General features: G+C 48.6%; 1 long non-coding RNA gene across 2 annotated transcripts; it reads left to right on the top strand.

The window, feature by feature from the left end:
• The first annotated feature begins 81,877 nt into the window (after positions 1-81,877).
• On the top strand, positions 81,878-136,634 carry LOC125945991 (uncharacterized). Of its 2 annotated transcripts, none has more exons than XR_007467298.1 (3): positions 81,878-81,939; positions 128,794-128,889; positions 136,351-136,634. It is a non-coding gene; the product is annotated as an uncharacterized LOC125945991 (long non-coding RNA). The 2 variants fall into 2 exon arrangements; XR_007467297.1 differs by lacking the exon at positions 81,878-81,939 and adding an exon at positions 110,051-110,112.
• The last annotated feature ends 7,545 nt before the right edge of the window (positions 136,635-144,179 follow it).

Below are 144,179 nucleotides of genomic sequence, written 5' to 3'. Positions count from 1 at the left end.
TGATCTTAGGGCGGGGTTTGAGGACCTTGGCTCGCTCAAGCTTGGTTGCAGCGGTGTAGGCTTTCTGAAGGGCAGTGTTCGGGTAGTTCCTGCTTGATAGGGTTTCCTTAAGGTGATCGAGTCTGTCTATGTAGTCATGGTTTTCAACGCAAATGCGACGAAGTCGTGTGGCTTGGCCTTTAACGATACCTTGTTTGCAATGGCTGGGATGGTGGCTTGTATAATCTAGGTACTGTTGTTTATCAAAAGGTTTTATATACAGCGTTGTCTTTAGTGTCCCATTATCAATATATATTGTTGTGTCTAGAAAGTTTATGCGCTCATTTGAAGATTCCGATGTGAATTTTATTGTTATGTGAAAAGAATTTAGGAAAGTTACAAATTTATCTAAACTTTCCTGACCATGTTCCCATATTATGAATATATCGTCTATGTATCGTAGGTATGTGTGGGGCTTGTGGGTGCAACGAGATAGGAAATCCGTTTCTAGAGTACCCATAAATATGTTGGCGTAGGTTGGTGCAAAAGGTGTGCCCATACTTGTCCCATGTATTTGTAGATAGTAATTTTTCTCAAATTCGAAGTAATTATATGTCAGAACTAGTTCAAGAAGAGACAAGTATACTTCAATAGAGTGTTGTGCATTGTGTTTGGACAGCGTTTCTTTTATCGAGTTTAAACCATCAGGGATTGGAATGTTGGTGTACAGGGCCGTGACGTCTAGTGTTGCGAGAATTATGTTTTGCGGTAGTGTGCCTTTTGTAGTAATGTCCTCTATAATTCTGAGTAGATGGGGGGTATCTTGTACAAATGACGCAAGTGTTTTCGGAAAGTCACCAAGGAAGTGGTTAAGAAATGTGGAGAGGCTTTCAGGGTGTTTTTTCGGGGTGTTGTTGTTCCATACTATCGGACGCCCTGGGATATTAGCGGTGTGAAGTTCAGTGGGTGGAATTTTATGAATTTTCGGAAGGAGGTAGAAGCGTCCTGCAGCTTTGTTGCTTGGTCTAAGAAATTTGAATTCTGACGGTGTTATCAATTCATCATCCAAAAGTGATTTCAGCCTGTTGGTAATTTTCAGTGTATATGATAACGTCGGATCATTGTCTAGCTTACGGTAATGTTCAGGGTTGTTTAGCTGTCTGTAAGCCTCGTGCTTGTACTTATCTATCGGCCAAATAACTATACTTCCACCCTTATCTGCTTCCTTAATGACAATGTCGTTCCGGCAACTAAGATTTGAAATGATACGATTCTCTGATGAAGTTATGTTTTTAGGTCACTTAGCTGTCTTGGATTGGCTTATAATTTCTTTAGTGACAGTTTTGAGGTATAGGTCGAGTTCTATGGCTTGTTCTGGTTCAGGAGTCCAAGTAGATTGGGCTCTAAGTGGGGTCGTCCCGGTGTCTGGTGCGTTGTTGTCGGCGAAAAAGTGTCTTATCCGCATTCGTCGGGAAAATTCCGAAAGATCCTTGTGAAGCTCAAATTCATTTATTGTGTTGTTCGTGGGACAAAAGTTAAGGCCCTTGCTAAGTACGTCTATTTCTTCCCTACTTAATGTTTTTGAAATATCTACAACATTAGACTGATTTAATTTTGGGGAGCCTTCAGCCACGTCTGCTATTTGTAGATTCGAGCTCCCTTTTGTTGGCGTGAGGTAGCCGTTTGCCTGGAAGGTTGTTTTCTGATTGAAGTTCGCTTTCTTCCTCTGTTTTTGAACCAGTTTTCGAGACTGTGCTTCGTGGTACTGTTCTAAATCTTTCGTCTCATCCGGTGTCAGAGCTATGTTCTGAAGTCTATGGCTAAAACTTTCCAGTTGTTCTTCGCAGTGTTCCGTGAGTATATTCAAAAGTGAGAAGGAGGCATTGTTTAATGTTGTCTGCCAGTTTGCACGATGATGGGGTGGGAGTGTTCCTAGAGCTGGTATAGCCTTCAGGGTTAGTCCCTTGGGGATTATATTGTTCTGTGTGCAGTCTGTGTACGTTTTCAGATGAAAAGTGCAACTCACACGTTTCTTGGTAAGTTTTCTGGCCTGCAGAAATTCTGTACTGCGTGGCTGAGAGTGGTTACTAACTTGCAATGACTGTCATTTATTTGCCTTTTGGCGGGTAGATCTGCGTGTCGTTTGCTTCTGTTTGGCAGGTTTGTTTCCGCATGCCTCATTTAGTTCCACCTCTGTTTCTGTTTGAGTCTTTGCGTGTGCAGGCGAGCGTGTGGGTGTCTGTGTGAATGTTTCGGTTATGGATTTTGTGTTGTCTGTGACAGTTGTGTCTGTTTGTACTGCCATTGCGTGTGCAGGTGAGCGTGTCAGTGTCTGTGTGAATGCTTCGGTTATGGATTTTGTGTTGTCTGTAACAGTTGTGTCTGTTTGTACTGCCGTTGCGTGTGCAGGCGAGCGTGTGTGTGTCTGTGTGAATGCGTCGGCTATGGATTTCGTGTTGTCTGTAGCAGTTGTGTCTGTTTGCACTGCCGTTGATTTCGTCTTTGGAATAACATGTGCGCGGTGGCTCGTTTCACAATGAGTTGTCTGTGTGCCCGAAGTGACTGTTGCAGTTGTGTTGTGCGGGGTGGCACTGTCGGTAGGGTTAGATTTACAGAGTGTTTTTCTGTACTTGTCTTTAATAAAGGATTTAATGTGTTCGGAAGCTAGATGTATTCCTCTGCGGTTTAGATGGAAGCCATCCCAAGCTAGGTGTTCATGCGGTGCTTCGTGTATTTCTGCGTGGTGCATTGTGTCGACGTTCTTGTGGACGTGTTCTAAGTTAAAGATTAACGAGTAGAGTTTGTTGATTTTCTCATTGTGTTTCATGAGCTTGTTAGTTTGGTGGATTAGTGGTCGGTGTTTGTTTTGTAGGCGGGGAGCAACCGTTGTCACGGTTATGTGTGCGTTTGGTCGAGCTGTTTGTATGGTGGGTAGAAGTCATAGTCAGGAGCATGACTCACAAAAATGACAATGACTGCGAAAAAATATTAACACTCAAACATCACTTAAATGCGTTCGGACGTAGGTACTAAGTGAAGGAAACAACAAATGATGGCGATATGTCATAGTCATGACTATTACTGAGCAAAAATGACAATGACTCAGCGATTAACAATCAAAAAACCAATGGAATTGGTTCGCATGTGGTACTAAGCGAAGGAAAAGGCTAAAGGTTGGTGATCGAAGTCATGCGATTAACTAAGGCTTTCGCCTTAAGGTCTCTTGGGCGTAGCTAAAAGGACTCCTGAGGACTCATGACATGAATGTCATTATATGAGTCTCATGTAGGTCACGAAACAACCGCCTACATCTTGGTGCTCTCATGGTCGTTTCGTTAACTTGGTAGGCATCCCGCACACGGCTTCGCATAACATCGATTTCCATAGGGCGTGGGATCTGCCGGCTTTATTTTTTTTTTTCTTTCAACAGATTCCTGCTTTGTGCTTTTGGTATAGCCGTCAATTTCCCTGCCTAGAAATACCATTTTTCCTTAGAAGAATGCATTTTTCTTAAAGTTTACTATGACATTTGCGACGCTGAGGGCATGCAGAACTAGAGAAATGTGACTTGGTGATCTTTTTATGTCTTCGAGAAAACGATTGTCTTCTATATGTATAAACATCGCAAAAGCTGCCGAAGTATGGTTTCAGGATGTCATTCATGATCGTTTGAAAGCGCGCTGGGGAATTCTTCCATCCGAAAGGTAGCGGATTATATTCGAGCAAGTCGAACAGCATAACAGATGTGGTGTACGTTTTGGTCTTCACGGTAAAAGGAACCAACCAAAAGCCTTTGCAGATGTCGTTCCGTGAAAACCAGTGGCAACCACCGCTTTATCATCAAGAGTATCAATTTTTGGCATCGGAATAGAAATTCAATCTGTTTGGCAGTTTACAATCCGAGTCTAATCCGTACGACCACGAAAAGTCCCATCGTCTTTACGAGCGATAGTTATAGGCGAAGCAAACAGTGAAACTGATGGTCGGATGATGTCGGCGACCAATATTGCTTGCAGCTCCTTTTTCAAGCAAGTTTTCTTGTCTCTTGGCATATTGTATGCGGCGTTCGGAACCACTGTTGTGTCTGCGAGTTCGAAGAGAACTGCATGTGACTTCATAGCCAGAGAATGGTTTCTTATGCATACGAGCTCTGAAAATTTCAGTTGAATGTATTCTTCTCAGTGAACTAACCTTCAAGGGCTTAGTGTCTCTCCGCTTTTCGTAAGCTTAATATTTTCTTCAGGCAAAATTTTGTCATCCCAATAAAGGTTGATCTAATTTTTCATGTCATTGCGAGGTAAAAAGAAGTCATAGGTGACGCCGGGTATTGCCTACACGTCACTCTACTCAAAGTCCTTGAAATTAAATCACCACAGAAGCCCACTCACTGTGGAAGCTTCCTGCCCCATCTTAACCCGGTAGACGAAAGGTCCTCCCACTTCGCAGAAGACTGCTGTCTATTACTTTTTGATGATGGACACAGACACGCCCCTGTATACGACTAGGTTCATCTCAATACCATCAATATTGACAAGGGACATGAATGAAGTAGACTAGAAGAAGCGAAGTGCACAGTTTCCTGGCCGTCTTTCATGAGAGGTCGGTCGTCTTTGCCCAGTTCTGTGCGGGGTTCGCAGACTATCGAAACGCGTAGAGTGCTATGAGGACTATTCGAGCAGCGATTCGAGGATGTCAAAAGGTTCCTAATTAACACAGCACGCTGGACGTGTTGGTAACTGAACATGTTTCTTGGGGGTGGGCAGCGCTACCCGTAGGATGGGCAGAGGAAGAGACGATACGAGCGCTGCCTGACAACTGATTTATTATGTTCGAACAAGTGAATTTATATATATATATATATATATATATATATATATATATATATACAAAATATGAACGTGTGAGGCGTGCAAACGGTGACAGGTTCCCAGCCTATCTTGCCATCAAAAAGTTTAGTTTCTTTATCATGCAAAGAGATAGAGGTCTCGCTGACACATGCGCCTGATCCGCCAATCTCGCCGTTGATTTGGTTTCTGTTTTTATACAGTATTTCAACTTTTTCAAACACGGGTATGCATGGGCAATTTCTACAATGGGTGGCCAGATTTGAACTCGTTGAATTTCTGATAGCGGCTTGGTGCTCCCTGGGGCGAATGTTGATGCAGCACCCAGTCTGCCCATAATATTTTTGCCGCATAAGAGTGGAATGACGTATACAACTCCCGCTCAACATGTCATGGGCTGTTCTGCGTGCTTGATACAGCAAATGGCCTTGGACACCTGCTTAGGTCTTCTACAGGCTCCCTGCAAATTTGGTTAATCGTATATGTGGCTAAGCTTCTACGAGCTCAATGATCTCGTTGCTGTGCACGAGAAATTGTTCTCCGCAAGGACGACTTTTCTGCGCTGGTTCCACTGGCAACTTTTTGGACACCGCATAAAATCGTCGATTGTATCTGGGGCTTTTAGCTAGACCTGCTTGGAATACGAACAGTGTCCCATTGTAACCAAGGCTATAATTGCGATCGATGAGAGTTCAATCTCTGCCATGTGCAATGGACGACGTTTCTCAAGGATGTATTCTATAGGGAGCCACACGTGCGTCTCAAGCGTAGCGCCAGCCCCCATTTCTCCTATGGATTGCATTGGAAAGCCACCAGGAAGCTGTGTTTCCACTTCTGCCATTGCTTTGGCCTTTGATCCAGAATCTGGAGTTCGTACCATTTTGTGGCCCAGACACCAAGGTAACCTCGCATGTTCTGTACTTTCTCTTCGTCGAATAGCCACCCGTTATTGTCGGAAGCTTAGGCATAATACCATAACCAATGTCAAAGGTCTTCGGAGCTTCCTTCAAAAACATGACGTTCAGCCATATCCGGCGCTCGTTCTCCTTTCCTCAGAGACTCAGCTAGTGCTGCCATAAGCTGACTTTGCTGCATCATCTGTCACTGTTGCGCTTCAGAAACTTGCAAAACGTGGCTCACCTTATCCGCTGACATATCCTCCGTCGGAGAACCACGGTGCATGTGTGTCAAGACAAGATCATTTATTTCCATAGCTGCAGGTTCACCTGGACTGACCCTGTCTGCAAAAGTTTCTCACGGCTTGTGGGTTTTTCCTTGAGCACTGCGTCGATGAGACCAGAGGAGCAGACGTGGCGCGGAAGCCTTGTTGACGGCTCATGTTGCACTTGCTAGCCAGTGAAGGTAATGAGCCGCGACGAACTCTGGTAGCCGAAGAATATAACGCGCATCCTGTCAGCTGTGCCAAATTTTCTTCATTTACTAAAGGACACACATAGCTTAATACCGACAAATGTTTTCCGCCATTTCATTCTAACTGAGCGGCCCTTCTTTCTCTTCCTTCATCCTCTTGGTCCATCCTCTTCTATCGTGGCTTAAATGCAGCACGCGTCATACTTTATTACCGATGCTGCACAGTCTTCCTACTTTACCAGGCACAAGTTATGTTCTAGTTAACTAGTTATACATTGCATCTGAAGCAAGACAAATAAAAAAGGACTCTGAAAGAGGTGGCTGGTAATAAAAACAAAGCACCAGTTGATGCCAGCATGAAAGTAAGTTACCTCTTATCTCAAATATACTGGAAGCCCCGGTACCTTAAGATAGAAGACGGGTAGCGCTCTAATCAAATAAAGAAGGCAAATCGACCGAAAAAATAACGAACAGGTGTAATTGTATGGTGTTAAACTACTGTGAACCAATGAATACTAATATCTCTGATTGGCAAGCGATCCTCGAGTATGCATTTGGAACGATGTGTAATGTTTCTAGCAATAAGCTGGAACCATTTAATACCAGTAGTATGAACGCCCTACATACTACCTGCAATGAAAGCATGAACAAGCATTTCATTCTGAAATACAGATCAGTCACGTTTGCATCAGCAGAAATGGTGCTGACTTAAACTAGTATGTTAAATAATAGAGAAGGCAAAAAGTAAATGGCTCATTGCACAAAACAAGTTTGCTGGCAATGTTGCATAAAAAATTGGTGTTTCACGTGAAAGTCGAAGCCGCGATCGCGATAACAAAATAGTAGGCAGTTATACGAAGTAAGGATACCAATTTTATATACCATATAAACTTTTAAACATAGGCATTAACTAAATAAGCATGGTGTCACGCGTGCACAAGCAAACATGAATGCATCTCACTTGATCACAGCGGAAACTCGCTTTCAAAGCGCTGGAGTGAGTAAACGAGGCAGCAGCAGCAAGCGAATGGACCTTCATGCTGCCCCACGCATCAACGCGACCTAAACCGCGAGCACACAGTGCATTGCTATCTTATAAAAATGCAGCAGATCCAACGTGCCCTGTTGCATTTTTTATACAACGAAGTTTAAGAGGCAGTGTTCACGCACACCTTCTTATCTGGCTTACGGATGCTCCGAACGATGAGCTCTGCCATGAATGTACCTTAGAATGCAAGCAACGTTATAGGGGTTGAAAAGGGAAAGCTGGCTTTCTGCGTCATTTGTTTGGCTTATCCTACCTCCCCTTGGAGGCGCAGATGTGACCATCCACGTGGATTCTAGGTGGCGCAACGTATGTGCAACACGAGGTCATGTTCTCCAGTGCCCTATCTCCCATCTCATCGCAGGTCTCCGCGTAGTTGAATGCAGTTGAATTGGATAGTAAATACCAACCTAACCTCCATAACCAACAGTGGTGTTATCCAGCGCCGGCATCAGCCAGCGTGCCGGCTCCGAATCCCACGAAGCCAAAGTGCTGCGCGTTTAAGTAGGTTTGGCTGATGTCACGTGGTCTTCGATGCTTCGTAGGTCGTCGTCGACGAGCGCCTCATCGAAACAGTGATGTATGCCGGTGATAATTGGCAATGCACTTTTGAACTTGGTTGTCGCCGTTGCCCATCCGATTTCGCTTGATGAATACGGTTTCGGCGGTAGCGGGAGCAGTGCCCGCTCGTCATCATGCCTAGCAGGATCGCTGATCCGATTGCAATGGGACTTGCATAACCAACAGTGATGTTAGCTGCATGTAAGCCAGCGTGCTGGCTCCGAACCTGATCAAGTCTTCGACGTCTTCGCTAGCTCTTGCCAATGGTCGAAGTATCCCAAGACGAACGCTGCGAACTGTCGTCCTGTCTCAGCATTTTCGGGCCGGGCGTCTCGAAACTTCACGTGGTATCCCTCTTCTGTGAAACGGAACCGCTGTAGCAGCGTCTGCTTCAGCTTTACGTAGTACGTAGAGTCTTCAGCAGACTTGCGTCCTACCACCGTTAACGCTTCTCCCGTGAGACACAAACTTAGCGACAAGGCCGACTTGTCTGTTGGCCTACCTTGGCTTGTGGCCACCCTCTCCATCCTCTGTATGTACGCATCCAATTCATCTCTACCCTCGTTATAGGGCGAAATCATCTTGTGCGAAATCATCTTGTGCGGGCTGCAAAAACTCTCACCACCACCTGTTCCGTCGCCTATAGAACTCATATTCGAACGCTGCGCCTCTGGAGCACAATGTCGCTCCTCAAGGAAGGCTCGTTCAGCCTCCATGCGAGCTAGCTCCCACTCATGATCTGCCTGTGCTGCTATGCGCGCGTCTTCTCGTTCTTTCGCTCTTTGGTCCCTCATTTCCTTCTGTTCAGCGATCACCCATGCCTGCAACGCCTCTCCACTCAGCCCCATCTTCTTCCCTAGCTCCACTAGCGTTCTCTTTTCGTACATTCTCGTCTACTGCACACAAACAACGTGAGGCTCTAAGATAGAAACAGGGTTTCGTCCTGCTCGCGAACGCCCGAAATTGTGACGATTATAGACGTTCGTCACTAGTTTGTGTGTCTTAGGATGAGAAAGGATGTGGAAGAAATGATAGTAGGCAAAGAAATGTTTATTTTTCACACAACCGATGGGCAAATGAAACGAAAGCAAAAGAAGCAAAACAGCATCACAGATCAAACTTCACGCACAGACAGATGTACGCGACGCTCAGTCCAGAGAAGGACAGGGAGCTTGGACCACCAATCCTACACCAACGTTCGGCGCGTCAAGAGTTCAAAAGACCATCTCACAGTTTGGGTCGTGACAGCTCGCTTGTAGTTGCTCAGTACGGTCGCCGAGGCAGAGGTGGCACGATTGCTGTGGCTGGAACCGTCGCCGCCAAACGGCTGTGCTAGCGTATGCGGCGCCTGCCTACGTTGAGGATCCCACTGCGATCTCCGGCCGCAACTCACGAGGACCGCGACCCAGGGTCGACCCACGCGAACAGCACCTCGGTAGGCCTCGACCAAGAACGGCCCTCAGCTACTGCGCCCTGGCAGGAGCCGCTCAGCAGGCCTCGTCCTTGGTCCCGAAACAGACCTCCGCATCTGGCCCGGGTAGGCACGCCTTGGTCACTCGGCCGCAGAAGGAGCAACGGCAGGAGCTCTTCTTCCCGAGCGTCGCCCTCGATCCGCTGCCACCGTGACTTCGCCGCTCGAGCTCCTCCGCACGTTCTCTATGTAGCACTTCTTTTCTTTCGTTTTTTTTTTTTCATTTTTCCTTCCAGCTCCCGTGCCACCTGCCCTCAGCTCCACTTCTTCACTTCGGTTTCCGATTTCTTCAAACTTGCAATTCTATTGAAGGCACAAGTCGCGGCGTACACGTGAAAAAAATTATAAAAAGGAATATTGTGTCCTTTCCCCACACTCATGTACTGTACATTAGAACACACAAGAACGTCGTACAGATGATATCATTAAATATTGTTCTGCGTTGACGAGGAAAAATATATTCATTTATAAACTTCTATTGTTTTGTCCATTTTGATTGAAACCTATATAAATTTCTAGTTGCTTTACACGCATTATCTCTTCGTAGGAACCTTGTATACCGTTTCATTGAAAGGCACAGCATAATTCATTTTGGTATGTTGAACAATTTTGCCGGAAACGCAGTAAAACGGAGGCTAGTACAGCATGAACGCCACAAAAACGCCAACAAAAAAGTCGGAGGCCTGCGCGGCACACGCAGCGCAGTCGCAGCGTAAGCTGGTGGAGCGGCTCAAGAGCAGCTCCAATGTGGTCACCACGCACACCAGGGTCTTCGCGGCAAAGTCTCTTCGCCTCGGTTTGACTAGAATGATCTGAACTGCCAGCGCGGCGTCGACGGCGAGCTGCGGCTTGTAATGCTCTCTGCACAGCTGTCTGCTGAGCCCGATGATGCCTGGCCGCGCAGGCCTGTGACGTTTGCAGGCTCATTAACTAGATGGCGCCACCATAATGGTGGAAGCTGGCGATTGCGTTTTTCTTTTTTTAATTGAGCGCCTCGTCTGAATGGCAACTCGTCGTCTACGCCTGCGCACGCTGCGTTTGCAGGCGCATAAACTAGATAGCGCCACCGTCCTGGTGGAGGCTCGGATCCTCTGCGCCTGCGTTTAAAGCGCCTTTTTCCGGTGCCCGATAGCAAGCACTTGCGTGGCTCAGTGGTAGAGTATCCAAGGTAAATATACCTGGTAGCGAAGCTTTCATAGAAGCCCATACGTTCAAAACATGGCGCCTTATCGACGGTTCATGGGGCTGAGCGCCATCTGTGTGAGGAGGGAACAATTCCGGCGGAAGAAAAACTAATTTGACGTCATATCCGTTAAAAACAGAAGTGATGTCGTTTGTTCTCATAGGCGCGAAATTTGTTTTCGGAGGCCTGCCATTAGAGCTGTATATTCAAATGCCCCGCCATTCGACTTCATGGGCGTTCCGAGCTTTCAGCGCAGAAAGCGATGAAGGAAAAGGTCAGCCGTACGGGTGTCGACATCGCATCGCTGCACAGAACATACTTTCTTTGGAGGCCGACGAACGCTTTGGGCGTAGGTTACGTAGAGTGCTCGTCCTTTCGTCGGACGCCAAGCCCGTCGGCCAGCGCTGTCGCACGAAAACAACTGAAGAAGTATCTGACGGCCGCAACTCACTACTTTTGACTGCACAGGTTGGGAAAAATAAAACTACCCGCGTCACCTAATTCAGACAAACGTCGACATGCAAAACAACACAAGATGTGAGGGGGGCGTATTGTAACGGGTGAACTTTACGAGCGCCTTTCCACGTACTCCAAGAGCTGCATTGCACTGCAAGTGATAGCGGCGTCAACGCCTGCCGCTATCGATGGGTGCTCACACGGTGGGCGCTGAAGAAAGGTATTTATTGATAATGATCAAGTAAAATAGAGCTGTATTTTCCTTTCTCGCCATGCGTATATAAAATGAATTAGGCATTTTATTTTCATTCAATGAATCTAACTGCGTCTCGCTTTAATTAAAAAACTCTTTTTCCCAGTGTTTATTCCCTTCAAACATAGTCGCGCTTCAATCGCTGCTCCCATAACCCCCCTCCTGATGTCGGTGACGATTGGTTCTGAACCACTTTTCGCCCGAAGCTTCGCGACCTATGTGGATCGACCTTGGAGTATCTGGTATAGTATCCCGGCGGGAACCGGGTACTTTTTTCGCATTTCCAGTGATAGCGGTTACGATCGCCGGACGCCGTCGGCGGAGGCGGCGGAGGCGGACATTATCGCAACCTGAAACGGCTATTGTAATGATACCATAACCGCTTACGCTGTAAAAAGCAGGAATCTGCTTGTAGTCCAAAACTGTATCTGACATTAGGTGCCAAAGAAAAGATGCGTATTTAATATGTCAGGCTTCAAATATGCGCACGAAAGAAAATAATAGCCCTTCGCTTGTAAGAACGCCGATTTGTTTCTATTTTTATTACTGCTTTATTTTACTGCCACACATCGTTATAGAGATATGAAATTCATGTATTTTTGCTTTAAGTTGAAGCACATTGGTTTATAGTGTGTAAACACTCCTTGCTCAAACGTTCACACCTGAGACACCTTTTTTCTGAACACTGTTTATTAGTGCAGATAACTTAGGATGTGTCGTCATATAAATGAATGCTCTGCAGTCTTCTCTGTCTGCTTATCGTCCTGTCACAGTGTCAAAGTTCTCTGTCAGCATCAGAGAAATGCCCTTGTAACAACAGAACGCCACGCTAACGCAACGAAAACATATACTTTGCTCAGGCTACCGGACGACAAAAGCAATAAGAGTTGAGAGAGTTGCCATGATTTCAGGAAGGCTGCACAGCGCAAGGGAATATGGGCGACAAGCACAAGACAAGGTGGCGATTTTTGACTGAAGTTTAATGCCACTTGCAACAACCATATACGTATATTGTGGCACTTGACATTAAATTTCAGTGGAGAGTCAGCGCCTTGACCTTCCTTTCTTTTTTTCCTCGTGTAGTGTTTCCTTCCGGTGTGCAGCCGTCATGGACAGCACGCCAAGTGCATTGTGGACATTTCTCGGCATATAAAAAAAATTTCAACCGTTAGGGCAGCTGTTAGTCATAAAATGTTATATTTCTGTCTGTTTTACAGAAGGGCCTCCATTACAGCTGAAAATACGCCTGGCCTCTTGTATGCGAATATTTATAGTCGGCTGCTACAAGGAATACACTACAGAAAAATGACGATTTTGCAGGGTGCGCTTCTGATTTTGGCGGCAAGCAGTGTATCGCCTATTTGCGACGGCAAGTATTTTTTACCATATAGCTGTAGGTTAGATATGTTTGATTACACAAAGCGTTCGTGTAAAGCTCTTCAGAAGTGGGTCTTGAAAAAGAATAAGGTAGAAAGATGGGCGAGTTGGAAAGAATTCATACTAATTCGTCAGCGCGAGAACAGCTCAGGACCCAGAGGTAGAGGGACACAGGACGAGCGCTAACTGAAATTTATTGAACAATACACTTGAAATGGACAACAAGAAAAAAAAACAGCCTGCGTGCGCAGGAGTTCTAAATCACGCGCCCAGAGTTATTAAGCAACTTCGTTTCGCAATCTAACAAAACGACAGATGACTCAGACCTAGACGTACGCTTGTTTTTTCAACGAGACCACGTTTGCTGGTCTTTCAACCCACGTTCCAGAAAATCGCTTCTTAGTCATTCATCTGGTCATTCAAAGATCATCAAGAACTCTATCGCTCAATATTTATTTACAGTCCGCCTTCAAAAAGTCTTACCCACATAAATATTACGATAGTTTTTCAGCAGCAGGTTCGTCTAAAGAAGCCAGGGTATACCTGCGCATGTGCTTGCGTGTTGGCGTCCGAGAGACTTATCAAGAAGTGTCAATCTCATCCTGCTGAAACTGACGACATGGTCGCTAAGAAAAGTAGTAAATCTGCTGTCATGCCATATGTTCATGAACGTCTCCATCGTGTCATCAAGATAGCAAAACGTTTTCACGTGAATGTTTTTTTTTTTCTTTTTGACTAACCTAAAAGTAGGTAAGGCTTGTGCGGCGATTGAGAGGAAGGTAGGTGGATCAGCTGTGAATCATCGCAACCCCCCTATTTCCTGCGCCGTTGGCGTAGCAATCGAATTTCTCTGTCTTGCGGAAAAGCCTACATCGGGAAGACGGACAACTGCGTCAGTGTGCACCTTCGCCAGCATAAGAACACCGCAAAAGGAACGCCGACCTCTCATCTTTCCGCTCATTGTAGGTCACGTGGGTGCAGTCCCTATTACAAAAGAACTGATATCACCAAGCACAAAGACAGAAGGGCTCGTGAACTTGCTGAAGCCTTCCATATAAAAATGTTACGAGACGATTGTGTATCTGAGCCACCTATTAATCTGTTAGATTGCGAAACGACACTTGCTTAATAACTATTCCCACGCGATTTAGAACTCTTGTGCACGTAGGTTCTTGGTTGTTTTCGTGTGTTTTCTTTTTCAAACGTTTTGTTCGATAAATTTCAGTTCTCAGACAGCGCTCATCCTGAGTATATCTACCTTTGTGTCTTCTGTTGTTCTCGCGCTGACCAATGAGTATGCGTCTTGAAAAGCATAGGAATCCGAAACAATTGACCTGTCTCCTGTTGTTTGTGTACAGCATGTCTGTTAAATAGAGGGCTCAATGAGAATACAACCCATAGTATGGGCACTTCTTATTTGTGTGTCCGGGACGTCACTGAACATTTAATTGTCTCCATATTTTGTTAGTGTAATATTTGACGGCAACTCATAGGCGCCCGTTCCTGGGTTGAGCGTCGCCGTCCCTCGGCGTAACCGCGCGAACGCGCTCGTGCTACTGCTCGCGCGTTCGTCGTCGTCGGCTTCCACAGCTGGCTCCGATGCCGCTCACCATGCCAGTGTTCCTATACTGCCCATGGTGCTCGTGCCACTACTTGTGCCTTCGTTGTCATTTTCTTCCAAAGCTGGCTCCAATGCCCCTCAACATGTCAGCGTTACCATACTGCCCCTCGCACTCATGCCACTGCTCGCGGCTTCATCGTCGGCTTCTTGCACAGTCGGCTCCCATGCCGCTCATCATGCCTGCGTTCCCATACTACCCTCTCTCTGAGAATACGCTGGTGGCACTGACCCACTGCCAGTCGGTGCGGTGAATTTGGTCTCAAATTATTTGCCTCAATATATCGCGAAATGAAAACACGTATACAGTTGCGCTCAAATTTCGGATTAGGGAGTATGCTAATCGTCCAACTTTTCTTGGCTACAATTTATATTGATGTTTTTGGGGACTCATTCCTGATAACGAATTTTGACATTTAAATTGACATTTGACATCATGAGCAGACGTAGTCTATCACTAAATAATCAACAGTTCCATAAACATTAAAGCCAAAATGAAAGTATAGAATGGTCACAAGTTCATGTGAATACTTGCTTCCATAACACTTTAACTGGCAGCTCATATATATTGTCGGCCTAATAAAAACTTCCGCAAAAACAATAGAAATATAAGTATCTGAATGTGCTTTATTTTTACTTATGTTTGGTTACATACTCAACAGTGGTCATCAAAAGTGTGTTCACAGTGGGCACTACCAGATGTTATCGTGACAAACCCACAGGCATTGTGGTTCTCTTAGCACATGTAGTGGCCATATTGTTGCCCGTGGGAAAATTGGCCACTTTTTTAGTCAAGCTCTTATTAGTGCTGTGTATCCATCTCAAGAATACTAATTAGGCTTGTCAAATCATTTTTGCATATATATAACCTCTAAGTGGGGCAAGATGACCTTCAACAGAATCGTTGAGCAGTCATTTAAAGATTGAGGAACGGTTTTCGTGCTCTGTACCAGACGGATTGCCTTTAGAAATTCCGGGCAAACATAATTTAGTTCACTTTGCATTTGCATGAAATAGAGTATGTCAATGGCACACTTTAAATTATTTGTGCGATATAAAGAAATGCTTTGTACAGCTGACGCAGACAATGCCATGAAAATGTCAGTTTCTGAGATTCTGAAAACTCCAACAATGTTGCCTCTACCTGGCCGTGGACAAAGTTCTATTCTGCGCCGTATTGAAAAGACAGCAATGCGCAGCACAAGAATTCCACTTCTTTCAAGCCACTCAGAGCTTTATATAAATGGCGATCATGCCGCTGAAATAAATTTACATCGTAGCAAGCCAAAGCAGTAAAGAGACAGCAAAACTGTCCTTAAGTAGACTTTGTTGGCTGCTATACTCTACAGTATAATAATCATTCCTGTGGAATAAAAAATACGTTTGCTCGAAGAAACAGAAGAGTTGAGAATTTATATAGATCTCTGGTACTGCCAAGACACCGAGTACGACAAAAGGGAAAATCGCTACTATATGACAAGATCCAGAAAATGGAAGAGAGCTAAATCTTCTGACTAAAATGCACGAAATGGCCTAAAATAAATGCTTGAAAAGGTTCTGACAGGTTGCCTAGCTGCGGAAAGAAAATGATCATTTATGTCCGCTCTAGCCAGTATGTAGCAAAGAGATCACTCATGTCTTTGGCACAGAGGTGCTTCTGACTTGAGATGTTCATGATGCAATGAGGTGTTTCTGTGTTCGAAGAGTACAAACAATATTGTCGTTTATTTTCATTATTAGTAAAATTTCAAAAACCGTATGCTGCTGGTTTTCATAATCAAGTACAAAATACGAGTCTTGGACAAACGTTTACATTTCTTTGCCACCTCAATAATATTGTTCACCTACTGCATCTCGCTTAGCCTTGTGAGAAACATTTTTATACCTAATTAAGTATGTATGTCTGCATCGTGAAGAAGAAATTGAGCAATAAAATGTTATACGCAAAGCCTTCGGTATCTTGCCAGTTAAAGCCTTAATGCTGTTTTATTTGTATCGCTTGGAGCGATAAAGATCTGGTAGTTCGAGCGCTACGCTTGTAATATTCGAGTGCCTTTCAAACGGTACTGGTTCCTTTGATGTGACACCCATGTTTGCTTCTTGGCAGTGCGGCATGTTGAATGAGTTTTATTGGGATAGCAATTCTATGGACACCCCAAGCGCATTTCTGCCATCGCCATTGGTGCCATGTTCCTTGTAAAGTCCAAACACGATAACATCGTCCCCTCGCGCCTTACGCTGTATGCGCGAGTGAAAGCTTGCGAGGGTCAGCCGACGTTCGCGACTCAATCTCGCGCGCGCAAGGGAGGAAGGCGGGGCGGCTACTGTCGCGAGCGAAGCACTAGGGGCAGGCGACGGAGCAGGGGGGCGGGGGCGTTACAGCGAGTTTCCACGGTCATCGAGTGAAATGCGTGCATGTTTACCTGTGCGCGCGTGATACCGTGCTCCTTCATTCAGTTAGGAGGAGGAGGAATAAACCTTTATTTGTGTAGCAGATTTGTGAGACCTAGGCGTCTCTACCTAGATGACGGCCTCGAGCCCTTGGGCTCTGGCGGCATCTTCGGCCTGCTGGATTGCCTTAATTTGGTCTTCCGGTGCAGAGCTGAGCAGCGCGGTCTCCCACTGCTCTCTGGTCTTGTGCGTTTTATTCTGTATGGGTGTCCCAGGACAAGCCCAAACCATATGTTGCAAGTCCACCCTTTCTTGACAGAATCTGCATTTATCGGTGTAAAGCTCTGGATAGTAACGGTGGTAGCGGTGGTAGGCCACCGGGTTCAGATATGGTTCTGTTTGCAACAAGCGCCATGCTGTCGCTTGCCGTCTACTTAGCGAGGAGTGTGCCTGGGGGAAACGGGCCCGGCCCAATTTATAGTGCTTAGTTATCTCTGTAAAGCTGGTCATCCGGTCTCTCTTCGTTCCCAGTATTTGCGTGTAATTACCTGCTCGGTCCGTCAGTTCTCGAGCCAGGTTGTGCGCAATTTCGTTCCCGGGAAGGGAGGATTGTGCGGGTGCCCATATAATGTAAACATTTCGATCTTCACGATAATTGGCTAAAATTCGTCCGGCGAGATTCTTCCTATGGCATAGTTTTTGATGGCGGTCTTGGAGTCGCTGACTATGATGTTGGCCTCCGTGGAGGCTATTGCCAGTGCTAAGGCAACCTCCTCCGCCACCTCAGCCTTTCCTCTTTTTACACTGCCACTAACTCTGGAGTCACCCTCTAGACTGGTAGCAACTATCGACATACTCTATTTGTGTATTCCGCCGCGTCCAAATAGACCACGTCCCTAGCACTACTGAATTTTTTGTGGAGAGCTCTCGCTCTTGCGATTCTTCTATCTTTGTGAAACTCCGGGTGCATGTTTCTGAGGATTGGGAGTATTGAGAGATTTTCCCTTATTTTCCTTGGGATGTCTCCCCGCAGTCCGTGCTGTGCTTCGTAGGATATTCCGATGTCGTTTAATATGTGTCTTCCCGTCAAACTATGCGTAAGTCTTTCATACTGCGCCGCTCTCTGGGCCTCAATAAGTTCGTCTATTGTGTTGTGCACGCCGAGTGCTAGCAACTTATCGTTTGACGTACTTGCTGGAAGTCCCAAGGCTTGCTTATACGCCCTTCTAATGATACATTCTATCTTGGCTTTCTCCGCAGCGTAGAGCTTAAGGTAAGGGACCACATATAGAATACGACTGATTACGAATGCTTCTATTAATCGAATAAGATTGATCTTTCATGCCATAGTTCCTGTTGGATATCCGCTTTATTGGTCTAATTGTTTGGTGGACGCTATTATCCAGTAGTCTAATGGTTTCCCCATTATGATCGTTTTCGGATATGCGGAGTCCCAGTATTCTTAGGCTCTCCACTATCGGTATCCTGGTGCCTTCTACTGTGACCACAATGTCCGGCGTTTCCTTAATGCTTTTTCGACCTCTGCATGTGGGTCTATAGAGCAGTAGTTCTGATTTTTTAACGGAACATCGCAGTCCCTTGTCTCTGATGTAGTTTTCGACCGTGTTTACTGCTGTTTGGAGGATCTCTTCCACGTGCCCATCGCTTCCAGCCGTCACCCAGAGGGTAATGTCGTCCGCGTATAGGCTGTGTCCGAGTGCTTCTATTTTTTCGAGTCTCGCAGGAAGACCAATCATTGCCACGTTGAATAGAAATGGGGATAGGACCGACCCCTGCGGAGTACCCCTATTACCTAGTTTGAACTCCTCCGATTTGGTTCCCCCAATTGTAATATTTGCCGTACGATCCGTCAAGAAGTCTTTGATATACGCGCATGTTTTACGTCCTACATCCAGCTCTTGGAGATTTTGCAGTGCTGCCTTGTGCGTGACAGTGTCAAAGGCCTTTGTTAGATCGAGCCCTAGTATCGCCTTGGTGTCTAGAGTTTTCGCGCCCGCATCTAATATGTGATGTTTAAGTTGGAGCATAATATCCTGCGTCGATAACTTTGGTCGCAATGCAACCATGCTATGTGGGTAAAGTCCTCCATCATCCATGTATCTCGTGAGGCGTGTGAGAACCACATGTTCCATGAGTTTACCCACGCAGGATGTTAGCGATATGGGCCTTAAGTTTGTCAGGTGTAGTTTCTTTCCAGGCTTTGGTATAAAGATGATTTGGGCTGCTTTCCATTGACTTGGAATGTCACCTTGCTCCGAACACTTATTCATGTAGTCTGTGAGAGCTCGGATGGATTCATCGTCGAGGTTTCTGAGCATTTTATTGGTTATACCATCAGGCCCTGGTGCAGATTTCGGGTTCAGTCTGGTAAGTTCATACCTGACTTCTGCCTCCGTAATTGGGGCATCGAGATCAGGATTCTCATTGCCGCTGTAATCCGGAAGTCGTTCTCTATTCGCATCTCAAACGTAAATCTTTTGGAGCTCTCGAAAGAGCTCTTCTTCTGTACCTGCGTAGCTGTGTATAACCTTCTGTACATTGTGTCTTTGTACAGTTTTTGTACTCTCGGCATCCAAGAGGCATCGGAGAATGTTCCAGGTCTTGGACATACCCATTTGCCTCTCCATCGAATTGCACGTGGCTTCCCAATTTTGTTGGGTTACACTGTTCGCATAAACTTCGATTTGCTTGTCTAGTTCCGCAATTCTCTTCCTTAATTTCCGATTATGTTTTTTGCTTTTTCCATCTTTTCAGCATACTACCTTTCGCTTCCCACATATGCAATAACCTGCAATCCATCTCCTCAATCCCTGCCTCTTTTGGAACAGTTTTGGTAGCTCGTTTAACACTTTGTTGTAGTTTCTCTGCCCATTTCTCGATGTCCGTTATATTCGCTTCCGCATCTTCCTTTCGGATTTTGCGGAAAGAGTCCCATTCTACAAGTTTCAGTTCTCTACCCCTCTTTTTCTTTGGGGCTGCTTTTCCGTTGTGACAACGATGTAATGGTCACTACCTAAGCTTTCCTGCATGTTTTTCGATCTAGAATCCACTGTTTTTTGTAAACGTGAGATCTGGTGTCGTGTCGTTGCTTACGCTGTTGCCTATTCTGGTGGGTGCTTGAGGATCAGTTATGAGCGTTAGTCTTTCCTGCTGAGCATCTGCCCATAGGCTTCGGCCCTTAATGTTACCTAAGCTGTATCCCCAAGCCGCGTGTGGCGCGTTAAAATCGCCGACCATGACTAGCGCCTGTTTGTCTGCTATGCTCAACGCTTTGCGGAAGAGTGGACCGAATTTCGGCTTGTGCCGGGGTGGACTGTATATGTTCAGAATAAATAGACTTCCCGCTTCTTTGCGGGAGGGAATTATTTCAATAAGAACGTGGTGTATGCCTCGCATTCCGGTATCGTGCTCGACAGCCACGAGGTTTCTGCGTACCAGTGTCGTGACGGTTGCCTGCTCGCCGGAAGCACTGTAAGATTTATAACCGGATAATTTTGCCATCCCCCCGGTCTCGTGCAGGGCGATGACATCTGGCGGCTCCTTGCTTGTTATGAACTGCTGCAGGTTTCCTCGCTTGCGACGATACCCGCGGCAGTTGCATTGCCAAATCGCGTATTGGTTACGCGGCGCCATGTTGATTTATCTGATCTTCCCCGGTGGCCTTGCTATTGTCCACCGCAGTTGGTCTGCTATACGGTTTGCTTTTAACGGGTCCCGCGCCTGCCGGCCGAGTATCCTTTGGTATGCTTTCTAGTGCCGCTACTCTATTCTCTAATCCATCGAATCGTTGTTTAATATCTACATACATGTTTCTAATTTGTTGCTGTATCCCATCAAACATTCTTTAAATGTTCCCATAACCTCGCTGATTGTAAAGTCATTCTTTTCCTCAACCGTTTCTTGCGCCTTCCTTTTGTGTGGTGGTGCTTCCCCGTTCGCTTGTGCGGGAACTGGTGTTGGAGCTCGACTAGGCGTCAGCGTCCTACTTACTGGCGGAGGGTGTGTTGCTATTCTTTTATTGTTGCTGTAGCTTCGTGTTTTCTGCCCCAAGCTGCTTGATCTCTTCTTTAAGCGTTGCATTCTCTCGAGTAATATGTTCCAACATCTTTCTAATCTCTCTCATTTCCTGTTCTAGGGCGGACCCCTTAGCTTTAGGAGATTGAGTAGCAGTGCCGGAGACCACGCTTGCCCAGCTCACCTGTGCTTTGGTTCCGTCTCCCCCTCGAGAAGTGCTCGAACCAGACCTCGGCCTCGACCTTGATCTGGTCCGGGATCTGGTGCTGGACCTGGACCTGGAGCGTCCGCGGCCGGCTTCCCCGGACAGTCCCGGGAAGGAACCGGACCGGTCTCTCCCAGGGTCACGCTCGTAGTTTTTCCTGCTTGTTTCTGCTTTGTCAGCTGATGGATGCTTGCTCGATATCGTCGTATGGTTACTGTTGTTGTTGTTGCTCCCTCTGGCTTCGTTGTTGTTGTGGTTGTAGTACTCTTCGGCATATTGTTTTTCCCTCCTCCGTCGCTCCCAGCGACGTCTCCTGACCAGGTACGGTATCTTGTATCTTGCGTCGCAATTGTTGTCTCCCGTGAGCTGGTCTCTGCCGCCGAGTTGGCACTCCGCTTGGCAGTTGTGGTCGTGTTGTGGATTCTTGCACCCGCACCCTCGGCAAATCTTCTCTTCCGGGTTGGGGCACACGTCAGCCCTGTGCCCTGTTCTTCCACATCCATAGCATATGTCAATCTGCTTTTTATACAAGGAGCATCGAATAAGCATCGCTCCATATCTCACGTAGCTTGGGACGTAAAAACCTTCAAATAAAACGATCACGTTGTCTGTGTTACCCATTCTCTTGGCGTGCAAGACCCCAGGATTGCGCGGCGTGACCAGACTGGTCACTATGACCTCCGGACTCTCTTCTTTCGATATTCCTCTGATGAGACCCTTGGATGTATTATCAGGAGCTGCTCTGTAGGCGCTTGCTTCAAATTCTTGTTCTCCAAAGCGGAGCTTATTGATAGCTCCATATTTCCTGGCCCGGTCCTCGGATGGCGTTCTGAGCACCACTACGTTTTGCTTGCTGTTTATACATATGCTGTCTTCCTCCGCTGTCTCTCGACCGACCCCGGCAGCATTGCGCAAGCAGCAGTAAATGCTATCCAGCTTGTAGTCCGAGAGGTTAAGTCCGCCACGTGGACGCACTATCACTCTGTAATCTTCTTTCGGTAGGCTAGGCATCCTACTTGCTCTGATGATTTGACGCACCTTGCGTTCATTCTTCCATTTGTGTCTTGCTGCTTCCTCGAAGAAGGTTCTTCCAGGGTGCTTGTTTCCGACCAATCCGGCCTCATTGTTGCATCGCTTCTTCGCGCCTCTTCTAACTTCACACCAGCCTGATTCCTTTCCAAACTCATCCCGTTGCATTTATTTGTCTTCCACGTTCATGAGCTCCTCCCGTTGCACTTCTTTGTCTTCCACGTTCATGAACTCCTCCCGTTGCATTTCTTTGTCTTCCACGTTCATAAGCTCCATTACGGCACGAGGAAAAACTCTCGGAGGGGAACGGGGGGCCCCGGACAACTCCGTCGGCGCGCTAGGCCGAGCTCTCTCAGACGCCGCCACGGTGGAGACACTGGCGTCGAGGCGTTCGCGTTAGGCTTAGCGCTCCCGCCACACGTAGCGGGAGAAAAAAGAACGATTGACGGCCGAAAATGGGCCCACCTGGTAGAAAATGGTATCCTTGGGGTCCTTGGAACTTCTTCTTTTGATTATCACTGGATATTCTCCACGAGATTGTGATTTTCCACCGAGAATCATATGAAAACTGCGGAGTCCACCCGACGGGCATCCGCACTCCGTGACTTCTTCTTCTTCCTTCCATTCAGTTAGTAAATGAATGTTTACAACCGGTTCTATCGGCCCGCATAGAGTTGTAAACATTCGTTTACTAACTGAGTTGTAAACATTCAGTTAGTAAACGAATGTTTACAACTCTATGCGGGCCGATAGAACCGGCCGATCCTTACTTCGTATAGCTGTCTACGAATTTGCTATCGCAATCGATGCTTCGCCTTTCGGGCTAAACTACGACGTATTTAAAGCCAACACACTAACCTACATGCTACATGTCTGAACATTATTCACTAAAAGCAAATAACCAGTGTGTTTTAGAAGTCAACGACGCCATCATACAGGGGCGGATCCAGGTTTTTTGCTGAGGGAAGGGGGGGGGGGGGGTCAGCTTATGTGAATGATGTTGATGATGATGCTAGTAGCCTGTGTTATTTATCGAAATTCACCGTTTCTGCTCATGATAAACCCGTCTCTTATGCGGCTAGTGTAGCACCTGTAGCGCAGCCAGGTATCGGTTTCTCCGAACCTCTAGGAAAAGGACGTTGCCCAACACGGCCATATGCTTGGCGCCTGTGCCTCATAATATATCTGTCTGTATTGTTTCTGATAATAAAATTTGGAATGATGTGTTGCAGATTCGTTATAGGTGCAGAAGCACAGGTCCATCTTTGGAGTTCTTTTGGGACACCTTGATTTCCTTAAGAAGCTTCTTTGTGTTCTGCTGAGACACCTTCGCTTGGTTTGGAGGACTAACGCTTCCACTCCAACCACTACGCTGTTGTTTACGATATGTGAATCACCGCGTATGAACCCTCATGGCACCACCTAGAAGAAGCACGATGTGGTGTAGTAGCCGAAAGCGCAAGCCAGCGTCTTTTTCTGCGTGTTTTGTTTCCCACGCGACGTCATCCTTTTAGACAAGACGCGCATCTGCTCCGTTTCCTTGAAGTTTCGTTTACCAGGCGACACCATCCTATGCCCGCGCGCTGGCGTTGGCCGCGGACGTCACGCTTTCCCACTGCGCAGCCGCGGCTCGATGCTTCCCCCACTCTGCGAGAAAGCCCACTCAGACAAACAGATCTGACGGGTTTGAGCCTCCTATGCTTAATGTACGACAATAAACCAGTGCGAAGCTTTAATGTAAAACTTGCAGCGTACGAACGCTACTGTGCTTGTACAGGATAGTGTCAACGTGTAACTGTGATCACGAGCACAATGAGCGTTACAGTTACAGATGTTGCCTATGCTTAGTTCTTCGTTTAATTGTTAGTTGTTATTATTTATATATGAACACTTCACCAAGATATATTTTTCATTAACCAGGTTTGTCGCCGAACCACCTTATTTATTGTGAAACTCAAAGCTGCATACTCCTCCAGAAGAACAGATCAGTTGTAAAAAGAGTGCGGGGAGAATTATTCCTTTGCATAAGTGGGACACAACGCTCAACTCTTAAAAATAAGCAGCGCGCAGCTTAACAGTTTAATATTTTATTACTGTTTATCACGGAGAATGAAATAAACAGGGGACTAAAACAACCTATAACAACAAATTACTGCTGCATTTGTGCACTGCTTGCTCCCTGACGATCCCTGAGTTCCCGACAATCCACGCAGGGTGACAGCGAGAGGTGATGAGTGGACCTCGCTTCGTCTATATTTAATTGACAAAGGCTTGTCATACATTTGAGGCACGGGCTGGCTTTCATTTTTGTAGAAACGCACAATACACTTAATATGTCACATACAGATTGGGTAACAACATGGTATGAAGTTTTGGTGTAAAACTGCCTAGAACTGGCGTGAAGCAAAAAAGAAAAGTCATGAGCCATTCCACTGTGAATGTGGATGACGAGTGAAACTGTTTATCACACGGTGGCCTCCCCATTACTACGACAGAAGTGAAATTCAAAATGGTGAACGGCAACCTGTTTTTCTGGTTTTCTTTATACATTTGCTGGAACTTACATTAAGCAATAGAAAACCTCTAAAGCAGAGAGCGTAGTTATACGGTTTTTTGGTACGCATATTTACGTTCGCTAGCTTCAGTGTTATGAAACGAACGCTTGGACACAGGAGAAAAAAAAGATTACGAGGGATGCCAGAACTTCCTAAGACTGTAAAGGCGAAAGCCTAGTTGGACCCATAGCGATGTGGAATGAAGCTGTGAGCCCACGCGGCGACGTATACAAGGCGCTCGAGCGCGCTGCGAGCGTGCTTCCGCCGTTTCCGGAACGTTCTACTGGCGCCGCCGCTGACATTTCCATCCTCATTCCATCCTCCTCCACAGCCCCGCCACCGTGCTTGACCTCAACGCCCCTACTGCACTGCTGCTGACAGTTCCCTCCTCCCTAGCGCCACCGTTGCCCTTTCCGTCAATGCCATCCAGCGCCACCGCGGACATTTCCCTGCTCCTCCCTGACGCCGCTGTTGCCATTTCCCTCAACGCCGTTCAGCGTTGGGCGCTAGCCTCGGAGCCTGCTGTGGAAGAAGACGAACGCGCGAGCTGTGGCATGAGCGCAAGGCAAGCGCGAGACGCGAGGCGAGCTCGCTCACTTTGTCTGTACCTCAGAGCGACCTTGAAACCCAGATTAAAAGTGTCGACGTTCTTTTCTGTGACTTTCTAGACCCAAATTCCGCGCAGTCGCTACGCGGCATTGAAGGGCATACAGACGAACTCCGAACAGCGCTTGCATGTAGGCTCCCTATTGCTCCTGAAGTTACTCTGGCGTGAGCGACGGCCAAAGGTTAACGTGCTTCCACTGACTCATGCTCCTTCGACGCATTCTCCACATTCACACGGTCCCGCTTACGCTGTCTGTGTTCACGTTGTCTGTATTCACGTTGCTGCTGTCGACGCGTAACCGCTTTGTTAGCGTTTTATTGCGATAGCAATTATATGGACACTCAAAAGCAGATTTCTGCCGTCGGCGTCGCCGTCGCCGTGAGGTTCCGTATGACGTCAATGGAGATGAAATCGTCGCCGCCGAACGCTGCATGTGCGAGTGAAAGGGCGCGAGGGACGCGTTCTTTCACGGGGAGTGAACCCACGGCGGAGAACAAATGCGCGTTCTGCGCCGTGCTCCCTTAAGGGCTGCAGAAGTAGGCGTCTCTTTCCTCCTCTACAATCACCATATATGTAGAGCAAACGCGCCTTCTTCCGACTCGCGAAAGGCCGTGGGGGGGGGGGAGAGAAGGGAGGCGACGTTTAGCTGCGGCACGAAGTGCCTATTTATATCAGGGAGTGAACGCTGGACTGTCGAAGAGAGAGGTTGTGTTGCGTCTCCCTCCGACGACCTCGCCTCGCCAGTCGCGCCTAGCTCTTCTCCCGTGCGGTCGTGCCTGCACTTCGCCCCGGCGTGTGCTTCGCCCCGGCGTGAGCGGCATGGCTCACCATCGTCGGCGACGTCACCTGCAGCCGCGCACGATTTGCGCGTCCCAACGCGCAACCTCGTGTGTTCCCTGCGGGCTTGCATCGTGCGACGAGTGGATTTGCTTCAGTGTTGTGCTCCGCGAGTGGCGTGCCCAACCCGACATCTGTGCCGCGTCCCCGGCTGTGCCGCCTCGTGCGCGCATCGCGTGGTCGGTGCTGTGCGCGCGACATGCGTGTAGTGTGTTTGCCCCCTGTGACGCGCGGTTCGCGTGTTGACTGGGGAGCCGAGCGGCATGGAGGGCTTCCGCAGGCCAGGAGAGCGCCCGCCGCGCGCGGGCCATCGTCGAAGTGCGAGCGCGTCTCTCGCGACCCTTGTGCCCGTGACGCTACAAGCGCTACAAGCGTCGCGTGAGCGAGGCGAACTAGAGGTGCGCGCCGCCGAGATCGTGGACGCATGGATAAAGAAACAGGCCACCACCACCCAAGCAGCTGCCGCCGTGGCCGCGCCCGCCGTCACCGAGACACACGTGGCGCCGGCTATACCTTCCCCGCAGGCGAGCCTTCCCCCCTCGGAGCAGGACGCCGCCATTGCTGCCATGGCGAGCACCCCGCTGCCCCCATCCGACGACGAGGAGGCCATGGACTCCTCCTCCTCGCGCAAACGCACGCGCGAAGCAGAGAGCGAGGAGGAGGAGCAAACCGGTCGCCGCAAGCTGCCGCCGCCGACCGCCCCACCTTACCCCACCTTGCCCGGAGAGCAGGGACGACGGCGACGCCATCTCCCGGCGCCCGGGGGACTCAGCCGCCTCCTCGTCACCGCCCGCGGCACGAGATGGCGCCCCCGCCGATCCGCCGGCTGCGCCGGCTGTCCTGCTCCCCTCGAGCACCAGCGCCGCCCCTCGGACGCCCGGCGAGTCGTCCGCTGCCTCCTTCGCGCTCTCCCCGAGGGAGGGCGCGCGCATCAACACGGTCGCTCCTCCGGCTGCCGGTGAGGCTGGCGCGAGCCCTGCTGCGTCGTCTGCTACGGCGGATGCTCGTGACGCGCCCGAATCTGTGCCGTTGGGGCTCGCGCACGATCCCCGAGCAGACACAGCCCCAGCCGGTCCGACGCAGCACGGCCTCGCCCACCCAGCGGCGAGGTTCCTGAAGGATCCCCCCCACCCCACTCTACCGAGGCAGGAGGGGAAAAACAAGAAGAAGCAGAAGAAGGCGGGGAAAAGCTCTGCACCCAAACAGGCTTCCCCCCCTGCTGCCCCTCCGGCCCCGAGGCCCACTCTGGCGGGCTCCGGCACACCCACAGCAAAGGCTGCTGCACAGGAGGCCCCATCCACCCATGCACCACCAGCTGAGGGCTTCCAGCTGGTGCTGCCCAAGGCCGATCGCCGCCGCGCAAGGGCACCAGTGAGTGCTGCCATCCCGGTGGACCCCGCGGTCATTGGCACGGCCCTCTTCCGCCCATCTGTGGTGGGTGGCACTTTCAGAGGAGCACCACGCCTCTCTCTTGCGGCGGTGCTCTCAGCGCGGCCAGGTGTTGCCGCTGTGAGAGTCAATCACAGGCGCAACATCGTGGCCGCCGACGCCACCACCCAGAGGTGCTTGGAGGAGCTGCTGGCCACCACGGAGCTCCGGGGAATACCGGTGACTGCCCGGCAGCCTGCCGAGCGAGGCAGGAGCACTGGTTTTGTCCACGGCGCCGACGGCATCCCCGCAGACGCGGACCTGCTGGGGGCCATCGAGTCGGGAGTCCCAGTGCTGGCTGCTACCAGGGAGGCCGACACCATCACCATCCGGTTCGCGGGGCCGGTCCCCCCTGAGCATGTGAGCCTCTACAAGCTCCGGTTCAGGGTGCGGCCGTCCAGACCGCGTCCACTGCAGTGCCAGCAGTGTGGCCGCTTTGGGCACGTGGCTGCCTCCTGCGACTCGCCATCCAGCTGCCGTCATTGTGGGAGGTCTCACGAGCAGGGTGACAGCTGCCCCAACGCGGCCCACTGCCGCAACTGCGGTGGCCACCACCCCGCAAATACTCCTGCCTGCCCCAGGTGGCAGGAGGAACGCAGGGTGGCCACCATCTTGGCAACTGCCCCTGCACCCCTCTCCCGCCGGGCAGTCCGCGCTGGTGTCCGGGAGGAGAACCTGCAGGCCAAGGCCACCTCAACGCCTGTGCAGGGCCTGTCTTATGCACAGGCACTGGCCGGCCTCCCACAGGCGCCCCAGCAGAAGGCAGCCCCCCCCCCCTGACGGCCCCCCACACCGGCCCCACGGAAGCAGCGACGCCAGCCGCCTGCCACCCCTGGGAGCGAGCCCACCACAGCCCCAGCATCACTGGCAATGCCTGGCCCGGACCCTCGGGACCAGATCATTGCCAGCCTGCAGCTCGCCCTGAAGGCCATCGGGGAGATGCTGCCTGCCGAGAGCCCCCTCCGAGCCATCTGCCTGCAGGCAGTGGCAGTCCCGACCACAGTCAACCAGCATGGCTGATCCCTCACCAGCCACAGCTGGGAAATGCCGTCGCCGCCCGAGTGTTCTCCAATGGAACACCAACTCACTGCGGCGGCGGCATACAGAGCTGTGCGCGCACCTCCTGCGGTGTGATTTCGACGTCCTCGCACTGCAGGAGGTGTACACTGTGGCCGAGGACCTGCGGCTGCCGGGATACACGGGCTACTCTGGCGCCACCACCTGCTCGACGCAGAGCTGCACGGACGCTCCCTGCCTGGAGGGTGCCCACAAGAAGGGGAAGCCGAGGACTGCCATCTACGTCCGCAGCAGCCTGGCCCACTCGGTGACCCCAGTCTCGGACGTCGTAGGCGGCGCCATGGAGTGCTGTGCTGTCACGGTACGCCTTGACAGACAGGACACGACCGTGGCGAGCGTCTACGTTCGTCCTGGACAACAGTGGGACCCCTCCAGCCTGGTGCGGCTTGCAGCACGCCTCGGCGGACATGCAGTCCTGTGCGGTGACTTCAACGCCCACCACACCGACTGGGGCAGCCGCAGGTGCACCCGCCGAGGCAGGGACCTCTGCAACGCCATCAGCCGAGCAGGCCTGGTGGTACTCAATAAAGGAGGATCCACGTACGTCCGCCGTGGGGTGAGCACAGCCATCGACCTCTCCCTTACCACCGAGCAGCGCTCCTATGACTGGGCTACAACTCCCTACACTTGGGGATCTGATCACTTCCCCATCTTGATCACCCCCGGGTGTGGGAGAAGGCCGAGGTCACGAACATACCACGTCACAGACTGGTCCCTGTTCAGGAAGCGCTGCAGTGAGTTGGAAGATGGCTGTGACCTCCTGAGTGCCATCATGGAGTGCGCCCAGGCAGCCACAGTCCAGTGCTCTGCTCTGCCCGATACTCCTGCCCCGGATCTGCTCCTGCTCAACCTCCGTGCGTCCAGGCGACGCGTGGAGCGCCGAGCAATCCGGACGGGCAATGCAGAGCACTGGACCGAATACAGGAGAGCGGATGCCCGCTGCAGACGACAGGCCAGGCGCAAAAGGAGCCAGAGCTGGGGGAGCCTCTGCGCCACCATCGAGAACCGCTCCAAGGGCCCCCTGGCCTGGCGCCTCCTAAAGTCCCTGACCGGCAGCAAGGTCAACCGCCACCCCATCCTCGCGGTGGCTATCTCGCTGGGCATCAGCGAGGCGGCCCTGGCGGAGTTGCTAGCGGACCACTTCGCCCCCTGCTGCCCTCGCTGCGGCCATCCTGCCGGTCGGACTTCCCCCTGCCAACCCGCCTACCTGCCTGCTGGAGCTGCATCCGGAGTGGGCGACCAGCCAGATCGCGGCCATCTGCCAGGACCCACTGACTCTCCACGAGCTGCAGACGGCCCTGAGGAGGGGCAAGCGTCGCAGTGCACCAGGAGCAGACGGAGTGACACTCCAGATGCTCCGCAACCTGGCCACCAGTGAGCAACGACGCCTGCTCGACTGCTACAACAACATCTGGTGGTCAAGACAGGTGCCGGAGGCCTGGCGCACAGCCATCGTGGCCCCCATTCTGAAGAGCAATAAGCTGGCCAACGAGCTGTCCTCATACCGACCGGTCTCTCTCACCTCCGCTGCCTGCAAGGTGATGGAGGCCATTGCTCTGGCACGGCTCGAATGGGTGGCCCGCGCCTGCGGGTTCCTCGCGGACCAGCAGACAGGCTTCCGGCGCCGAAGGTGCACTGCGGACTCCATCGCAGACGTCGTCTCCACCCTGGAGGACGCCAGGGCCAGCGGAGACCTCGCCATGCTCCTCCTCATCGACGTCAAGGGGGCGTTCGATGGCCTCCCACATGCGGTCGTCCAGCAGGCTCTGGACCTCCTGGGCATTGGCGGCAACCTGCGGCGGTTCCTGTCATCGTTCCTGAACGACCGCACCCTCAGGGTCCGCGTGGGCCATGCAAGGAGCACTCCCCGTCCGGTCGCAGCAGGCGTACCACAAGGGTCAGTGGTGAGCCCGTTTCTCTTCAACCTCGCCCTGGCCCGGTTGCCTGCTGCACTGCCGACCGACCCTCACTACAAGGTGGAGTGCTCCATCTACGCGGATGGCATCGCCCTGTTGGTGCGGGGACCGCCGCAGTCAAGCCGCCACGTGTGCCTGGCCCTCCAGAGAGCCCTGGACACCACGGCCGCCTACCTGGGAAGCATCGGACTCTCGGTTTCGACGGGGAAGACGGTGGCCCTCCTCGTCCACCCGAGAGCAGCGGCACGGCGCTCAGCTCCCCGGCTGCAGCTGGAAGGCGTGCGCATCCCATGGAGTACGACTGTGTCGTACCTTGGGCTGCGCATCGACCACCGGCTAACCTGGCTACCGGCAGTCGGGGCCATGCAGACCCAGACCATCAGGGTCCGCAAGGCCGTGTCGCAGCTCCTTGCCCGTGGAGAGGGCTGCTCGGTTAAGTGGGCCCTGCGGCTCTACGAGGCGGCGGCCACATCACGCCTGCGGTACGCCCTCCCGCTGGTTGCGCTGCCGCCACGCCGCCTCGAAAAGTTGGAGCTGCAGCACCGGGCGGCCATCCGACTCTGCCTGGGCGTCCCCCGGAGCTCCCAGGTTGCCGCTACCCTTGCGGAGGCTGGAGCATGGCCCCTGTCGCTCCTCTTCCTGCAGCAGGGGCTGAGGCACGTCGACCGCCTCCACCATGCTCCTAATGGCAGAGGCCTGCTGCGTCGCCTCCAGTCCCGGCCTTCCTCAAGGATGGGTCAGCTGTGCCGCCTCTACGAGGAGGTGGTTGGCAACCCACCGCCGAATGCGGTACAGCTGCCCCCACCGCAGAGGCCTCCTGTCCCCATCGCCACGGAACTGCCCGGGATTTCGAAGAGGCGCTCGCCCGCTTGCGCCCTGCAGCAGACGGCCGCCTGCCTCCTGGACGAGACCCTCGGAGACCACCTCCTGGTGTACGTCGACGGTTCGGTGGTACCGGACACCGGCTCTGCCACGGCGGCCTGCACGGCACCAGCCCTGCAGAAGAGCAGGCAGTGTCGACTGCCCAGACACGCCAGCTCGACTGCAGCGGAGGTGGCAGGCCTCCACCTGGCCATCGACCTACTCTCCGAGGAGCTTCCTGGGGTACCAGCGGCCATCCTCTGCGACTCCAAGGCAGCCCTCCTCGGCCTGCAGAGGCCAGAAAGCGCCAGCCTTGGAGTCGCACTGCTGTCTACCCGGCTGACAGCGCTGCAGGACGCAGGCCACCCGGTGTCCCTGCACTGGATCCCCGCCCACGTAGGGATCCCGGGCAACAAGGCAGCCGACACCCTGGCGAAGGACGCCGACCACACCACTGTGCCCCTCAGTCGGGCCGTGACGGAGGGCGACATCACAGGACTGAGGCTGCGGCGACACCTGGCGACCCACCACCCAGACAAACGGGTGGCACTGGGATGCCCCCCACGACCACTCCCCCAGCGAGGCCTGGCTCGCAGGGAGACCTCGCTCCTTCTCCGGTTCCGCATCGGCTGCAGCTGGACGGCAGCACGCAGCTACCGACTGGGACGAGCGACGTCCCCGGCCTGCAGCTCCTGCGGGGAGCCGGAGACGATCGAACATCTCCTGCTGGCCTGCCCGGCGTACCTCCAGCAGCGGGGCCCACTCCTGCAGGAGTTCCGCCGCCTGGGCCTCCCCTCTGGCAAGGAGGAAGATCTCCTCTTCCCCGGCCGACACCACCTTTCTGCACTTCGAGGCGTCGTGGAGTTCCTTGACTCGTCAGGGCTCTCCGCACGCCTCTAAGGACATTTCTACAAGCGGGAAGGCCTCACGGCTTCCCACCCCACCCCGGGCCTGACCGGCCTGGCACAACACCCCTGCAGACTCTGCAGCACACCAAGGCCTTCCATCTCGGCCTGATACGTGCCGCCTATGCCTGCCGGTTTTGCTTCGCCCAGCCATGGCGACTCCACTCTATCCCTTCTTTCGCTCCCACTTACCCCTACCCGTTGGCGCTGAGCCGTGCTCCCTCAAGGGCTGCAGAAGATAGCGTCAACCTTTCCCTTTCCCTCAAGAACCACTTATCCTATTTATATCAGAGGCTGCGGCAACGCCGCACGCATTTTGTGCGAACGCGGGCAAAACGCCGACGGCGTCGACAACAGTTCTGCGTGTTGCCGGTGCTGCTTGATGTCCAAGTTTATACAGCTGATAAAGCTACTATCATTACTCCGTATAGCTCTCTACAAATTTGCTATCGCAATTGATGCTTCGCCTTTCAGGTGCAACTGCGACAACTTTTTTTTCTCTGGCGTGGACGCACTACACCTCATACCCTGGCTTTTCCAGGTAACGGTATGAGCCAACCGACGCCACCCCCGAGGGGGAACTAAGTTAATCAGGCGCGAAGGTGCTCTCGCGGAGATTGGCGTGCTTGACAAAAGAACGTCCCCTCGTTCGCTCGACGCCGCCGACGGGACGAGCAAGGCACGGCCGGCGCCAGGATGTCCAAGGTGTTCATGAGAAAAAATAACCATGGTAACTTCGCGACACCATACCCGTACGGAAGACAACTAAGCTAGTAAGCGAGGTAGCTTTACTTCTACATGGCTGTTACCACTGGTACTAGCGAAAAATACTTTGCGGAATGATGGTGGCCATATTTTTTGCGACAGGGCCACCACGCTATCAGTAAGGGCGATGCAGAAATCTTAGAACGGAGTGGGGGGGGGGGGGGTCAGGACATCCGGACACCCCCCCTGGATCCGCGCCTGCCTTCATATTGTGGGAACGCTGACGTGAATAGTGGCATAAGAACCAACTGTGGACGAGGAAGATGACGGACACGCGAGCAGTGGTGCGAGGAACGCGCGAGCTGAGCCTGGGCGCCCTTGGGAGCGGCCGGCCGAGACTGGAGCTGTGGGCGTGGACCGCGGGACCGAGGCGTTTTCCCACATTAGCGCCCATAACTTGGGGCCCCGGCTGCGTTCCGGGTCGGACCATGGTCGTGGGAAAGGCTGGAGGTACCCGGTCCACGGCTGTTAGCGACTCCAACCCGGCCATGGCGCGAGACCATTTCCGCGGTGCGAGCTGCACCTGATGACTTGTGATTCCGCCCGTTCCTCCTCCGTCATCGAGCCTGGCATGGATCCTGGTGGTGGCGTGGTCTTCTACGCCCTGGTGCAGCTCCCGGCGCCGCCGTTCGTGAAGGGCATCGCCAGCGCAGGTGACATCACGCGCGCGATCGCGCCAACACCACCTCAAGAGCGGATGCGTCCGTCAGTGCGTGGTTCTCTGGTTCTCTGCTGCGGTGCGGTGTGGTCTCTGGTGGCAAGGCATTGAGCGGGCTGCGGCTCCTTCCGACGACCAGCTGTGCGCACTCCCCAGAACGAGGTCGGAGAACCAAATCAGACCAGGTGTGCGCTAGGGGACGGTTTAGGGCCTTTGGTTTCTGCAAGACGTCAACTCCGAGGCTGCGCCACCTGGTTCTGCTCAATCTTCTCGAGGAGTCCGTCTTGGAAGCCAGTCAGGTTTAGGGCCTGCGGGTTCCTGGAAGACCTAGGTGACTCGGACATTGACGGCTCCGCCGATTCTCGTTCGGTGCATCAGTCCCCAAGGTTCGCCCGGCGGTAGGAGTGTCATGCCATCCCTGCCAGCCACTGTGGACCAGTGCTGTCAATACCTTCGCAGCGCAGCTGCGGGAAAAGCGCTGACCATGGAGGAAGGAATGTCGCTAGCGAATGCTTGCACCCGTTGTGCCGACGACCAACTGCACCATCCGCCGCCGACTCATCGCTTCTCCCCGTTTTGTGCCTTGTGGTGCGCTTGCTGTGACGACGTGGCGGAGTGAGCAAGTGATTTTGCAACGCGGAGCAGCGGTGTGTGTCTGTCTTTTGTTGTTGTGACCGTGCTCAGCGAGCGCGTAGCTTCGTCGCCCATGGCAACTCGGCATCTCTCGTCGTCCGCGCCGCCGGGTTCGAACGCCGTGTTGCCAGCCAATGCCGTCAATGCCCTCACAGAGGGAGGGGCAGTGTGGGAACGCTGACGTGAATAGCGGCATAAGAACCAACTGTGGACGAGGAAGATGACGGACGCGCGAGCAGTGGTGCGAGGAACGCGCGAGCTGTGTCTGGGCGCCCTTGGGAGCGGCCGGCCGAGACTGGAGCTGTGGCCGTGGACCGCGGGACCGAGGCGTTTTCCCACAATATTTTAGATAGCTCGCGTCCACATGAACGGTTTCTTATATTCACTACCAGGAGGCCTAAAGAATATACAGAGCTGTTCGAAAGAAGTCGCTCGGGAGACGTGTCGATAGAGAGAACGGTTAGATCTTCCAGACAGAAATCTCCGCAAAAAGCTCCAAGAATGAGTACCGTGTAGACCGGTGTAAGGGCCGCATCCCCAACTTGGCATCCCAAAATTTGGGAAAGCTGTTCCCAACGGAGAAAAAATCTTGTCCTGTATTCCCATGGCGCGCCCGCATCGGCGAATTTTCTCGCACTGCGTAATTCCGCGTGCTGCTACTAGATGGCGAGAGCTCCGGCCTCTGATACAGTGCTGCATCTGGAGATCCGGGGTGTGCGCAATTTTTACCAAAATGTTTGGTCCCGTTTAAGGGACTATACGAGTCTAGCTGTACGGCAATATGTGTGCGCGGGTGTGTGTGTGTCTGCGGGGGGGGGGGGGGGGGGGGGGGGGGTGCGTGCGTACGTGTGTACGGAATTGTTAACATCTGATAACTTCAGCAACACTCCTAGCCAGTCCGCACAATTTGTAGCGTGTAGGTAGGTGCGATCTCCACATCGCTTATGTCATGATAAATGCGCCGGCGATATTGGAATCACCGAAGCTAAGCAGTGTGGTGTTATGCCGACGCTTCCATCCGACACCAGTAAGTTATGACGAATGCTGATGGCACTCCTACGCGGAATAGTTCAGGCCAGAGGCGTACCAACTATTTCTCGAGTGGGGGGGGGGGGGGGGGGGGGGCAAACCGCAGATCTTACTCTCTCTCTCTCTCTCTCTATATATATATATATATATAGTAATGAACGGAGACAGAGACACAGCACCCGTTCACTGGGCCGGCTGTTCAATTCCCCTCCGCGTCCTCTTTTTCTTCCAGCGCCCGCCTTGCGAGCGCTCGCGGGCAAGTTCCTTTATTTACAATATATATATATATATATATATATATATATATATATATATAATTACTATTTTATTAAGTGAAAAAGCGTGTAAATGCATCTGTCAGGTATTTTTATGTGTAACATGGACCTATTTCTCAATAACACATGGTGAACCATCGAGGCCTGAAAAGTTATTTGAATTTGCATTTATTTCTTGTCGCTGTAAAATCTATATGTGAAACAGGGACGAATGGCATTGAGTGCCCAGAGGTCCCTGATTCAACCCAGTAGGAGCCGTGCAGCTCACAAAAAATTTCGCATTTGTTGCAGTCAGTTTTACTAATTAAACAAAGGATTTTACTTGGTGTTTAAGTCTACAACATAAATGTATCACTAGTTAAGGTAATAGTACTGTCAAGGTTATACAGAACGAAGTACAATCAACATAAATTACTCTCAATACTAAAAAGAAAAAGACGGCAGAGGTGTGCGAACTTGGTGAATTACAACCCGATTTTTAGCGAAGCTGTTTTTTTTTTTTTCCAACAGTTGCACTACATGTTTCAGTTTCCTGTAATTACATTGCATAATTTGAAAAGTTACCCGTATGTTAGTGTTCCGTTTTAAACCTTGTCCCCGTGTAATGCTTTGAAGCACTTCTTGCTGGAAATTTAAAAAAGCAGAAATTCATCAATACACATCTTGCTTCGTCAGGAAATTTCAGTATCCCCAGATATAAAGAAGATGCCTTGTGTAGCTCGCAGAGGACACCGGAGAAGCAGCCTATACACATCCCGTATGGTGCACGGGAACAAATGGGAAAACAAGGTTTTAGTAATTATCTGCAACACTTGCATATAAAGCAGGAAAGTGAGATTTTCGCAACGCATTGCGTTTAAAATTCTCCCTATTTTCATCGACTTTCAAGTCCATTATCTCATGAAATTGTTTTAGGAGTCGGAGAAAGCGGTGGTGTGGCACCCTGGAACACTTCAATATGTAACTTTCTACAAAGGCTTGCAATGAATCTACACAGAAAAACACATTTATTGCTCATCACTCGGGATATTGTTTCGTACTTCGAATAAATATTAACACCGTGCCCCGCATAGTTTACTGAGGATATCGGGATGAACAACTAAATGCCTTGTATAAAGCATAAAAACTGCGGGAAAGCGAGTATTCAGTAGTGGTTTTTCGAGTACGTAAGCAACCACCGCAGTTCAAGTTTTCGGAACACGCCACAATAAGGTGGTCTTCATTTCTTCAAAATATAACATATCTGCTGTTCTTGCTCCTGCCGGCGAACAAGTAGTAGGGTAGCCCTTATTCAGAAATGGCCTGAAAATGAAACTGATAAAAGCAGAAGGGACACAGGCCTCTAGAAAAAATCAGTTAAGTGTTCTGTTGGCACTGAAATGGCTGTGCACGTTCGACCGAGGTCAATTTCACGAACATATAACCTCGCAGACCTTCATGCAATGTCCCGTTCTGAGACCTTTGAGATATCATGAATAAACGAACGTGCATATAAAACCCTAATCCGTTCTAAACTAGAATATACCAGTGCTATCTATAACAACCAACCACGTTATTAGGATTAATTCCCTTGAATCGGTTCAGAACCGTGCTGCCAGTATCATTCTTTCTGACTACTCCTATAATACAAGTGTCTCAGCCTTAAAATCCCGGTTGTGTCTTCCCCGCTCACCTCCCGCCGCAAAAGTGCTCGTATTTTTTTTATTTTTTAGGTTCTTTCATTCGCTGCCCACGGGTAACCAAATCATCATTCCAGCGCATCGTTTCTCCTGCCATACGCATCCCAATGCTGTATCTCTACCACGCGCCCATTCCACTATGTATCAGCGTTCTTGTATCAGCGTTCTAACACAGCCCGAAAATGGAATACCCTTCCTTCTGACATCGCCCTCATCACCGACATATCCCGTTTCAGAACTGATATTGAAGACCATCTTTCAAGTCACGCCACCTAACCTGTCCCGCCATTTTTTTTACGTGCCCACACCTGATGTAATGTCCCATTCTGGGACCTTTGAGGTATCATGAATAAATGAATAAATAAATAAATAAATAAATAAATAAATAAATATACGATAAGTCGTGATTACACGTAAAAATTCGGCAGTTAGACCTTTAATTGGTTTGATTAGATTTTTGATGGTGATAAGATATATATTTGTACTGCAACGCTACGTAGACTATCTGTGGACGGAGATTCAGTAGTTCCAGCATTTAATAATCCAATCATTTCCTGCAGTATGGCACACCCATCGTTGGGAGCGGCTGATTAAAATAAATTATCCAGACCTCTCTCCTCGCCCGAAGGTTAAATATATCAAGCCGATTGTTTTGTTTTTTCAAGTATGGTTAGGCGGCAATTTGTAACTGCGGGAACTTTCCAGCGCCAGGACTTCTGCGCAATACAAGCGTGTATATATGGCGAATCTCGCGTGTCGCCCGCTACAGCGCGTCACGAGGAGGCACAATACTCGCTGCCCAAACCGGGGATACGTAGTAAAGAAAAGCATTATTAACGTGGTGACTCTATTAAGAAATCAAATTTAGCTTCAGCAGTAGTTTTGTCGGACTTTCCAGTGTGTAGCCGAAAGTGGCCGCTTTCGAAAGGGGGGGGGGGGGCAAATGGCACATTTTGCCCCCCCCCCCCTCTTCTGACAGTGGGGGGGGGGGCGAGTGCCCCCCCTGCCCCCCCCCCCCCGGTAGATACGCCTATGGTTCAGGCGTCTATCCAAAGCAGAACAGTGGCTGTACGCTCGGCAAATGGCATAATTCGCCGGCCGTTAACGACTCTTTTTAAAGCAAATAGGTTTCCTTGGTTATTTCGCCCGTTTGCATGCCCGGTGGGGTTTGGTCATTTTTCTAGCTTTCGTTGTCGATAGGAAGGCACCGGTCTAAAGCGCTTTTTCACGTACAACCGAGTCGCGGGATGCGTTCATCACTGAAAGCCAACAGTAATACAAACGGAAGAAAAAAATCTTAGTTGCGAAGGCAATTCTCTCAGCCTTACCAGTTCTAGATAATATATTTTCAATGGTTAAAAAAATACATTTTGTCAAATTTTGCTAAACAGCCAGGAATATTGCTCACTTTGCGAAAATACGCAATGGGCGACAGTGCGAAGGCATAACTCTGCCTCGTTGCAAATATGGACGAAATGCGAAACACGAAAATCCTTGCAAAATACATTGCTAAAAAATCGCGGCAGTCGCCTCGTAACGTTGTCTGTTAAGCGCAACATGTATTTTGCGGTTGGGTGAAAAGCCGGACCAGCCTGCAGGTACTGTCGTGTGAGAGCTTTTGGGGAGTCTTAAGGTTCAGAGTATGGGATGCGGCACTCGTGAAAGACAGCCCCCTGCTCCCTGGCCCTCTGGTGGTTGCTGGAGTAAAACGCCAGCGCCGATGCACATGTGCTGACTCTGTTCTCTATAAAGCACATGTGCTGCGTTCTCTATGGTATTGGGCAGTAAAATGACGACCGCATCAAAATGTCCTCTCTGCAACAATAGACGACTTCAAGCGTATCATTTTTTATTAATTAAAGCGAATGTCTTTCAAGAAGCGATCAGGTATCTACTGATGCTGACGAAATTGGCGATGTTTTCTGGGCAGTTCTTTTTTTTTTAAGGGCGAAAATTTCTTTGCCTACTTAGGCCGGTTTGACACGGCTACATGGCTGTTTGGTGCGTTTGGGTCGGTCGGTATATGAGTGCATATATTTCTGGATTTTAAAGGAAGCTTATATCTCCGCGTGTGAAAGTACCAGCGAACGGGCTCGTATTACATGTGTATGCTGACCAAGTATGCGCCCCTATGTCGTGCGTAACAATAGAAAAAATGCCTTCCTACATAAAACGAAAAGATATAATTTCTGCTCACAAGAATGTATAACGCACACCTATGTGTTGTTGGAATGGTGAAATAGATTTAACGGGTTGTTGCCTTTGATTTAGACGCTCAGTATGTGCCACTGCGCGTGCGCCAGTTTTTGTCCAATCTTCCAGAATGGGCATGTGTAACTATGATTTCTACGTAAAACTTGAACGTGTAATTTCGCCTCACAGATATCCCCAAAACGTACCAATATGTTAATAGAATGGTGACTTATATACGACGCAATTTTGTATTTACTTCATAGTCTTTGGTTTAGCTATGCGGCATGTGCGACTGAGAGTGTACCCATTCATGTCCTTATAAATTGAGCGCACAATTTAACCACACCATTCGCCTGACCATGGCAGCAAACGTTCAACAACTACACGCCCCCTTGTTTTCGTGCAAATGGAAACACGTTTGACGCCCCAATTGTGCTCCTGCTGCGTGCAATCTAAACGCAAGAGCGTCATTACATACTAAAGCTCAGTGAGCAGGCTTTTCCTTGGTAAATAACAAACTGGATGCATGCACTGATACCTGCCATCGCAGACATAACTGCTATCAGAGAAGAAAATTACCACCCAGTTTCGGAAGCCGCTAATTAATGCTATGAAACCAAAACTCAATGGCTGAGAGGCAAAATAATTTCCCGCATTTAAGTGCACTATAAATGAAACGGGATGAAAAGCAGCGTTTCTGACGTGCGCTCTTATTTCGTCCCACCGACCGCGGTAGATTAGTGGCTATGGCAATATGCTGGTAAGCTCGAGGTCGCGGATTTGATCCCGGCCACGGTGGCCGTATTTTGTACGATAATGCAAAAAAAAACTGAAAACAATAACTTTGTTTGCTTAGATTTAGGTGCTTGTTAAAGAACCCGAGGTGGTGAAAACTTATGCACAGCTCTCCACTATACGTCGTGCCTCATAATTGGATCACGACCTTTTCCCGATAATTTATTTATTTATTTATTTATTTGCTTCGTCCCGTTCCTGCTTGCGCATAGCGTCACTAAATATAATACTGCAACGTCAAGGCTTCTAATGCCAAGATAAGGTTGAAATATTCTAGTACTAATGAGCAGTCTGCAAAGTATCTTATAGGGAACCATAAACTGTGAATATTTTCCAGAAACACCACCCATCAAGAGAAAAATACATCAACAACAAACCAAACCACCCAATGCACAGTGCATCTTTGCGTAGCAACTATTCAATATTCTCAGTCCGTCCTGTCTTTGTCTAGCTTTCCTGCGCGAAACTTTTAGCGCTATGGAAACAACACACCGCACCTAACAGAATTAGAATTTTTTCATAAAATTACATATTTGTTATGCCTTTTTTTTTCTTTTTTTGCTGCTGCTGCTGATCAGAATGCTTTCGCCCGAATGAAGAAAAAGTGATATGCTACGACTATGACGTGCCAGAAGAACTGTGCCCAGGAGTGCCTGCGACATATTGCAGAAAAAAAAGGCAGCGATGCGTTTGCGGTTGCAAATATGGATACTTTAGGAGACTGGACTGGCAGTGCTTACCGTATAGAGAATGCGGTGAGTACACTCATAAGGTATCCTCAGGGATATTGTTGCATAAGCACAACGGGAATAGTTGCTGGACTCTACGTATACTGCATGATATCTCAGTAAATTGCTCCAACATCTCCACGAAGTACAAGGAAAGTATGAACTGAAAAACTTATTTACCCTGCATGATTCTTTAGGTTTATTTTTTTTCTCTTTCATTTCATGTGTTACGAATATCTGTATGTAAAGGTAAAATCAAAAAAGGTGGCCGACTAATGGAGTAGCACACGAGGAATAAGGATTATAAACAGGGATAAGGTGCCTCAGAAAGGCTGGCCAACGTTTCGATAGGAGGACCTCCTATCCTCCTATCGAAACGTTGGTCAGCCTTTCTGAGGCACCTTAACCCTGTTTATAATCCTTATTTCTTGTATGTAAAGGTGTTACCTTTACATTATTATACATGCATAATATCGGCGCGCATTTGCTGTTCTGTTATCTGGGCTTTCCGTCCTGTTGGTATTTTTTTCTGGAATCTTAAGGAATTGTTGTTTGTTCTGTATCTGAACGAGTAAGACAATTTGTACAATGAATATTTACTGTTCCTTGAGTTTGTTAGGTCTTCATACACTATTTACCTGTTCTATCGTTAGAGCTTCTTGCTGAACGCTGCGATCAAGCATTATAAAAAATTGACAGGTTTGTTTTCTCTAATGGCGTAGTATGGATGAATATAGTGATAATAATCAGCAATCATAATAATAAACGAAACATTCAATCAATCAATCAATATTTTAATTAACATGCCAAGGAACTACACTGAGGTATGAGTGATGGCGCACAGAGAGGCGAGAAGAATAGGTAGAAATGTAAAACAACTACAACCAGAGGTTAAAGGAAAAAAGGAACTCGAAGAAGAAAAACAGAAGTGATCTTGATAAATAGTTACATATTGGGCCACAGTTCAACAAATAATAACACAACATTCAGAGACGCAGTACATACAGGCTGTCCCAGCTATCACACAGCACGATTTTAAAAAAAGAGGAAAGGCGTTACGCAAAGCAGACCTAGTGTGTATTGTTTCCAGTGCAGTGGAGTAGACGCCAGTAATTTTTTCGTTACTGAGATTTAATTAGGTAATTGTAATTAATTATCTAACTCGAGAAATAATGTCCTAATTATCAAAGTGTGAATGAAAATATTGTAGAGCAACATGACAAAACTCCCAATACAGCTTTCTGTTGCTCAATACGTGCTACATAAACGTGATTTTCCGAGCGTGAAAGAAGACCGCTAATACACGCAGAATTACCGCGCGACTGGCCACTCGAGGTGCTTTGCGTGTATTCGCGGGCATCTTTCACGTTCGAAAAAACACATTTATGTAGCACGTATTGAGCAACAGAAAGCTGTAACGGGAGTTTCTCATTTTGCTCTACAACTTTCTCATTGACACTTCTATAATTAGGACATTACTTCTCGAGTTAGATAATTACTTACAATTAACTAATGAAATTTCAGTAACGAAAAAATTACTAGCGGCTACTACACTGCACTGGAAACGCCGTTCCTCTTTTTTTAAATCGTGCTGCGTGATAGCTGGGACACCCTGTATACGGAAGGAGAGGAAAACTACAAGAAGACAAGAGAGGAGAGAAGCTAAAAAGAAGGCTCATGAGAAAGTACGAAGCTCGAAACAGAAAGAAGACCATACTGCTAAAAGATATCAACGTGGAGAAAATGACAATTGTATAGACTTTGCATTGACTGACAGTTGCATAGATATCTCCCAAAAAGCCAGGCTTGTGGAAGAGTTTCTGTTCCAAAGCAGTGTTCTGAGGAACCCACAGTTTTACAGAAGCTACACGATCCGAATATATATTCATTCCATTAATGATTTAGTATAAAAAGAGGACGTCCGTATCACTACGTCCGCCGCGAAGCGATGGAACTGTAGGATTGCTTTTCAAATTCGAAATGTTCTTGGGGCGCGAGGTAAGAAAATGATGTGTATATATACTCTTGAACCGTTTCTGGAGATGCTAAAACAGTACGCTATTTAAATCGCTTGTGCCATTCCACACAACTGAGACGTATTCAATTATTGGCATGTATATGGATGTGGTCAATTTCAGGAAGGCAAATTTGATACAGAATTCTCTTGCAAGTCAGCAGACAGAACCAACCGTGCGCGAGCCTCGCGATGCTACGCTCTTAGAGTGAGCAAAAAACCTGAACGCCGAAAAAAAAATGAAAAAGCACGCCAAAATCACTTGTTTCCGAAATCCCCTGATCATCGCTGCACAATTCACAAAGCAAGGGAAGCCCATAATATAGGTATTGACGTGAATTTGACAAAGTTGTGGTTTTATACGAATTTACAGTCAGCCCGTTTAATTCGCGCCATTCGGAGAATGAGGATAGGGCAGACTGCAGAGTGACGCAGCCCTCAGTACTGTGCATCTACTGAAATATTTTCTAGTCGTCAGCGCTAAGAGCAAATGAAAGCTTTTGGATCGCTGGAAGAGGTCATTGAAGAAAATTAGGCAGCAAAGTGTATCTAACCTGAAGCCTTGAGTCACGCCACTAGATTCCGTATGGACAAAAAAAAGATTGATCATTCAAGCTCACAAAACAGGGTCTGTCGAGGAGATAGCTGCCTAGAAGAGCTACAATAGCAGCTTGAAGACTGTAGTGTTCTTTTTAGCTTCTCGAGCAGTAGAGGATGATCCGCTACGTCAAATGCTTTGCGGAGGTTGCAGTAAACCAAATCAACCGTTCCTTCCCTGATGGGTGAGGAAATCTACATCTTAATGCTGATAACGTTGGTGGTCGTGGAGCTGCCTGCAAGACATTCATGCACGTTTGGTGGAGTGCATATGAAGTATCGCCAAGAGTCTTCTGACCGGTTAAAGGTGCTGCCCAATCACTTAAATGGACACTAAAGAGAAACCGGAAGTTCAGGTGGAATAAAAGAGGAACCTTCAGGAATGCAGGCAGTTTTTGTTGGCTGCAAAAATATGAGTTATTAGCGGAGAAATTCGTAAACAAAGACCAAATATCTCTTCCTCAATTTCTCTCACCCCAGACTTGCCGCTGAAGCAGTGTCGTCACAGATTTCGTTGCTCTCAGCGAATCAGAATGCGCCATGATACGTCACCGCTTGCGTAAACGGCCGAGGCGCTGGCTGCATCATGGCTGCATGGCCGCTGCGTTTGCGTTCGCCGCGATGGATACCGTTGCTGCCGCTGAACCTTGCAGCGAAGAGCTCGCCAGGGAAGCAGGACTGCATTTCACCAATATTCAGTGAAACGGAGCGCGAAATCATCCTCCGTGCTCGAGCGGTAGGTGTTTCCCGCGTGCGATGGCGGTGAGCCGCCGGCCGCGCCAGCGGAAAGCAGAGCTTTGTTTTCGTCGACGGGAAGCGTGTGTCCGGTCCGCCAGGCGACGATGTTCTTGACAGAACAAGCGTAGAAAGTTGCGCACGTACTTGGTATGCTTATTTCGTGGCTTTATTTAATGACATTCAGTACTCACCGAGCCGCCAGTTTGCTGCTGCAGGGGCTCCGGTAGGGGGTTTAATGAAGGCCGCATTGAGGGAACATCTGCTCGAGAAAGTACTGGCCTCTGGGGCACGCCAAGATACTTTCCGAGGGCAGGATTATACACATAATCCGAGGGCGAGAAATTCAGAGAGGACACCATCGGTTTCTCTGGCTCTTTTGCCGTTTTATCATCGGCAGAGCCATTACGCACGCCGGGGAGCCGGGGCTCACCGCGCGGCACCACATGAAAGGACACAATCGAGTCAACACTGCCGCTGCCCTTGAGCAAGTGCCTTGGGCCATTTATACAGCCCTCAACACTACACACACGAGGCATTTCCAGGCTGTTTCCGGCGAAGTCAAAGTTTTTCGAGCTATGCAACACGCAACCAAACACTGTAGAGCGGAACATGCGCGCGCGACGATGCATGGACCAAAAACGAAACTACGAAACTATCACGACCGGATGTATCGCCATGCCATTTTTTCTTATTTAATTTTGCGCTAAACTTGTACTTCCTCGCTTGAAACGGTAAATGCTGTTTATGTACGTTGAAGGTGTATTTCATTTTGCGTTTTTTTAACAGCGATAAATCGCTCTCGACTAATCTCGACCGGCCTGCGTTTGTAATCTTCGACGTCACGAACGTGTAGTGCGGGAAATTCGAAGGGGCGTCAGCACCTATACTTCAGTTTTTCGCAATTTTCTCGTTTATTAAACATATGTTCACCGTAAGAATGGTATGACTGTGATTGTGATAGGATCATCTACCATTAAAGCTGAACTTCCGGTTTCTCTTTAGTGTCCCTTTAATGTGAGGCTTGTGATCGCGCTTCTACAAGTGATTACGGAGGGATCGCAAGAAGCGCAATTGATTTATTCATATTTTTGCGCTCAGGAGCTTGGCTTTTCTGTGGGCACTTCATTCAATCTTTAGAGCAGTTGTAAGTTCCGCACAGAACCAATAGAGAAATATACATCATTTTATAATGATATTCATATCAAACAAAATAAAATATTTATTATAGTGACCAGGAACAGCTAAGAAGCTTTCGTACTGGTGCACTTCAAAAGTAATCAGGGAGACAAAACGTCCAGAGAAGAGAAGTGTCGCAGACATGACAATGCGAGTTAGGGAAACAGAAACAAATAGGGAAACGGAAAACGATGAGGCGGGCGTATAAGGGACGTAATTCGCTTTATCATCCGTCTTTATCGTGCATATTGCTTGCTTACGGGGGCATGATTGCGTACGGTGGTACAGCCATTGATGGTGATAGTTTTTGTGCCTTTCGTGTCGTCCACGCGTCTTCGCTTAAGGACTTTGAAGGTAAGCTGAACAATGAGACGTATAAGGCTTTCGCCTTAATAAAAAGTGTGCGTGGCATTTCCCTCCATGGTGCAGGAGAAATCCGCAGTCAAGGAACGCTTCCATGACCGCAGCAAGATTCTCGAAGTTGTGCGATGTGCGGACATAATTCTAATCGCACTCGTCCGCCCTAAGGAGCTCATACGCGGTGAAACGAAATCCTATAAAGCCGAAGCCTACATCGGAAGAATCTCCTTGATTGTTAATCGTATGGTACACCACCTAGTGCCTAAACAAGAGAACAACTCTAATAACATTATAACACCAGTGGCTGCCTGCGTCGCAAGCTCACATTTATTACTGTAAATTAAGCGTTCAATTGTTCTTCAACAGAAACGAATATTTTTTATCAAATTAGCAATGTCCTTCAAATAATATATCGTCCCCAACAAAGATGATGATGTTACCTTCTGTCCGACCGCCGCTTGTTGATTAGTCTCCCTCGCGGCGCCCCGTTCCACTCTTTCTCCGAGTTACGTAATCCTGACGTAACAGCCAAAGCGAACCGTTACAGATTACGGCCCCAGGTTGCACAAGCGCACCAAGCGCGCTGCCGAAACGGATAAACAGCTAGAAGACCGAAAGAGGTATGTATTTATTATGAGAGAAAAGCTGAGAGGTCGGTCTGAATCAATGTTCTGACCTGCTACTCGGCTTTGGAGGAAGGGGAATGGGTGTAGAAAGAAAGAATAGAGAAGACGTTGATTATGAGGATGAAGATGGTGGTGAAAAACTTGAACGGTCCAAGGCTCTTTGAAGTCTCTTGTCCAGTCCGCTCACATGCAAAAATTTGTTGAGAGCCTTCAGACTGCCAGGCTTATGACGAGTTTCAGGCGAAGGTGGCATAGAACTTTTTCAGTCAGTGTTGCAACGACCAAGCCCGACAAAATGTCTGTCAGCGATTTTATCTGCACATCAAATCGAGGGCCGATGCACATGAGGTGTTCTACCATCTCAGAAATACCGCATTCCTCACGCTTTGGGCTGTCCGCCCAGCCGATGAGATGCAGGTAGCACCGGGTGAAGGCCCCACCTAATCGTAATCTGTGCAACAAGCTTGCATGCCACTTTTTCATGGTGAATGGTATCCATATTTTCATCTCTGGGTAGAGCTCGTGAAGCCGGCGGTGACGATGACCTGGTGAAGCCCAATATACTGCGGTATTATCACGCACAAGTGTATACATTAGGGCATTAGTACCTGGTGGTGAAAATTGGATGGACACTGGTGTGGCATTAATGCGGACCATCTTTGCCTCCACGTCGGCAAGCTCGTTTTCATGTAAACCACAGTGTCCCGGAACCCGCTCAAACCTTATGCAATGGCCAGCTCTTAGGGTGACATTATGTGATTCGATCACCTTTGAGCAAGGACATAGTAAAGTCCTCGTCTAAGTGCAGAATCGATCACTTGAAGTGTCGGCTTGGAATCGCAAAACATAGTCCAGGTTTGATGCGGCTCCGTCGATATACAGGTATAGCCAATTGCCTCCCGAATGGAAACAATTTCTGCGGCCGTTGATGTAGTTTGGTGACCGAGATGAAAGCGCTTACTGATATTCTTATTTGGTATTACGAATGCCGTGGTTGAAGTGGTTCTTGATACCAACCCGTCAGTAAATATATTGTTGCAAGAAGAAAGCAGGCCTACGAGTGTAGAAGAATGTATATTTACAAGCGATGTATATGGCGTTCAGGCGACGGCCAGAGTCTTTGTCTTCCTCTCTTCCTTTCCGACAAGCCGACGCGACGTGAAGGCGTCCAGAGAAGGACAAGGGAACCGGGGGAAAAATGGTGGTATCGGCGCCGAAGGTCGTAGCGTTGCTTTTGAGAAGCTCGCGAGACGGTGAGGCGATGACGGGCAACCTCTCGGGCATGGGCGGCTAAGGCAATAGTATCGGGAGCGTAACCAGTGCTGGGTGATTGTACTGCGGAAGGTAGCAACTTGTCGAGGGGCAACGTGGAGTTGCGACCATACAAAAGGTAAAATGGTGAAAATCCGGCACTGTCGTACGGGACGAGTTGTATGCGAAAGTGATGTATGGTAAAGCGACGTCCCAGTCGCGGGGATCGTCGGAAACCTACATGGCCAGCATTTCAAATAGTGTGCGGTTGCGTCGTTCGGTGAGGTCATTCGTTTCACGGTGGTATGCGGTAGCAAGCTGGTGTTCTGTAGAAGAGGAGCGGAGCAGATCATCAACGACCTTCGATAGAAAGTAGCGGCCGCGATCCATAAGTAACTGGCGAGGGGCGCCGTGGTGTAGGATGACGTCGTATAGTGCAGCTGGTTGGCATCGCTCGTGCGATGGCATATCTCGTGGCATAATCTGTTGCAACAGCAATCCATTTGTTGCCTTTCATGGAAATTGGAAAGGGGCCAAGGAGGTCGAGGCCCACACGGAAGAAAGGCTCTATAGGGATATCAACTGGTTGAAGCATACCAGCAGGAGGCATAGCAGGCATCTTCTGACACAGGTCACAAGAAGCGACATAACGGCACACAGAGCGATAGATGGCGGGCCAGAAGAAGCGCGCCGCAGGCGGTCGTAAGTACGAGTGATGCCCAGATGTCCAGCAGTAGGATCGTCGTGAAGTTGCTGGAGCACGGCCAGTCGAGGGTGCTTTGGAACGACTAGGAGGAGCTCCGGGCCATCAGGACGAACGCTACGATGGTATAAAATTCCATCGCGCAAGGTGAACATCCGGAGGGACGGGTCATTAGGCGAGGAGCTTAGGCGTTCCATAACTGTTCGAAGAACAGGATCTTGGCGTTACTCGTCACCAATATGGAGAAAGCCGGAGAGCGACGGAATACTGATGTCCGAGTCTGCATCGGTATCGTCCCGCTGATCCACGGTATTGCCGGACAGGCAGTCAGCGTCTTTTTGCAGACGCCCTGACTTATACATGGTAGAAAATGTATATTCTTGTAGACGCAATGCCCAACGTGCAGGTCGTCCAGTTGGGTCCTTCAAAGAGGAGAGCGAGCAGAGGGCGTGGTGATCGGTTACGACGCAGAAGCTCCGACCGAAGAGGTACGGCCTAAATTTCGCGACCACCCATACGAGCGCGAGACATTCCCTCTCAGTGATGGAGTAATTTCGCTCGGGCGTGGAAAGAAAGCGGCTGGCGTAAGCGATGACACGGTCTTGGCCCAGTTGACGTTGAGCGAGGATAGCGCCGGTGCCATAACCACTCGCGTCAGTTCGTACTTCAGTGGGCGCAGAAGGGTCAAAGTGTGACAGAATCGGAGTTGTAAGCCGCTCCATCAGAGTAGAGAAGGCTTTCTCCTGCAGTGGTCCCCAAGAGAAAGATACATCTTTCTTAAGGTCATGTGAGGGCGAGCGATGTCGGCAAATTTTTTCAAAAATCACCGGAAATAAGGGCATAATCCCAGAAAACTACGGACATCGTTTGTTGAACAAGGTACAGGAAAATTTCTCACGGCGTGAACTTTCTGTGGATCAGGTTGGATTCCGGCGGCGTTTGCGAGATGGCCAAGCATGGTAATTTCACGGCGACCAAAATGGCACTTGGAGGAGTTTAGCTGTAGTCGCCTGTCGAGACAGCCCTGCAAACTCAGCAGAACATAAGCGGGGTGAAGCACAAGTTGTTGCGTCGGCAGGAAGCGGCAGATCCAGCTGTACAACACCTGCGGAGCAGTGTTGAAAGGAGGACGTCGAGGCCGAAAATTAGGTCGTGTGGACAGCGCTCAAGGACGATACATAAAACAACGCTATAATGGGCCGCAGCGGTCAGACATTCTGTGCACATTCCAAGAACAGGGGACGTACTCCCATCGGCGACTCTCACAGTGCATGGGACGGCGGGCGTCAGAGCCTTTTTGAGCCTTGGGCGGAGAGCAGCGCTCATAACTGAAAGCTGCACTCCTCTGTCAACGAGAGATGTAACCGGAACGCCATAAACTTCAATGTCCAGTAGGTTCCACGTGTAAGCAGGGTCAACAGAGAATTTGCAGGCCGGGTCGGAGTTGTAGCTTCACCTCCCGGAGCTGCACCGCCTAGTTTCCCGAAGGGAAGCGACCGGTTGCAAACGGGGACGAAGACCGGTGAACGAGAGGTGAACGGGACCGATGGCCTTGTGGAGACGGGGAGCGGCTGGATCTTGGTGGATCACTGTCGGCGTTGATGTTCCTAGGCGGCGTGTAGGGCACGAAAGTGCGATTGTCTGGTACTTGGCGGTAGTGACTCGGAGACGACCACCGAAGACGCGACGAGCAGTGTTTACGGGAATGACGGGCGATTTCTCCAATACCGGAACAATTAAAACAGATGGGTCTGTCATCCGCTGTGCGCCAGTCAGCTGAGTTGCGACGGAGTGACGGAAAGCTTTGCGCCTGGCAGCGAGCGGCCGGAGAAATCTGGTAGGTGTTCGTATGACGGACCGAGCAGAGAGATGGAATGCCCAAACTCGCCGTTTCTTCCTGAACGACCACTTGTATAAGCGAGATAGCGGGCACGCTTTCCCGACAGTCGGAACGAACTGGAGCCGGAGCCATGGCCTCAAGCTCACGGCGAACGATACGCGGTATATCTTCCGGCCCTGTCGGCTGAACAAACCGCGGCGGGTCTTCGCACGAAGATGTCGCGGCGGTATTGGGCAATCTGTGGAAATTTTGAGGGACGCGGCGGCCTTTCACTTGTTCGAAGCGCCGGCACTCCTTCATAATTGAATCCACAGTGGCGCAATCCTTAAACAACAGGAGATTGAAGGCATCGTCTGCAATACCTTTTAGTATGTGATCAATCTTGTCTGCCTTGATCATGTTGTTATCAGCCGTGCGACAGAGGGCCAGAACATCCTGTATGTACACGACATCAGATTCTGTGGACGTCTGAGCGCGGCATGCAAGTTCGTTTTTTGCTGCCAACTGACGACCGACAGGTCTGCCAAACAGGTCTCGCATTTTTGCAGATATTCCAGCTTGTTAGGTCAGCTTCATGCGTATCGTACTATTGCTTCGGAGTTCTTCTCAGATAAAACATCAGGTTTGCTAGCATCATTGTTGGATCCCACCTGTTGTTGTCGCACACTCGCTTGTACATCGCAAGCCAGACCTCGACGTCGGCGTTGTCCGTGCCACAAAATGTCCCCGGGTCCCGCGGATGAGTGAGGATGACCGTTGGCGTGGACTGCTGAGGTGTTGTCGGTTGTGTCGGTTGATCTGCCATTATGGCGGCAGGTAGACGATGTCCGCTGTGAAGTTCCGTGATTGTACCCAGCACCTCCACCAAAATGTTGCAGGAAGAAAGCAGGCCTACAGGTGTAGAAGAATGTATATTTACAAGCGATGTATAAGGCGTTCAGGCAACGGCCAGAGTCTTTGTCTTCCTCTCGTTAGTGTCTCTTCTTCTTTCTCTTCGCCGTAACAATATGTATGGAAGTGGCGTATTCTTCAGATATATGGGATTTGGTATGTTAAGTTTACATGAGCGTAATCTGAGCACAATATTCATCCTTCATCTTCTTCACCTGTACATAATCATCATCATTGTGCGCGTCTTCGTCGTTCAGCGCTTGACTCAGCCGAATAAAGGCATCGAGACAACAGCCGTGCTGTTGTCTTACAAAGTGGTGGAGGCTGCTTTCGATCCCCTAGACCTCTACGACGTTGATTTCCACTGTAGCTTCGTTCGGGTCGCCGTTTGCTCCGCCTCTCCACTGCCATGTCCCAAGTACCGCTACCCGGAGCCTCCGGCATCACCCCCTCTGCCCCCCAACCAGCCGCCTCCTCAAGGACCGTTACCGCCCAGCAGCGTGACCCCACTGTATTCTCTAGTCTCCCGCGCGATGACGTCGAGGACTAGCTGGAGAACTATGACCGAGTGAGTGGGTACAACCACTGGGACGACCTTCAAAAACTTCGCCACGTCTCCTTCTACCTGTCTGATGTCGCGAAGACGTGGTTTTTTAACCATGAGAGCGCCTTGCCCGATTGGACCACCTTCCAACTCCAAGTCCAGAAGATTTCCGGAACACCAACAATCCGTTCTGAAGTTTCAAAGCGGCACCTCGATGCGCACATGCAACAACCAGGGGAGACGTACACTTCGTACATTGAAGACGTCCTTTCCCTTTGCCGCCGCGTCGACGTGGCAATGAGCGAACCAGATCGTGTTCGACAAATTTTAAACGGAATTGGACACGTTGCGTTTAACGCACTGGCAGTTAAAAACCCCACAGCCATGGACGATGTCATCGTGACCTGCCAGCATCTGGATGCACTACAAGCCATCCGGTTACAACCAGACGTCTGTGACACGCGACCTTCTTCGGTTGCTGATTTTCGCACGTTGATTCGGGCTCTGATCCACGAAGAGCTTCAAGCACAAGACCTGTCGTGCTCTGCTGTGCCTCAAGCTCACTCTTTGCCCACTGGGCTACGATACATCATCAAAGACGAGCTGGCTTCCTTGGTTTACGCTGTGCGCCCTGACCCTCCGACGCCGCCAAATCTGCCAGTCACGTAATCCCAAGTGGATGCCATGCAACCCTCCGTTGCTCAGCGTGCCCCTCCAGTTCCTTAAAACTACGTAGCAGCCTTTACACGCCGTGCACCTGTACCTGCATTTTACGCCCCTGGCGATCGTGCAGCCCAATCTGTTATTATTGTGGCATTCGAGGCCACATCACCACTGTGCGCATCTTCTTCGTTCATCGCGTGGCTGAGACGAATAAAGGCGTCGAGACAACAGCTGTGCTGCTGCCTTACAGTATATGTGATTTTTTTTCCTGACTCCAGGAATGAATAGGTTCACCACAGGTCTTGACAAAGTCCATGATGGTACGACCGCTGCTTTTGCCGTAGTAAAACCTGAGTGAAGCACGCTCTCATGACACGAAAGAGTTTCCGAGAAAGTGCGTTCTGGATGTAGACTGCGAATCGCCGATAGAGTGTGACGTCCATGGTGGGTCACTAGTCGAAGATATACCCTTAAATATTTGCATGAAAGATAAGCGTCGATAGGAGGTACACGTGCTTCCGCAATCACGCACTTTGTCGAAGTGCAGCGTGGCAGACCAAGACATGTTCTCAGTGCTTGAACTTGTAAGCTTTCCAGTGTACGTAGGCAGTAGGGGCGAATGTTTGTAATAATTGGTAAACTGTATCGTAGGTAGCCTACAAAAAGTTATTCATACAGCTAAAGTAATCTCTCTGACGGGCCCCACTTCATGCCTGCCATATATTTAACCATGTGAATGAAGCTGTTTAATTTAGACTTGAGCATCGATGCTTGCTTAGACCAAGACAAGTTTCGGTCGATCATCACTCCTAGGAATCTGTGGTGTGTAACGTACGGTATGGCTGTACCATTAATCTTAATCTGGTAGCGGTGCATCGCCTTGCGTGTAAATACAAGGGACGCACACTTCTCAGGTGCCAATTGGAGACCTCGCTGCTGCAAGTACTTCGCGGTGGCCGACACTGCACGTTGCAGTCTTTCACGAAGTTGTGGCCGCGAAACATCAGAAGCCCATATGCAGATAGCGTCAGCGTATAGGCTCATAATGCCGGTCTCTGGCACTATATCGGTGAGTCCAATAAGGGTTATATTGAACAGCATAGGGCAGAGTACGCCTCCTTGAAAAACGCCACGGCAGATCTGATGACGACTGGTCTCCCCATCTGTCATCGTCATCAATATGGTCCGGCCTGTAAGGTAGTTCATTAACCAGCGAAACATCACATTTCCAATTCCTAACTCCTCAAGTGCGTCAAGAATGACGTCATGCAACAGATTGTCATATGCACCTTTGACGTCCAAAAATAGTGCTCCTGAAAAGCGTCGACGCTTTTTTTCTTGTTCGACGCTTGACACCAAATCAATCACGCTGTCAATGAAGGATCTTCCTTTGCGAAAACCCGTCATCATGTCTGGGTAAAGGTTGTACTTCTTGAGAAACCACTCTAGCCTCGCCAGAACAATTCTCTCCATGATCTTGCCCACGCAGCTTCCCACTGCAATGGTTCTGTATGAAGATGTGGCATGAGGTGTTTTGCCAAGCTTCAGAAGCGCTACAATAGGGTGGTTTTCCATTTCTTCGGCACAGTGCCTGAGCACCAGGCTGCATTGAAGAGGGAGAGGAGAAAAGTTCGTGCGTCTTTCCGCAGAGAACGCAGCGCAACGTATGTGATGCCACCTTGTCCAGCCGCTGAAGATTTCGAGATGAAGCGTTCATCCTGTGTTCTTCCTTCTCTCCGTGTTTTGGCGCGGTTTTGCACCATCATTCATTAATCATGTTGTTTGACGGTTTTTTTTATTTGTGCGTTTCGTACAGAAACGAAAGCTGTGCTGTATGTTCGCTTCACGCCTCAAAAGTGATGTCTGGGCCGCTCCCATGGCGGCCATTTCCCATGCGGCGCCCCAAGCACCTATTGAGGTGGGGACGCCTTCGGGTTGAGGTCAAACACCCCTTTCCAAGCGTTGAGGTCCCATAATGGCCGAGCACCAGGCCGGGAGCGCGCTCGTACCTATTTTACCGGTAGGTACCCGGCGGCAGCACTTGCCTCCCACAGCCGCGGCGGACACTCGTCCACAAGGCCGTCTGTGGTTGGAGTCATCGAGGGAGACATGTTCATGTTTACCTGTGCGCGCGTGACACATTGCCTGCTGATTTAGTTAGTAAGCGGATGGTTGCAAGTTTATGCGGCCGATAAAACTATTATCCTTACTTTGTATAGCTGTTTACTAATTTGCTATCGCAATCGATGCTTCGGCTTTCGGGAGAAACAGGGACGTTTTCTTCATGTTGCTTTACAATTTTCTCATTGATACTTTTCATCCAAATATATTATTTGAGAAGTTCATTAATTAACTAAGACTAATGATGTAATTAGGCGAAATGCAAAAAAATAACCTTAGTATCTCCAAGCAACGCAAACAATATTACTTTCGTTAGGTCCAGCTACGTGGGATTTGCATATTGGTGCGTGATAGTTGGGACACCCTGTATATAGATAATTTGCTCCACTATGTATGTGATGGCTACTATCCTGCGAAGTCACCAAGTTGAGCAACTGGGCATGTGCCCCAAAAGGCCATTTGGTGCTGGCTGCTGTGGCTGTACATCACCCCTGACCGAAGTTGTATTCGGTCAGGGGGTATGTACCATGAGTATGTGCCTATTCTTGGCAAATGATCTGTATCGGATTTGCCACTGTGCCAAAGATAAAAAGATAAGACATAACGATGTGCCAAAGATAACAAGTCCAATGTGTGTAGCACTTCTCTGTATGTACACCTCGCACCAAATTATTCCACGGACAAGCACGTACACCGCCTTAGTCATCGTGACGCTGACAGCTCACAGCTACAGGCAATGACGCTGTGCTCCTGTCATCCGCTACAGCTCCATAACTCAAACAAGCTTCGCGTCATTTAGCTTCCAACATTACGTCGGCTCTGCATGTTTTTGTAGGGTGCCGCTGTCCACAGACAGGACCACATATAAAGGACAAAATTAAAATAGGCCCGTACAGTCGCCCACATACTGATTTCGATCTACGCACTGCCTAAACCAACAGCAGTCCTTGTACTGGTCGCGTCAGTAGTGATTGCCGCGGAATTTGAATTCATTTGAAGCTGTCACTCAATTTACAAAGTTCCGAAAACCAAATGCTGCCGTAAAAGGCTATGTGGTGTGTGTGTGTGTGTGTGTGTGTGTGTTTACTTTCTAACTGTTTAATTTGATAAATTGGCTATTTGAAGCGCACCACCTCATTACTATTCCGATGCTCATAGTAGCTTCTGCGTGGAACAAAACTGCGCATAAAATTTACTTCCTGACTAAGCATCTCCGTTACACGCCCTAACGACAGTCTATTTTCCCTAGATACACGAGAAAATTTGAAAGTTGTATCACATCGAATACCAACGCTGTTGTTGACTAGCTTGATACGCTGTAGACGTAATTTTTCTGGTCTAACAGCAAAGCTGCATTAGCTTGAGAATTAAAAGTGCGTACACGACCAGCGCACGTTTTCAGTGTCACTGACGCACATCTATAAGTGTGCCCGTTTGTTTTTCTGCTATCTTTGAGGGAGCAAAACAAGGGGTGCAGACATAATTGTGCATAGCCTTGCACCCCAGAATTTTGCCCGTAGCCTACGTGTATAATTGTGTTATGTTGCAAACTCAGCGTAAGTTTTTCCTGCTGATGTCGCCTCATTTTCTGTTCTATGACCATGCACTTCGAACTAAATAATTATGAAGAAGACAGAAAGGTACAACCCATGGAGGTAAGCAATCGCTCACGTGTCATTTCTCCTATGACTTGTTTCTCTCTTTCTCTCTCTCACGTGTGCATTTTGCAAATCTTGAAGCCTCCTAATTTTTACACGTGAGGACTAACATTAACTGAACATGCTTCCGGTTCAAGTGAATTACCAAGCGTAAGCGTTAAAACTTGAAACCGTATTGCATTTGTGTCACCGCCCATTAGTGACAGGCCTTACTTTAGCATCGACATTAGCAGGCCGATAAAGGTAATCTATAGTCTCAAGTACAAAGGACCAGAAGATAACGTCCCTTTCGGCAATTGATTACTTCGACGTAAAGGTGAAAACCTGGAATCTGAGGCCTTCCGCTGGCATTTTCGACACCAATGAGTTATGGGAAAGCACCAGTTAGGAATTCGAGAACGCGCTCCCGCACCCTTCGGGGAGCCATTTCACCGATTCTTACGTTGTCGGTTGAAAGCATGTCAGTGCATGACACATCACAAGCTTAAAACTGAAGTGGGCTTGGCGGTGCGTCTCGAAAAATAGGAGTGCATCTTTCTGCAAACACGTTGTAAAGGACTGCAACACCCGCCGTGGTTGCGTAGTGGCTTCGACGTTGCATCGCTAATTAAGCCTGAGGTTGTGGGATCGAATCACTGCCGCTGCGGCCGCATTTCAATGAAAAACAAAATGCAAAAACACCCCTGCGCCGCCACAGGGTATGCATGTTAAAAAGCCCGAGAGGGTCAAAATTAATCCGGAGTCTTCCACTACGGCGTGGCTGATAATCAGATCTGGGTTATGACAAATAACTGCACTGAAAGTGAAGTTCGCAGTGTTGAGTATTTACGTAGCCTCTCAAGACGAATATAAGGCAAGTCACCTTAGACCTTAAGACTAATTAATAAACGCAATGAAGTCGATATAGCGATAGATGCCAATGATGCCGCGCAACAAAAGTGCTGACCTTTCTTCTGCCATCCGCTGGCCATGTGCGTCCATCATCCAGCACAATGTAAATTGTGGAACCATCAGTTGCGTGTCTATGCGAAGGAAGGTCCGATAAGTTAAGAAATGATCGTAAGGTATATACTTCATAAGAAAGACACTAACTTTGGGAACATATACACATGTCATCGCAATATAGAAGTGTTATGTTAGCTATACCTTGCCCGGCGTTCAGACAAGTGAACAGTCTCATTATTTAAAATCCGCTTTTCTCGCGCAACTATGCGGCGATACTCCCCATAAATTGTGCCTTAGAGAACTATTAGCGTCAACAAAAGCTTTCTGTGCAGCTGCTTCAAAGTCACGAAGACCTCATCATGGTTGGCATTTCCGGAGATATGTACCGATGGTATACCGTCAGATGCTTCAAATCTCAATTCGTCGAAATTACAAATGGCAAGCTCCTGCGCACCATACAATTTGATACAGACGATTGCGTGAGTACAATCACATTTTCTGTTAACTACTTGCCGAAATAGTCTAGTTTTTGATTTTGTCATGCCGCTGAGGTAAAAGTGGAATTAACATTGTCATTCTTCAAATGATAGAAGAATGCTGTCCCTCATTAACTCGGACTCAACTCAAATTATCACTCTTCTACCGTTGATATGGCGTACACTGTATCTGCCTTGGTGCAACATAAGAGTGCGTACTCTCTATGTGGGTAGACGAAATACTCTCAATGATGGAGATAACTATCACACAAGCAGCTCGTGTCATAAAAGATGTTACTTTCATAGTTCTGAGTGATTTTTTATATTCTAACTGCAATTAAAAGTTCCGCCACACCATTAAATTGGAATAGCGTTCATTATATTTTTACGCAATAGCATAGCAATGGGAAGACCACCGCTGTGAGACACGTACGCATTAATAATAATGGAAATTATCTTGAGCATGCAGCAACTGTCTTTGCTTTTTCTAAATCGTCAGGCAATATACTAGAATGCCAGTCCATATTTTATAAGTCTCCTTCCGAGCATTTTTGCAGTTCCTGAAGGTGTTACATTTAGAAAAAGTGTTACATCGACAGCAGTTGCTATTCTGAATCACATAAAGTAGGTGGCCAGTTGGAGAAATTCATTACTTCAACAGGTTTAAAATCTTACCCATCAATTCAGTGGCCATTGCGCCCTCTTTTTTCTAGCATTGTAGGACAAGTACAGTCAAGCGCAATTGTTTAATGATGACGGAGTAAGAGGAAAAGCTGAATATCTTCGCAAACTCGCCACGTACGCCAGTATTTTGATGCCCACCACTTACTATTAGTATTTGCCGAATATGGTAACATACAGAAAGAAAATTTCACGTTTATTTAAATCACATGGTCCGCAAACACTTGTAGTTGACAACGAAGTAATTTTGACAACATGAGAATTTGGGCACATTTTGATTTTAACAGCACCAGAAGAGTGATGGCACGATAACTAAGGCGGGCAGGTCGCGCGCATAGAAAACGGAACAATCTGTTATCATGCCAAGTTTATCCCGCCCTTACCACCTGTAGGCATCAAATTTTTTTCTACGTGCCGATGGCGTAATGCTTGGGAATCGTGACACTGGCACTTTGCAGAAAAAGTTCCATCTACTGTATTGGTATGAATGCCGGTAGTGACATGGTATGATAAAAGATTGCATCTTTATTTCTATTTCTCCTTCATTTCCTGTTATTACATCTAATCGCATCTGTGGAGAATAGCCTAATGGCCGTCTTTTTCTTTTAGTCTCCGTCCTGTATATGGTATTTTTCAATTCAGAAAGTCACCGCGCCGTCTCCTGTGAAGCGCACGTACCAAAATCGCACAGCCATTCGTGCGCGTTTCGTTCACTGAGGTTTAGAAGGTGATGCCTTTATGACCGAAACAACACCGAGCCTCAAGTGGCAAGTTTGTGCAATCACAGAAGAAAGCCTTGCGCATCAACATTTATTCTACCTGTAACAACACAAACTCCGTCAGCGGCACGGTTTGCAGACTAAATGACACTTGACGAAGGGTTGAACCATACCACACAAAAAAATAATGGGCAGATTCCACGCACTTTGGGAACAGATATAAGCGAAGCATTCATAGGGGCGACAATTGCAAAATGGCACCGCACAATGAGAAACACTCAGCGATTTTCGCCGATGGGCACATGCCGTAACTAAGTCGCAATGCTCATCAACCGCGATGGTGTACAATGAGCAAATGTAAGCGGTACTCAGCATTCTCGAGTGATCCGTTCCGGTGGTACGTGCACGAGTTTCAGACTCATAAGGCCTCGAAGTAGACGATCGAGAACGACATGCTGCGTTTGTTGCAAGCGAGAGCACGACATGGTGGATGCGGTATAAGCAAACGCACGTGCCACCACCGACGCGTATGCAGAGGATCCAAGGTTCCCAACGCGCAGGAAGCCACCGGCAAACGTCCGCGCCATGCGCTGCCACGCCCGAGCTAGAGAGAGAGAAGCGCTTTCACCTGCAACAGTCATGATCCCGATACCCATACCGCTCGCTTGATCACATTGCAAACTGAGAAGGGAAAAAGGCAAGAACTTAAGCCAAGAACACACAAATGCTATGCCTGTCACGCCTCGCGAAGAACGGCGTTGAGCATGCACAAAGAACGCACGCTACTGCGCTTCACTCCGGGCTGTTCCTGGCAAGATGATCTTTTTTATTGAGCGCTCAATCTGGATTTACCTACTCTTCGTGCACGAAAAGCTCTCAAGTGCGGATAACCCCAAACTTCAAGCTGGCAGACCCGCACGTTTAACTAGGCCCACCCCTAAATTTCAATTTGGCCCACCCCATAAGTTGACCAACCCTGAAATTTCCAGTTTTCCCACCACCAAATATCACATGGCCCACCCCCAAGCTTATGTTGGGCCACCCTCAAATTTTGAGTTGGCTCACCCCTAATTGGCCCAAGTTCGAATTTAAAGTTGACCCACCCTAAATTATTTAGCCCATGTTCAAATTTCAAGTTGGCCCACCCCCAAATTTTAAGTTGACCCAACCACAAATTTCAAGTTGGCCACGCTTACTGTGTGTCTCCCCATGTATTTTCTGAGAAGCTCTATCTATCGTTATCGGAATTCCCTTTGAACAGCGGAGCTGTTTAGGGCCGAGGTTGAACCGTGCCGTTGCGTTGATCAGTTTTGCAAAGCGAGGCGAGTGAAGGAGTGAAGAGAGAGAGAGAGAGAAGAGCAGAGGCGCAGTTGCTGGTGGCGGAGCCAAGGAGAGGGAGAGCCAATGAGGAGCGCGCGCCAACCACAGGTGGTCGGAGACTGGCGAGGATGAGTGACGCTAGCTGGGCCGGTATTTTGTAGCGATGCGTTTCAGGTAATAATGCCTTCTTGCGCTTGTCGCGCTTTGTCAGTGGTCAGAGTGACGGTGCGCTCGCGTTATCAACAACGGGATCAGCCGGTCGTGAGCGGTGGATGATAAGACACGGCCGGGCTCGACTGGCGCGCGCGCTCGCTTCTTACGGCCTTCTCACCCGTCGGGGAAACAATGGGAGAGTTTCTCAGCACGTTTCGCCACCCGTCGGCGGTAGGGGTGCTGCGACCCTGACCCTTCTAAAATCCCTATATAAGAAAAGTACCGCCATCCTTTGATAAACGCCGCTTCCCTCTCTCCCGTATCTCCGATTGGACGATGATAGCGCGCGCTTTTCACTTCTTTATATTTTCTTTTTTTCCGCTTCAGAGCCATGTTGAAAGTCCTCTGCGCAGCCGCAGTCGCCGCCGGCGGCGGCGGCGGCGCGCGCCCGGCCTGAAAGCTTCAACGTGGACTTTCTAGGTGCGCCACCGTCGACTTGGCTTTCGCAAGCAAAAAGCAAAGAAAAAAGCAAGCGCTTTAGGAGAGGAGGCGGCGGAGGAAAGAGTAGATGGCGGTACTTTTCTTATATAGGGACTTTAGACCCTTCCTCCCCTGCTCCGCGTACATGCGCTTGCCTTCGCGCTCGCACGATCGTTTTCCCGCGCATTTTATTCGGTGCTCTGTCAGTGTTGTTCAGTATGCAGTCTCCTGAAGACGGTCGTACAGCCTTTAGTACGCGCTGCCACAGCCAAGACTTGGCGCCGTTCATTGCACATTGGTATATAACTGCTGTGTGATGGTGTATGGCTGTCTTCCGTATTGCAAGTCCCGTTTCGGGAAAACATCCGGTGTTTTTTTTTTTTTCACCAGTTCCCAAGCACTGAGGTTCTAGCCCGAGTTTCCAGTGCTTTTGGACAAGATAGCATCAACTAATAAAGGGTAATTATAAGATGCACATAACAAAGATCATAGCCTTCTCCTCCGGATGCGTTACTCGGCAAATACATAATTTCACTATATCTCCCTTTTCCTCACGCAGCAACTCTTTTAAGTATTCTTTTTTTTCCGCGCACAATAGCGGACTGGAACCAGCTAAAAAATGACGTCGTCTCTGCGCCAACATTAACTTCTTTTTTATCATGTTTACAGTGACATTATTTTGTTTGTGCCATGTTTGCAGTGACAGTGTTTTACTTCTTTAGTGTAACGTTGCGTGTGTCCAACCTGTAGGCTTTGTATTTATTCAAATAACAGTTTTCTTTATTAACCTGTGCATTTTCTGCACATACCAATGTATTCGATCGTTATGCTTGTGCCACCCTGCTAAAATCACCGCATGGTGACTGCAGTATTTATAAAATAAAAATAAATAAATAATAGCGGCTTTTTTTCGATAAAGCGTCCGAACACCTGCCACGCAGGAATGTACTAGGAGTACTCTAAAGAGCAGTCCAGCCCTATTTACAACGCGCTTCCATCTTGAGCTGCCATGAAGGTGTTGACGACAGTCATGCGATACGATCCGCAAATGTAATTTCCGAGACGTTTCTGAGAATACTCCTTGTAAATCAGTCAAACCAACTGACTGACGAAAACGACAAGCCTTCGGCCTATATTACACAAGCCGCCAAGAAAACAATTTAGATTGTAATTGTGAACAAGACACATTTGTGAGATACTGTGTCCGCAAGAGTTTTCGACTGAAAGTATGACAACCATTGTAAGTGCATACGAGCAATCAATATTTATTTTCATTCCTCAAAATGCATTTGAAGGCGGAGAGCTGTTCTCCCGGCGCATGCATCTCCAGTGAATTTAAAGAAGCTCGATGTATTATTACAGTTACACTGCATCCATTTATAAGAAGCCTAGATGAACCATTTACGTGTCCTCTACAATTAGGCGACTTGTTCTTGAATGCACAGTGAGGTAAGAAGCGCGCCCCACCCAATCTTCCAGCGTTGCGCGCGCTGCACAGATCGGCTGGGAGCAGCTGAGCAGGGTTAAGGTCCCTCCATAGCAAGGTGGCGTCGTAGCGCCCCCCTCCAAGCAGCGGCGATAGGCATGAACTAGCCCCGATGCGAAGGCCGTAAGAAGCGAGCGCGCGCGCCAGTCGAGCCCAGCCGTGGATAAGACTAGTGAGAATAAGTCATAAGGCATCGCTAAAAAATCGGGGCCTGATGCGCATGCTGTGTCCGACTATAATGTGGCCTGAAAAGCGTGCACTGTTGGTGCAGAGCATTCCGACAATCGGCGAGAAGTAGTGAAGACGCTTCTCTGCAAGAAGCTGCTCGGACATGGGCGCTACGACAAATAAAAGAAATATACACAACGTAATGTCTCGTAAATATTTTATTCTTGTTAAACGACACTTACACATAAATCTGCCAAAATATCATTGCAGCATCACTGACTTAACGTCTCCAAGACTGATGAAACAGGGCAGTGGGTGGCTTCAACTACCGCCACCCCATACTGTAAAGCTAAAGACAAGTTCAAGCTAAGTAAAAGCCCAGTTAAAAGCTAGCAAAACAGTGGAGTTAAAGCTAAGTAAAAGGCAAGTTCAAGCCACCTGCTCCGCTGTTTCATCAGTCTTCGCGTCGTAAAGTCAATGAAGCTGTGGTGATTTTTTTACAGCGGAACTGCTTAAAGGGACACTAAAGAGAAACAGGAAGTTCAGCTGGAATAAAAGAGGGACCTTCAGGAATGCATGCAGTTTTTGTTGTGTGCAAAAATTTGAGTTATTAGCGGAGAAATTCGTAAACAAAGACCAAATATCTCTTCCTCAATTTCTCTCACCCCAGATTTGGCGCTGAAGCAGTGTCGTCACAGATTGCATTGCTCTCAGCGAATCAGAATGCGCCATGATACGTCACCGCTTGCGTAAACGGCCGAGGCGCTGGATGCATCATGGCTGCATGCATGGTCGCTGCGTTTGCGTTCGCCGCGATGTATACCGTTGCTGCCGCTGAACCTTGCAACGAAGAGCTTGCCAGGGAAGCAGGACTGCATTTCAGCGATATTCCGTGAAACGGAGCGCGAAATGATCAGCCGTGCTCGAGCGGTAGGTGTTTCCTCGTGCGATGGCGGTGAGCCGCCGGCCGCGCCGGCGGAAAGCAGAGCTTCGTTTTCGTCGAGGCGAAGCGTGCGGTCCACCAGGCGACGATGTTCCCGACAGAACAAGCGTAGAACGTTGCGCACGTACTCGGTATGGTTATTTCTTGGCTTTATTTAATGAGATTCAGCACTCACCGAGCCGCCAGTTTGCTGCTGCAGGGGCACCGGTAGGGGGTTTGATGAAGGCCGCATTGAGGGAACAGCTGTCGAGAAAGAACTGGCCTCTGGGGCACGCCAAGATGCTTTCCGAGGGCAAGATTATACACATAATGCAAGGGCGAGAAATGCAGAGAGCACACCATGGGTTTCTCTGGCTCTCTTGCCGTTTTATTATCGGCAGAACACTGAGCCATTGCGAACGCCGGGGAGCGGGGGCTCTCCGCGCGACACCACATGAAAGGACACAATCGAGTCAACACTGCGTGCCACTGCCCCTGAACAAGCGCCTTCGGCCATTTATACAACCCTAAACACTACACACGAGGCATTTTCTGGCTGTTTCCTGCGAAGTCGACGTTTTTCGAGCCACGCAACACGCAACAAAACACCGTAGAGCGGAACAGGTGCGCGCGACGATGCATTGACCAAAAACGAAACTACGAAACTATCACGGCCGCATTACGTAGCCGCATGCATCGCCATGCCATTTTTTCTTATTTATTTAATTTTCTGCTAAACTTGTACTTCCTCGCTTGAAACGGTTTAAAAAGTTGGCAAATGCTGTTTATGTACGTTTAAGGTGTATTTTATTTTGCGTTTTATTAACAGCGATAAATCGCTCTCGACCAATCGCGACCGGCCTGCATTTGTAATCTCCGACGTCACGAACGTGTAGTGCGGGAATTTCGAAGGGGCGTCAGCACCTATCCTTCAGTTTTTCGCTATTTTCTCGCTTATTAAACATCTGTTTGCAGTAAGTATGGTATGGCTGTGATCGTGAAAGCATAATCTACCATTTAAGCTCAACTTCCGCTTTCTCTTTAGTGTCCCTTTAAGGTCGACGTTGAGCCGCGCCGAGCGTACGCGAAGAATCGGCACAGCTGGTTGAGGAGCATGCGCCGGGGCGCAGGTGTTCGGAGAGCGGCGAGTGCGAGAGAGGAGGAAGGCGGGCGCTGAGCAGCAGGTGGGTGGAGCTAAAGAGAGGGTAGCGATGACGTAGCGGTGGAGAGATCGAGGCAGAGTGTGCACAAAGCAGTAGTTAAGGCGGAGCTTGAGCGAGAGAGAGAAGTGATGACGTAACCATGACATGCAGGGTTCTCCTGAGCTGAAGAGAGCGTGCGCTGGCTAGGGTTGCCAGATTGGGCTATTAATAGCTAAATTGGGCTACTTTTTACGCGGCTTGGCATCGAAAATTCCGAGTTGGCTACATGGCTATATTTGGGCTATTTTTGTATTAAGGACTTCCGGGTCCCAGGGACCACGTCAGCACTAACAAAATTTGGCAACGCCGGTTTATGAAAACCCAAAGCTTATTGCTGCGAAAAAGTTATGTAGGCAATCTCGAAGGCTGTGTTTTTAGGCAATATTGGCGCTGAGTGGATCGCGTTAAGCCATCGCTGCCGTGTTTACACGTCATTCCAGGCTAAGCTCTCTTTTTGTCATGGTTTCGGCGCAATCTGCTGCCGCTTGACGCGTGTTTCAGTAAGAAAACTGTTCTCAAAACTGAGCATGGGCAAGTGGGCGAAATACAGCCGCGCATATAAGAAGGAATGGGAGAAGGACCCCTCTTTCAAAGGTAAATTTTACTTTATGCGCATATTTGGTATTAAAAGCGTCTGGTGGTGCGTTGTTTCGGAATGGAGTAAGAAACTCGGCAAATTTCTTACTCTATTACAAAATTTCCGAAATTCATTCCGCATTCGAAGGTAGCTATTGCATCTGCAAAGCATAAAGCCATTCAAAATTTCAATTATTGCAGTTGAGAATGAGGATGTTTTTAGGTAGGGTCAAGGTCTTGCGTGAGGCTCCCACATGATCACGAACTTCGGCACAGGCACGAGCGCACTGTCGCACTTCGTACTTGCGGTGGACGCACTTTGTACTCGCTCGTCGTCTGCCGTTATCTCAAGATCGGTAGCCACGGCAGGGTGTGCGTGGAGGACCGCTGCCGTTCCGTCCTCTCTTGCCCTTCTAGTCTTTGGAAACACATAGATATTGCCGGCCCACCGGCTTTATTAAAGAAAGGATAATCGAATGCGCTATAAGATATCTGTGCGTTTCCTTTTTGCAGGAACAAGAGCACACGTGCGCCATTTTCAGTTAGTGTGACGTAGTGACGGTAACGGAGGGCACGCCAGCCTGGTCGAGCCGAGTGTGCTCGCGAAGAAGGAAGGGGTTATCAGAGAGCGCGGGCTCGTTCCCTTTGCTGTTGTCTGCCCCGGCTGGCTGACCACCCGTAAAATAAGTATTTTTGCAACGTGAGAATGCCTTCACTAGGTTTAACTAAAGTGGTTGTCTATGATAAAATAACAGGTAAATGAGCAAGACGTATTTTCTTTTATTGCGATAGCAATTATGTGGGCACTCGAAGCGCATTTCTACCGTGGTTGTGGTCGCGGTCGTCGCTGTGAGGTTGCGTCTAAAGTCCAAACACGGTAACATCGTCGCCGCACGCGTAGGTGTTCCCTAGTGGAATTACATTTCTTTATTTTTTCAAGTCACACTGAAGCTAAAGTACACAGCCCCCCTCGGAAATTTGGCAACGTAGGCATTCGTGTCTGCATTCACAGAAACTTACGCACACGTTTTCAGATTGCACGAATCTTGCCAGGGATCCCTGTTTAAAAATTGCACAGTTCAACGCTTCGATACTAATACCACCTGGGTTATTGCCAGCGCCGTAATCGAGGTGGCAATTGAAACTGTAAACTTTAATTCACCTTTTTTTGCTACGGGCCAGCAGGTCATTCCGTTTTTGCACTCAAACGCGAATCGCAGTCACAACTGTCCCTTCTTCGCACCAGGAAAATGCGAGGTTTCAAATTTTCTCCAGAGCCAAGTGCGCCTCTAAGCGGCAGCATTTGTTAACTCAGCGTCAAGCTGTTTTCGCGTAAAAAATACAAAATTGAGAGAGAGAGAGAGAGAGAGAGAGAGAGATAGAGGGATAGAATTAACATATTTATTTTATGAATCAAGCTTAGGAAAGGCATCACTATTCTAAAACGCATAGACCTCGGGCCGCCTCTTGGGCACTCGATCGTGACCAGCCGAAGCTGATCCTAGAGGCTGGAGCTGGCAGTATTTTGCCCGACACTATTAGAAAAATGCCTCGAGTAAAGCGAGGCGTGAACTAAAGTTAGCTGACAACGTGGCTCAGTAAATACTGATAACGTCATGAATCATTCGGAAACGAAATCCTTCGGTTTAGACGAGAGTTCCACAATGTTCAATTTGGGCAGAGTTGTAAAGTTCGCGACAGGCTTTAGTTTAATACGAATAAGCCACCATATCCGCTGTTTCATCAGTCTTCGCGACGTTATACGTCTGTGAAGCTAGGTGATTTTTTTATTTTAGTTTTGCAATAAGTTGTTCATTATCCTTTAAAAGCTACCAATGATCGATATTTATGCTAACATAACGGTTGAATGGCGTAACTTTTCAAATTACGCATTTCGTACAGACACAAGGCATTAATTTTTCGCGTAACCAAGCTGGGGAGCTCGCCAAAGAATGCTTACGCATCAAAAGCCGTTCCGCACAAAGTGTCAGGGTCTAACTGAAGCATGCAAGTGCGCGCTCCAGCCATGCTGAACACTTATGGTAGCGCTTAGCTGCGTCTGCTGCGATGCGTAAATACCGCGGCCGCCGCAGGCTAACGTAACGCCGTAGGCGGCATATCGCCACTCTACCGTAGCCGGCGCTCCTCCGCTCCTTCGAAACAGAGGACGTTGAGGGCGAATGTGAGATGTAAATATGCCATTCAAAGTATGTAGGCTCGTACTAGGTCATTAAAAAATTATTTCTTTAATATACTCTTGGGAAGTACCATGCTCATTCCAAGGCGTTTTTGAGGCTTCAAAGAGTTGTACTCACGGCCTCTTTAAGCACTATTCAAGTTTTACAGTTAATCAATGCATGCATGATATTGTCGCGTGGTTGTGACATGATGAGGCAGGCAAATAGAACGTAGGGCTAAACTGACAACAGCTTACATGGTGAAATGCCCTCCCAGAAAAGGCACAACTTCGCAAGGACAACAGAAGTAAGCAAACAGAGTTACCGCGCTTGCGTCTGCCCAATTTTCATGTAATGACGTCAAATATCTCATATGCGTTGCCGGTGACCACGTAAATTGCAGATCTAGCCACAAATACTAGTGTGTGTAGCAACCGTAAGCAATCACCGGTCGATTATCCTAGAAAATACTACGATGATCGAAATCTACGTGCCAGATAATATTGAAAGCTCTATTTAGGCGACGTTAGCACTCTGCGATATTGCGAAAGAGAAAAAAGCATGCCGCGGTATGAATGCTCTTTTCATAAGCAGTGGCAGTTTTGATGAAACAAAATTAACCGATGACCTAAGTTATACAGTGGTTCTTTTACAAGCATATACACTTCACTTTACCTTACCAAAGTCACCAGTCTTGTTGATGTGTTTAGTAGAGCCAGAACGAGCACGGGGATGTGGGGCGCTAGACTCGTGACAGGGTCCTAGAAGGGTCAGGGTGCCATTGGTGTGATGCGCGACAACTTATCCGCACATCCCGCAGTTGCCCAGGTGGGCGGTCCCCACCGCAGTAACGGTGTCATGTGCTAACGGAACTAAGCTGATGGAGGCTGGAACCGCAGAACGTTCAGCAAGCTAAGGGTGCACTGAGTAGTTCATGGACCAATGGCTAGTGCATGGGGCGGTTGTGCAGAGGGAACAGCGTTAGAAACCAACCGTCGTACCAACTTGGGTCAATGATTATGGGGCTATGCGCCGCTCTTCAACTAACCTGTTTGAAGATGCCAGCTGTAGATGCGCAATTAGATAGGTACCTCGGTTCGATCAAACTCTTTGACGCCGACTGAGCACTGGGCATGTGTCACACGGTCTGTGCACGTCTTCAATGAACTTTTTTGATGCAAAGTTGTGTCACTGGGTACTTGAAAATAGTATGTGCCGCTCTTCAATGAACCTGTGGAGACGGCGGGGTCGATTAGACCGTCTCCGTTTTATTGAAGGGTTCTGTGGGAGGGCATGGCGTCCGATGAGAAACAGGAGAGAGAAGCCGGGATCTGGATTGCGCTCCCAGCGTTGTTGTTGTTGCTGTTTCCTATCAACTATGTGGCTCCTAACTTCTGTGGGGTAATCCGGAGCTGGCTTCGTTCCCTGCTGCGTGCCTCGCGTTACGACTCAAGTTTGTGGCAGTGGGGCTGCCACATAAGTCCCCTCCCGAGCGCGAACTGGCGAACTCCATAAAACATTATGGAGAAAAACGAAAATAAAGGACGACAGAAAAAAATTGCCAACACGAATACAAGTAAATGCGATGCGAAAAATGCTGTCCTGAGAAGAGTTTCTGTATACAAACTTCTTGTCGTAAAGTTTAGTCACAAAGCCACAAGGCGAAAGCCTGCGCGCTCATATATATTTTAGTAAATTACTTGACATTCTCATTCCAATGCGTTGTTACTTCCTATTACTTGTTTTCTCCCACTAAACGTCATCGGTTCGATTGCTTAAATCAACTTTATCTCAATTATCTGTACCTTGATTAACATTTCCTTAAGTGACACCAAAGATTGTGGGTTAGAATCTTGCTGTGATGGAATAGTTGTTCGGTACCGATATCTGTGTGCAGTGAAGCGGTAATGATAACTGCGGGCAGCCCAGATAACTGCGGGCAGCCCAGATAACTGCGGGCAGCCCAGATAACTGCGGGCAGCCCAGATAACTGCGGGCAGCCCAGACACGTGTGCTTCCTTCCGAGCAGTCGCTTATGCTTTTGTCTTCACTGTTGCAGGTGCGTATCACGTATCTTCTGCTTTGATAACATAGTGTCTGGGCTGCCCTGCAGAGTTCGTGTTCTGTGCAAATGGAAAAAACACCGACAACAATCAAGGAAGTCGCTAAAATGCTGGCTGACTTCGGTAGTAAATTCGATGCCTTTAGCTCGAAAGTGTGCGCAGAAATGCAAGAAGTGCGTAATTCGCTGTCATTCATGAACGCCCACTTTGAGGAATTCAAAGTCGCGCTCGAGAAAGTAAAGCAGGAACAAGTACTTTTAAAGAAGGAAAATAAACAGCTGCACGATCAACTAAAAAAGACCCAGAAAGCTTACAGAACTGAAACACTACAGTCGTCAACAAAATCTCGAGATCAAGGGCCTGCCTAAGAAGCCAAACGAAAACCTAGCCGATGCAATGGTAGAAGCCGGAAAAAAAACTGGGAATTCCTCTGACATGCGCAGACATTGATGTGATTCATCGTGTCCCAAGCAAAAACAAAGAAAAGCCTAATGTAATCATCAAGTTCGCATCTCGCACAGCTCGTGATACGGTGCTGCAAGCGGCCAAAAAGAAAAAACTTGGTCCAACAGACTTTGGCTTTGAAGGCACTGAGGCAGTTTACATCAACGAGCATCTATGCATAGAAAACAAATTCTGCTTGGTAAGGCTACGGCGCGTAAAAGGGAAAAAAACTGGAAGTTTACCTGGGTGGCAAATGGTAAAATTCTTGCTAGGAAAGCAGAGAATTCAAGTGTCGTACATGTTGAAACTGAGGAAGATCTTTCGAAGATCTGCTAAGAATTCTTAACATGGCTTTGCATCAGTTGCCACTCAGTAAACAGACTTACTCACTCTTACAGTGCAATGTACGGAGTTTGCACAAAAATATTGATAACCTCCGCTCCTTCCTAGCCACTAATTCATCTCAATTCGATTTTGTGGCTGTATCCGAGACATGGCTAAATCCTGGTGAAGTAGAAAATATACCAGGCTACTCATTCTTTTCAAGGCCAAGGCTATCTCGCACGCGAGGTGGTGGTGTTGGTCTGTTCACAAAACGGGATATTGAGTGTTCTGTTGACCCACCGTTTTCATACCCTTTTTCGTATGAATTTGACTTTCTTGTTGTAAAAACTACCACTCTAACTATTGTTGTTGTCTATCGTGCCCCTAACCAAAATACTGATAATTTTTTGAATCACTTGGAAGCTTTACTCCTTCACTTGACCAGCTCCAATAGAAAAATAGCAATATGTGGGGATTTCAACATTTGCTCCATAAACAATCCAAACCATGAATATTTTACCCTTATCAGTTCCTATGGCTTTCATAATGTTATTACGACACCTACCAGGGTCACTTCCTCATCATCAACGTCAATTGACCACATACTTTGCAATTTCGATACATCAACCAGCACTTCTCTTGTTTGTGACACAGTAATTTCTGATCACTGTCCGATTATAATCTTATTTCCGCGTGAGCACAACACCTGCCAACAAACTGCGAGTTACCATAAAAAAATTGATATTGAAGTTTTAAAACAACGCGTTTTAGAAATTAGCGATATAAGTCTGCACCTGACTGACACAAACCAGCAATATAGCTTATTAAGTAACAACTTGAGAGAGGCCATTGTGCAATCTACTGTCATCCGCGTGAAGGGGTACCACAAAATTTTGTCCATGGATGACCTGTGCTATTTTGGAACTCATAAAAAGGAAAGACTATTGGCATACAAAAATCAAGCAAAACAGAGGTAACCCTTACTACGAAGAAAAGCTCAGGATAGCCCGAAATAAGGTGACACAAATCACGCGCGCTCGTAAAAAGGAATACTATTCTCAACTCATTGCTAGAAATTCAAGAGACTCGAACATTACGTGGCAGATTATAAACTCCGTAATAAAACCAACTCCTAACCAACACAGTATGTCCTACGCTCAGGTGTCAGGAATATCGGCAGAATTAGTCGTGGCATCTTTCAATAATTACTTTTGTAGCATCGGCAAGGAAATTACGAATACATGCCGTGACGTTGCGCTTGATAGTCTGCCTGATAGAGGGATCAACTACTTTGGTTACGTCGAAATCACAGCAGCTGAGATCGTCACAGTAGTCAATACGATGCCATGTAAACATAGCAATGGATGTGATGAGGTTTCTTCGTTTATATTAAAACAATGTATAGAGATACTTTGCGTTCCATTGGAAATTATTTTTAATCGTGCATTTTACACAGCTACGTACCCAGACCTCTTAAAGCTTGCTAAAGTTGTTCCTATACACAAAAATGGAGACCGAAACCTGCCTGAAAATTACCGCCCAATATCTGTCCTGAGTGCCATTAATACAGCTTTTGAAAAACTCATCGCGAAACGGGTCATGAATTTTGTCGAAAAAGAATCATTGCTAACACCGAGTCAGCATGGTTTCAGGAGCAAGAGGTCAACCGCCACCGCTATATTATCTTTATCTGATATTGTAAACACCTACTTAAACAATAATATGATCGTATTAGGTTTGTTCATTGACATTAAAAAAGCTTTCGATACTGTACATCATGGGATATTACTTCAGAAACTAGAACGTTACGGCTTCCGTGGTGTCTCTAGAATTTTTCAGAAGCTATCTCACCAATAGACAACAAAAGGTACGATTTCTCGATGTCGAATCAGATTTTTCTGAGGTCTCAACGGGAGTCCCTCAAGGATCTGTGTTGGGACCCATATTATTTTCATTATACGTGAACGATCTGCCGTTGATATTGCGTAATTTCACTCCTGTTATGTACGCAGATGACACCGCACTCATTTGCGCACTTGAGTCTATGCCTGATGCTTGTAATATAGCTAACGAAGAAATGAACCTTATCAGTAATTGGTTTCACGCTAATAAGCTGCTACTAAACGTAAAGAAGACAAAATATATGTTAATTCATTCTTCACACAAAGCTATAACTTTCGACTCATGCGTGCTTCAGGTAGAGGGAGAGCCCATTGAACGTGTGAACAGCATAACATATTTAGGTGTTGTAATAGACCATCATTTAAACTGGAAAATGCATATTGATTCGATATGTAAAAAGCTCAGCACTGTTTGCTTTGTGATATTTAAATGTCGCCAGTTTTTCGATGTACCAACTTTGAGAACCATCTATTTTGCTCTTTTTCATAGTCAGATATTATACTGTATAGAGTCGTGGGGCCATACGTATGAATCCTACCTAAGGCCACTTGTAGTGCTGCAGAAGCGAGCAATTCGGTTTCTGTCAAGTTCAAGTTATGCAGCCCCAACAAAGCCGCTTTTTAACAACTATCAAATCATGCCCCTTAAACTGCTAATAAACTATAAAACCACAATTATGGTGTATAACTGTATAACTAACAATTGTCCAGTTCACCACTCATCATTCATGTCTTCCCGGTTCCCAACAAGAGGCTACGAAGCCGGGAACTTCCTACAGCCTCTTGTAAAAAATGTATATGGCAAAAGGCGGCTTCCTAGCATTGGTTGTACTTTGTGGAACAGTCTTCCTGTGCACGTAAAACAAAGTAAATACTTTTTTCTTATGCTGAAACGCCATTACAAAGACCTGTTTTAACGTTGAATTATAATTACAATACAAGATGTCTGCTACCTGCATGAACACACAACTGTTGAAATCGATATCGTATAAATATAAACCTCTGTTATTATTCATGTAAGGATCCAAACTAGCTTGATGCTAAGGATCCAGACGCTTCTCATGTATTTTCGTCATTTTTGTATCCTTCTGGCAAATAAATTCAATTCAATTCAATCGTCAGAGACGCGCGAACGAATGTAAACCAAAATTTATCTACTACGATAGGACTGAAACAAAACAATCAATAAACACAGAATACACAGCGGCGGTTCCTAAAAGAAACACGTCTTCACGAAGTCCTACGCACAGCGTTCAAGAGCAAGTACGACTCACAGGTTCAGTCCTGATAGTGCCGTAGATGGGCGGTAGAGCATCTGATCCTCGTGGGAGGCGAGCCAAGGCACGATGACGGCACTGGTTATCATATGAGGCAGGCGACGGCCCACGGCTGCATTACCGTGACCAGAGCAATCGAACGGGTGTCGGGCGGGTGGCTTCCATTGCCACAACTTCACGTGCCACCTCGAGCAAGAGGCGGTCTGAAAGAAAAGGCCTCGGTTAGGCCTCGCCCCGGACACGGCCTGAAGCTGCTCCAACAAGCGGCTACGACCAGGCAACAGGCAGGCCTGCTCCAAACGGCGTCACACCAGGCGCCATACCGCGTCTGCACGGACAGGCTGGCGCGTGTTAGCTGAGGGACTAGCCGCACCTGTCGGCAAGCGAGAGAAGTACTTCGAGCGACTGGCGCGCGAGGCGGGAGAAAGGACATCACGTGACGACGAGCGTTTGGGGCGTGGAGACGCGCCTGCCGAAATGCTGGTCATGTAATATGTATCCATCGCTAATAAATCAAGTTGTTTTAAACGCGAAGCATTTGCCGAACATTTGCTACATTGACAGTATCTATCTATCTATCTATCTATCTACCTATATTATCTATCTATCTATCTAGCCGCCTACGTCTTTGTGCTCTTATAGTCGTTTAGTTAACTTGGTATGTACCAAAATTGGCATAGTATGACAGGAGTGTATGACAAACATAATTGATAGGTCAAGACATAAATGCTGGGTGGACATAAATGTCGCGTTCCTCGCCCTCGCGTGTGAAAGCGCGCGAGGGCGAGGGACGCGCGCTTTCACGGGGAGCGAGCTCACGGCAGAGAGCAAACGCGACTTGCCAGTGGAAGGGAAGTGGTGGGCGAGGAGGGCAGAGAGGCACCCTAGACTGTGCGTCTGCGTGCCCGCTCTCCCCCTGCGGCGCATGCGCGCAGCCCTGCCGGCCTCTGCCGCCGACTCTCTCTGGGCTAGAGCACTGCACGGGCCTGATTTTTCGGCCCGAGCCCGGCCCGGCTACGCTTTACGAGGCCCGAGCCCAGCCCGGGCCCGTAATACAAAGCCCGAGCCCGGTCCGGGCCCGGGCGTACATAACCGGGACCAGCCCGGGCCCGGCCCGGGCCCGACCCGGGCCCGTGGTTCCAAGCCCGGGCCCGACCTGGGCCCGTGTTACTGAGCCCGGGCACGGCCCGGGCCCGGGCGTTCATTACTAAGCTTAGCTAGGGCCCGCGTGTGCATGACCATGCCCGGCCTGTAAGAAAAAAAATCTTTTTTTTTTACTTGCAGATTGTACCGCATCTGTCAGCCTCACCTTCTCGAGGTTTAATCAGCTGCGGTATATACGCAATAAAAGGCCGCAATCTTTGTTTCTCCCACGGGAACATCAGTAATCCGGCCCATTGCCTGTGCTACTATTTTTCTGGTGGTGCGCATGCACTTACCTTGATTTGTACGATATCGTTCTATGATGTCATTTAGCATGCAAATATACAGGGCGTTTCATTTTAGCTGAACCAAACTTTAAAAGATTGCCTGCGGCAGATAGCACAGTTATAATCCTTGATCTAAACTACTCGATGAGGCGGCCATTACTTCCACGAGAAATCAAAACGCCTAATTGAAGAATTACCATAATTACGCTACTTAACGTTTTAAATAATTATTTTATGGCACATCTTTCAATCTAGGAATTATAGCCGCCGCCGAGTTCGCAAGGCGTATCCACTTGGAACGAATTCTCAGGACTAAACCAGTTTCGAGATAATAATTTTCTATGTGTCCGACCAAATTCATCAAACCAAATCAATTTATTGTCCAGTTTACATGCTGCACGGTCATTTTGAACTAAAATCTGCATATGTAGCTTGATGTGACCCATAAGACCAGGCAAGGCAATAGTACAGCAAACAGTGTGCACACATGCACAATAATTCACATATATTTCCAGCTGTCGCTGGAATTCCTCATAGACGAAATAGCTTTGAACGGAAAGACAAAGAATATTTGCGTCACGGCGAGCTAACAGAATTGGAAAAAGCCTTAACAGAATGCATTTTAAACAACACTTCAAAACAATACTAGCTATACAAAACAACGCAAGACCAGCTATACAACATAGCATGAGACTGAATTTTTTAAGATCAACATTTGCTAAGAAAACGAAACAGGATTTACATTATATACTCAGAACCATACACAAAGGCAGAATAATAATCTCATCAGATACATTACAAGCGACCAAAGTGTCAGCTGAGTTCTTTCATACTCTAATTACCGCCATTTTTGTGTCTGTACAAAGTGAATGGTAGGCAATGTATTAACGACTGATGCTTATAGAGTGTTCTGAAGTATGGAATTGACCATATCTCAGAATTTCTTGTGTTGGCAATAATGCGACGACGCTCTAAAGAGGCTAACTGTTTTATGTAGTTTCAAGCTAATTTTGACATGGATGGCCTAATGGATGGTCAAAACGCCTAATTGAATATTTAACATAATTACGCGAATTATCTTTTAATTAATTATTTTACGGCACATCTTTCAATCTACGAATTATAGCCGCTGAGTTCGCAAGGTGTATCCACTTGGAACAAATTCTCAGGACTGAACCAGTTTCGAGATATTAATTTTCAAAGTGTCCGACGAAATGCATGGGCGTTCCAGTTAACTTTTTGAGGAAAACACTGTCTTATGCATTGAAGCACAAAAGTAACTGGCCTTAGCGCTAAAATAATGCCATAGTATCGACACTGGTAATAGTGCGATCGCAAACGCGGTAACATGGAAATGATTTGAGGAGTGGTTCTTTGTATAATTTATTTTTCCTTACGCGGAAACAATGTTCATTTTTGCGGAGAAGGAAAAAAAATTAGCGTAGCTTGCACTGGCGGCGCAATGCTAAAGAGACAGCGGAGATGATGGGCACTTAACTAGTCCTGGCTTTTGGGCTAGACTAAGCACTACCAAGTCATCCCCAGAATTTCCCGGAATTTATTTATTATTGATTGATTATCGATTAGCTGTTGATTGGCTATCGATTGTCTATTGCAAGATATTGGCCACGTATTTGGGATAGGCTAAGCACTACCAAGTTATCGGAATTTATTGATTATTGATCCATTATCGATTAGCTATTGATTGGCTGTCGATTCGCTAACGTAAGGTATTGGCTACGTATTTGGGCTAGGCTAAGCACTACCAAGTCATCCCCAGCATTTTCGGGAATTTATTGAATATTGATCGATTATAGACTAGCTATTGATTGCCTATCATTCGCCTATCGATAGGCGATTAGTCCCCACCATTCTTAGCTAGAATTATCCAGGCTCAGCTTCGCTAGTTCACAGGTGTATGTGGCATTGCGCTTGCAGCCTTTCTGCACTGCTGCCAGGATTGGCCACATTTTTGGATTCAGCGGACACATTAGGCCCGGCTGAAACAGCTCCGCTGTTAAAAATGAGAACTTCATCTGTTTTACTATTTTCTTTGATAAGATATAGTCATGTGATAAGATATACAGTCAAGAGAAGCGGTGTGGATCTGAGAACAAACGGGGATAACCGATATTCTAGTTAACATTAAGCGGAAAAAATGGAGCTGGGCCGGCCATGTAATGCATAGGATGGATAACCGATGGACCATTAGAGCTACAGAATGGATACCAAGAGAAGGGAAGCGCAGTCGAGGACGGCAGAAAACTAGGTGGGGTGATGAAGTTAGGAAATTTGCAGGTGCAAGTTGGAATCAGCTAGCGTAAGACAGGGTTATTTGGAGATCGCAGGGAGAGGCCTTCGTCCTGCAGTGAGCATAAATATAGGCTGATGATGATGATGACAGTCATCTTGCACGTGTCACTTCAGCTTGGCACAGAATGCACTGAACCATGCAATGCATAACGGTCGCGTGTGCTCGAAGGCCTACTTAGGCCCTTCAATGAGCGGGCCCGAGTCTGGCCCGGGCCCGTGGCTTCAAGCCCGAGTCCGGCCCGGACCTGCGGCCTCAAGCCCGAGCCCGGCCCGGGCCCGCGGCCTCAAGCTCGAGCCTGACCCGGCCCCGCAGCTTTAAGCCCGGGCCCGGCCCGAGCCCGCCGACAAATGCTTCGGACGGCCCAGCCCGGCCCGCGGGCCGGGCCGGCCCGGGCCCGTGCAGTGCTCTACTCTGGGCTCTCGCCCGCCTGCCCTGAACACTGTCAACTACGGCGTTTAGCCCTTCGTCACGGAGCCAGCGTTTTGACAGCGGTTGTGTGCGGTCATACAAACAACGCGCACAATGTTGCCGACGGCGATAGCGTTTTGCCCGGCTTCGCACCGAACGCGCGCAGCGTTGGTGACGCGTTTATGAAGAACGTGCCAACCTTTGCCGTACACCGTGCATGGTGGTGTACCGTAGCGACCATAAGGCCATGGTCCCTGTGGTCACTAATTAAATGAAAACCACCAGATCATATATTTCTCATTCCTTAATAGTTCAAATAACCAATTGCGCCATCACATCTTAATAGTCATAATTGGAAATACATAATTCCCACCATGGTACAGCTTCGCTGGTCGTTCATCTCCACCCTAGGGGAAGGGCTTACAGTTTTTTTTTTTTTTCTCTCTTTCTTCTTGATAATCAGTTGTGGTTTGACATTCGGAGTTCTAAACTGTTCTTGCGTCACCCTCGTGAATATCGCTTTCTCTGGGATAGAAGAGGTTGAGTTTTGAAGAGGAAGTTCATGCATGATGAAACATGATGGAGCAATCATCCGATAGGTGATGATCGAGAAACGAATTCTGTATTAGGTGCGAAGCACCTTATGCGCTCGGGCTGTCAGCGTCCCCTGTCGTCGTCATAGTCACGATAAGCAAACGACTCGTGCTCACGCTCGGCACGTGCTCGTGCCACTGCTCCCGCGTTCGTCATCGTCGCCTTCTTCCACAGCTGGCTGCGTTGCCGCTCATTATTGAAGCGTAGAATTTCACTTCTCTTCTGTCGTCGTAATGGGGAGGCCACGTTTACGGGGTTCCTTGCATGCTTTGGACCTACCCAGATTTCACGTTAGTAGTGCTGCATTTCGCTCAATGGGTCACTTGACACTTACGCATAAAATTTAATTCACTGCTCAAACCGAGCCTACGACTTAACTCTTGCTAACTGTAATAACTAATAAATGCCCACACCGCCATGGGGCCGTACTCGTGCCAGCCAGCGGTGATGTCCGCCGAGCCAAACGCCAAATTATTTTCCATTTCTACTCTGCTATCGAGCCTGGCGCACTTGAATGAACTAGTAGTTCTACATTAGGTTTTTTTTATTTTTCTCTAATACGTTTGTGATCTATATTAGCCAAACACTGTAAACCGTAGGCTCAAATCCGCGTATTAAAAGGGGACGTATGTCCGTCAAAGAAATGACTTACTTTTCTTAGCAAACTATTTTATAGTGTAAATCTCCCGCAAGGGATGAAGACACTCAGTGCAAGAGTAATATGACGGCAGCGAAAAGGAATAAGAAATCTTGAAACTGAACACATAAGCGTACAATTGTAAGGCACGTTGTTCAATGGGTTATTCTAAGTTGTAGGGATAATAAAAAAAACGAGAAGGGACGTAAACCTAGATAACCGTCACATGTAAATAGACTTGCATAGAAAGAGGTATAGAAGGGGGTGACTTAAGGTATCATTTTCGAAGTTTCAAATAATTGTTATGTTTGCGGGAGTAATGTATTTTTTTCTTGCTTTTCAGGGCCGGCAGTATGTATGCCATTTTAATTTCGCATAACTTCCAGAGATGTTTCTCGGCGAGAAGTAATAAGAGGAGTGTGAAATATGTCGGTGGTACTTTTTCTTGCTTATTTCTTCTGAGAAGCACTCCCAGATGTAACGCAAGGGGCAGTTTAGCCTAGAGAACGCGCCTGGATACTATGGTGATAATGGAAAGGACATGTCTCAAATTGAGAGAAAGCAGTATAGTCGTACCTGCCTTTTAAGAAATTGCATCTTCTATTCAAACGAGTGGAGGGGTTGGAACGAGAAAAGGAAAAAAGAAATTAGGGATGGTAACCAGAAATTTGTCTGGTTGGCTACCCCGCACTGGAGGACGGGAAAGGGGGAATAGAAAAATGAGATAGAGAGAGGAGTGGGAGGGGAGGTAGAACGAGGTGATCTCGCGCACGCACGTGGAGGGCCTGAGAAAGCCAAAGGCGTTCACATAGGCCAGTCGCCCTCAAGAAAGACAAAAGTGCCTTCATAGCTTTGTGGGCCGCCGAGTGATTGGGATGGTCTCCAAGTAGCACCTGCATGGGAAACGGCCGATCATCCAGGCATCGCAATGCGATAAATAATGTATGTATTTCCTACTGAAATCGCCGACAGTGGCACAATAAATGTTCAATGTTCTCTTCGCCGCCGCGGACGTCGCACTCAGAACTGTCGGTCATTCCAATCAAAGTAGTGTACGCCTTCGTGAACGCCACTCCCGACCACAGCCGGTATAGAAGCGATGCCCCACGTCAGTCATGCCCGAATGGAGGTTGGAGTTGAAGCTAAGAGTTCACTTCTTGTAACCTGGTGCGCCTTATATTTGGGGTGTTCGACTCAGCTAAAACGAGCTTGCGTGCCAGGTGACGAAGCTGCCTTGCAGCGTCTGTCCTAGAAATAGAATAAGAACGCTGTGTTTTTCTTGATGTGATTCTCCGGCTGCTTTGTCTACGTGATCATTTCCACTGATCCGCATTGGCTACGGAGCCATTGAAAATAATTCCGTGGCCTTTCTGTTTGACGTTGTGATGAAGTTTGACAATTTCGTACGTTAGCTGTTCGTGAACTCCACGTCAGAGAACTGACTGCATACTGTGTAAAGCCGGTCTCGAGTCGGAAAACACGGCCCATGTTCCAGGACTATCTGTGTCAACAAATTGAAGCCGTGAGTTCTGGACGTCATGACACGTGACGTCTTGAATCGCAGTGTTATTCCCCTCAGAATCGCAGTGTTATGCCGCATAATGAGAACTGGTTTTGGCACGTAAAACCCCAGAAAGAAGATCCACGCCGCGCCCACCGCTGGGCACCGCGGTGTTACTCGTACCTTTGACCGAGTCCGGCGCCCTTTCTTCTGGCCCAACCTATACCGCTCTGTGCACCACTATGTTACTCCTTGCGACCTGTGCCAACGCCGGAAGCCCACTCCCATGGCTCCAGCTGGGCTTTTACAACCCATCGATATTCCCACTGAGCCTTTCTTTCGCGTGGGACTCGATCTACTGGGCCCTTTTCCTTTGTCAACTAAGGGCAACAAATGGGTTTGAGGTAGCAATCGATTACGCCCCGCACTTCGCCATTGCGGGAGCTCTGCCTACAAGTTGTGCCACTGACGTCGCGGATTTCCTCCTCCGCAACGTCATCCTGCACTACGGTGCTCCACATCAGCTCCTCACGGATCGCGGACGTTACTTCTTGTCAAAGATCACTGATGATATCCTCCGCCTATGCTCTACTCAGTCCCAAGTAGCCACAGCTTACTATCCACAGACTAACGGTTCTACAGAGCGACTGAACTGAATAATTGAATGCTTACCGACATGTACATTTCTCCAGACCATCAGGACTGGGATATCGCTCTGCCATACGTCACCTTCGCATACATTCGTCTCGCCATGACACTGCTGGTTACTCACCGTTTTATCTACTGTTTGGCCGTGATGCTGTTTTCCTCTGGACACTGTACTTCCACAAGTCAGTCGCGTACCGCTTATGTCTGCGATACAATTTGTATGGCCGCACAGGCCCGTCAGATTGCCCGTGTTCACCTCACTGAAATAACTTCTGTCGCGATATTCAGGTCCCTACCGAATCCTGCGACAGCTTTCGGATGTGACGTAATAGATTGCTGCCGAAGAGCCAGGGCCGTCGTCTGTACAGCCAAGAACCGATGTTGTTGATGTCTTCCGTTTAAAGCCATTCGTGCGTGCATTTTCCGGGCCATAATCGCCTGCGCTGGGTCGGCACTCTAACCCCGGCGGCGTGGTGTCGCGATGCAAAACAGGACAAGCAGACATGCGAGGTGACGACGAAGAAGTGTTGTTGCTGCTGGCGCTTCCGCTGCCACGTTCTAGTGTCAGCTGGTGCCTTCAGCATTCGCCTAGCATAAACGACATTTGTGCTTCTTTCCGCCTCGCAGCAGTATGTTATCGCCGAACTTTGTGTAATCAGATTGCATGTGCAAACAGGAATTGTGGAGTACTTTCTTGAAGGCACGCGGGCACCAGTGATTACGCTGGGATGTTCGACGGGACGTGTATTAAAGCCTACGCGTTTGACCCACCGATCAGATTTCGCTGATTGCCGATTCTGCTCGGTGCTTGCGTCTTGCTTCGGGTGTCGCTTGGTTTGGGCACAGGTTCACCCAATATAAGTTTTTTTTTTATGATACACAGCTTTGCTACTGTGTTCTTCATCGTCACTACAACGTGACAATATCTTTACGAAGTTAAACGAGATTAGTGCTTCTAAACACTGACGAACAAGAAAATAAAAAGAAGATATTGAACTTTAAAAGCACCTTCTTTTGATGGCTATTGGTTCCAACAGCACTATGAAGTGATAGTGTTCACCAGGTTTACATTTGTACATCTATGTTTTAGGTTAACCAATGTTAGGCTGCACGTGGAGCGCTACAAAGACGGAGCAGATTTACACATCAATCGTAAGTACGAAATTTTGGTATATTACTCAGCTATTAAAAGCAAGCCGATAATATGAGAAGCTTCATTTACTTTATTATTGGGTGACAATGAACATAACATAATTCAGGAAGTTGATAGAAATTCTGCAGGAGAGGTCGCGGGAGGAATAACAAAAAAAGTCAGGCAGTCACGAGAGTCCGCTTGATTTCCTTGAAAGCTATCACCAGATGTTCCACCAGACCACTTCTGTGAGTAGACCACGCGGTGGGTATTGTATGTGCAAAATATTTCTTCGACCTACGCATTGAAAACAGCTGAAAATTGAAAGATAGAGAAACGCGCCTTCTACTTCTAGAGCAGCCACTATAGTGGGAGGAGCGAATTACTTCACGACAGAATGGCGCTTCATAGGACGCGCGCGCGCCTGCTCCGCACAAATACTTTGCATCGGCGTGAAGTCTAGAATTTCACAAGAGCAGCCTCTCTAAATGAGGTACACAGCAATAAAAAGGACGCGAAATAAGGATCCCTAGAAGCTCAGCTTGTATCAAAAGCGACTTTTGTGCTATTACAATGAGCCTCAGGTAGCACATATTCTGGCCCGCAAAAATATTCCCGTCCTTGAAAACAGTGCCTGACGATATTGAAATCTTAACAATTACCCCATAGACTGCTCTCTCTGCAACAATGCTGTCTTTACCGGGCAGAAAATGGCATGACACCCTGTGCAACGGCGTTCTTGTTGTTTGAGCTTTCCTGCTTTTTTTAGGAGCGTAATCGACCCGCCGTGGTTGCTCAGTGGCTATGGTGTTGGGCTGCTGAGCACGAGGTCGCGGGATCGAATCCTGGCCACGGCGGCCGCATTTCGATGGGGGCGAAATGCGAAAACACCCGTGTATTTAGATTTAGGTGCACGTTAAAGAACCCCAGGTGGTCCAAATTTCCGGAGTCCTCCACTACGGCGTGCCTCATAATCAGAACTGGTTTTGGCACGTAAAACCCCATAAAAAAGCGTAATCGTTTATTGTCAAAATAACAAGCAAATAGCGTATTTAAGTGTAAACTAAATTTATAGACACCGAGTTTGCTATTGCCGTATCTGTGCTTAATAACAATTAAAGCGAGGCGGTGTACGGCACAACCTACTGTACGCGTGCCCCCGAAAGCGACACCGTCAAGAGGCGAAGCCCCAGCTTTGGACGGTGCCGACGACGATTCTATGTTTCTAAAGACTGCTAACTGTCAAGAATGACTGCTGTGATGTAATTGCTTAAGACGAACAGCAATTTATGTGTTATGGCTCTCAAAAGCGCTGCACACAGCACCCTGTCAGCAGTGCAGTTGTTAAGTAGGCTTCTCTGCTGAACTATGGAGTTCACAGCGCTCGAAGAATGGTGGCAGGAACGGCGCCGGGAAAACAGGAGCACAACGTTGGCTCCCGACGGGATAACTGTATGGGGCATAAAGAGCCTTGATACACCCGCACGTTCAAGCGCCGTTTCTAAAGTCGCCCTTGTGAGCGGTGCGAGAGAGTGCCGCTAAACCGAAGGAGGCGAAACGCAGAGAGGCTGAAACGGCACGCCACACAGGTGCGATGGAGAAGACCGCGATAGAACCATAACCATGACCATAATAAGCCTATATTTATGTCCACTGCAGGACGAAGGCCCCTCCCTGCGATCTCCAATTTCCCCTATCTTGCACTAGCTGATTCCAACTTGCACCTGCAAAGGACCCCTCGGGCGGTCTTGCTCGATGGGCACTTCGCCTGCAGGACTATGATGTCCGGGCGCTGTACCGCAACGGACTCCAGCATTCTGACGCCGACGCCCTCTCGCGCTCTGCCTTGCCGGACAATGTCTGCTCCTCACTATCCGAGATTATTGTTTCTTCGCTCGACCTTAACACCATCGCTTCTGAGCAGGACCATTGGATTGCCTCCCTTATAGACTTGCTTTCTGAGTCGTCGGCACAACCAAGCACTCCCACGTTGCGTCGCCAAGCACGTCATTTTGCCATCCGCGACAACCTGCTTCACCGACGCAATTATAACCCCGACGGGCGCCAGTGGTTGTTGGTGGTACCCCGCAGTCTGCGTTCCGAAGTATGCGCAGCTTTCGATGCTGATCCACAGTGTGCGCACTCCGGAGTTTTCAAGACTTACCAGCGCCTTCAACAGCGTTATTCCTGGCGCGAGATGTACAGCTACGTTCACAAGTTTGTTCGCTCTTGTCCCGATTGCCGGCGCCGGAAATTTCACTCCGCTTTTCGCCTGCCGGCCTACAACCTTTACCTTGCCCTACCCCGCCTTTGGACGCGTCGGCATCGATTTGTACGGGCCCCTTCCCATGACATCGGCTGGAAACCGCTGGGCTATTGCAGCAGTCGACCATCTGACGCGATACGCCGAAACAGCCGCCCTACCGGCAGCTACAGCGCGCGATGTTTCCTCCTTCCTGTTTCGACGATTCATCCTGCGACATGGGTCACCCCAGGAACTGCTCAGTGATCGCGGGCGTGTCTTCCTGTCCGAAGTAGTTGACGCCATTCTCAAGGGGTGCCACGTGGTTCATCGCCAACTTCGGCGTACCACCCCCCAAACCAAGCCTTACAGAACGCTTCAACCGTACGCTCGGCGATATGCTTGCTGTGTACGTGGGACATGGAAATCAATGGGACATGGAAATCAATTATAACAAATCGACTTTTACACATGTTACTAACAAAAAAGTCTGGTGCCATTCTTTTATAACATTGCAAGTGACAAACTAAGAAATGTAGATACATTCAAGTATTTAGGAGTCACAATTTCCCATTTCACTGGCGTAAACATATCGATAACCTGTGCTCGACGGCTTCACAAAAAACTGTATTCACTGAATAAAAAGCTGGAACATGCAACGAAGGATGCTAAATTAATGGCTTATAAAACTCTCATACGTCCATATTTAGAATACGCTTGTGTTGTCTGGAACCCCCCCCCCCCCCCAAAACGTCTTAATAGACAAACTAGAAAGAATTCAGAGAATGGCTGCTCGTTTTATTGCTTCAAGATACCGAAGGACGGACTCGGTAACAACAATTCTGCGTTCGTGTGGGCTTGAGTTGCTGGAACCCCAAAGGAAAAAACCCAGACTTAAGATTTTTGTTCATATACTTCAAAGGCTATTGAAGATAAAAATGGAAAAGTACGCCCACTTCCCTGCAAATCGTAGCGAGAGATAAACCACAGCAGAGCCGTCAAGCCTTATAACACACGCGCTGATGTTTCTCGTTATTCTTTTTTTTCCGGATGTAATTGAAATGTGGAATGCCTTACCTGATGTTGTAGATCAGACAGATGTGCACAAATTTGAATGCTTGATTGATATTTTGTATCGTGGGCACCCAACCTGATGCTATGAAATGTGCAATTTGCTTGTGTTCTACTATTTTCCCTCCCTGTAACAACCCTCAAGCGAGGGTTAACAGTATCAAGAAAGAAAGAAAGAAAGAAAGAAAGAAAGAAAGAAAGAAAGAAAGAAAGAAAGAAAGAAAGAAAGAAAGAAAAGCATACGAGTGCTACGTAGCTGCACAGAACCAGGGTAACCTTCTTTGTCGTCGCTTGGAGCAAGTCCGACTACTCTTTGTATTTCGCCGAATAATTAGCTTTTAATTAGCCCATAATTAGTTTTTAATACATAATCTTCTTCTCACATATTATAATCACAGAAAAATTGTGAATAATAACATTACATGCCATTGTAAAGAACCAGACAGCCGACCGTAAGCCAAAACGCCTGGTTTACTTCTCGTCGTCGTCTTGGATCTCCTGCCCCGAGCTGAACTTGTACTCGGGCGCTATGCGAGCGCCCGAGAACAAGTTCACTTCGTCTTCACACTCGGCTACGCAGCAAGTTTCTGGCATGGCTTGCAAACACGCAACTTAACATGAAGGTAATTTGTCCGGGGAGTGAAGTCGTGGGTGAGCCGTCCTGCACGCAACCAGCTTCGCTGGCGCGTGCCAATGGCTGTTGCGCATTGGTCGTAGGTCTCGCCGACGATTATGCCGTCGCAGTTGGGCACGTACGACTAGAGTGAGCTGCCGCTCTGCTTAACCGTGAGGTGCTTCTTCGCAGCGTCGCCGCTGACTGATTTAGGCTCACCGATGTGCTCCAATCAGCTGAGCTTTACGAAATACCGCGTGTCTAGCGCGTCTCTTGAGGTCTCTTGCGATGATTTCTTACGGTGGTAACTTACGCAACTTGCTGTCTCTTGCGCGTTTTTTTTTTTTTGCGTACGGGCAGCACCTGGATGATAATGACTTCAGCCGTGTTAGTCTTCTTCACCTCCTTCAGTGAGGCCTCCCTCAGTGCAGGGTGAATGGTCGTGAATTCGGGCAAAGATTGCGTTGACATCCAAGGATGGGGTTCCGACAGAACAAAAACCATCTCCCAGCCGTGATCCGTGAATCGGCTTCCTGGAGTGGAATCGGGTTCCTGGAGTGAATCGGGTTTCTGGAGTCGCGTTCCTGGAGTGGTAGCATCGGCACCTCCATGCGCCCCAGCGTTGATGACTTTGGGAGCCGCTTCGCCGACTGCTGTGTGCGGAAAGTGGTCTCGGCTTCTGAAAGTGATGGTATAGATTCGGATGCCAACGCAGGGATAGAAACCAGTGGCGGAAAAAAATCAAAGCCCCTCTCTTAATTAAAGATTGTTGAACGCGAAGCTTTCGCCATGCATACTGAATCAACGTCCAAAGCCAACGACCCCGCAACGAACCCAAGAAATGCTGAGCAACCCGATGCGATGCACATGTGATTTGAGTGAGTGAAATAACTTTATCGGAGGTACGGCGAGGACGCGAACTCGTCGCGCACACCGGCTACTCCCACGTAGGGACCGGCAGGTCTAGCCCACCGCGGGCACGCCGGGTCGCGGGCACGCCCGACAGCCAGGATTTGCTTGTCTAGTGCGGGGCTACGCAGAAGCGAGTCGCACTCCTCCTTGCTAAACTTGGGGTATCTCGAGCCGCACTCTCAGAGCATGTGTGCTAGAGTCAATGTCTGCCGGAAGGAATTCGACAAACATGCCCATGATCGAATGATGTCGACTCCCCGTCACAAGTGCGAAGACAGATGCTGCTTTCGGAGACTGGCTTCCAATCTATGGAAGCCTACCTTCTCTTTTCTGTAAAGCAGAAGCTGCGACTTGGCGGGGGAGCACTGAAGGCCGGTGAGGCGTAGATACTCCTCGATGACGTCGTTCGTCACCTATATGGCTTCTTCCACTCTGCCCTCGCAGCCCCCGGCGCACCAAATCGTGATGTCGTTGGCGTAGATGGTGTCCTCGACGCGTGCCCACCTCTCGGAAAGACCAGTCAAACAGGTGCTTAACAGTGTGGCGGAGATTACGGCGCCCTGAGGAGTGGCCCGGCCTCCGAAGGGCACATCTTCGGAGCGGAGAGAAAGAGAGGGAGAGAAAGGATGAATAGAAATGCAGGGAGGTTAACCAGATGTAGTTCCGGTTGGCTACCCTCGAGGGGGGCAAGGGGTAGGGGATAAAAGAGACAGATAGTGGAAGAGGGGAGTGGAGCGGAAGTCTCCAATGCGAAGCTTGGCCTTCCTGTCCGTTAGAAAAGAGCTGACGTAGCTGTGGAAAATGGAACCGAGACCCAGGTCCGAAATGGTCTTGACGATGAAGGTGTAGAGCACGCTGTCGAAAGCCTTCTCGAAATCCGGGCCGAGCAGAGCCTTGACGTCTCTGGAACAGCCGTCCACGATCTGATTCTTGATTAGTTTCATGGCGTCCTGCGTTGATAGTCCAGCGCGGAAGCCGATCATCTTGTGTGTGTATACCTCGTTGTCTTCGAAGTACCCGTTGAGCCTGTTCGGGACGACGCGCTCCATGACCTTGCCAACGCCGAGCGTTAGAGAAATCGGCCGGAGGATTGTAGTTCTTGAACGTTTAAGTTTAATGAAGGGGTACGAAGGGGTCCCCTTCAGACACGAAGGGGACCCAATCACTGTTGTCGTCAGAAACGTACATAGACAGCATTTCTGTGAACGTGCGATTCAGGCGCTCCATGATTCCGTTTGTCTGCGGGTGGTAGGTGCTGGAAAGCTTGTGCTAGGCAGAACAGGAACGAAGTAAATCTTCAACAACTCGGGATAAGAAGGCGATTAGTGAGAACTGCCTAGGTACGCCATGATGGAGGATGACGTCATGTAAAAGGAAATCCGCCACCTCAGTTTGCACTGCTTGTGGGCAAAGCTCACGTAATCGCGTACGGTCCGCGTAGTCAGTCGCGACAACGACCCACGTATTGCCAGGCTTCGACGTCGGAAAAGGCCCAAGAAGATCAAAACCGACGCGAAGGAAAGGTTCTGAGGGCGCATCAGTGAGGTGAAGGCGTCCATCGGGCAGCACAGCAGGTTTTTTGCAGCGCTGGCAGATCGCACAGGCTGCAACGTAGCGGCGCACGGAGCGCTACAGGCCTGACCTGTACGAGGTCGTAAGTACGAAAAACTCCGAGGCGGCCTGCAGTAGGTGAGTCATGCAACTGCTCGAGAATTGATGTTCGGAGATGGCGTGGCACAACGAGTAAAAATTCTAGTCCTTCGGTACGTGAGCTCCGACAGTAGAGAACGTTCTGACGCAGTACGAACATGCGCTGAGTGGGATCCGAATGTTCACAATTGAGACGATCGATTGGAATCGTAAGCACTCATCACGCCGTTGTTCAGTGCGTATAGCACGCAGATCAGAAATCACCATGGAGGATGGAGGCGTCTGTGTCATGCACCTCATGTTCAGGGTGGTCGACAGCACGACTTGACAGGCAGTCGACATCCTTATCCAAGCGTCCTGACTCGTCATCATCGTCAGCCTATATTATATGTCCACTGCAGGACGAAGGCCTCTCCCAGCGATCTCAAATTACCCCTGTCTTGCGCTAGCGTATTCCAACTAGCGCCTGCAAATTTTCTAACTTCATCATCCCATCTGGTGTTCTCCCGACCTCGACTGCGCTTCCCTTCTCTTGGTATCCACTCTGTAACCCTAATGATCCACCGGTTATCCAGCCTACGCATTACATGGCCTGCCCAGCTCCATTTCTTCTGCTTAATGTCAACCAGAATATCGGCTATTCCCGTTTGTTCTCTGATCCACACCGCTCTCTTTCTGTCTCTTAGCGTTAGTCCTTAGATTTTTCGTTCCATCGCTCTTTGTGCAGTCCTTAACTTGTTCTCGAGCTTCTTTGTTAACCTCCAAGTTTCTACCTAACATGTTAGCACCGGTAGAATGCAATGATTGTACACTTTTCTTTTCAACGACAGTGGTAAGCTCCCAGTCAGGATTTGGCAATGCCTGCCGTATGCACTCCAAGCCAATTTTATTCTTCTGTAAATTTCTTTCTCGTGATCAGGGTCCCCTGTGAGTAATTGACCTAGATAAATGTACTCCTTTACAGACTCTAGAGGCTGACTGGCGATCCTCAATTCTTGTTTCCTTGCCAGGCTATTGAACATTATCTTTGTCTTCTGCATATTCACCTTCAACCCAATTCTTACACTATCTCAATTAAGGTCCTCAATCATTTGCTGTAATTCGTCTCCATTGTTGCTGAATAGGACAATGTCATCTGCAAAGTGAAGGTTGCTGAGATATTCGCCGTTGATCCTCACTCCTAGGCCTTCCCAGTCTAAAAGCTTGAATACTTCTTCTAAGCATGCAGTGAATTGCATTGCAGAGATTGTGTCTCCTTGCCTGCTCCCTTTTTTGATAGGTAACTTTCTACTTTTTTTCGTGGAGAACCAAGGTAGCTGCGCAATCCTTGTAGATACGATATTTGCCAAGATATTCACGTATGCCTCCTGTACTCTTTGATTACGCAATGCCTCTATGACTGCTGGTATCTCGACGGAATCAAATGCCTTTTCAAAATCTATGAAAGCCATATAGAGAGGTTGATTGTACTCTGCAGATTTTCGATTACCTGATTGATGACATGGATATGATCCATCGTAGAATATCCCTTCCTGAAGCCAGCCTGTTCTCTTGGTTGGCTGAAGTCAAGTGTTGCCCTGATTCTATTGGAAATTATCTTGGTGAATATTTTATACAATACTGAAAGCAAGCTAATGGGTCTATATTTCTTCAATTTATTAACGTCTCCCTTCTTATGGATTAGTATAATGTTGGCGTTCTTCCAGCTCTCTGGTACACTTGAAGTTGTGAGGCATTGCGTATAAAAGGCCGCAAGCTTTTCAAGCATGATATCTCCTCCATCTTTGATTAAATCTACTGCTATTCCATCTTCTCCAGCAGCTTTTCCCCTGGTCATGTCTTTCAAGACCCTTCTAACTTCATCGCTAGTTATACAAGGAGCCTCTGTATCAGGTTCATCACTATTTCGAATGAAAGTAGCTTGGCTGTTTTGGACACTGTACAGGTCAGTATAGAATTATTCCGCTGCTTTTACTATGTCATCGAAATTGCTGGTGACATTGTCACGTTTAATAGACAGGCGGCTTCTAAAAGAGGCCATTAAAGTAAGTCCGAGTCGTCGAAGGGACAGCGCAGCACCGACAAAAGTCCAAGGTACTAGCTCGTGAACTAGACCATGCTGATCTTTCAGTGCATATATCTTGCCTTGTCCTATGCCAAGCTTTCTTCTTATTGATTAAATGTTGCGTCTATATTTTACGGCTTTCTCAATCTTTCTCACGTTATATTTCGAATATCCCTTACTTTCTTCTTGTTGATCACTTTTGACTCTTCTTGTTGATCAGTCTTGAGTTGGACATTTTCATGTTTTGTCGTTTCTTTATTAGGTCCTTAGTTTCTTGGGAGAGCTTACCTACTGGTTGCCTTGGTGCCTTGCCTCCCACTTCAACTGCTGCTTGTGAGATCAACCTAGTTACGGTTCATTCATTGCCTCTATATTGTCTTGGCCTGACTTGTACACGACAACAAATAAATATTGTTGGAGTCGTACTACCCGCCTACCCAATCGTCCAGTATTTAAGTGGCGATAGCCAGCACAAGCATGGTGATCGCAAACCACGGAAAAATGTGTGGCCATACACGTAAGGGCGAAATTTAGCTACTGCCTGAACTAACGCCAGGCACTCCCGTTCAGTAATTGAAAAATTTCCCTCGGCGGGTGACAATAGCCGGCTGGCTTATGCAATTACGCTGCGATTGAGCCAGTACAGACCCAATGCCATGGCCACTGGCATCCGTGGAAGTTCAGTGGCGGCATATATATAGTTTTTGTTGTGTGCAAAAATTTGAGTTATTAGCGCGAAGAAATTCGTAAACAAAGACCAAATATCTCTTCCTCAATTTCTCTCACCCCAGATTGGCGCTGAAGCAGTGTCGTCACAGATTGCATTGCTCTAAGCGAATCATAATGCGCCATGATACGTCACCGCTTGCGTAAACGGCCGAGGCGCTGGATGCATCATGGCTGCATGCATGGTCGCTGCGTTTGCGTTCGCCGCGATGTATACCGTTGCTGCCGCTGAACCTTGCAACGAAGAGCTTGCCAGGGAAGCAGGACTGCATTTCAGCGATATTCCGTGAAACGGAGCGCGAAATGATCAGCCGTGCTCGAGCGGTAGGTGTTTCCTCGTGCGATGGCGGTGAGCCGCCGGCCGCGCCGGCGGAAAGCAGAGCTTCGTTTTCGTCGAGGCGAAGCGTGCGGTCCACCAGGCGACGATGTTCCCGACAGAACAAGCGTAGAACGTTGCGCACGTACTCGGTATGGTTATTTCTTGGCTTTATTTAATGAGATTCAGCACTCACCGAGCCGCCAGTTTTGCTGCAGGGGCACCGGTAGGGGGTTTGATGAAGGCCGCATTGAGGGAACAGCTGTCGAGAAAGAACTGGCCTCTGGGGCACGCCAAGATGCTTTCCGAGGGCAAGATTATACACATAATGCAAGGGCGAGAAATGCAGAGAGCACACCATGGGTTTCTCTGGCTCTCTTGCCGTTTTATTATCGGCAGAACACTGAGCCATTGCGAACGCCGGGGAGCGGGGGCTCTCCGCGCGACACCACATGAAAGGACACAATCGAGTCAACACTGCGTGCCACTGCCCTGAACAAGCGCCTTCGGCCATTTATACAACCCTAAACACTACACACGAGGCATTTTCTGGCTGTTTCCTGCGAAGTCGACGTTTTTCGAGCCACGCAACACGCAACAAAACACCGTAGAGCGGAACAGGTGCGCGCGACGATGCATTGACCAAAAACGAAACTACGAAACTATCACGGCCGCATTACGTAGCCGCATGCATCGCCATGCCATTTTTTCTTATTTATTTAATTTTCTGCTAAACTTGTACTTCCTCGCTTGAAACGGTTTAAAAAGTTGGCAAATGCTGTTTATGTACGTTTAAGGTGTATTTTATTTTGCGTTTTATTAACAGCGATAAATCGCTCTCGACCAATCGCGACCGGCCTGCATTTGTAATCTCCGACGTCACGAACGTGTAGTGCGGGAATTTCGAAGGGGCGTCAGCACCTATCCTTCAGTTTTTCGCTATTTTCTCGCTTATTAAACATCTGTTTGCAGTAAGTATGGTATGGCTGTGATCGTGAAAGCATAATCTACCATTTAAGCTCAACTTCCGCTTTCTCTTTAGTGTCCCTTTAAGGTCGACGTTGAGCCGCGCCGAGCGTACGCGAAGAATCGGCACAGCTGGTTGAGGAGCATGCGCCGGGGCGCAGGTGTTCGGAGAGCGGCGAGTGCGAGAGAGGAGGAAGGCGGGCGCTGAGCAGCAGGTGGGTGGAGCTAAAGAGAGGGTAGCGATGACGTAGCGGTGGAGAGCGAGGCAGAGTGTGCACAAAGCAGTAGTTAAGGCGGAGCTTGAGCGAGAGAGAGAAGTGATGACGTAACCATGACATGCAGGGTTCTCCTGAGCTGAAGAGAGCGTGCGCTGGCTAGGGTTGCCAGATTGGGCTATTAATAGCTAAATTGGGCTACTTTTTACGCGGCTTGGCATCGAAAATTCCGAGTTGGCTACATGGCTATATTTGGGCTATTTTTGTATTAAGGACTTCCGGGTCCAGGGACCACGTCAGCACTAACAAAATTTGGCAACGCCGGTTTATGAAAACCCAAAGCTTATTGCTGCGAAAAAGTTATGTAGGCAATCTCGAAGGCTGTGTTTTTAGGCATATTGGCGCTGAGTGGATCGCGTTAAGCCATCGCTGCCGTGTTTACACGTCATTCCAGGCTAAGCTCTCTTTTTGTCATGGTTTCGGCGCAATCTGCTGCCGCTTGACGCGTGTTTCAGTAAGAAAACTGTTCTCAAAACTGAGCATGGGCAAGTGGGCGAAATACAGCCGCGCATATAAGAAGGAATGGGAGAAGGACCCCTCTTTCAAAGGTAAATTTTACTTTATGCGCATATTTGGTATTAAAAGCGTCTGGTGGTGCGTTGTTTCGGAATGGAGTAAGAAACTCGGCAAATTTCTTACTCTATTACAAAATTTCCGAAATTCATTCCGCATTCGAAGGTAGCTATTGCATCTGCAAAGCATAAAGCCATTCAAAATTTCAATTATTGCAGTTGAGAATGAGGATGTTTTTAGGTAGGGTCAAGGTCTTGCGTGAGGCTCCCACATGATCACGAACTTCGGCACAGGCACGAGCGCACTGTCGCACTTCGTACTTGCGGTGGACGCACTTTGTACTCGCTCGTCGTCTGCCGTTATCTCAAGATCGGTAGCCACGGCAGGGTGTGCGTGGAGGACCGCTGCCGTTCCGTCCTCTCTTGCCCTTCTAGTCTTTGGAAACACATAGATATTGCCGGCCCACCGGCTTTATTAAAGAAAGGATAATCGAATGCGCTATAAGATATCTGTGCGTTTCCTTTTTGCAGGAACAAGAGCACACGTGCGCCATTTTCAGTTAGTGTGACGTAGTGACGGTAACGGAGGGCACGCCAGCCTGGTCGAGCCGAGTGTGCTCGCGAAGAAGGAAGGGGTTATCAGAGAGCGCGGGCTCGTTCCCTTTGCTGTTGTCTGCCCCGGCTGGCTGACCACCCGTAAAATAAGTATTTTTGCAACGTGAGAATGCCTTCACTAGGTTTAACTAAAGTGGTTGTCTATGATAAAATAACAGGTAAATGAGCAAGACGTATTTTCTTTTATTGCGATAGCAATTATGTGGGCACTCGAAGCGCATTTCTACCGTGGTTGTGGTCGCGGTCGTCGCTGTGAGGTTGCGTCTAAAGTCCAAACACGGTAACATCGTCGCCGCACGCGTAGGTGTTCCCTAGTGGAATTACATTTCTTTATTTTTTCAAGTCACACTGAAGCTAAAGTACACAGCCCCCCTCGGAAATTTGGCAACGTAGGCATTCGTGTCTGCATTCACAGAAACTTACGCACACGTTTTCAGATTGCACGAATCTTGCCAGGGATCCCTGTTTAAAAATTGCACAGTTCAACGCTTCGATACTAATACCACCTGGGTTATTGCCAGCGCCGTAATCGAGGTGGCAATTGAAACTGTAAACTTTAATTCACCTTTTTTTGCTACGGGCCAGCAGGTCATTCCGTTTTTGCACTCAAACGCGAATCGCAGTCACAACTGTCCCTTCTTCGCACCAGGAAAATGCGAGGTTTCAAATTTTCCCAGAGCCAAGTGCGCCTCTAAGCGGCAGCATTTGTTAACTCAGCGTCAAGCTGTTTTCGCGTAAAAAATACAAAATTGAGAGAGAGAGAGAGAGAGAGAGAGAGATAGAGGGATAGAATTAACATATTTATTTTATGAATCAAGCTTAGGAAAGGCATCACTATTCTAAAACGCATAGACCTCGGGCCGCCTCTTGGGCACTCGATCGTGACCAGCCGAAGCTGATCCTAGAGGCTGGAGCTGGCAGTATTTTGCCCGACACTATTAGAAAAATGCCTCGAGTAAAGCGAGGCGTGAACTAAAGTTAGCTGACAACGTGGCTCAGTAAATACTGATAACGTCATGAATCATTCGGAAACGAAATCCTTCGGTTTAGACGAGAGTTCCACAATGTTCAATTTGGGCAGAGTTGTAAAGTTCGCGACAGGCTTTAGTTTAATACGAATAAGCCACCATATCCGCTGTTTCATCAGTCTTCGCGACGTTATACGTCTGTGAAGCTAGGTGATTTTTTTATTTTAGTTTTGCAATAAGTTGTTCATTATCCTTTAAAAGCTACCAATGATCGATATTTATGCTAACATAACGGTTGAATGGCGTAACTTTTCAAATTACGCATTTCGTACAGACACAAGGCATTAATTTTTCGCGTAACCAAGCTGGGGAGCTCGCCAAAGAATGCTTACGCATCAAAAGCCGTTCCGCACAAAGTGTCAGGGTCTAACTGAAGCATGCAAGTGCGCGCTCCAGCCATGCTGAACACTTATGGTAGCGCTTAGCTGCGTCTGCTGCGATGCGTAAATACCGCGGCCGCCGCAGGCTAACGTAACGCCGTAGGCGGCATATCGCCACTCTACCGTAGCCGGCGCTCCTCCGCTCCTTCGAAACAGAGGACGTTGAGGGCGAATGTGAGATGTAAATATGCCATTCAAAGTATGTAGGCTCGTACTAGGTCATTAAAAAATTATTTCTTTAATATACTCTTGGGAAGTACCATGCTCATTCCAAGGCGTTTTTGAGGCTTCAAAGAGTTGTACTCACGGCCTCTTTAAGCACTATTCAAGTTTTACAGTTAATCAATGCATGCATGATATTGTCGCGCGTGGTTGTGACATGATGAGGCAGGCAAATAGAACGTAGGGCTAAACTGACAACAGCTTACATGGTGAAATGCCCTCCCAGAAAAGGCACAACTTCGCAAGGACAACAGAAGTAAGCAAACAGAGTTACCGCGCTTGCGTCTGCCCAATTTTCATGTAATGACGTCAAATATCTCATATGCGTTGCCGGTGACCACGTAAATTGCAGATCTAGCCACAAATACTAGTGTGTGTAGCAACCGTAAGCAATCACCGGTCGATTATCCTAGAAAATACTACGATGATCGAAATCTACGTGCCAGATAATATTGAAAGCTCTATTTAGGCGACGTTAGCACTCTGCGATATTGCGAAAGAAAAAAAGCATGCCGCGGTATGAATGCTCTTTTCATAAGCAGTGGCAGTTTTGATGAAACAAAATAACCGATGACCTAAGTATACAGTGGTTCTTTTACAAGCATATACACTTCACTTTACCTTACCAAAGTCACCAGTCTTGTTGATGTTTTAGTAGAGCCATAACGAGCACGGGGATGTGGGGGCGCTAGACTCGTGACAGGGTCCTAGAAGGGTCAGGGTGCCATTGGTGTGAGCGCGACAACTTATCCGCACATCCCGCAGTTGCCCAGGTGGGCGGTCCCCACCGCAGTAACGGTGTCATGTGCTAACGGAACTAAGCTGATGGAGCTGGAACCGCAGAACGTTCAGCAAGCTAAGGGTGCACTGAGTAGTTCATGGACCAATGGCTAGTGCATGGGGCGGTTGTGCAGAGGGAACAGCGTTAGAAACCAACCGTCGTACCAACTTGGGTCAATGATTATTGGGCTATGCGCCGCTCTTCAACTAACCTGTTTGAAGATGCCAGCTGTAGATGCGGCAATTAGATAGGTACCTCGGTTCGATCAAACTCTTTGACGCCGACTGAGCACTGGGCTATGTGTCACACGGTCTGTGCACGTCTTCATGAACTTTTTTGATGCCAAGTTGTGTCACTGGGTACTTGAAAATAGTATGTGCCGCTCTTCAATGAACCTGTGGAGACGGCGGGGTCGATTAGACCGGTCTCCGTTTTATTGAAGGGTTCTGTGGGAGGGCATGGCGTCCGATGAGAAACAGGAGAGAGAAGCCGGGATCTGGATTGCGCTCCCAGCGGTTGTTGTTGTTGCTGTTTCCTATCAACTATGTGGCTCCTAACTTCTGTGGGGTAATCCGGAGCTGGCTTCGTTCCCTGCTGCGTGCCTCGCGTTACGACTCAATTTGTGGCAGTGGGGCTGCCACATAAGTCCCCTCCCGAGCGCGAACTGGCGAACTCCATAAAAACATTATGGAGAAAAAACGAAAATAAAGGACGACAGAAAAAAATTGCCAACACGATACAAGTAAATGCGATGCGAAAAATGCTGTCCTGAGAAGAGTTTCTGTATACAAACTTCTTGTCGTAAAGTTTAGTCACAAAGCCACAAGGCGAAAGCCTGCGCGCTCATATATATTTAGTAAATTACTTGACATTCTCATTCCAATGCGTTGTTACTTCCCTATTACTTGTTTCTCCCACTAAACGTCATCGGTTCGATTGCTTAAATCAACTTTATCTCAATTATCTGTACCTTGATTAACATTTCCTTAAGTGACACCAAAGGATTGTGGGTTAGAATCTTGCTGTGATGGATAAGTTGTTCGGTACCGATATCTGTGTGCAGTGAAGCGGTAATGATAACTGCGGGGCAGCCCAGATAACTTGCGGGCAGCCCAGATAACTGCGGGCAGCCCAGATAACTGCGGGCAGCCCAGATACTGCGGGGCAGCCCAGACACGTGTGCTTCCTTCCGAGCAGTCGCTTATTGCTTTTGTCTTCACGTTGCAGGTGCGTAATCACGTATCTTCTGCTTTGTATAACATAGTGTCTGGGCTGCCCTGCAGAGTTCGTGTTCTGTGGCAAATGCAAAAAACACCGACAACAATCAAGGAAGTCGCTAAAATGCTGGCTTGACTTCGGTAGTAAATTCGATGCCTTTAGCTCGAAAGGGTGGCGCAGAAATGCAAGAAGTGCGTAATTCGCTGTCATTCATGAACGCCCACTTTGAGGAATTCAAGTCGCGCTCGAGAAAGTAAGCAGGAACAAGTACTTTTAAAGAAGGAAAATAACAGCGCACGATCAACTAAAAAAGACCCAGAAGCTTACAGAACTGAAACACTACAGTCGTCAACAAAATCTCGAGATCAAGGGCCTGCCTAAGAAGCCAAACGAAAACCTAGCCGATGCAATGGTAGAAGCCGGAAAAAAAACTGGGAATTCCTCTGACATGCGCAGACATTGATGTGATTCATCGTGTCCCAAGCAAAAACAAAGAAAAGCCTAATGTAATCATCAAGTTCGCATCTCGCACAGCTCGTGATACGGTGCTGCAAGCGGCCAAAAGAAAAACTTGGTCCAACAGACTTTGGCTTTGAAGGCACTGAGGCAGTTTACATCAACGAGCATCTATGCATAGAAAACAAATTCTGCTTGGTAAGGCTACGGCGCGTAAAAGGGAAAAAAAACTGGAAGTTTACCTGGGTGGCAAATGGTAAAATTCTTGCTAGGAAAGCAGAGAATTCAAGTGTCGTACATGTTGAAACTGAGGAAGATCTTTCGAAGATCTGCTAAGAATTCTTAACATGGCTTTGCATCAGTTGCCACTCAGTAAACAGACTTACTCACTCTTACAGTGCAATGTACGGAGTTTGCACAAAAATATTGATAACCTCCGCTCCTTCCTAGCCACTAATTCATCTCAATTCGATTTTGTGGCTGTATCCGAGACATGGCTAAATCCTGGTGAAGTAGAAAATATACCAGGCTACTCATTCTTTCAAGGCCAAGGCTATCTCGCACGCGAGGTGGTGGTGTTGGTCTGTTCACAAAACGGGATATTGAGTGTTCTGTTGACCCACCCGTTTTCATACCCTTTTTCGTATGAATTTGACTTTCTTGTTGTAAAAACTACCACTCTAACTATTGTTGTTGTCTATCGTGCCCCTAACCAAAATACTGATAATTTTTTGAATCACTTGGAAGCTTTACTCCTTCACTTGACCAGCTCCAATAGAAAAATAGCAATATGTGGGGATTTCAACATTTGCTCCATAAACAATCCAAACCATGAATACTTTACCCTTATCAGTTCCTATGGTTTTCATAATGTTATTACGACACCTACCAGGGTCACTTCCTCATCGTCAACGTCAATTGACCACATACTTTGCAATTTCGATACATCAACCAGCACTTCTCTTGTTTGTGACACAGTAATTTCTGATCACTGTCCGATTATAATCTTATTTCCGCGTGAGCACAACACCTGCCAACAAACTGCGAGTTACCATAAAAAAAATTGATATTGAAGTTTGAAAACAACGCGTTTTAGAAATTAGTGATATAAGTCTGCACCTGACTGACACAAACCAGCAATATAGCTTATTAAGTAACAACTTGAGAGAGGCCATTGTGCAATCTACTGTCATCCGCAGTGAAGGGGTACCACAAATTTTGTCCATGGATGACCTGTGCTATTTTGGAACTCATAAAAAGGAAAGACTATTGGCATACAAAAATCAAGCAAACAGAGGTAACCCTTACTACGAAGAAAAGCTCAGGATAGCCCGAAATAAGGTGACACAAATCACGCGCGCTCGTAAAAAGGAATACTATTCTCAACTCATTGCTAGAAATCAAGAGACTCGAACATTACGTGGCAGATTATAAACTCCGTAATAAAACCAACTCCTAACCAACACAGTATGTCCTACGCTCAGGTGTCAGGAATATCGGCAGAATTAGTCGTGGCATCTTTCAATAGTACTTTTGTAGCATCGGCAAGGAAATTACGAATACATGCCGTGACGTTGCGCTTGATAGTCTGCCTGATAGAGGGATCAACTACTTTGGTTACGTCGAAATCACAGCAGCTGAGATCGTCACAGTAGTCAATACGATGCCATGTAACATAGCAATGGATGTGATGAGGGTTTCTTCGTTTATATTAAAACAATGTATAGAGATACTTTGCGTTCCATTGGAAATTATTTTTAATCGTGCATTTTACACAGCTACGTACCCAGACCTCTTAAAGCTTGCTAAGTTGTTCCTATACACAAAAATGGAGACCGAAACCTGCCTGAAAATTACCGCCCAATATCTGTCCTGAGTGCCATTAATACAGCTTTTGAAAAACTCATCGCGAAACGGGTCATGAATTTTGTCGAAAAAGAATCATTGCTAACACCGAGTCAGCATGGTTTCAGGAGCAAGAGGTCAACCGCCACCCGCTATATTATCTTTATCTGATATTGTAAACACCTACTTAAACAATAATATGATCGTATTAGGTTTGTTCATTGACATTAAAAAAGCTTTCGATACTGTACATCATGGGATATTACTTCAGAAACTAGAACGTTACGGCTTCCGTGGTGTCTCTAGAATTTTTCAGAAGCTATCTCACCAATAGACAACAAAAGGTACGATTTCTCGATGTCGAATCAGATTTTTCTGAGGTCTCAACGGGAGTCCCTCAAGGATCTGTGTTGGGACCCATATTATTTTCATTATACGTTGAACGATCTGCCGTTGATATTGCGTAATTTCACTCCTGTTATGTACGCAGATGACACCGCACTCATTTGCGCACTTGAGTCTATGCCTGATGCTTGTAATATAGCTAACGAAGAAATGAACCTTATCAGTAATTGGTTTCACGCTAATAAGCTGCTACTAAACGTAAAGAAGACAAATATATGTTAATTCAATTCTTCACACAAAGCTATAACTTTCGACTCATGCGTGCTTCAGGTAGAGGGAGAGCCCATTGAACGTGTGAACAGCATAACATATTTAGGTGTTGTAATAGACCATCATTTAAACTGGAAAATGCATATTGATTCGATATGTAAAAGCTCAGCACTGTTTGCTTTGTGATATTTAAATGTCGCCAGTTTTTCGATGTACCAACTTGAGAACCATCTATTTTGCTCTTTTTCATAGTCAGATATTATACTGTATAGAGTCGTGGGGCCATACGTATGAATCCTACCTAAGGCCACTTGTAGTGCTGCAGAAGCGAGCAATTCGGTTTCTGTCAAGTTCAAGTTATGCAGCCCCAACAAAGCCGCTTTTTAACAACTATCAAATCATGCCCTTAAACTGCTAATAAACTATAAAACCACAATTATGGTGTATAACTGTATAACTAACAATTGTCCAGTTCACCACTCATCATTCATGTCTTCCCGGTTCCCAACAAGAGGCTACGAAGCCGGGAACTTCCTACAGCCTCTTGTAAAAAATGTATATGGCAAAAGGCGGCTTCCTAGCATTGGTTGTACTTTGTGGAACAGTCTTCCTGTGCACGTAAAACAAAGTAAATACTTTTTTCTTATGCTGAAACGCCATTACAAAGACCTGTTTTAACGTTGAATTATAATTACAATACAAGATGTCTGCTACCTGCATGAACACACAACTGTTGAAATCGATATCGTATAAATATAAACCTCTGTTATTATTCATGTAAGGATCCAAACTAGCTTGATGCTAAGGATCCAGACGCTTCTCATGTATTTTCGTCATTTTGTATCCTTCTGGCAAATAAATTCAATTCAATTCAATTCGTCAGAGACGCGCGAACGAATGTAAACCAAAATTTATCTACTACGATAGGACTGAAACAAAACAATCAATAAACACAGAATACACAGCGGCGGTTCCTAAAAGAAACACGTCTTCACGAAGTCCTACGCACAGCGTTCAAGAGCAAGTACGACTCACAGGTTCAGTCCTGATAGTGCCGTAGATGGGCGGTAGAGGCATCTGATCCTCGTGGGAGGCGAGCCAAGGCACGATGACGGCACTGGTTATCATATGAGGCAGGCGACGGCCCACGGCTGCATTACCGTGACCAGAGCAATCGAACGGGTGTCGGGCGGGTGGCTTCCATTGCCACAACTTCACGTGCCACCTCGAGCAAGAGGCGGTCTGAAAGAAAAGGCCTCGGTTAGGCCTCGCCCCGGACACGGCCTGAAGCTGCTCCAACAAGCGGCTACGACCAGGCAACAGGCAGGCCTGCTCCAACGGCGTCACACCAGGCGCCATACCGCGTCTGCACGGACAGGCTGGCGCGTGTTAGCTGAGGGACTAGCCGCACCTGTCGGCAAGCGAGAGAAGTACTTCGAGCGACTGGCGCGCGAGGCGGGAGAAAGGACATCACGTGACGACGAGCGTTGGGGCGTGGAGACGCGCCTGCCGAAATGCTGGTCATGTAATATGTATCCATCGCTAATAAATCAAGTTGTTTTAAACGCGAAGCATTTGCCGAACATTTGCTACATTGACAGTATCTATCTATCTATCTATCTATCTACCTATATTATCTATCTATCTATCTAGCCGCCTACGTCTTTGTGCTCTTATAGTCGTTTAGTTAACTTGGTATGTACCAAAATTGGCATAGTATGACAGGAGTGTATGACAAACATAATTGATAGGTCAAGACATAAATGCTGGGTGGACATAAATGTCGCGTTCCTCGCCCTCGCGTGTGAAAGCGCGCGAGGGCGAGGGACGCGCGCTTTCACGGGAGCGAGCTCACGGCAGAGAGCAAACGCGACTTGCCAGTGGAAGGGAAGTGGTGGGCGAGGAGGGCAGAGAGGCACCCTAGACTGTGCGTCTGCGTGCCCGCTCTCCCCCTGCGGCGCATGCGCGCAGCCCTGCCGGCCTCTGCCGCCGACTCTCTCTGGGCTAGAGCACTGCACGGGCCTGATTTTTCGGCCCGAGCCCGGCCCGGCTACGCTTTACGAGGCCCGAGCCCAGCCCGGGCCCGTAATACAAAGCCCGAGCCCGGTCCGGGCCCGGGCGTACATAACCGGGACCAGCCCGGGCCCGGCCCGGCCCGACCCGGGCCCGTGGTTCCAAGCCCGGGCCCGACCTGGGCCCGTGTTACTGAGCCCGGGCACGGCCCGGGCCCGGGCGTTCATTACTAAGCTTAGCTAGGGCCCGCGTGTGCATGACCATGCCCGGCCTGTAAGAAAAAAAATCTTTTTTTTTTACTTGCAGATTGTACCGCATCTGTCAGCCTCACCTTCTCGAGGTTTAATCAGCTGCGGTATATACGCAATAAAAGGCCGCAATCTTTGTTTCTCCCACGGGAACATCAGTAATCCGGCCCATTGCCTGTGCTACTATTTTTCTGGTGGTGCGCATGCACTTACCTTGATTTGTACGATATCGTTCTATGATGTCATTTAGCATGCAAATATACAGGGCGTTTCATTTTAGCTGAACCAAACTTTAAAAGATTGCCTGCGGCAGATAGCACAGTTATAATCCTTGATCTAAACTACTCGATGAGGCGGCCATTACTTCCACGAGAAATCAAAACGCCTAATTGAAGAATTACCATAATTACGCTACTTAACGTTTTAAATAATTATTTTATGGCACATCTTTCAATCTAGGAATTATAGCCGCCGCCGAGTTCGCAAGGCGTATCCACTTGGAACGAATTCTCAGGACTAAACCAGTTTCGAGATAATAATTTCTATGTGTCCGACCAAATTCATCAAACCAAATCAATTTATTGTCCAGTTTACATGCTGCACGGTCATTTTGAACTAAAATCTGCATATGTAGCTTGATGTGACCCATAAGACCAGGCAAGGCAATAGTACAGCAAACAGTGTGCACACATGCACAATAATTCACATATATTTCCAGCTGTCGCTGGAATTCCTCATAGACGAAATAGCTTTGAACGGAAAGACAAAGAATATTTGCGTCACGGCGAGCTAACAGAATTGGAAAAAGCCTTAACAGAATGCATTTTAAACAACACTTCAAAACAATACTAGCTATACAAAACAACGCAAGACCAGCTATACAACATAGCATGAGACTGAATTTTTTAAGATCAACATTTGCTAAGAAAACGAAACAGGATTTACATTATATACTCAGAACCATACACAAAGGCAGAATAATAATCTCATCAGATACATTACAAGCGACCAAAGTGTCAGCTGAGTTCTTTCATACTCTAATTACCGCCATTTTTGTGTCTGTACAAAGTGAATGGTAGGCAATGTATTAACGACTGATGCTTATAGAGTGTTCTGAAGTATGGAATTGACCATATCTCAGAATTTCTTGTGTTGGCAATAATGCGACGACGCTCTAAAGAGGCTAACTGTTTTATGTAGTTTCAAGCTAATTTTGACATGGATGGCCTAATGGATGGTCAAAACGCCTAATTGAATATTTAACATATTACGCGAATTATCTTTTAATTAATTATTTTACGGCACATCTTTCAATCTACGAATTATAGCCGCTGAGTTCGCAAGGTGTATCCACTTGGAACAAATTCTCAGGACTGAACCAGTTTCGAGATATTAATTTTCAAAGTGTCCGACGAAATGCATGGGCGTTCAGTTAACTTTTTGAGGAAAACACTGTCTTATGCATTGAAGCACAAAAGTAACTGGCCTTAGCGCTAAAATAATGCCATAGTATCGACACTGGTAATAGTGCGATCGCAAACGCGGTAACATGGAAATGATTTGAGGAGTGGTTCTTTGTATAATTTATTTTTCCTTACGCGGAAACAATGTTCATTTTTGCGGAGAAGGAAAAAAAATTAGCGTAGCTTGCACTGGCGGCGCAATGCTAAAGAGACAGCGGAGATGATGGGCACTTAACTAGTCCTGGCTTTTGGGCTAGACTAAGCACTACCAAGTCATCCCCAGAATTTCCCGGAATTTATTTATTATTGATTGATTATCGATTAGCTGTTGATTGGCTATCGATTGTCTATTGCAAGATATTGGCCACGTATTTGGGATAGGCTAAGCACTACCAAGTTATCGGAATTTATTGATTATTGATCCATTATCGATTAGCTATTGATTGGCTGTCGATTCGCTAACGTAAGGTATTGGCTACGTATTTGGGCTAGGCTAAGCACTACCAAGTCATCCCAGCATTTTCGGGAATTTATTGAATATTGATCGATTATAGACTAGCTATTGATTGCCTATCATTCGCCTATCGATAGGCGATTAGTCCCCACCATTCTTAGCTAGAATTATCCAGGCTCAGCTTCGCTAGTTCACAGGTGTATGTGGCATTGCGCTTGCAGCCTTTCTGCACTGCTGCCAGGATTGGCCACATTTTTGGATTCAGCGGACACATTAGGCCCGGCTGAAACAGCTCCGCTGTTAAAATGAGAACTTCATCTGTTTTACTATTTTCTTTGATAAGATATAGTCATGTGATAAGATATACAGTCAAGAGAAGCGGTGTGGATCTGAGAACAAACGGGGATAACCGATATTCTAGTTAACATTAAGCGGAAAAAATGGAGCTGGGCCGGCCATGTAATGCATAGGATGGATAACCGATGGACCATTAGAGCTACAGAATGGATACCAAGAGAAGGGAAGCGCAGTCGAGGACGGCAGAAAACTAGGTGGGGTGATGAAGTTAGGAAATTTGCAGGTGCAAGTTGGAATCAGCTAGCGTAAGACAGGGTTATTTGGAGATCGCAGGGAGAGGCCTTCGTCCTGCAGTGAGCATAAATATAGGCTGATGATGATGATGACAGTCATCTTGCACGTGTCACTTCAGCTTGGCACAGAATGCACTGAACCATGCAATGCATAACGGTCGCGTGTGCTCGAAGGCCTACTTAGGCCCTTCAATGAGCGGGCCCGAGTCTGGCCCGGGCCCGTGGCTTCAAGCCCGAGTCCGGCCCGGACCTGCGGCCTCAAGCCCGAGCCCGGCCCGGGCCCGCGGCCTCAAGCTCGAGCCTGACCCGGCCCCGCAGCTTTAAGCCCGGGCCCGGCCCGAGCCCGCCGACAAATGCTTCGGACGGCCCAGCCCGGCCCGCGGGCCGGGCCGGCCCGGGCCCGTGCAGTGCTCTACTCTGGGCTCTCGCCCGCCTGCCCTGAACACTGTCAACTACGGCGTTTAGCCCTTCGTCACGGAGCCAGCGTTTTGACAGCGGTTGTGTGCGGTCATACAAACAACGCGCACAATGTTGCCGACGGCGATAGCGTTTTGCCCGGCTTCGCACCGAACGCGCGCAGCGTTGGTGACGCGTTTATGAAGAACGTGCCAACCTTTGCCGTACACCGTGCATGGTGGTGTACCGTAGCGACCATAAGGCCATGGTCCCTGTGGTCACTAATTAAATGAAAACCACCAGATCATATATTTCTCATTCCTTAATAGTTCAAATAACCAATTGCGCCATCACATCTTAATAGTCATAATTGGAAATACATAATTCCCACCATGGTACAGCTTCGCTGGTCGTTCATCTCCACCCTAGGGGAAGGGCTTACAGTTTTTTTTTTTTTTTCTCTCTTTCTTCTTGATAATCAGTTGTGGTTTGACATTCGGAGTTCTAAACTGTTCTTGCGTCACCCTCGTGAATATCGCTTTCTCTGGGATAGAAGAGGTTGAGTTTTGAAGAGGAAGTTCATGCATGATGAAACATGATGGAGCAATCATCCGATAGGTGATGATCGAGAAACGAATTCTGTATTAGGTGCGAAGCACCTTATGCGCTCGGGCTGTCAGCGTCCCCTGTCGTCGTCATAGTCACGATAAGCAAACGACTCGTGCTCACGCTCGGCACGTGCTCGTGCCACTGCTCCCGCGTTCGTCATCGTCGCCTTCTTCCACAGCTGGCTGCGTTGCCGCTCATTATTGAAGCGTAGAATTTCACTTCTCTTCTGTCGTCGTAATGGGGAGGCCACGTTTACGGGGTTCCTTGCATGCTTTGGACCTACCCAGATTTCACGTTAGTAGTGCTGCATTTCGCTCAATGGGTCACTTGACACTTACGCATAAAATTTAATTCACTGCTCAAACCGAGCCTACGACTTAACTCTTGCTAACTGTAATAACTAATAAATGCCCACACCGCCATGGGGCCGTACTCGTGCCAGCCAGCGGTGATGTCCGCCGAGCCAAACGCCAAATTATTTTCCATTTCTACTCTGCTATCGAGCCTGGCGCACTTGAATGAACTAGTAGTTCTACATTAGGTTTTTTTTATTTTTCTCTAATACGTTTGTGATCTATATTAGCCAAACACTGTAAACCGTAGGCTCAAATCCGCGTATTAAAAGGGGACGTATGTCCGTCAAAGAAATGACTTACTTTTCTTAGCAAACTATTTTATAGTGTAAATCTCCCGCAAGGGATGAAGACACTCAGTGCAAGAGTAATATGACGGCAGCGAAAAGGAATAAGAAATCTTGAAACTGAACACATAAGCGTACAATTGTAAGGCACGTTGTTCAATGGGTTATTCTAAGTTGTAGGGATAATAAAAAAACGAGAAGGGACGTAAACCTAGATAACCGTCACATGTAAATAGACTTGCATAGAAAGAGGTATAGAAGGGGGTGACTTAAGGTATCATTTTCGAAGTTTCAAATAATTGTTATGTTTGCGGGAGTAATGTATTTTTTTCTTGCTTTTCAGGGCCGGCAGTATGTATGCCATTTTAATTTCGCATAACTTCCAGAGATGTTTCTCGGCGAGAAGTAATAAGAGGAGTGTGAAATATGTCGGTGGTACTTTTTCTTGCTTATTTCTTCTGAGAAGCACTCCCAGATGTAACGCAAGGGGCAGTTTAGCCTAGAGAACGCGCCTGGATACTATGGTGATAATGGAAAGGACATGTCTCAAATTGAGAGAAAGCAGTATAGTCGTACCTGCCTTTTAAGAAATTGCATCTTCTATTCAAACGAGTGGAGGGGTTGGAACGAGAAAAGGAAAAAAGAAATTAGGGATGGTAACCAGAAATTTGTCTGGTTGGCTACCCCGCACTGGAGGACGGGAAAGGGGGAATAGAAAAATGAGATAGAGAGAGGAGTGGGAGGGGAGGTAGAACGAGGTGATCTCGCGCACGCACGTGGAGGGCCTGAGAAAGCCAAAGGCGTTCACATAGGCCAGTCGCCCTCAAGAAAGACAAAAGTGCCTTCATAGCTTTGTGGGCCGCCGAGTGATTGGGATGGTCTCCAAGTAGCACCTGCATGGGAAACGGCCGATCATCCAGGCATCGCAATGCGATAAATAATGTATGTATTTCCTACTGAAATCGCCGACAGTGGCACAATAAATGTTCAATGTTCTCTTCGCCGCCGCGGACGTCGCACTCAGAACTGTCGGTCATTCCAATCAAAGTAGTGTACGCCTTCGTGAACGCCACTCCCGACCACAGCCGGTATAGAAGCGATGCCCCACGTCAGTCATGCCCGAATGGAGGTTGGAGTTGAAGCTAAGAGTTCACTTCTTGTAACCTGGTGCGCCTTATATTTGGGGTGTTCGACTCAGCTAAAACGAGCTTGCGTGCCAGGTGACGAAGCTGCCTTGCAGCGTCTGTCCTAGAAATAGAATAAGAACGCTGTGTTTTTCTTGATGTGATTCTCCGGCTGCTTTGTCTACGTGATCATTTCCACTGATCCCGCATTGGCTACGGAGCCATTGAAAATAATTCCGTGGCCTTTCTGTTTGACGTTGTGATGAAGTTTGACAATTTCGTACGTTAGCTGTTCGTGAACTCCACGTCAGAGAACTGACTGCATACTGTGTAAAGCCGGTCTCGAGTCGGAAAACACGGCCCATGTTCCAGGACTATCTGTGTCAACAAATTGAAGCCGTGAGTTCTGGACGTCATGACACGTGACGTCTTGAATCGCAGTGTTATTCCCCTCAGAATCGCAGTGTTATGCCGCATAATGAGAACTGGTTTTGGCACGTAAAACCCCAGAAAGAAGATCCACGCCGCGCCCACCGCTGGGCACCGCGGTGTTACTCGTACCTTTGACCGAGTCCGGCGCCCTTTCTTCTGGCCCAACCTATACCGCTCTGTGCACCACTATGTTACTCCTTGCGACCTGTGCCAACGCCGGAAGCCCACTCCCATGGCTCCAGCTGGGCTTTTACAACCCATCGATATTCCCACTGAGCCTTTCTTTCGCGTGGGACTCGATCTACTGGGCCCTTTTCCTTTGTCAACTAAGGGCAACAAATGGGTTTGAGGTAGCAATCGATTACGCCCCGCACTTCGCCATTGCGGGAGCTCTGCCTACAAGTTGTGCCACTGACGTCGCGGATTTCCTCCTCCGCAACGTCATCCTGCATCGCGGACGTTACTTCTTGTCAAAGATCACTGATGATATCCTCCGCCTATGCTCTACTCAGTCCCAAGTAGCCACAGCTTACTATCCACAGACTAACGGTTCTACAGAGCGACTGAACTGAATAATTGAATGCTTACCGACATGTACATTTCTCCAGACCATCAGGACTGGGATATCGCTCTGCCATACGTCACCTTCGCATACATTCGTCTCGCCATGACACTGCTGGTTACTCACCGTTTTATCTACTGTTTGGCCGTGATGCTGTTTTCCTCTGGACACTGTACTTCCACAAGTCAGTCGCGTACCGCTTATGTCTGCGATACAATTTGTATGGCCGCACAGGCCCGTCAGATTGCCCGTGTTCACCTCACTGAAATAACTTCTGTCGCGATATTCAGGTCCCTACCGAATCCTGCGACAGCTTTCGGATGTGACGTAATAGATTGCTGCCGAAGAGCCAGGGCCGTCGTCTGTACAGCCAAGAACCGATGTTGTTGATGTCTTCCGTTTAAAGCCGTTCGTGCGTGCATTTTCCGGGCCATAATCGCCTGCGCTGGGTCGGCACTCTAACCCCGGCGGCGTGGTGTCGCGATGCAAAACAGGACAAGCAGACATGCGAGGTGACGACGAAGAAGTGTTGTTGCTGCTGGCGCTTCCGCTGCCACGTTCTAGTGTCAGCTGGTGCCTTCAGCATTCGCCTAGCATAAACGACATTTGTGCTTCTTTCTGCCTCGCAGCAGTATGTTATCGCCGAACTTTGTGTAATCAGATTGCATGTGCAAACAGGAATTGTGGAGTACTTTCTTGAAGGCACGCGGGCACCAGTGATTACGCTGGGATGTTCGACGGGACGTGTATTAAAGCCTACGCGTTTGACCCACCGATCAGATTTCGCTGATTGCCGATTCTGCTCGGTGCTTGCGTCTTGCTTCGGGTGTCGCTTGGTTTGGGCACAGGTTCACCCAATATAAGTTTTTTTTTATGATACACAGCTTTGCTACTGTGTTCTTCATCGTCACTACAACGTGACAATATCTTTACGAAGTTAAACGAGATTAGTGCTTCTAAACACTGACGAACAAGAAAATAAAAAAAAAGATATTGAACTTTAAAAGCACCTTCTTTTGATGGCTATTGGTTCCAACAGCACTATGAAGTGATAGTGTTCACCAGGTTTACATTTGTACATCTATGTTTTAGGTTAACCAATGTTAGGCTGCACGTGGAGCGCTACAAAGACGGAGCAGATTTACACATCAATCGTAAGTACGAAATTTTGGTATATTACTCAGCTATTAAAAGCAAGCCGATAATATGAGAAGCTTCATTTACTTTATTATTGGGTGACAATGAACATAACATAATTCAGGAAGTCGATAGAAATTCTGCAGAAGAGGTCGCGGGAGGAATAACAAAAAAAGTCAGGCAGTCACGAGAGTCCGCTTGATTTCCTTTAAAGCTATCACCAGATGTTCCACCAGACCACTTCTGTGAGTAAACCACGCGGTGGGTATTGTATGTGCAAAATATTTCTTCGACCTACGCATTGAAAACAGCTGAAAATTGAAAAATAGAGAAACGCGCCTTCTACTTCTAGAGCAGCCACTATAGTGGGAGGAGCGAATTACGTCACGACAGAATGGCGCTTCATAGGACGCGCGCGCGCCTGCTCCGCACAAATACTTTGCATCGGCGTGAAGTCTAGAATTTCACAAGAGCAGCCTCTCTAAATGAGGTACACAGCAATAAAAAGGAGGCGAAATAAGGATCCCTTGAAGCTCAGCTTGTATCAAAAGCGACTTTTGTGCTATTACAATGAGCCTCAGGTAGCACATATTCTGGCCCGCAAAAATATTCCCGTCCTTGAAAACAGTGCCTGACGATATTGAAATCTTAACAATTACCCCATAGACTGCTCTCTCTGCAACAATGCTGTCTTTACCGGGCAGAAAATGGCATGACACCCTGTGCAACGGCGTTCTTGTTGTTTGAGCTTTCCTGCTTTTTTTAGGAGCGTAATCGACCCGCCGTGGTTGCTCAGTGGCTATGGTGTTGGGCTGCTGAGCACGAGGTCGCGGGATCGAATCCTGGCCACGGCGGCCGCATTTCGATGGGGGCGAAATGCGAAAACACCCGTGTACTTAGATTTAGGTGCACGTTAAAGAACCCCAGGTGGTCCAAATTTCCGGAGTCCTCCACTACGGCGTGCCTCATAATCAGAACTGGTTTTGGCACGTAAAACCCCATAAAAAAAGCGTAATCGTTTATTGTCAAAATAACAAGCAAATAGCGTATTTAAGTGTAAACTAAATTTATAGACACCGAGTTTGCTATTGCCGTATCTGTGCTTAATAACAATTAAAGCGAGGCGGTGTACGGCACAACCTACTGTACGCGTGCCCCCGAAAGCGACACCGTCAAGAGGCGAAGCCCCAGCTTTGGACGGTGCCGACGACGATTCTATGTTTCTAAAGACTGCTAACTGTCAAGAATGACTGCTGTGATGTAATTGCTTAAGACGAACAGCAATTTATGTGTTATGGCTCTCAAAAGCGCTGCACACAGCACCCTGTCAGCAGTGCAGTTGTTAAGTAGGCTTCTCTGCTGAACTATGGAGTTCACAGCGCTCGAAGAATGGTGGCAGGAACGGCGCCGGGAAAACAGGAGCACAACATTGGCTCCCGACGGGATAACTGTATGGGGCATAAAGAGCCTTGTACACCCGCACGTTCAAGCGCCGTTTCTAAAGTCGCCCTTGTGAGCGGTGCGAGAGAGTGCCGCTAAACCGAAGGAGGCGAAACGCAGAGAGGCTGAAACGGCACGCCACACAGGTGCGATGGAGAAGACCGCGATAGAACCATAACCATGACCATAATAAGCCTATATTTATGTCCACTGCAGGACGAAGGCCCTCCCTGCGATCTCCAATTGCCCCTATCTTGCACTAGCTGATTCCAACTTGCACCTGCAAAGGACCCCTCGGGCGGTCTTGCTCGATGGGCACTTCGCCTGCAGGACTATGATGTCCGGGTGCTGTACCGCAACGGACTCCAACATTCTGACGCCGACGCCCTCTCGCGCTCTGCCTTGCCGGACAATGTCTGCTCCTCACTATCCGAGATTATTGTTTCTTCGCTCGACCTTAACACCATCGCTTCTGAGCAGGACCATTGGATTGCCTCCCTTATAGACTTGCTTTCTGAGTCGTCGGCACAACCAAGCACTCCCACGTTGCGTCGCCAAGCACGTCATTTTGCCATTCGCGACAACCTGCTTCACCGACGCAATTATAACCCCGACGGGCGCCAGTGGTTGTTGGTGGTACCCCGCAGTCTGCGTTCCGAAGTATGCGCAGCTTTCGATGCTGATCCACAGTGTGCGCACTCCGGAGTTTTCAAGACTTACCAGCGCCTTCAACAGCGTTATTCCTGGCGCGAGATGTACAGCTACGTTCACAAGTTTGTTCGCTCTTGTCCCGATTGCCGGCGCCGGAAATTTCACTCCGCATTTCGCCTGCCGGCCTACAACCTTTACCTTGCCCTACCCCGCCTTTGGACGCGTCGGCATCGATTTGTACGGGCCCCTTCCCATGACATCGGCTGGAAACCGCTGGGCTATTGCAGCAGTCGACCATCTGACGCGATACGCCGAAACAGCCGCCCTACCGGCAGCTACAGCGCGCGATGTTTCCTCCTTCCTGTTTCGACGATTCATCCTGCGACATGGGTCACCCCAGGAACTGCTCAGTGATCGCGGGCGTGTCTTCCTGTCCGAAGTAGTTGAAGCCATTCTCAAGGGGTGCCACGTGGTTCATCGCACAACTTCGGCGTACCACCCCCAAACCAAGCCTTACAGAACGCTTCAACCGTACGCTCGGCGATATGCTTGCTGTGTACGTGGGACATGGAAATCAATGGGACATGGAAATCAATTATAACAAATCGACTTTTACACATGTTACTAACAAAAAAGTCTGGTGCCATTCTTTTATAACATTGCAAGTGACAAACTAAGAAATGTAGATACATTCAAGTATTGAGGAGTCACAATTTCCCATTTCACTGGCGTAAACATATCGATAACCTGTGCTCGACGGCTTCACAAAAAACTGTATTCACTGAATAAAAAGCTGGAACATGCAACGAAGGATGCTAAATTAATGGCTGATAAAACTCTCATACGTCGATATTTAGAATACGCTTGTGTTGTCTGGAACCCCCACCAAAACGTCTTAATAGACAAACTAGAAAGAATTCAGAGAATGGCTGCTCGTTTTATTGCTTCAAGATACCGAAGGACGGACTCGGTAACAACAATTCTGCGTTCGTGTGGGCTTGAGTTGCTGGAACCCCAAAGGAAAAAAACTCAGACTTAAGATTTTTGTTCATATACTTCAAAGGCTATTGAAGATAAAAATGGAGAAGTACGCCCACTTCCCTGCAAATCGTAGCGAGAGAATAAACCACAGCAGAGCCGTCAAGCCTTATAACACACGCGCTGATGTTTCTCGTTATTCTTTTTTTCCGGATGTAATTGAAATGTGGAATGCCTTACCTGATGTTGTAGATCAGACAGATGTGCACAAATTTGAATGCTTGATTGATATTTTGTATCGTGGGCACCCAACCTGATGCTATGAAATGTGCAATTTGCTTGTGTTCTACTATTTTCCCTCCCTGTAACAACCCTCAAGCGAGGGTTAACAGTATCAAGAAAGAAAGAAAGAAAGAAAGAAAGAAAGAAAGAAAGAAAGAAAGAAAGAAAGAAAGAAAGAAAGAAAGAAAGAAAGAAAGAAAGAAAGAAAGAAAGAAAGAAAGAAAGAAAAGCATACGAGTGCTACGTAGCTGCACAGAACCAGGGTAACCTTCTTTGTCGTCGCTTGGAGCAAGTCCGACTACTCTTTGTATTTCGCCGAATAATTAGCTTTTAATTAGCCCATAATTAGTTTTTAATACATAATCTTCTTCTCACATATTATAATCACAGAAAAATTGTGAATAATAACATTACATGCCATTGTAAAGAACCAGACAGCCGACCGTAAGCCAAAACGCCTGGTTTACTTCTCGTCGTCGTCTTGTATCTCCTGCCCCGAGCTGAACTTGTACTCGGGCGCTATGCGAGCGCCCGAGAACAAGTTCACTTCGTCTTCACACTCGGCTACGCTGCACGTTTCTGGCATGGCTTGCAAACACGCAACTTAACATGAAGGTAATTTGTCCGGGGAGTGAAGTCGTGGGTGAGCCGTCCTGCACGCAACCAGCTTCGCTGGCGCGTGCCAATGGCTGTTGCGCATTGGTCGTAGGTCTCGCCGACGATTATGCCGTCGCAGTTGGGCACGTACGACTAGAGTGAACTGCCGCTCTGCTTAACCGTGAGGTGCTTCTTCGCAGCGTCGCCGCTGACTGATTTAGGCTCACCGATGTGCTCGAATCAGCTGAGCTTTACGAAATACCGCGTGTCTGGCGCGTCTCTTGAGGTCTCTTGCGATGATTTCTTACGGTGGTAACTTACGGAACTTGCTGTCTCTTGCGCGTTTTTTTGCGTACGGGCAGCACCTGGATGATAATGACTTCAGCCGTGTTAGTCTTCTTCACCTCCTTCAGTGAGGCCTCCCTCAGTTCAGGGTGAATGGTCGTGAATTCGGGCAAAGATTGCGTTGACATCCAAGGATGGGGTTCCGACAGAACAAAAACCATCTCCCAGCCGTGATCCGTGAATCGGGTTCCTGGAGTGTAATCGGGTTCCTGGAGTGAATCGGGTTTCTGGAGTCGCGTTCCTGGAGTGGTAGCATCGGCACCTCCATGCGCCCCAGCGTTGATGACTTTGGGAGCCGCTTCGCCGACTGCTGTGGGCGGAAAGTGGTTTCGGCTTCTGAAAGTGATGGTATAGATTCGGATGCCAACGCAGGGATAGAAACCAGTGGCGGAAAAAAATCAAAGTCCCTCTCTTAATTAAAGATTGTTGAACGCGAAGCTTTCGCCATGCATACTGAATCAAAGTCCAAAGCCAACGACCCCGCAACGAACCCAAGAAATGCTGAGCGACCCGATGCGATGCACATGTGATTTCAGTGAGTGAAATAACTTTATCGGAGGTACGGCGAGGACGCGAACTCGTCGCGCACCCGGCTACTCCCACGTAGGGACCGGCAGGTCTAGCCCACCGCGGGCACGCCGGGTCGCGGGCACGCCCGACAGCCAGGATTTGCTTGTCTAGTGCGGGGCTACGCAGAAGCGAGTCGCACTCCTCCTTGCTAAACTTGGGGTATCTCGAGCCGCACTCTCAGAGCATGTGTGCTAGAGTCAATGTCTGCCCGCAGGAATTCGACAAACATGCCCATGATCGAATGATGTCGACTCCCCGTCACAAGTGCGAAGACAGATGCTGCTTTCGGAGACTGGCTTCCAATCTTTGGAAGCCTACCTTCTCTTTTCTGTAAAGCAGAAGCTCCGACTTGGCGGGGGAGCACTGAAGGCCGGTGAGGCGTAGATACTCCTCGATGACGTCGTTCGTCACCTATATGGCTTCTTCCACTCTGCCCTCGCAGCCCCCGGCGCACCAAATCGTGATGTCGTTGGCGTAGATGGTGTCCTCGACGCGTGCCCACCTCTCGGAAAGACCAGTCAAACAGGTGCTTAACAGTGTGGCGGAGATTACGGCGCCCTGAGGAGTGGCCCGGCCTCCGAAGGGCACATCTTCGGAGCGGAGAGAAAGAGAGGGAGAGAAAGGATGAATAGAAATGCAGGGAGGTTAACCAGATGTAGTTCCGGTTGGCTACCCTCGAGGGGGGCAAGGGGTATGGGATAAAAAGAGACAGATAGTGGAAGAGGGGAGTGGAGCGGAAGTCTCCAATGCGAAGCTTGGCCTTCCTGTCCGTTAGAAAAGAGCTGACGTAGCTGTGGAAAATGGAACCGAGACCCAGGTCCGAAATGGTCTTGACGATGAAGGTGTAGAGCACGCTGTCGAAAGCCTTCTCGAAATCCGGGCCGAGCAGAGCCTTGACGTCTCTGGAACAGCCGTCCACGATCTGATTCTTGATTAGTTTCATGGTGTCCTGCGTTGATAGTCCAGCGCGGAAGCCGATCATCTTGTGTGTGTATACCTCGTTGTCTTCGAAGTACCCGTTGAGCCTGTTCGGGACGACGCGCTCCATGACCTTGCCAACGCAGAGCGTTAGAGAAATCGGCCGGAGGATTGTAGTTCTTGAACGTTTAAGTTTAATGAAGGGGTACGAAGGGGTCCCCTTCAGTCACGAAGGGGACCCAATCACTGTTGTCGTCAGAAACGTACATAGACAGCATTTCTGTGAACGTGCGATTCAGGCGCTCCATGATTCCGTTTGTCTGCGGGTGGTAGGTGCTGGAAAGCTTGTGCTAGGCAGAACAGGAACGAAGTAAATCTTCAACAACTCGGGATAAGAAGGCGATTAGTGAGAACTGCCTAGGTACGCCATGATGGAGGATGACGTCATGTAAAAGGAAATCCGCCACCTCAGTTTGCACTGCTTGTGGGCAAAGCTCACGTAATCGCGTAACGGTCCGCGTAGTCAGTCGCGACAACGACCCACGTATTGCCAGGCTTCGACGTCGGAAAAGGCCCAAGAAGATCAAAACCGACGCGAAGGAAAGGTTCTGAGGGCGCATCAGTGAGGTGAAGGCGTCCATCGGGTAGCACAGCAGGTTTTTTGCAGCGCTGGCAGATCGCACAGGCTGCAACGTAGCGGCGCACGGAGCGCTACAGGCCTGACCTGTACGAGGTCGTAAGTACGAAAAACTCCGAGGCGGCCTGCAGTAGGTGAGTCATGCAACTGCTCGAAAATTGATGTTCGGAGATGGCGTGGCACAACGAGTAAAAATTCTAGTCCTTCGGTACGTGAGCTCCGACAGTAGAGAACGTTCTGACGCAGTACGAACATGCGCTGAGTGGGATCCGAATGTTCACAATTGAGACGATCGATTGGAATCGTAAGCACTCATCACGCCGTTGTTCAGTGCGTATAGCACGCAGATCAGAAATCACCATGGAGGATGGAGGCGTCTGTGTCATGCGCCTCATGTTCAGGGTGGTCGACAGCACGACTTGACAGGCAGTCGACATCCTTATCCAAGCGGCCTGACTCGTCATCATCGTCAGCCTATATTATATGTCCACTGCAGGACGAAGGCCTCTCCCAGCGATCTCAAATTACCCCTGTCTTGCGCTAGCGTATTCCAACTAGCGCCTGCAAATTTTCTAACTTCATCATCCCATCTGGTGTTCTCCCGACCTCGACTGCGCTTCCCTTCTCTTGGTATCCACTCTGTAACCCTAATGATCCACCGGTTATCCAGCCTACGCATTACATGGCCTGCCCAGCTCCATTTCTTCTGCTTAATGTCAACCAGAATATCGGCTATTCCCGTTTGTTCTCTGATCCACCCCGCTCTCTTTCTGTCTCTTAGCGTTAGTCCTTAGATTTTTCGTTCCATCGCTCTTTGTGCAGTCCTTAACTTGTTCTCGAGCTTCTTTGTTAACCTCCAAGTTTCTACCTAACATGTTAGCACCGGTAGAATGCAATGATTGTACACTTTTCTTTTCAACGACAGTGGTAAGCTCCCAGTCAGGATTTGGCAATGCCTGCCGTATGCACTCCAAGCCAATTTTATTCTTCTGTAAATTTCTTTCTCGTGATCAGGGTCCCCTGTGAGTAACTGACCTAGATAAATGTACTCCTTTACAGACTCTAGAGGCTGACTGGCGATCCTCAATTCTTGTTTCCTTGCCAGGCTATTGAACATTATCTTTGTCTTCTGCATATTCACCTTCAACCCAATTCTTACACTATCTCAATTAAGGTCCTCAATCATTTGCTGTAATTCGTCTCCATTGTTGCTGAATAGGACAATGTCATCTGCAAAGCGAAGGTTGCTGAGATATTCGCCGTTGATCCTCACTCCTACGCCTTCCCAGTCTAAGAGCTTGAATACTTCTTCTAAGCATGCAGTGAATTGCATTGCAGAGATTGTGTCTCCTTGGCTGACCCCTTTCTTGATAGGTAACTTTATACTTTTCTTGTGGAGAACCAAGGTAGCTGTAGAATCCTTGTAGATATTTGGCAAGATATTCACGTATGCCTCCTGTACTCTTTGATTACGCAATGCCTCTATGACTGCTGGTATCTCGACGGAATCAAATGCCTTTTCAAAATCTATGAAAGCCATATAGAGAGGTTGATTGTACTCTGCAGATTTTCGATTACCTGATTGATGACATGGATATGATCCATCGTAGAATATCCCTTCCTGAAGCCAGCCTGTTCTCTTGGTTGGCTGAAGTCAAGTGTTGCCCTGATTCTATTGGAAATTATCTTGGTGAATATTTTATACAATACTGAAAGCAAGCTAATGGGTCTATATTTCTTCAATTCTTTAACGTCTCCCTTCTTATGGATTAGTATAATGTTGGCGTTCTTCCAGCTCTCTGGTACACTTGAAGTTGTGAGGCATTGCGTATAAAAGGCCGCAAGCTTTTCAAGCATGATATCTCCTCCATCTTTGATTAAATCTACTGCTATTCCATCTTCTCCAGCAGCTTTTCCCCTGGTCATGTCTTTCAAGACCCTTCTAACTTCATCGCTAGTTATACAAGGAGCCTCTGTATCAGGTTCATCACTATTTCGAATGAAAGTAGCTTGGCTGTTTTGGACACTGTACAGGTCAGTATAGAATTATTTCGCTGCTTTTACTATGTCATTGAAATTGCTGGTGACATTGTCACGTTTAATAGACAGGCGGCTTCTAAAAGAGGCCGTTAAAGTAAGTCCGAGTCGTCGAAGGGACAGCGCAGCACCGACAAAAGTCCAAGGTACTAGCTCGTGAACTAGACCATGCTGATCTTTCAGTGCATATATCTTGCCTTGTCCTATGCCAAGCTTTCTTCTTATTGATTAAATGTTGCGTCTATATTTTACGGCTTTCTCAATCTTTCTCACGTTATAATTTCGAATATCCCTTACTTTCTTCTTGTTGATCAGTTTTGACTCTTCTTGTTGATCAGTCTTGAGTTGGACATTTTCATGTTTTGTCGTTTCTTTATTAGGTCCTTAGTTTCTTGGGAGAGCTTACCTACTGGTTGCCTTGGTGCCTTGCCTCCCACTTCAACTGCTGCTTGTGAGATCAACCTAGTTACGGTTTCATTCATTGCCTCTATATTGTCTTGGCCTGACTTGTACACGACAACAAATAAATATTGTTGGAGTCGTACTACCCGCCTACCCAATCGTCCAGTATTTAAGTGGCGATAGCCAGCACAAGCATGGTGATCGCAAACCACGGAAAAATGTGTGGCCATACACGTAAGGGCGAAATTTAGCTACTGCCTGAACTAACGCCAGGCACTCCTGTTCAGTAATTGAAAAATTTCCCTCGGCGGGTGACAATAGCCGGCTGGCTTATGCAAATTACGCTGCGATTGAGCCAGTACAGACCCAATGCCATGGCCACTGGCATCCGTGTGAAGTTCAGTGGCGGCATATATATTGTCACGAGCCTCGAGAAGTAGCCCTGAAGGTTTAATAAACGTAGAGCAGCTGGCTCTTGGAAGACGCGACCGTCGGGGCTGGCTCGAGCAGAGAAGGCGCGCGCGGTCTTCTTTCTTCTCTTGGGCTCGACCCACTCTTGCCCTCGACCCACTACCTACAGGTGGCAATATCCCCCCTTCCGAACAAAAGCATCGCCTCGATGCTAAAAAAAATAGGCGTTGAAGACAAAGAAGAGGAAGGCAGGCAAAGCGAAAGTACACAAAAAAAATGTAGCCGTCACGCCGGCACAGTCAATGAACGAAGAAGCAAGCTCCCAAAGATAAATGAAAAGTAGAAACAAAGGGAATGAGAGAAAAAAAATGAAAAAATGAAAAAAAAATTACGGACGCGCAATGTACGGCTTCATGCGCACAACATGAACTATGTCTGAGGTCGGTTGTCTTTGTGTCCTACTCCGTGTCTGCGATGTTGTGTCCGGAACAACTTCGTAGTTTACGTCACTGACGCGGCGGAGCACTTTATACGGACCGAAATACCGGCTCAGAAGCTTTTCACAGAGGCCACGACGGCGAACGGGGGTCCACACCCAAACTTGGTCTCCGGGGTTGTAGGACACGTCCCTGTGGCGGATGTTGTAGCGTCGTGCGTCTGCCTGCTGCTGCTGGCCGATATGCAGCCGCGCGAGCTGCCGAGCTTCCTCAGCACGCTCTGCAAATTCCTCGGCGTCTGTTGTCAATAGGTCAGCGTCTTGACACGGCAGCATAGCGTCCAGCATCGTCTGGACTTCGCGACCGTAGAGAAGGCGAAAGGGCGTGAAGCGCGTCGTCTCTTGCACGGCGGTGTTATACGCGAAGGTCACGTAAGGCAAGATCCGATCCCATGTTTTGTGTTGAACGTCGATGTACATTGCGAGCATGTCTGTGACAGTCTTATTCAGTCGCTCGGTAAGTCCGTTGGTCTGCGGATGGTACGCGGTCGTCTTGCGATGCCTGGTGTTGCTCAATTCAAAAACTTCGTCCATAAGCTGCGCTGTGAAAGCTGTCCCTCTGTCGGTTATTACAGTGGAGGGAGCACCGTGACGCAAGACGATGTGGCGCATGAAGAACTGCGCTACCTCTGAGGCCGTGGCTCGTGGGATCACCTGCGTCTCAGCATAGCGTGTTAAATAATCAGTCGCGACGATCACCCATTTGTTACCGTCGGCCGAGAGAGGAAACGGTCCGAGAATGTCCATGCCGACTTGGTCGAAAGGCGTGCGAGGTGCTTCAATTGGCTGAAGTAAGCCAGCCGGTTTAACGGATGGTGTCTTGCGGCGCTGGCATTCACGGCAGCCTTTAACGTACTGTTTGACGCTTGCTGAAAGCCCGGGCCAATAGTACATTTCGCTTACTCTAGCGAGTGTTCGTGAAAAGCCTAAATGACCAGATGTCGGTTCGTCATGGCAAGCGAAGAGGATGTCGTCGCGCATGTCCCTTGGAACCACCAGGAGGTAAGCACGGCTGGTCGAACGAGCATTCTTCTTATAAAGCACGTTGTCTCGCAGACAGAAGGACGTCAGCGAGCGGGACAGATGGCGTGGTATGGTTGTGTCGCGGCCCTCTAAATGATCGATGATCGGTCTAATCTCAGCGTCGTCACGCTGCCGTCTGCTCAAGTCCGACGAACTAATGGCGCCCAGGAAGCCGTCATCATCCTCTGTTTCCTGACTGGCAGGATCAATGGGTGCGCGGGACAGTGTGTCAGCGTCTTCATGCTTACGGCCAGACTTAAAACGATGTTGATGTCAAATTCCTGTAGCCGCAAGCTCCACCGTGCCAGTCGTCCTGAAGGGTCGCGCATGCTTGCCAACCAACAGAGGGCATGGTGGTCCGTCACTACTTTAAAGGGACGACCATAGAGATAGGGGCGAAACTTTATGATCGCCCACACGACCGCGAGGCACTCTTTCTCCGTAGTCGAATAATTCGCCTCGGCACGGGACAGGGAGCGGCTGGCATACGCTATAACTCTTTCCACTCCATCTTGAAGCTGGACGAGCACTGCGCCAAGGCCAATGCTGCTGGCGTCGGTATGCACCTCAGTATCAGCATCATCGTCAAAATGTGCAAGAACGGGTGCTGACTGCAGGCGCTGTCGTAATTCAGCAAAAGCCGCCTGTTGCTCATTATGCCACACAAATGGCGTATCGTCCCTCGTAAGGCGTGTCAGGGGTTCCGCTATCTTCGAAAAGCCTTTAATAAACCGGCGATAGTAGGCGCACAAACCCAGGAAGCGCCGGACGGCCTTCTTATCGGCAGGAGCTGGAAACGCGGCCACAGCGGCAAGCTTGTCGGGATCGGGTCGGACCCCTTTGGCGCTTACTACATGCCCGAGGAACTTGAGCTCTTCGTAACCAAAGTGACACTTTTCGGGCTTAAGTGTGAGGTCTGCCGATCGGATGGCTTCTAGCACACTCCGTAGGCGGTGAAGATGCTGCTCGAACGTTTCAGAGAAGATGACCACATCATCCAGGTACACAAGACAGGCCTGCCACTTCAGTCCTGTAAGGACAGTGTCCATCATTCGCTGGAAAGTAGCCGGGGCTGAACACAAGCCAAAAGGAAGCACTCGAAATTCATAGAGCCCATCTGGAGTCACAAAGGCTGTTTTCTCGCGGTCGCGTTCGTCTACCTCGATTTGCCAGTACCCGCTTTTTAAATCGAGAGAAGAAAAATAGTGGGCACGCCGTAGTCTATCTAACGAGTCGTCGATACGCGGCAGCGGGTACACGTCCTTTTTAGTCACGTTGTTGAGCTTGCGGTAGTCGACACAGAACCGTAGCGTTCCGTCTTTCTTTTTGACAAGAACGACCGGAGACGACCACGGGCTGTTAGAAGGTTCGATGACGCCATCGTCAAGCATCTCGCGGACTTGCGTACGTATGGCTTCGCGTTCTTTTGCCGACACGCGGTAAGGCTGCTGGTGTATCGGGCGTGCGTCTTCGTACGTGATGATCCTGTGTTTAGTGATCGAAGTCTGGCGTACCTTGGAAGAATGTGCGAAGCAGGTCCTGAATTCAAGCAAGAGCTTGCGCAGTGCTGTCTGGCTATCGGTGGACAGTTCAGAATTGATGTCGAGATGGCCCAGAGACGTGTCTGCTGTCTCCACTACTTCTGACGTGAAGCAGTTGTTAACGTTTGCTACTGCGTGAGCAAACGCTAACGAAGTGCCGCGGAACAGGTGTCGGTGCTCGTAGCTAAAGTTGGTAACAAGCAATTGCGAATGACCAGCACGAATCTGTATCACACTTCGAGGCACACAAACACCTTGCTTCAGTAGGTGTTCCAAGTTACTTTCGGCCACCGCTTCGCCATCGCGTAAGCCACAGCATGTAACGTCGACGAGGACACTGGCTCGTGGAGGAAGCGTTACACTGTCTGCCGAAACACGAAGTACGTCGTCGCGCCGTTGGCCGTCTTGCACGTCGATTGCTCGTGCGGCAGAGAAAGTGATACGATGCTCTTGCAGATCGATAATCGCGCCGTACTACTGCAGGAAGTCAACCCCAAGAATAACGTCGCGGGAGCATTCGCGTAAGACAAGGCAGCTCGCAACGAATGTAGATCCTTGAATCTCAACTCTAGTCGTGCAGGCGCCCAGCGGAGTAACGACGTGGCCGCCAGCCGTCCGAATCTGCGAGTTACGCCAGGGAGTGATCACTTTCTTCAACTGCATTGCTATTTTCCTGCTTAGTATCGTGTAGTCTGCGCCGGTGTCCACTAAAGCACTCACGGCATAACCGTCAATAGTCACTGGTATGTCGAGCGAAAGCCGGTCGTCTCGTTCCGCTGCAGGTGATGGCGGATCGGTATGTTTCCGTAACTGCGTCCGTCGGAGGTCTTCAGCGCTTCGACCGTCAGCGACCTCGCCCCCAAAGATCGCCTCAGTTAGTTTTCCCGGCGGGGACTGGTCGACCGCTCGGGAGAACAGCGCTGGGGCGGAGGTGAAAATCGTCTGGGAGACGGCGATCGCGACTGCCGCCTGGCAGGCGGTGGCAAGCGCTGCTGAGAGAGGTAGTCCTCAATGTCCCGGGGTCGCTGGCCGTATCGGGGTGGCGGCGAGTATGCGGAAAAGCCGCGAATCCCAAGGCGCCGATATGGGCACTGGCGGTACAGGTGGTCAGCTTCACCGCAGTGGAAGCACAGAGGCCGATGATCGGGTGTGCGCCAAACATCCGACTTCCGAGGGGGCGGGCGTCTGTCGTCGACGTAGTGAACCGCTTGCTCCGAATGGTGGGCAAATGGAGCGGCATGAACAACCGGCGGCGGTGTATACCCAGCGTCGTAGTACGACATCGGCTGCGCCGACTGAATTGACACCGTAGGAGGAGCACGAACGAACCGCGGCGGAGAGGGAGAAGGGCGCTTCAGGGCTTCCGCGTAGGTCGCACGCGGATATTCAACAGGTACTGCCGCAGCGTTAGCAGGAGGCAAGGTATCACGGAGCGCCTGGTGCACTTCGTCCTTGATAATGCTCGCTATGGAGCTTACCGTAGGGTGCGGTGTTACGGCGGCCTTTTGCAACTCTTCGCGCACGACAGAGCGGATGAGTTCTCGCAGACAGTCACCGTTGCTTCCTATGGCCGTGAAAATGTCCGCAACAGACATGCTGTTCGCTTGCCGCTCATACATGTTCGAGCGATGCAGAAGCATCTTTTCCATAGTCACGGCCTCGGACAAGAACTCCGCGACCGTCTTCGGAGGGCTCCGTACGAGGCCAGCGAAGAGTTGCTCCTTGACCCCGCGCATCAGATGACGTAACTTCTTCTCCTCCGTCATTCTTGGATCGGCCCGTCGGAAGAGGCGCGTCATGTCTTCGACGTAAGTGGTCACAGTTTCGTTTGGCAACTGGACGCGGGCCTGAATCGCGCGTTCCGCTCGTTCGTGGCGATCAGGACTGGTGTATGTCTCCAAAAGCTGACGACAAAACTCGCGCCACGACGTCAGTTGCCCCTCGCGGTTCTGAAACCACGTACGCGCGCCATCCTCCAGGTAGAAGTAGACGTGTCGGAGTTTCTCCGTGTCGTTCCATTCGTTCACGGAGGCCACGCGCTCGTATTCGACCATCCAGTCTTCGACGTCTTCGAACACTGTGCCATGAAACGTCTTCGGGATCCGTGGACTCTCAAGTGTGTAACGATTCGACATCGTGCTTCCCGTAGCGGTTGGGGCGGTTTGAAGAGAAGCGCTGGTCATACCGCTTGATGTGGTGGGAACTGTAGCGTTGACGACTTCTGGAGACAGTCCCCTGATCCTGCGGCTGGCCCGATGCACGGGAGTGTCGACAGGCACTGGATTCGTAGCGCGGATCCTTGGAGGGGTCTGCAACATCCGTGAAGACGCTTACCCCGCACCTCCACCAGTTTGTCACGAGCCTCGAGAAGTAGCCCTGAAGGTTTAATAAACGTAGAGCAGCTGGCTCTTGGAAGACGCGACCGTCGGGGCTGGCTCGAGCAGAGAAGGCGCGCGCGGTCTTCTTTCTTCTCTTGGGCTCGACCCACTCTTGCCCTCGACCCACTACCTACAGGTGGCAATATCATAATGAGCCAGCAATGGCGGGGACGTTAGCAAGCGAACGAGGGCGGAGAAGGCTTTGGTTTGAGCAGAGCCTCACGTGAATGCAGCGTCCTTCTTAAGTAAGTCGGTGAGTAGGCGAGCGGCGTCGCGAAATTCTTGATGAAACGACGGAAATGGGAGCATAGCCCAACGAAGCTTCTTGCGTCTGCGGTCGAAGAAGGCACAGGAAAGTTGTAGACAGCACGAACCTTGTCCGGGTTGGGTTGAACACCAGCAGCATTGACGAGATAGCAAAGAAGGGTAATTTGATGACGTGCAAAATGGCACTTGCATGAGTTCAATTGTAGGTAGGCGCGTCAAAAAACAGCAAGAATAGCCGAAAGGCGCGTTAGATTACTCTCAAAAGTTGTTGAAAAGGCTATAACACCGTCTGCATAACACAGACACGTGGACCATTTAAATCCGCGTAGTATGGAGTCTATCATTCTTTTAGGCGTTTATAAACTGCGCAAAAAACGAAGACACAAGAAAGAAAACGCACACGACACCACGAGCGAAGACTGCCAACTGTTTATTTCTGGGATAGCAAGCAGGATATATTTCACTCATGAGGGTCCCGAACACGTGCCTGAACTCGTGGTGTCGTGAGTGTTTTCTTTCTTGTGTCTTCGTTTTTTTTTTTTTGCGCAGTTTATAAACGTCTAAAAACTATGAACCAACTAGCCCGCCAGAACGTCCTATCATTCTTTCGAAGGTAGCTGGTGTATTACAAAGGATGAACGGCATAACCTTGAATTGGAGGCCGTCAAATGTTACAAAAGCTGATGTCTCATGGTCTATGTCGTCTACCTATATTTGTCAATAGCCTGATTGAAGGTCTATGGATGAGAAGTACTTAACTCCGTGCAAGTTGTCCAAAGCGTCATCAATACGCGGCAAGGGGTAGACATCCTTGCGCGTGAATATGCTGAGGTGCCGGTAATCAACAAAAAAGCGCCCACTGCCGTCCTTATTCTTGACAAGGACAACAGGGGACGCACACGGACTGCAAGATGGCTCGATAACGCCTTTAGTTAATATCTTATCGACTTCTCATTGTATCACTTGTCGTTCGGTATGTAAAACACGGTACGGACGACGGCGTGTCGGATTGGCGTCTCCGGTGTAAATACGATGGGTGACCACCGATATCTGGGCCAAAATTGGCCGTCAATGTAAAAAACGTCACGGTAAGTTACCAAGACACAGCGGACGTCAACAGCTGGTGCAGGAAGGAGGTCAAGTGTAATCATCTAGCTAGTTTCGTCTGTGACTAGAGTCGGTGAATCGGAGGCTCCTGTAGAGGGCTACGGAATTTCTATGTCAAGCACAGATATCGCCCAATCGGTGACAGGCAAGATGTCGCCCAAATACATGCCTCTGGGAACAATTGGAGTCGAGCAGTTAAACTTAAGGAGAAGGAGCGAAGTCTGATTGCCTGTAACAGTGAGCACGGTATGGGGAACGACCAAATTCCTTTGAAGCAGTGTGTCGGTGGTGGGACATAGCACGTAGACGCCGTGAGGAACATATGGAAACGACATTAGAGTGACGTACGTAGTGGCTTGGGGCGACAGGTGGATGTGTTCGGCAGAGCATAACCGTGACGGTGTGAAAGGTTGGATATAGCTTCTTCTTTCTTAGGTTTTACGTGCCAAAACCAGTTCTGATTATAAGGCACGCCGTAGTGGAGGGTTCTGAATCAATTTTGACCACCTGGGGTTCTTTAATGTGCACTACAACGCAAGCACGCGGGCGTTTTTGCATTTCGCCTCCATCGAAATGCGGCCGCCGTGGCCGGGATTCGATCCCGCGACCTCGTGCTCAGCAGCAGCAGCGTAACGCCTTAGCTGACTGAGCCACCGCGGCGGGTAGGTTGGCTATAGCAGCCGTGGGGTAGCTCAAGCTGAATGACACTAGACGCGCAGTCAGAGGGCTGATTGGGACGTTAAAAAGTCTAAGCCGAGTCTAACGTCGAAAGGGCATTGTTTCAAAACGGCAACCAACACAGTGGTTAGGCGCCCCACGATGCCAATGCGAGCAGTGCACATACCAAGCACGGTAGCGTTCCTCCGTAGGCAACGCAGAGGGTGCGTGATGCAACAGGTGAGAGGACTTTATTCTGGCAGAGGTGTGACAGAGGTGTGAGGCAGACATGCGAATGGCGGCGCAATGCGGTGGCTCTCGGCCTGCTCAGAGTGTTGACACTCTTTTATGATGTCCTGCACCGTCTCACAATTTTTGCACATGAGCAGGTTGAAAGCATCATCAATGATTCCCTTCAGTACGTGGCCAATCTTTTCTGACTCAGCCATATCGCTGTCGGCCTTACGGCACTGAGCCAGCACGTCCTGGATGTAAGAGACGGATGGTTCTGTGGACACTTGAACGCGGGTCGCTGGTTCTTTCTTTGCAGCGGTCCTCCGCCCGGTAGGGCGGCCGATCAAGTCCCTCAGCTTCAGCTTGCACGTGTCCCAGTCGTGAAGCTCTTCCTCGTGGTTATCGTACCGCACCTTCGCCGTGCCTTGGAGGTAGAACACCGAGTTAGCCGGCTTAATCGTCGGATCCCATTTGTTGTGGGCACTTACATGCTCATACGTGGCGATCCAGTCTTCCACATCGAGGTGGTCGGTGCCGCAAAACGTTCCTGGATTCCGCGGCTGAGCCAGGACAACTGTTGGCGTTTATGTGGGCCACGCCATTTGGGGTCCTGGTTCGCCCGTCATGTTCAGTCCGAGGTGACGACCACTGCGCAGCTCCGTTCTTGTCTCTCGTGGGTACCCCGCACCTCCACCAATTTGTTACGTTGCGGAAGTCACATATAAAGATTTATTTACACTATTTACAAGAAAGGCAACCATATACAAACAAGATGGCTGTCGAGACCGATAACACCTAGACACGCAAATCATCGTCTTCCGACTTTGGCGCCATTCTTGGTTGCTCCGTAACAATATTGACATGTGTACTTGTCCATCTTGTTCCGGTGACCGCTTTTTACTGGTTATCAAATATTAAACGTTATTTCGCAGTGCAAGACACCACCTGCATGTATCAGAACATTCGCAATTCTTGTAGCTGTTCCGACCCGTGTTCTGTGTTGTCGCCGAACCTTTAGCAATCAGATTTCTTTCGTGACGCGAATAGTGTTGTAAATTCAAGAACATGTGCGAGCCCCAGCTATTACGCTGGAACATTCGGTTAGTCAAGTAGAAATAGCCAACGCGCCTGACCCGCAGACCACATTCCGACCATCGACGCATGTGCTCGTCACTATCGTTCCGCCCGAGAGTAACGTTTTTTCATGGGCACAGGTCTACCAATAAAACGTTAGTTTCGTGACTTGCAGTTGTGCTACCGCCTTATTCTTCAACATTACTTCAGCGTGAGAATACATATAAAGAAATATAGCAGGGGGCGACTACAACCGATCAGCAGTCACCGCCTAACGTTGGAAGTTCCTGGCGAAGAGGAACGCATCGATCCCTCAAGTGCCATATGCAGCTGTGCGTCTTCGTAAATTTTCATGTCTGATGTGGACTACCTGTCGAAAACAGTACTCTATCCGGGACAGTCCCACAGTATGCGTTGTACTGTCGGTCAAGTACCATGCGTGGCGCAAGAGGCCATGGTAGGCAAGTGGCCCTCACAAGCAGTCTAAATGTTATTCGTTGCTCCACTTCTTCTGGAACACAATGTTTATACTCTTAAGCTCCTCTTACAGGGCCCACGAAAGCATTCGCAATTTATTGTCCTAGTTCAATACTGTCAGTGGCGCGCAAATACTGCTACCAGCTTCGCTGTAATCGTGCGCCTTGCCTTTGCAGCGGGACAACGAACGCCTAAACATATGAAACCAAAGTACCAGATACTGTATGCTACTGATCAATGCATAATTTTTGGTAACGTCCCACACCACGGCCGTAAGTACCCAGGACTTCAATGTGTCGCATAATCAGCGTCCACTCAAATATAGTGTTGTAAAGTAAAGGATACCACATCATCAAATTCATCAAAATTGCGAAGACACCTGGATAGAAGTATCCGTGCTACACTGTCGTGTGCGTTTCGGTTGGTTGCTTGTTCATTTAATATCTTGTCACAAAATAGAAACGTTTGACACAAATCTATATACACACTATTTACGTGTCAATGCTGTGTGGCAGACACGCAGGGTGATACACTGACAGCTCAAGCAAACTGCCACATTTTCATTGTGTTTTCGCACATGGTCGTCTTTGCCAAAGAACGTCATTAACATAACCCTTGGGGTACTGGAGCGTCGTCTTCCTGAAATTGAAACTAAGCAACCTGGCACACCTGTTTTAAATGAGGGCGTGAATTCCACGAATTCAGAAAGGCTCATCCACAATGGGCCGAAACGACACTGATTTTGGTCTGCCGACTGTTGGCGACAGCGTTTCCCTTCGTTTAAACCGCTCGCCACAGCGTTTTTCGTCCTGTAAACTGCTATCGCCAACAGTCGCCAGACCAAAATCGGTGTCGTGTCGGCCTAGTGTGAATGAGCCTTAACGGGGAAGACAACAGGTTATTTTGAACAAGGGCAATTTCATAGTTAGCCTCCCCTTAGTCTTTACGACGACATCAAGGGTCCGGTGCAAAGTGAAAGGACTTTTACTGCCTCAGCACTCTTAGGGCACTTCAAGCAATTTCCGAGGGCTATCTGTCCACCTAAATATCGATGTATATTTATTTATTTATTTATTTATTTATTTATTTATTTATTTATTTATTTATTTATTTATTTATTTATTTATTTCTCCGTCTATGCTCGCATGTAACCGTTTTCCCGGCAACATGGGTCACTATGTCGACAAGGGTCGAATAGTTGGAGCATCGGGTTCGCTGGGCTGAGGAAAAAGGGTTCGACACCAACCGTCGGACCAACATGAGACCCCGAGTTTGTGGCAATGTGCCCACATGTACCGCTATTCAGCGAACCTCTTTCCCGCTGACATGGGTCAATGTAATGCAGGCCTGGTTTTGTACCGCTCTTAAATGAACTTGTTTGACGCCGACTTGAAGCACTAGATATGTGCCAATCGGTCTATGCTTTTCGTCAATGAACACGCGTTCATCAAGGCCAGCAACCCAACGCTTAAGCAGTCTGGGCCACAATGCACTGGGTATGTGCCACTTTTCAGTTAGCGTATCTCACGCCAACACATTAGCGAGCTGCGCCATGAATGCAGTGGGCATGTGCCACTCTTCAATGGAGCTCCCCTCAAATTGGATCACTCTGTATGTGCCGGTGGCCGTGCGGCAAGCCAGGGAACAATTTCCAGCTTTTGCACGCACCGGTCCGCCATGCTTCTCGTCTCGGGGGCCACGCGCGCGTTTCTCGTCCGCGCCGCCAGATGGCGCAGAGTGTCCGCAAGGAAGCGTGAGAGAGGATCCCAGCTACCGCATGACGCGTTTCTCATGCATCAACACGCCATGCATTTTGGAGGCCACGCGCAGGCTTAGCATGTGCGCTGCTAGTTAGAGCCGAGAGAGGTCTCGCTGACGTGCACGCCTCGCATAACTTGTTTCGACAGTGACATTACGGTATGTCGCTACATTTATTCAATGCTAAATGCACTACCGTCCACAACCGTCGTGAGATGAGCTCTGCCTATCTTTTTTTTTTCTAATAAGTGTACACGACGAGTAGGAGACCATAGAGCTACAAGAGTTCCGCAAGAGAACAGGAAGTTGCGGTGGCGACAGTTGTATACGGTCTTCTGCGACCCCTGAGACCCTATGAATCAATCGTCGGGAATCTGACGAACCATAAGAGCCCAAACAGCGGTGACATGGCGAACTCTGTGCTATGGTGCGACGCCGAAATTGGAAGGTGTGAAAAGGCAAAGTGGGATGCCGTCTTGCCACTGGAGTGACCAGTGGTGTTTCGATTTGAAGAATGATACGCAAAGCCCGCAGACAGCAATGTGCTTCCTGAATCACGATGATCAGTGGGAACGTAGGCCTCTGAGCAAAAAATATGCGGACCAGGAATTCCCAATATAGCGAATTTTCTTCTGTGCCTATGGAAGTAATCAGAGTGGCACATGGGTTGGTTAGCAGCCGTTCCATTTTGTATGTAGCTTGAAGTTGAAGGCTACTATCCAAACTACACGTTGCGAATTTACCACTGCATCCAATTCGTGTTTGTGAGCCTGAATTACGGATATTTTTTCGACAAGCTTCTTATCCATATACATTTTCTCAAGGGCTTTATATAGACAACATCTATGTAAGACTGATTCATTCGCTCGGTCAATACGTTGTTCGTTTGTAGGTGGTAGGCTGTTGTGATTATGTGTCCGGTGGAAAAGAAATGATGCATACCTTCTACAACCTGCGAGTAATATTAGCAGCCACAATCTTTCAGAGATTACCGGTGGTCGAAAAGGTGAATAATCCAGTCCTGAGGTAAGTCTGCGACATCTGTAGTGCAACTTGTAGACAGGGCACGTGTGACAGCAAGCGCGACGTCGCGTCGCACAGAGTTGTGCAGGCGTGGTCAGAAAAGGCGACTTCATGCTCTAACACACGTACTGTCTGTACTAAAGTAGGTGCGTTGTAAACCTGTGCGAGGACATTAGAACCAAGCTAACAAGTAATTCTAGTCCATCAGAGCTGTTGCGTCGATAAAGAATGTAGTGCATCAAGAACATTCGACGAGGGCAATCCGAGACTCCGAGTGCCCGAAACTCAAGTCTAAATGATAAACAACGAGGCGCCGTCGTTCGGCTTCTTGGTAACGAAGCCGCGAAAATCACAAAAAGCCGGGAAGCATGCGAGGACATGCTGTTCATCCGATTTCACGAAGATTGACGGCAGGTGTGACATGAATCGCCGGACTTGCACATAGCAACGAAAGAATACTCCTGGAGCCTTAGTGATCAGCGGCGAAGTTGGCCAGTAGGTTAATTCAGTTACGACAGCCATCAGAGGGCATGGTGGGCCATTTTGAGACAAAATTAGCAGCCAAAGAAGTTGTCAAGGCAAAATGTTGCCAAGGCCTAAGCCAAAGTAAGACGCTAGCGCTTGGTGATAGAAAAACTGCGATCCTAAGGAAACAATAGGCATTTCGCGTAGGCCCTCAAGAGCTCGTGCCCATGATGCTATTTAGATGAAAACGGCACCTGCGTATGCCATGGACATTGGTGTCCGTGCTAACTTACATTGCTGCGCATGGTAGAAAGTGTCCTAAATCGAAGCCGTTGTGAGCGTGTGGATAAAGGTGTAGACGGCATCGACTTGTTCACGACTCCAAAACAATGCAGCGTCCTTAAGGAGGACCATTAGTGACAGGGCGACATCTGCAAAAACAAAAAAGAACACCCGAAAATAAGAACGTGAGTACGCCAATTAAGCTGCGCACACATCTTTTGCTGAGCTGCGCGTATAACCGTTTTTGAGGGCATGAGTCTTGTGGAGTCAATGCATATACCCGCAGCACTGACAAAATGGCCAAGGACACGGCTTCGCGGTGTCTAAAATGGCACTTCGAAGAGCTCAAAAAAAGGTGAGGTTGCCTACTGACGTCCCATAGGCAAATGGACCGTTTATAGCCCTGGAGAATGGACTCCATCGTTAATTCTACAGTTGCTAGGGCACTACAGTGGTCTCGAGGCATGTACTTGAAATGGTAAAGGACATTCGGTATAACGAAAGTGTCTTCTGGCGACCCATTTCATCAACCTGTCTGCCAATAACGGCATCGGTGATCAATAGAGAAGAAGTATTGGTTTCTATGTAGGCAGTCGAGAGTGTCATATGTCTGCAGGAGAGGGTACAGGTTCTTTACCGTAATCTTGTTTACGTGATAGCTATCTATGCAATATCGCTGGCTGCAGTCACTTTACAGTCAAGCTGTTTTTGCGACTAGAAGCGCTTGCAAATGTTCGCCCGCTTCGTCCACTGGTCCCATCACCTGCGGTGCCATTCGTCAACGTGACCCAGCTGCGTTCAGTGGCACTGCCGACACTGACGTCGACGACTGGCTTTCGTCGTACGAACGGGTGAGCAACCACAGCAAATGGGACGATGTGACCAAGCTCACCAACGTTGCTTTTCATCTCGCGGATGTCGCTCACCTGTGGCGCCACTACCCCGAGGCAACATTTTCGACATGGCCTGAATTTAAGACTGCCTTTAATGGCCGACCTGCTGTAGGAAAGTGGAACGTCTACCTCTGCTATCTGGATGTCATCTTCGTATTTTCTCCGAACTTTTCGACTCATCTTACCCGTCTCCACCATGTTCTGACGTGCTTCAAGACGGCTGTCCTCCAGCTGAATATCAAGAAGTGTCGCTTTGCGGCCCGTAAATTTACCATCTTCGGCCACTTTGTATCCGGAGACGGTGTCCTCTCCGACACCACGAAACTCCATGCTGTCGTCGACTTCCCGAAATTAGCATCACTGAAGACCCTTCAGAGTTTTATCGGGCTCTGTTCCTATTTCTGTCGCTTTGTGCGCAATTTCGCCACCATCATTGCACCTTTGACGAAGCTTCGAAGTGCCGGCACAGACATCTCCAGTTGGTCCCTTGAATGTGATGTCGCCTCCGAGACTATCCGCCACCTGTTATCATCTCCTCCAATACTCCGTCACTACGATCGCCAAGCTCTTACCGAAGTACATGCAGATGCCAGTGCTGTCGGCCTTGGTGCAGTACTTGCGCAACGCAAACCTGGCTATACAGAATATTGTGTCGCTTACGCGAGTCGCGCACTCACAAAGACCGAGATCAAGTATTCTGCCACTGAAAAATAATGTCTGGCCATTGTGAGGCCTCTCACGAAGTTGCTTACTTGCACTGGCAAGAATTTCCTTGGACATTCCTGTACTGCTCGACGGCCGCGAAGTGACTGTTTTAGTGCACTCTGAAGCGGATTATTCAATAGTCAGCGAAAACCTGGCCAATATTCTGAAGAAAGTGACGATGCCTTGGAATCGAACGCCACTTCGTACAGCTGGTGCGCACATCGGCACACCACTCGGCATGCGCACGGCATGAATACAGATTCGCGGCTCTACATTTGTTGCCAGCTTGAGCATTCTCCCTCAGTGTTCTCGAGACCTAATCATCGGCATGGACTTTCTCAGGGAGCACGGAGCTATCATCGACATTCGACAACGCCGCGTCACTTTTTCGACAAAGAGCGCCACAGCGACGACCAACACCATCCACCCTCGAGCATCTCTTCGTGTCATCGACGACGCTGACACGTTACCACCGCGTGCAAGTGTCGTGGTTCAAGTGGCATGTGACGGACACTTACACAGTGAAGCGGTCGCATAAAGCAATCGCTCTCTCCTGCTTTCTCAAGGTGTTTGCGTAGCAAGAAGCCTTATTGACCTCCATGATGGCAACTGTGAGGTTCTTGTCACGAACTTCAGCTACGAACACTGGCACCTTTTCCCCGGTACTGACATCGCCTACGCCGACCCGATCGCTGATGTCACGGAGTGTTTTGTTTCCGAGGCAATTGGCACTGCTAAAGCACCTCTACGCAACGTCGACATCAGTCCAACGCTTCCTGAAGAGAACAAACAATCCCTGCACGAGCTGTTGCTCGAGTTCCACTCTTGCTTTGCACGGTCGTCGAAGATACGTCAAACATCGATTACGAAACACCGTATCATCCCCTATGACGACGCGCACCCTATACGGCAACAGCCTTATCGTGTTTCCCCGACCGAACGCCATGCGATTCAAACGCAGGTGAAGGAAATGCTTCAAGACGGCGTAATACAGCCTTCATGCAGTCCCTGGTCATCGCCAGTCCTTCTTGTTAAAAAGATAGATGGCACGCTTCGGTTTTGTGCTGACTACCGAAAGCTAAACAACGTCACAAAGCAAGACGTGTACCCGTTGCCAGTCGTTTTTGTTTAAAAGGTAGATGGCACGCTTCGGTTTTGTGCTGACTACCGAAAGCTAAACAACGTCACAAAGAAAGACGTGTACCCGTTGCCAGTCGTTCTTGTTAAAAAGGTAGATGGCACGCTTCGGTTTTGTGCTGACTACCGAAAGCTAAACAACGTCACAAAGAAAGACGTGTACCCGTTGCCTCGTATCGACGATTCTCTGGACAGGCTGAGGCGCGCGAAGTATTTCTCCTCTATCGATCTCAAAAGTGGCTATTGGCAAATTGATGTAGATGAGCGGGACCGCGAGGAAACTGCTTTTGTAACTTAGGACGGCCTTTACGAGTTTAGAGTGCACCCTTTCGCCCTCTGTTCCGCTCCAGCCACATTCCAGCGAATGATGGATACCGTTCTCGCCGACCTCAAATGGAAAAGCTGCCTCGTATATCTCGATGATGTTGTTGTCTTTTCGGAAAGTTTTGACGAACGCCTTCGTCGCCTTCGGAATGTACTCAAAGCCATTAGATCGGCTGACCTTGCACTCAAACCAGAAAAACGCCAAACACGATCTAGATGTAGATGTAGAGCCTTGAAGTTACTGGCACATACCCACTCTGGGGGATTGGCCAAGAACCGGGTAGTTTGAAATAACAATCAGAAGGGAGATGTATAAAACAAAACAAACATAAATGTGGGAATATATACGCATCCACAGTTCTCCAGTTGGCGCGGGATCTTTGACTTCATCGTCTACGCCGTTTTTGCTGGGCACGCAATGCTGACTATTTGCTGGCTTAAAACACCAGGTGTTATTATTATTTATTTGTTTGTTTTTCAATACTGCTCCTCTCGACTGATAGCATAGCAGGAGGGCAATACAATATATGAAACGCTCACAAAACAATCAAACATGTAAACAAATGCGGGAAAAGAGGCGTTACAGTGATGCATTACAACAACAAATACTGGTCACATGAATACAGACAGTGAACATCACTCTAGTGTAACTAAGATATAACAATATTCATACCATAAAGTAACAATTCCACAAAGTATAAAAAACTATGCAATCTGGTCAGGCAATTATAGTTCTTGTTGCCTTCAATTTTATTTGCGAATTCCGAGAACGATTTGGTATTTGTGATAGATGGGTGTTGGTTGCATTCTCTAATGGCAAGCGGGAAGAAAGAATGTTTCATTAATGTAGGAATATTCAATTCATTTGTGTGGCTTCGTCGTGTTGGTCGAGAGTCGGAAAACTTAGTCTATATTGAGGTTGTTGTGAAAGATATGGAATACAAAATTTACGTGGGCTTCTTTCGAGCTATCTGGTGTATCCTCTCTATCTGTTGGCCTCCTGTGAAGTCTAGGGGAACATTCGGCTGCGGGTTCCGGTGTTGTAGCTCGTATTGAGAGCTATACTATGCGTATTTCATACCAGTCTGCGTTTGGAGGCATTATTTTGCAATAATCAAAAAATAAATACTGGTTTTCTCTTTTCAGATAGAACGCATTGCACGTACTGGGTCAAGAAAAGCGCTGTTCAGAATCGGAATTGGATTTGCGACTTCATGCTAGACAATTACTGCATCAGGCCGGAGATTGTGCTTAAGGACACAAAAGACTGTTGGCCTGAAAAAAATGCATAAATACCAAAAAGAAACTGCAACACTCTTCGTGAATGCCGCTTTTGCCACGCAGCTTTCATGGAAAACGTCCTTTTCCCGATGCTCACCAGTTAGTGAGTGTAAGGGGCAAGCAGACGTTCCTTGAGAGATTTTACAAATGGTATGATCACGTATGACAATCACGTATGATAATTACTTATAAAAGGGTAATAACGCATTATCTTTGGGTGAGAAATATGATGAAATATATCTTCCGAAATGCGACAATTGTCCGATGACATGTTGACATAACTAAGAAGACTTATGAGCAACACGAGAACAAGGTCAGAGCAGGAACCAACGTTTCGACAAGTGGACTTGTCTTCACGGTGACATATGCTCGGCATAGTATATATAGGGAGGGTTCTTCCAAAGGGGAAAGAAGGTAAGGCGGGTGGGTGCGGTAACGAGCGAGAGTGTTAGCGGCGAGGGTGTAGAATTGAAAAGAAAGATAATGCACTACTGATATTAGGTGAAGGCATTTGAAGCAGTGCCGTGTCATTATAGGTTCCTCTTTTCGTGGAAGGGGCCTGGACGACGGGGAGGGGGGGGGGGGGGGAGGTGTGTCTGCTCCGCTGGAGGTTAGTGAACTTTCCTGTCTCACAGAGAGAATAAAAGTAGTGGCAGAAAAATGGTGCTCCTGAAAAAGGAAGAGGGGGGGGGGGGGGGGAGGTAAATATAGAAATAAGAAAACGAAAGAAATGAGTGAAAGCATAGGGTGGTTGGGATATTATTGACAATCGAATAACGCAACAAAAATCTGAGCAACTCAATGAAAAATAACTAGGGTTGTTGCCTGTGCCTTGAAGTTTAGCATAAAATAATAGAATAGAATAGCGAAACGTTCATGCCTATTGGTTGCAATGTCTTGAACTTATGGATGAGGTACGATTCTCTATATTTTCTGTCTCGCGCAGAACGGAAATTTGACTGTAGTGTGTAGAGTTTAAGTTCATCAATGTTATGACCTGGTTGGTTGAAATGCTCGGCGACGGCTTTGGGAATCTTTTTAGCTGTGCCCACGCGATGTCCGTTTAACCTGACATTAATTGATTGTCCCGTTTTGCCGACGCCAATATATTGTTTCTTACAGAAGGAACACTCAAGCATATAAATTAGATCGGAGCTAGTGCAAGTTAAGCTAGTTTTCACTTCGTGTGTGTAGCTATTCGCCGTGCTTTAAATTTTAAGGTCACTTTGAAGATGCCTGTAGGATTTGTACCTGGGGCGACAACATGCTTTCATTACGGGAGTATGATGTTGGCTTAAAAAGACTTAAAAGTGATACACCTGTCGCCTCGCCACTTTCGGGCGTGCAGGAATTTTTTTTTTTTTTTTTGCTTGGGTTGCGACGTCGCATAACATCAGTGTGAAAATCAATATAAGCATGCAGGCCCGTTTCATTGAGATACTACAATAACAGTAGCGAATTATAAAATTTGTTGCCCATAAACCATCTTTCATAATATTCGGCTTGATCACTGTTCAGTATCACACCTTTAAGTACACTTTCGTGTATTGTCTTTGCCCCAGGGAACGTCCAAAGTAGATGGTGGGCATCCGTTGCAGACGCAGAAGCCGAGCACTTCGGACGCTGGACAATCTCTTATGGCGAATTACATTGGACAAACAGAAGCACTCAGAAGCACGCTGGAAGTTCTCTTTCCAGACGCGGCGTCTGTCAGTGGTCGTACAGGACTGGGAGCATCGTCATCCAGTGGTAGACCAAGAGCAGTTTTGCTGCGCCGAGAGCCTGGAAAGCGGAGTACGAAGAAAGTAACGTCACTTAAACCGTCATATCCTACTCATTTGTTTTATTGCGATAGATATTATATGAACACTCCAAGCGGACTCCAAGCGGACGGCGTCGTCATCGTTGTCGCCGTCGCTGTGAGGTTTCGTATTGACCCTTTTCGTGGAGCAGTTTGCTCTAGAGGAATGAAATGGTGCTTTCGGCGGCGCGCCATATGTTGCCTCAGCAAATTCGCACGAATACGAAACCATTAACCCTTCTGCCCTGCTACTGTGGGTTCATCTGTCGGAAATGTGACCGGGTGTTCGCTAATATACTGTGCCCAATTCATGCAGCAAAATGTGTAACGATAAAGTGAGGACGTGTGCGGTAGTTAACTGCGAAAAGAGTGATACGCATATTTAGGAATGTAATCAGCCTGTGTCGCCGCTTACATAAGGACTGCCTGTGTTGCCGGCCCTTCGCGATGCACGGCTTTCCCCGTGGATAAAAAAAGTTAATTCATCCGCCAGAGCTGTATAGCTAACCTGCGAAGAAATGACTCAACTCCGGAACCTCGGCACTTAAGAGTGAGTACCGCTCGTTACAAAAGGAAGTAGCGCGACTTAGTCGCTTAGTAAGTTTCTAGCACGTTATCTACACACATCCACGCCTACTCGCACGCAAACTTACGACCACAACATTGCCAACGCATCAATAATAAGTAAATGAGCGCACAATTGAACCAATGTGACGAAGCATGAGTGACGGCGACTACACCGACAAGACACGAATGTTTGAAGCTGAACGTTTCGTGACGGTTCACAGAGTAAGCGAGGGACTAGCAATAATACGTCTTTGCTACAAGCAAAGCAAAGTGCAGCAACGCAAACTACAGAAGTTAAGTTTCTTCTCCTCCAGGTCTTCTAAGCAGACGATTCTTCGAAAGGCCTTCGTCGCCGTCCGGCGACACTTTGCACTGAGGGAGGCCAACTTAGGAATACATCAGTTTATTATAGGACAAAGTATCACACATCGACCAGCGGCGGCCGATTATCGGCCCGCTCGCTCCCCCCTAGTTCATCTCTACACACTCTTTTAAATCCTTGCGAATTGCGGCGAGACCCTTGTTTTATAAGGTCCCCTCGCTCACATTCAACCAATCAGTTCTTTTCCAAGTAGGCGTGATCATCAACAATACACCCGCCCCCAATTTCCAGTACAATTTTTGGAACACACCTACCAACATCACTCTTAACGAACGCCACATGGCCTTCTTGGTCGAGGTTCACACGCCTCGGTGCAGTTGGCCCAGTGCAATGGCATGTCCCGCGAACACATCAATTGCCCCGCGAGCCGCTAACCCTGGACATGCCACAGAATCGTACTCGAGCACAACGTTGCCGCCAGGTCTCCCGTTACATACGCATGCTCGGTGGTGTAAACTGTGCGTCTCCCACACCGCAACGGGAATGCCGCCACCCCCGGCAGTGCCTGTTTGTGTTAGCCCCCGAGAACGCGCCTTTATGCCGCTGAGTGACATGCGAGCGGTTAGGCGGCTGCTTGGCCTCTTGTTATGTATGCTTCTTCGTTAGATGTCCATATATCTTGGGCACCGCAGTGGAAGTGCGCTAGCCCCAGGGGAGGCGACGTTTAGCTGCGTCACCAAATGCGTGTCTTGCGACCGGGCGCGAGGGGAAGTGGCGACTCAATCTCCCACGCGAAAGGAGGACAGCGGGAAGTCAGCGCGGGAGGTAGGGGGGGGTGGCTTCTACTCTGCCACCATATGCGACCAACGGCGTACTTGTACTTTATACGGCTTCGGGCTGTCGCGCGCATCGTATCTTGAAAGCGACCTCCAGACAGCTCTGACTTTTGTATGCGCTATGCTTTGGCCGCTCAGTTTCCGCTGAAGCGATAGACCGCAGTAACCTTAACTCGTTGCTGTAGCCGCGCTTGCTAACGCCAGCGTTTTGGCAGTGGTTGTCTGCGGTCATCGAGTGTGATCTATTCATGTTTGCTTGTGCGCGCTGACATCATGCTTGTTAATTCAGTTAGTAAACGAATGTGTCCAAGTTTATGAAAACGATAAAACTACTTTCCTTACTCCGTGTAGATCTCTACTAATTTGCTATTGCAATTGATGCTTCGCCTTTTGGGCGAAACTGCGACTTCTTTATTTTGTTTCAGCCGGCGAGCTCGGCGGCAATGACGGCAGCCAAGCGTAGTTGCTGTTTTGGCGCCGGTGATTTTCGACGTCGGTGATACGAGGGAGCTTCTCAAGGATTCTAGGACAGATGCCTGCATTTCTAGTCGGCCTTGCTTCTCGTTGGTTGCGCGGGGGACAGCGGCAGCAAAGCGTCTTCGCCTTGCTAAAGTTCTTGAGACGCTCGACGGTGACAGCAGCAAAAGCTGTTGAAGCTCAGCTTCACATTCAAGTTGCAGATGATCTTCGCAGGCGGGAACGTTGTGGGATGCGTCGGCGTTGCCCAAAAGTATGTGGTGCGTGGCCGCCAACGGTGACAGCGTTACGCCTGACCGATCACAACACGATCACGCATGCTGGGATGTCGATTGATTTAGTCGCATGGTACATTTCTCCTTACACGTCCCCCTTCCACTTGCTCTCCGGATGCATGCCGCATTCCTGTGGCGGGGCGAGTGTTCCTGCTCTTACTGCGCTGCCACCCGACTACGCACTGCGCCGCGCCCTCCTCCTGTTCTCCCAGTGAAATTCGCTCGACATTAGTGTGGTTGACAACTCGCCCAGGCGGGCGATTTGTGCTTCTTCGGCGCGCTGCAGATAGTCGAGATTCTCTCCGTCGGTGACGTGCGGCGGCAGTATGGCGTCAGAGTCGTCGTCAGGTTTATGCCGTAAACCAGCTTGAACAGCGCGTGATGTGTGTTTTGTCTTGCACTGCTGTGTTGTAAGGGAAGGTTGTCCATAGAAGGACGGCATTCCACGTCTCGTGTTCGACGTCGACGTACATCGCCAACATGTCGGCGAGCGTCGTGTTCAGGCGTCCGTAAGACAATTCGTCTGTGGGTTGTAGGTGGCTGTCCTCCGATGAGTTCTCTGGCTATATAGCAGGATTGCTTGAGTAAGTTTAAATTTAAAAGCAGAATTCCCCTGTCGATAATGAGGACTTTTGGGGCACCATGTCACAGCTGGGTGTTGTTGACGAAGGTTTTCGCTATTTCCGTACTTCAACCGGAAAGCTGAGATAACTTGGAGTCACGGCCTTCTATACTGGGGTCATCGCTTTATCGTGCTCAAAGGAGAAAAAGCGGCAATGTTATGTCTGCTGCGTGATACCCAGCAAAGTAGTTTCTCAATGAAGCAGCTAGTCCGCTCCCTCCTGTGGTATCCCCGGATCGATAACGAGATTGAGAACATGGTTAGGTCCTGTCCCAGTTGCGTACAAGCTGCGCCCATGCCCCCTAAGAAATCGCCTGTCGCACGGCCAGAAACGGCGGAGCGTTCGTCGAGGCTGCATATCGACTTTGTAGGTCCAATCGATGGACACATGCTACTGATCATTGTGGAATCACATAGTAAATTGATCCAAGCAGTACCCCTGAAAAGCTTCACAACACACGCCACTGTAGAAGCCCTGCGCCCCTTGTTCGGTACCTTCGGATTGCCCCGGACGCTTGTATCTGATAATGGCCCGCAATTTACAAGGGCTGAATTTCAGGAGTTTATGGATCTGAATAACATAACACACCTTCGGACAGCACCGTATCATCCGCGGTCCAACGGACTCGCGAAATTGGCCGTGCGCGCGGTTAAAGATTTTTTCAGGAAGAATGCCCATGGGTTGTTGAAAACACGCTTGGCAAGGATCCTGCACACGTACCGAAGGACGCCACAGGCCGGGCGCAGTACCCCAGCGAAACTCCTAATGGGCTAAAAGCTTCGTCCCAGACTGGACAACGCAGTGGCGCCACCAGGGCCTCTCGCCCAGCAGTCACCAGATTACTGGCCTGATCTCGGTGTGTTGCAGCCGGGGGAACCAGGCTGAGTAAAGAACTTTGGGTGAGGCGAGCCATGGATCCCAGCCCGAGTCACGTCATTGGACGGCACTCGCATGGTGAACGCCGATGGCCCAGGGGGAGAACATTCGTCGACACATCGACCAAATCAAGCTACGAGTGGGGGAAGATGACCTGGACTACTAAGCCTGTGACCCTGAGCGCCAAGAAGCTACCGCCAGCCCCCAAGTAAATGGCACACCAGGACAAGAGCCTGAAATAAGCGACGCCGCCACGAGCACCCCGACGCCAGCGCTACGCCGGTCGGGCCGGACACGAGAACCCCTAGACCGATATGCACCGTAGGGAGAACGAGATGCTGTATCTGTATGCCATCACGTGAGCATATGGCTGCGGTTATCGCCGCTGTTTCCTCCTCCCCACCTTCCCTCTCTTACCGTCTCACACAACGCCTATATTAACACACATCCGAGAAATAACGGTTGCATTGTGCGTATTCTTCAGTTTCATTCGTCGGTTGCAAGGGCTTGTTCCGGAGCTCACCCCCCTGCAGGAACCTTCATCCAGGTGCTACCCATCGCCGCCCATGGCCGATGCCAGCCCGCCACAGGATCCCGAAAACATCCGCTCTTCCAGCCCGCCACAGGTAACACTTATTCATCCACGGATTCCGGATCGCTTTCACTGTGGTACCTTTGAAGACGTCGAAGACTGGCTTGACCAGTTTGAGCGCGTTGCCAAGATCAGTGAGTGGAGTTCCATAGAAAAGCTCACCAATGTCTATTTTGCTCTTGGTGTTAGCACTCGTACGTGGTGTGAAAGCCGAGAAGCCAGTCTACCGACGTGAAGTAACTTCCGCCAGCAACTCCTAGACACATTTGCGAGTGTCGGCGGACGGGACCACGCCCAGCAGTTCCGTTACGGGTTCAGAAACCCCCCAAAACCGTCGCAATGTTCGCCGAGGACATGGCCCGTCGGTGTCGTAGAGCCGACCCAAACATGACAGATGATAAGAAGTTACGCTACCTCGTGTGCGGCGTGAAAGAGCAGTTGTTCGCCTTTCGGATGCACAATCCACCAAGTACCGTGGCTCATTTTATCAAGGAACGTACCGCTATTGAGCGAGCACTTCGTCAACGATGCAGGCAGCACGATCGCTTGTCCACCAGCAACGAAGTCAACGCCGCCGCCATAACCATTGGCACTCGGAGGTATCTGCGTGATCTATTAGGGAGATTGTTCGCGAAGAAATTCAGAAGCTCGCATCGCCGATAGTGGAACCGCCAGTGGCGTCTGTCGCCGAAGTCATACGTGCCGAAATCAGGCAAGCGTTCTCGTCTCCGAACCTTTGTCTCGAGCCGCATTCCACGAACTACGCCGCCCCCGTCCAACGTCCACCACCTGTCATGTCGATATCGCTGTACCGCCATCCATTGACTGCCGCACCTTGGTCCCCCTAGGAAGAGCCTCGGAGACGTCCGCCTCGCTGGTGCTGCTGTTACGTCTGAATTGCGCTTCCTTCTTACGTAGCTCCGAGTTGACCTGCCACCGGAGCCGTTTCGCTGCGGATTCCTTTGCGCGGAACGAAGAATTCGCCAGGTGGCGGTGTTGCCGCTCGCGCCGAGCGGAATCCATGGCCAGAAGGGGCGCGCACTCCCCCTCCCCCCTAAAGCCCCTATATATTGACCCTTTTCGCGGAGCAGTTTGCTATGCAGGAACGAGATGGCGCTTTCGGCCGCGCGCCATACGTTGCCTCAATGAATGTGCACGAATATGAAACCATTACTGCTTCTACCCTGCTACTGTGCGATCAGCTGGCGAAAATGCAACTGGGTGTGCGCTAATGCACTGTGCCCAAATCATACTGCAAAATGTGTAGCGATAAAGGGAAGACGTGTGCGGTAGTTCGCTGCAAAAATAGTGATTCACATATTAAT

The sequence above is a fragment of the Dermacentor silvarum genome, chromosome 5 (assembly GCF_013339745.2).
Source record: "Dermacentor silvarum isolate Dsil-2018 chromosome 5, BIME_Dsil_1.4, whole genome shotgun sequence".
Taxonomy (NCBI): Eukaryota; Metazoa; Arthropoda; class Arachnida; order Ixodida; family Ixodidae; genus Dermacentor; species Dermacentor silvarum.
The sequence above is the reverse complement of the archived record's forward strand: the minus strand, read 5'-3'. Positions and strand labels throughout refer to the sequence as shown.